The sequence below is a fragment of the Zingiber officinale genome, chromosome 2A, assembly GCF_018446385.1.
Source record: "Zingiber officinale cultivar Zhangliang chromosome 2A, Zo_v1.1, whole genome shotgun sequence".
NCBI classification, from domain to species: domain Eukaryota; kingdom Viridiplantae; phylum Streptophyta; class Magnoliopsida; order Zingiberales; family Zingiberaceae; genus Zingiber; species Zingiber officinale.
The window spans coordinates 121,790,230-121,934,408 of record NC_055988.1 but is presented as its reverse complement, the minus strand read 5'-3'; the positions used below and the strand labels follow the sequence as shown (position 1 = coordinate 121,934,408).

At 39.2% G+C, this 144,179-nt stretch overlaps 10 protein-coding genes, 1 long non-coding RNA gene and 1 pseudogene across 14 annotated transcripts; 5 read left to right on the top strand and 7 right to left on the bottom strand.

Moving 5' to 3' along the window:
• The first annotated feature begins 16,706 nt into the window (after nt 1-16,706).
• LOC122042139 (deSI-like protein At4g17486) lies at nt 16,707-21,506 on the top strand. Of its 3 annotated transcripts, none has more exons than XM_042602097.1 (4): nt 16,707-16,970; nt 17,870-18,081; nt 19,647-19,892; nt 20,821-21,506. In XM_042602097.1, exons 2-4 carry the CDS (start codon nt 17,874-17,876, stop codon nt 21,060-21,062), a joined length of 696 nt encoding a protein of 231 aa, XP_042458031.1. In that variant the 5' UTR covers nt 16,707-16,970; nt 17,870-17,873; the 3' UTR covers nt 21,063-21,506. The 3 variants fall into 3 exon arrangements, with proteins under 3 accessions (XP_042458031.1, XP_042458030.1, XP_042458032.1); XM_042602096.1 differs by having other exon boundaries at nt 19,647-19,934; XM_042602098.1 differs by lacking the exon at nt 16,707-16,970 and adding an exon at nt 18,947-19,044 and having other exon boundaries at nt 17,945-18,081; nt 19,647-19,934.
• A 1,435-nt stretch (nt 21,507-22,941) lies between these two features.
• LOC122039967 (homeobox-leucine zipper protein HOX12-like) lies at nt 22,942-23,846 on the bottom strand. The gene is made up of 3 exons (XM_042599370.1): nt 23,695-23,846; nt 23,311-23,615; nt 22,942-23,234 (listed from the first exon to the last, which is right to left on the bottom strand). The coding sequence occupies exons 1-3, from the start codon at nt 23,750-23,752 to the stop codon at nt 23,022-23,024; spliced, it is 576 nt and encodes a 191-aa protein (XP_042455304.1). The 5' UTR covers nt 23,753-23,846; the 3' UTR covers nt 22,942-23,021.
• A 15,074-nt stretch (nt 23,847-38,920) lies between these two features.
• Nucleotides 38,921-48,851, bottom strand: LOC122043955 (annotated as a pseudogene).
• Nucleotides 48,852-54,641: 5,790 nt separating this feature from the next.
• Nucleotides 54,642-56,358, top strand: LOC122042138 (cyclin-D2-1-like). 2 transcript variants are annotated; one of them, XM_042602095.1, is made up of 5 exons: nt 54,642-55,076; nt 55,154-55,240; nt 55,308-55,611; nt 55,696-55,826; nt 56,090-56,358. In XM_042602095.1, exons 1-5 carry the CDS (start codon nt 54,756-54,758, stop codon nt 56,276-56,278), a joined length of 1,032 nt encoding a protein of 343 aa, XP_042458029.1. In that variant the 5' UTR covers nt 54,642-54,755; the 3' UTR covers nt 56,279-56,358. The 2 variants fall into 2 exon arrangements, with proteins under 2 accessions (XP_042458029.1, XP_042458028.1); XM_042602094.1 differs by having other exon boundaries at nt 55,693-55,826.
• Nucleotides 56,359-60,777: 4,419 nt separating this feature from the next.
• Nucleotides 60,778-62,750, bottom strand: LOC122039966. Its single transcript, XR_006128459.1, has 4 exons — nt 62,174-62,750; nt 61,314-61,394; nt 60,920-61,018; nt 60,778-60,835 (listed from the first exon to the last, which is right to left on the bottom strand). It is a non-coding gene; the product is annotated as an uncharacterized LOC122039966 (long non-coding RNA).
• A 2,776-nt stretch (nt 62,751-65,526) lies between these two features.
• Nucleotides 65,527-65,913, bottom strand: LOC122043954 (zinc finger protein AZF3-like). Its single transcript, XM_042604509.1, has one exon. It carries the CDS (start codon nt 65,911-65,913, stop codon nt 65,527-65,529), a length of 387 nt encoding a protein of 128 aa, XP_042460443.1.
• A 473-nt stretch (nt 65,914-66,386) lies between these two features.
• On the top strand, nt 66,387-67,454 carry LOC122043953 (mitogen-activated protein kinase kinase kinase 20-like). Its single transcript, XM_042604508.1, has one exon. The coding sequence runs from the start codon at nt 66,387-66,389 to the stop codon at nt 67,452-67,454; it is 1,068 nt and encodes a 355-aa protein (XP_042460442.1).
• Nucleotides 67,455-69,371: 1,917 nt separating this feature from the next.
• LOC122042136 (mitochondrial outer membrane protein porin 5-like) lies at nt 69,372-72,378 on the bottom strand. The gene is made up of 6 exons (XM_042602092.1): nt 72,219-72,378; nt 72,029-72,096; nt 70,392-70,502; nt 70,225-70,311; nt 69,931-70,139; nt 69,372-69,850 (listed from the first exon to the last, which is right to left on the bottom strand). Exons 1-6 carry the CDS (start codon nt 72,262-72,264, stop codon nt 69,544-69,546), a joined length of 828 nt encoding a protein of 275 aa, XP_042458026.1. The 5' UTR covers nt 72,265-72,378; the 3' UTR covers nt 69,372-69,543.
• Nucleotides 72,379-77,562: 5,184 nt separating this feature from the next.
• LOC122042137 lies at nt 77,563-78,268 on the bottom strand. Its single transcript, XM_042602093.1, has one exon. The coding sequence runs from the start codon at nt 78,112-78,114 to the stop codon at nt 77,590-77,592; it is 525 nt and encodes a 174-aa protein (XP_042458027.1). The 5' UTR covers nt 78,115-78,268; the 3' UTR covers nt 77,563-77,589.
• Nucleotides 78,269-81,633: 3,365 nt separating this feature from the next.
• On the top strand, nt 81,634-96,093 carry LOC122042135 (zinc finger protein-like 1 homolog). The gene is made up of 9 exons (XM_042602091.1): nt 81,634-81,865; nt 82,288-82,368; nt 85,761-85,878; nt 85,954-86,048; nt 86,751-86,822; nt 89,024-89,362; nt 89,499-89,604; nt 95,196-95,367; nt 95,789-96,093. Exons 1-9 carry the CDS (start codon nt 81,842-81,844, stop codon nt 95,874-95,876), a joined length of 1,095 nt encoding a protein of 364 aa, XP_042458025.1. The 5' UTR covers nt 81,634-81,841; the 3' UTR covers nt 95,877-96,093.
• Nucleotides 96,094-100,486: 4,393 nt separating this feature from the next.
• LOC122039965 lies at nt 100,487-101,841 on the top strand. Its single transcript, XM_042599369.1, has 3 exons — nt 100,487-100,812; nt 101,097-101,260; nt 101,329-101,841. Exons 2-3 carry the CDS (start codon nt 101,174-101,176, stop codon nt 101,776-101,778), a joined length of 537 nt encoding a protein of 178 aa, XP_042455303.1. The 5' UTR covers nt 100,487-100,812; nt 101,097-101,173; the 3' UTR covers nt 101,779-101,841.
• Nucleotides 101,842-126,412: 24,571 nt separating this feature from the next.
• On the bottom strand, nt 126,413-127,240 carry LOC122043952. The gene has a single exon (XM_042604507.1). The coding sequence runs from the start codon at nt 127,238-127,240 to the stop codon at nt 126,413-126,415; it is 828 nt and encodes a 275-aa protein (XP_042460441.1).
• Between the last annotated feature and the right edge of the window lie 16,939 nt (nt 127,241-144,179).

Sequence of the window (144,179 nt, the reverse complement as noted above, 5' to 3'; positions counted from 1 at the left end):
TTCTATCTGGATTCTTTTATCTATTTGGCAAGTAAGACAGCATTCTTTAATGGAAGTCTTGAAGAAATCATCCATATAAAGCAACCAGAATGATTCATTGCAAAGGACTAAGAGCATCTTGTGTGCAAGCTCAATCAGTCTATGGACTGAGGCAAAGCTTCAAGGTCTTGGAACATCCGGTTTATCAAAGTAATCCAAACCTATGGATTTATTTAGTAACCGGATAAGTCTTGTGTATACAAAAGGTGTGATGAAAACGTGGTGGTATTTCTTGTACTATACGTAGATAACATTTTTGGTAGTTGGAAACAATATTAAAATGTTGTCGGAAGTAAGGGTATGGTTGTCCAAATAATTCGATATAAAGGACTTGGGAGAATGTATATATTTTTGAGATCAAAGAAATAAGGGATCGCAAGAAAAAAATATATATTACTTATCCCAAGCTTAATACATCGGAAAAATCCTTGCTCGTTTTTAGCATGCAAAACTCTTAGAAAGGTTTCTTACCTTTTAAGCATGGAGTGACTTTATCTAAAGAGATGCCTACGATGACATCAAAGGAGATTGAGGACATGTAGGCAGTTCTTTATGCTTCGGCAGTTAGACAACCTAATGTATGCTATGCACGAGATCAGAAATCTGTTTTGCCAAGGGCATAGTTAGCAGATATCAAAGTAACCCTAGACAAGGACATTTGACTGCAGTAAAGCATATATTAAAAGTACCTTAGAGGCACTAGAGATTATATGCTAGCTTACAAGGCAATTAATTTGGTTCCTGTAGGTTGCACGGATTTTGACTTCCAATCGGATAGGGACAATAATAAGTCGACCTCGGGGTTTTGTGTTTACTTTAGGAGGAAAAGTCATAACTATGGAAGAGTGATAAGCATAGGTGTTTTTCTGGACTCCACCATAGTCCATAGAAGCTGAGTATATGACAAGCCTCTAAGGTAGCCATAAAAACTGAATGACTTAAATAACCTCAAGATAGACTTAGATATGATTTCTAGTTTGTCCAAAGATTATTACAATTTATTGTAATAATAATGGTGCAGTAGCAAACTTGAAGAAACCATGAGTCTATAAGGCAAGTAAACACAATAGAGCGCAAGTACTACCCAATACGAGAAATTGTATAACGATGAGAAGTTGTTGCCGCCTAGATTGCATCAGATGATAACCTAAGGTCCTTAAGGCAAGAGCTTTTTGAAAGGCATGAGAATCAGATGTATGGCAGCAGATATTGCAGCTTAGTCTTTTAGTACAAGTGGGAGATTGTTAGAATGTATACTAAAAGCCTAGCTTTTAGTATAAAACATTTATCTAGAAATAAGAATCACATTGGTCAAATGTCTACATTTGTGATAAATGTAGTTATTCAATTAATTTATATTGTAGATAACATGGTGTGTGGTGTCACACACAGAAGATCATGTTATCAGTACCTTATAAATTATAAACAGTAGCTCACGACCATGATGGAAAGGAACAAACCATTGGAAGGTCGTAGTGTAATTAGGTTTTAGTTTATCTTAACTATATAATTACACTAGTACACTAAGAGTGTATTGAGTAGAACCATTAGAGGTCGTTTCTTTTATACTGACTTTATAAAGGAACAAAGACCTCAGTTATTATGGAAGTGTGTGCTCTTAATCCTAATATAATAACAAGCACATATATTTGATATTTATTTCTTTAATTTATCAATGGGTGAGATTTAGTTCGATGAATCAATAAGCCCGATAAGTTGGGAAATGATATCACTTATAGTGTGTGTTGTTGATTATAGAAGGAAACTGTATCCTAGTAATCTAGGTTGAGAATGTCACCAAGAGGAGCTCATAAGGATTATCATGTTAAACCCTGCAGGTGGACTTAGTCCGACATGATGATGAAGTTGAGTGGTACTACTCTTGGAGCTAGATATTAATTAAGTGAGTTGTTAGTAACTTACTTAATTAGTGGACATTTGTTATCTTAAACACAGGGAGACTAACACACTCATGATAAGAAGGAGCCCAAAATGTAATTTGGGATTGGTGCGGTAGTTCAATAATAGTTCTCTTTTGGAATGAATTATTATTGATAAAATTAAGTTGTGTGTTCGGGGTGAGCACGGATGCTTAATTTTATCGGAGACCAAAACCAATTCCTCCTCTGGTCCCTATCGTAGCCTCCGTATATAGAGATTTATACCCACCGTGATACCACCTTCTTACCCATCCAATGGGGCCGCCAAGCTAGCTTGGAACCCAAGCTAGGGACGGCCAAGATGAGGTGGTCGGCCAAAGCTTGGTCCCAAGCTTAGGTGGCCACTAGAATATTAAAATGATTTTTATTAAAATTATTTTATGTGGATATCATGATTTTAAAGAGAGTTTAAAAATTAAAATTTTTTATAACTTTCTACAAAGATTAAGAGAAGAGATTAATCTCTTTCCTTATTTGTAGTTTAAAAGGATGGGTTTAATTCTTGGTAAAAACTTTCCTTATTTGTAAATCATCTACATGTTTAAAAGAGAGTTTAAAATTTGAAATCTTTCTTTATTTGTTGATTAAAGGAGGATTTTAAATTTTAAGAAAACTTTCCTTTTTAATCATGTTCATGATTTAAAAGAGAGTTTAAAATTAAATATTTTCTTTTATAAGTTTCTACAAGAGATTAAGAAAAGATTTGATATCTTTCCTTATTTGTAGATTAAAAGAGATTTTAATTTATAGAGATAACTTTCTTTTTATCCACATGTTTAAAAGAAAGATTTTAATTTATTAAATTTCTTTTTTATAAACCAATCATGAAGGGATAAAATTATTAGAGAAATTTTTATAAATTTCCGGAAGCAAATAAGGAAGTTTTAATTGGTGTTTAAAATTTTATTTGCTTGGAGATTTTATTTGTTGTGGCCGGCCATTGTACGTAATTTGAAAGAGAAAATTATTTTAATTAAATAAAATTTTCTTTTCAATGGCAAAAGAATTAAGGAAGTTTTTATTAAATTTTCCTTATTTGCCAAGACCAAGGATTATAAAAGGCGAAGGACTCTATTCTATTTTTCTCCCTCTTTTCCTTGGTGTGGTGGCCGACCCTTCTCTTTCTCTTCTCTCTTCTTGTTGTGGCCGAAATCTATCATCTCTTGGAGCTTGGAGGATGTGGTCGGATCAAGGAAGGAGAAGAAGGAGAGAAAGCATGCATCCCTTGGAGCTTGGTTGGTGGAAAATTCTTCATCCTTTGAAAGTTCTTGTGCTTGGCCGAAACTTGAAGGAAGAAGGAAGAAGGTGCCTAGGTGGTTCTCATCTCGGAAGATCGTTGCCCACACAACGTCCGAGGTTAGAAGAGGAATACAGTAGAAGATCAAGAGGTTTTTGTCTTCAAAAGAAAGGTATAACTAGTAATTTTTTTCCGCATCATATTAGTTTTATTTCTTTGGAAAAATACTAAATACAAGAGGCATACGATTCTAGTGTTTCGAATTTGTTTTCGATATAGTGTTCTTTTGTTTTTCTTTTCCTTGTGATTTGATTGTTCTTTTCGGTTAACCTAAAGTTATTTTAGGAAATTAAATATTAGCTTTCCATAAAAGGTTTTGTCTAGTCGGTGGTGGTTGCCCCCATATCCAAGAAGGCCATGTGCCTCGACACGTCAGTACTGGGAACCAATTATAGAAATTAATATTTAATGGAATTAATAACTTAAGGTGATTTGGGTCGAACGTGTTAAGTTCCGCAGGAGACCCAAGTCAAAACCTAAAAGAACGAATAGATTAAGTTTTGGATCAAACGTGTTAAGTTCCGTAGGCGATCCAAAATTTAATTTAAAAGAACACATGGTAGCTAGGAAAAGGTTCAGACCTTTGTACAAAATTTTTGTACAGTGGAACCTCTAGGTTTTCCGAGTAGCAACCAACAACATCCTCCAAGAGGTGCATCAAGGATTGTGCGGAGGGCATCCGGGCGGACGATCGTTGGCCAAAAAGGTCTTGCTGGCCGGGTACTTCTGGCCAACCCTACAAGCAGACGTCGCTCAGATCGTGGCGACATGCCTATCTTGCCAAAGGTATCATAATTTCTCTCACCGACCGGCGGAAGAAATGAAGGCAGCTACTGTATCCTGTCCGTTCGACCAATGGGGAATGGATATTGTAGGTCTGTTTCCTATGGCGACCGGACAGCGGAAATTTTTACTGGTGGCGGTTGATTATTTTTCCAAGTGGGTGGAGGCCGAGCCGCTAGCCAAGATCACCGAGCAGATGGTCAAGAAGTTCATCTGGCAACACATCATCTGTCGGTTCGGCATCCCTCGTCGACTTGTTTTAGACAACGGGTGGCAATTCACGGGAAAGTTGCTCGAAGATTGGTGCAAAAGCTATGGCATTAAGCAACACTTCACGTCCGTGGCATACCCCCAAAGCAATGGTCAAGCCGAAGTAGCCAATTGGGAAATTCTTCGTATTCTGCGCGCTCGGCTCGACCATTTGGGAGGAAGCTGGGTAGATGAAGTGACGGGCGTTCTATGGGCCATCCGAACCACTCCAAAGGAAGGAACGGGCGTCACGCCTTTCCATCTGGTGTATGGCGGCGAAGCGGTTATTCCTGTCGAAGTTGGCGTCGAGTCCGCCCGGATCTAGAATTATGATGATGATAACGCCGAGCGGAGGAACATGGAGCTGGATTTGGTCGAAGAAGAGCGAGCCAAGGCGTCCGTCCGGCTGATGGCGTACCGGCAAAGAATGAAGCAGAATTACAACCGGCGCGTAATCCCCAGATCATTCCAGGTGGGCGACCTTGTCTGGAAAAAAGTAAAGCCGGTCGGCGACGTCGGCAAACTGGAGGCTCCCTGGGTAGGCCCCTTCAAAATCATTGAGAAGCTCCGCTCGGGCGCTTATTATTTGGAGGATAAAGACGGGCGACAGCTGGGACGACCATGGAGCGCGAATCATCTCCAGCCGTACCGAGCTGGGTAAGAGGTGCGCTGATGTAATTTTACATATACTTGGGTCGCCTATGTTTGTAATGCAGGAAGCAAAAATGATTAAAGAATGACAAATAGCTTCGCCGAACGGCAGCGTTAAAGTTAGCCTTAAAGGTCGTCGAGCTCCGACGTTAAAAATCGAGAGACGAGCCGGTGTCTATAAACCCTCCGAGCGGAAGGCCGTCGAGTTCCAACGTTAAAAATCGAGAGACGAGCCGGCGTCTATAAACCCTCCGAGCGGAAGGCCGTCGAGCTCCGACGTTAAATATCAAGAGATGAGCCGGCGTCTATAAACCCTCCGAGCGGAAGGCCGTCGAGCTCCGACGTTAAATATCAAGAGACGAGCCGGCGTCTATAAATAAGCCGAGTGGAAGACCGTCGAGCTCCGACGTTAAATATCGAGAGACGAGCCGACGTCTATAAATAAGCCGAGCGGAAGACCGTCGAGCTCCGACGTTAAATATCGAGAGACGAGTCGGCGTCTATAAATAAGCCGAGCGAAAGACCGTCGAGCTCCGACGTTAAATATGGAGAGACGAGCCGGCGTCTATAAATAAGCCGAGCGGAAGACCGTCGAGCTCTGACGTTAAATATCGAGAGACGAGCCGGCGTCTATAAATAAGCCGAGCGGAAGACCGTCGAGCTCCGACGTTAAATATCGAGAGACGAGCCGGCGTCTATAAATAAGCCGAGCGGAAGACCGTCGAGCTCCGACGTTAAATATCGAGAGACGAGCCGGCGTCTATAAATAAGCCGAGAGGAAGACTGTCGAGCTCCGACGTTAAATATCGAGAGACGAGCCGACGTCTATAAATAAGCCGAGCGGAAGACCGTCGAGCTCCGACGTTAAAAATCGAGAGACGAGCCAGCGTCTATAAACCCTCTGAGCGGAAGACCGTCGAGCTTCGACGTTAAATATCGAGAGACGAGCCGGCGTCTATAAATAAGCCGAGCGGAAGACCTTCGAGCTTCGACGTTAAATATCGAGAGACGAGCCGACGTCTATAAATAAGCCGAGCGAAAGACCGTCGAGCCCCGACGTTAAAAATCGAGAGACGAGCCGGCGTCTATAAACTCTCTGAGCGGAAGAGGGCAATAAGGACGGCAAGTGTCCAAGGAATTCTACCATCAAAGCGTCAATGTCGTTCGACCGCTCCTTTATCCGATCTGCTCGGCTCTGTACCCAAAGGTACTTCATCGGCATCTAGCGAGTGATCTCTGCCATCAAAGCGGAATATTACATATTTAGCCGAGCGGAAGGGTCACGCCAACTACTTTGTAAAATTCCCTTTCGGATACCAGAGGTGTGATAATAGATGAGCGGACAACACACATTGGCTAGCAAACGGGCAAAGTACGCGAAAGGAAAGCATTGCATTAAAAATAAAACTTTAAGCCGAACGGCTTAAGTACAAAAAAGGATCATTTTTTGGCTGAACGACCTAATTACATATAAAAACGTCTACTCAATATAATCGTAAAGGTCCTTGGGAATGTTGTTCAGGAGCGCCACTTGATCGCCGGCCGGAATAGTAGTGGAGTCCGGAAGAAGACCCTTAGACTTCAGATATGTGGTGGTGGCGGTCATGGCAAGGTCAAAGGCTGTATACATCCGCTCGCAAACCTTCTCTGAAAATTCAGGCGAGCGGATGTAATTTTGTCTCAGAGTAGCGACCCGGCTCGGTTCGGCCTCTTGGTATTCTTTGAAGGCCAATTGAGAAGCAGCGAGGGACTCCTGCAGAGTTTTCAGCTCGTCTGTATGCTTGACTGCATCAGCCGAGCGGCCTGCCTTCTCGCCATCAAGCTGGTCCATCAGCTCCTTTACTTTCTGCTCTAGACCCCGAGCCTCCACATTCTTTTTCTCCAGGTCGGAGATGGCTGTGTTTTTGCGAGTAGTGACCAGGGTTATTTTTGTGTCAAGTGATTTGACCTGTCGCTCGGACTCGGCCAAGGCGTGGGCCTGATCGGCCGTCTTCTTCTGCTCGGCCGCCAACAAATCTTGAGTTTTCTTCAGCTCCTTTTGCAGCTCGGCATACGAAGGGCCTTGAGAGCCGGACGGACCGACTGCCGCCTTCAGTTGCCTCAGTTCTTCATCTACCAAGGCCAGGCGGTTGGAGACAGCAATTTCCTCCACCCATCTCTGACAAAAATAAGAAGTTGTTATTGGCCGATCGGAAGGAATGCATACAAAACTTGGGAGAAAATAAACTTACCCCCGTGGCCTGCTGCATATGGCTATTGGCCAAATTTCGGAGGGGGATCAGAGCGACGTGTGCCCGAGCGTCGGTCCACATCTCAGCTAATGGACCCTTCAAAGTGATGGTATGCTCGGGCGCTGTCGGTTGGTCGGCCTCTGGCAGCAACTCTTCAGTTGGAAGATGAAGAGTGACTTGTATCGTGCGGCCATGACCTGGGGTCGTCTGACCGCCGGTCGGAAGAGGATCAGAGGCCGGCGCCGAAAACTGAGATCGAATGGTTGAACGCTGGACTGGTTGAGGAGCGGGCGGAAGGGAGCTGACTGGAATGACCTCAATAGGGACCGCCGGCTCGTCCCATCCCGAAGGAGTCCGATTGGACGAAATGGCTTCGACCTCCGGATCCTTTCCCCGAGCACTTGCGGTGGCTCGGGCGGAGGGTTTAACAACAGATGTGGCTGAGCGGACGGGAGTCTCCGCTCGGTGCCATTTCGGGATAGGCTGCTCTTCTTCCGGAGCTGAGCCGTCACCCCGAGCGGAAGGCTCATGGCTGATGGTTGCTCCAGCCATTGGCTCTGGGAGAGAAGCCTGAGCGGCCGACTCCCCGGCATGTGTCCCACTCTCTTCTTCATGCGAGCCGACCGGCTGGATGCCGAGCGCTTCCATCTCCTTTGCTGCCGCGGCTTCGAGCGTTGCCGCCTTTTTCTTCAAAATGCCGGCCATTACCGACTCCATGACGATGTCCGCTGCAAAGGAAAGAAGAGAAATCAGTTAGCAATCAAAGCATATGCCCAAGTAAAATTCTTACCGAAGCTGCTCGGAAGAGGAGTCCATATGGGACTCAGGCCGAAGATGTACATCACTCCTTCGTGCAGAAGCTTATTGATGTCAAGCCGCAGACCGGCTAGCATATTTGCAGCATGGAGGTAGTCCGGTCGGGTCTTGAACTTCTTCAGCTCAGGAGTGAGGGGTAGGTCGACCTGCCACTTGGTCCGGAAATTGGCCTGATCAGGCATACGAATATAGAAAAAATACTCCTTCCAATGTTTATTAGAAGAAGACAGTTTATTGAAGAAGACTAAGCCGGGCCGAGCTTGGAACATGAAGGTGCCCGGCTCGGACTGCTTGGGGTAATAGAAATAATTAAAGACCTCCGGTCGGAGGGGGATGTTGTGGATCTTGAACAAAACAACAACACCACAGAGAAGGCGAAAGGTGTTGGGTACTAGACTGTCGAGCGGAACACCAAAAAAGTTACAGACATCTACAATGAAGGGATGTACAGGGAAACACAGACCGGCAGTAAACTGGTCGCAGAAGACACAGAAAGCTCCGCGCGATGGCTTGTGTGGCCGAGCGGAGGGACCGGCTAACAGAAGTTCAAAATCACCGGGGATTTCAAAATTATCGGTCAGAATATCAAAGTCACGCCGATCGAATCGTGACTGCATGGTGGTGTACCAAGGGCCGAGGGATTGGTCTTCAGGATGAGAAGAACTAGCCATTATCCGAGCGGACGAAACCAAAAAAGATGAAGTAGAAGATAAAAGCGAAATGGCAACAGAACAGTGTCCCGAAGATGGAAACTTGGAAGGAAATGTAAAGAAAACACCGGAAGCAAAGAGGGAAAGAAAGAGAACCTTGCAACGAAGAGGAAGATTGAAGAAAAGAGCACCGGAGATTGCCGAAACCAGAAGAAGGAGATTGCCGGGGAACTGGAACGCGAGAAGTTGAGGGCACGCGAAAGCAATAGTGCGGCGAAGAGAGAACGAAGCTTTTCATAGTGTGGAGCCCGAGCGGCCTCAACCGTTAGATCCAGGTCGCGAGAATCGGAGCACTCATCGCGCCGTTCATTTCGAACCGCCTCGATCCCATTATGACACCATGCCACCGCCACACGATGACGGCAGCATCGCCACGTGGCATTCAACCACTGGAACGCATTTAATGCGCACGTGCTAGACCTTAATGATGAAGATTGGCGGAAAATTCGAAGAGATGCTGAGTAACGGTGGCGTTGACTGGCGTTTTGGCTACCCTTGATTTTCGAGCGGATGGTTGTTGCAGCGCGCCGCTCGGCTAAACTGACGGTCTAGTCAGTCAGACTAATCGCCTCCTTCGACTAGACTTGAAGGGGAGGCAAGTGATCCGACGATAAGAGGAGGGCCCCCCCGTTGAGGGAAGTCAACGCCACGTGGAAGTCAAAGGGCCGAACGGCCGACCGGAGAAGAGGGGATCGGTCGGCCGATCGGAGAAGAGGAGACCGGTCGGCCGAGCGAGGTCCCAGCGGAGTCAAAGGCACCCGGCGGGGAGTTAGGGTTCCGACGCTCATCGAACAGGATTGTAAGGCCGAGCGGATGACATGCTCAGCTGAAGACATACGATAGCATACTGCTAACAGTCTCCACAAAGCACATCACCGAGTATCTCCCAAGTAGACCACTATATGTGTCCGGCCGGACGTAAGGCAGATGCTGGCCGGCCGGACGCCCGGCCGGGAGCAAGGGGAAAAGGACAAGGGATATCTTTTTCTGACAGCGGGCATGTTCTACGTTTAGGCCATACTCCAAATCTTACGACAGGGGGTTCCGCTGTCCCATCGAAGACGTGCTTGGACTGTAGCAGTATGGGGTCAGGTAAGCTCACTGACAGGCCCTTACTGGGGTATGGGCTGAGGACACGTGTACACCTCGGTATGTGTACACTCGCTTCTCCACAGCCCTATATAAAGGGTCCTCATCCTTCGCCGGAGGTACGCGTTCTACGATTCTTGGAGCCACTTTCTCGTTGTTGAGCTTTGTCTGACTTGAGCGTCGGAGGGTCGTCGCCGGGAACCCCTTCCCGGTCCGACTTCTGTGCAGGTTCACCGGAGGTCCGGGCGGATAGTCGGGAGATCTACGTCAGCCGCTTGGAGAGCGCCACGTGCCCAGCGTCCGTTGATTCAGGTTTCGGACAGGATCATAGGGTGTTCAAGTTTATTTGATAAGCTAATCGAATCGAGTTGAGCTGAGCTTAAAATGAACCAAGCTTTTGAAATGATTGTTCAAACTTGACTTGATTTTTTTTTTTATGAGTTTGAGCTTATTTAAAAACTTGCCTTATTTAGATGTTATCGAACTCTTAATTCAAACTTGGCTTGAGCTTAGTTCGAGCTTGGCTTGAGCTTGGTTCGATCTTGGTTTGTTTAGATATTATCAAGCTTATTTGATTGTTTGAAACTTTTAGTTTGTTGATTGGTTATTACATTTTATAATTTAAACTTATTTATTTATTTATTTTATTATTTTTTAGCATATTAAAAAAAAATTTATTAATAAATGGGTTCATGAACATAGTTCACGAATGTTATTCATGAACATTATTTACGAACGTTAACGAGTTGAATATATATATATATATATATATATATACAAGATTGTTTGTTTAATTTAACAAGTTGTTCAAGTTTGTTTATTTAATTAATCTTATGTATATTGAATGAACATAAATAAATTTTTAACAAGTTGAATATCAAACTTATTCACAAATGTTTGATTCATTTATAGCCCTAAGAATTAATTCTGTTTAGGGCACCGCATTGGTTGATGATTAATCAAATAATACGTGCTTAATAACATCAAATAATATGTGTGTCAATCTGGATGCATACATTAATAATTTCAATTGATGTGACAGTCTAGAAATTAAGTACTATTAATTTGTTAATCTAGACTGGTGTGGTTGTAGGCGTATGTAACACAAGCATCTTAGCATTGAAAAAACAAGGTGGATTAGAGAATAAATCATTTGTAATTATAGTTAGATTGTGATTACGATTCGATCATAATTGATTATGATTTTTTTCTGGGTTCATCGTTTCCTCATATTATAATTTGAATCGAAATGAATAACCGAAAATTCCTGACCCAAAATATAACCTGACATGATTAATTATACTTAGATTGTAACTACTATTTGAGTATAATTATAAATGATCCATCCTTTTTTTTCTGCTCCCTACGAGAATGTGGAGTGGGATAAAGTTACACATTCTCCCAATTATTTTTTTTTTAAAATTATTTTAAAAAGAGCCGTCTAATTATTTATCTATTTATTTTTTTAATCATAAAAAGAGCAATTCGTTTTATTAAAAAAATTTTAAAAAATTGTCAATGGCTATTTCATTTAATAAGAATATTTTTTTACGAAATTTAAATTTAAATGAAATTAAAATCCCCAAGGCTAGTTTAATGATATGGTGATAAGGATAGGGAACCCACTTTGTAAAAAAGTCAACGCCACATAAAAGTCAAAGGGTCGAATGGCCGACCGGAGAAGGGGAGACCGGTCGGTCGAACGGGATCTCATCGGAGTAAAAGGCACCCGGCGAGAAGTCAGGGTTCCGACGCTCATGTTGAACAGGGACGTATGGCCGAGCGGGTGGCCCGCTCGGCCGAAGGCATAAAATAGCAATACTGCGAACAGTCTCCACAAAGTACACTACTAGGACCTCCCAAGTGGACCAACACATATGACTGCCCGGATGCAAGGGGACTGCGACCGACCGGACACTCGGCATGGAGTGAGGAGACAAAAGGACAAAGGAACATCTTCTGACAGTGGGTATGTTCGACGATTTGACCATACGCAGGATCTTATGACAGAGGGTTCCCTTGTCACATCAGAGACGTGCTCGGACTGTAGCAGTATGGTGTCAGGTAAGCTTGTCTGACAAGCACATACCGAGGTATGGGCTAAGGACACGTATTCGCCTCTATATGTGTGTGTGAGCTCCTCCACAGCTCTATACAAGGAGCCTCACACTTCGCCTGAGGTACGCATTCTACGGCATTTGGAGCCACTTCTTCGTTGTCTGCTTGCCTGATTTGAGCGTTGGAGGGTCGTCGCCGGGAACCCCTTCCCGGCCCGACTTTCCTGCAGGTTCGCCGGAGGACCGTACGATCGGTCGGGGATCTACGTCAGCAACGCGGAGAGCGCCACGTGCCCAGCGTCCATTGATTCAGCGTTCGGACATGATCAATTTAATAAATTAAACATTAATTTAAACTTAAAAGTAATAATATTATGTTATTTTAAATAATAATGATTTATATTTTTAAATAATAATATTTAGTAAATAGCCACTCTTTAATAATTTTAAAATTTTTAAATAATATTTTAAATAGAAATTAAATTAAATTAATTTTTTAAAATATTATAATTATTTTAAATAATATTAATTTTTAAAATTGAAAGTAAAAAATGAAAAGATATTTATTTATTATAAAATAAGAATAGCAGACAGTAAAACTCATAAATAACTAGAGTTGCTGTTAAATAAATGTAGGTGTGTATTAATAATGGGAAGGTTTTAATAGAATGAGTATGTGGTACGGTGATTCCATACTTTTTGAGGAGTTGAAATGTTAATCAATGAAGATTAATTCGTACAAATACGGATGCTCTTGGGAGTATCCATTTGCCCAAATTTTTTTTATTGATCATTAAAATAAATAAAAAGTGTTTATAATGAATAATCTAACATTGTTAGATTATATAAAAAAACGATTTTCCTTATTTATCAAAAGCAACATCTTAATTTTAAAATTATAAAAAAATCTAAGAATATTATTATTTAATTCCTGTGTCTCTTGTCAATCTTTTAAATCTCAAACTATTTTTTAATATATGAGTCATATGAAAAAAAATATCAAACCTATACTGGACTTGATATCTAATATAGATATCAAGCCCAACATATTGACAAAAGGTGATTCGTTTACTCCCAGCATCTTCGTCAACTCGTCCCTAGACCAACACGGAGGAGGTAAATCACGGGTGACTACTAGCCATTAGTACAAATGACCAAGACATAGCGGAGGTTATGCTCGGTCACGCTGAGTTTCGACCCTAAGACCTCATGTTGCAACACCCCATGTCTTAACCATCGCATCGCCCCGAGGGGACGATATCAAGCCCAACATGCATGATGTGGAAAAAGATTAAGTCCAGTGTGAGTTTGATATGGAAAATATCAAGTTTAGGTTGGACCTAATATGGAAGATATCAAGTCCATAGAAGGCTTGATATTAGACCATATCAGGCTCATAGTAAGCCTGATATGGAAAAATATTAAGTCCACCGTGGACTTGATATATGATCATATCAGACCCAACGTTGGGTCTGATATGAGAATATATCATACCTTTTTTAATTCTGAAAAGAAGGGATACTTTGGAAAATGATGAGAGAGAGAAGATTTAGGAGGTTAGTGGTAGAGTTGGGTCTGATATGATCATATATCATACCTTTTTTTAATTCTGAAAAGAAGGGATACTTTGGAAAATGATGAGAGAGAGAAGATTTAGGAGGTTAGTGGTAGAGATAGGAAGGAATAACATTAGTTTTTTTGATGTTCTTCCCATATCAAGTTTTTTTTTTTAATTTTGGATAGAAAGGATGTTTTAGAAAACGGTAAGACAAGAGAGGATTTATGAGATGGACAGAAAAGGTAAGAAAAGATAATATTATTTTTGATATTCTTTTTAATAATTTTAAAATTAGGATACTTAAAATTAGGATACCCTCTTATGTAAATAAAGAAATATAACCACTCCTACTTAGACCCGACCACGGGCCGGGTCTGGCCCGGACCTGGCTAGGGCCGGTAATCGGGTCAACGGGCCGGTTGCCCGTTGACCCGGTTCGCCGGGTCGAATCAGAATCGGCCCGGCAAGTTGTCGGGCCGGTTCTGGTTCATTGGGTGTAAAAATCGGCGAACCGTCGGTTAACCGGCGGGTTGAACCGGCGGTTCGTTGGGAGGGTTTTTTAGGTATTTTTTTTCAACGGTTAGGATCATTTGATCGTTTTTTGATCAATGGCTATGATTTAGTGTCCGTTACTATCAAAACTCTATAAATAGAGAGCTCATTTCATCATTTTTCACACACATCTTCTCTACTCTTAATCTCATTTTCGTATTCTCTAATCTCTACACGCTTTCGTTTTCAATTTTCAATTACAATGGAAGGAGGCCGCGGAGGTGCATCATCTCGAGCTCGGAAGGGAAAGCAAATAATGAATCCGCGGGAGGAGGACCCCAACCCCAACATTCAATCCACCGATGATGAGATCGAGCATCTTCCGAATCCGACACCCGAAACACAAGGAAGTACTGATGCAATTACTTCTAAGGTTCGGGAACTTCCTCCTCTAAAGTCTTCTATTTTTACTAAACATTTTGAGAAGGTCACTCTTCCGTCGGGAGAAATGCGTGCAAAATGTAAGCACTGCAATGCTTCCTACAAATTCCAAGTCGGCGGTGGCTATGGGTCGTTGAAACGATATGTAGAAATGAAGCACCCGACGGAATATGGACTCGACCGTTCTCAAACACAATTATCAAGATTTTCTTCAACTAGCGGTAGTACCGATTCCGGTTTATTTTTATATTCGGATAATAAATTAAGAGAATCATTAGCTAAATTTGTTTCCGTAGAACATCTTTCTTTTAGTTTTGGATCTAAATGCACATTTGAAGATTTTTGTAAAGAATCTCTTAATCCATGTGCTAAACGTGTTCCTAGGACTACACTTACTCGTACAATTAAAAAATTAGTAAAACAAGGAAAAAAGAATTTAATTGATGAATTTAGTAAATTAGATAATAAAGTTTCTTTATGTTCCGATATTTGGAGTGATCATTGAAACACATTCGTATATGGGTGTGACTTGCCATTGGATCGATAACTCTTGGAACCTCCAAAAAGATTATTAGCTTATAGAGTTTTGATGAATCACATAATGCTCATAATATCGCACAATTATTATGTTTAATTTTAGAAGAATATGGTTTAACTCATAAAATATTTTCAATATCATTAGATAATGCTAGTTCTAATACCGCTTGTATAGATGATCTAAAATTTGTTTGTCAACCTATTATTGGAGGTTTATTTTTTCATATTCGTTGTGTATGTCATGTTTTAAATTTATGTGTTCAAGATGGTTTAAAAATTTTAGAAAGTTATATTAAACCAATTAGAATTGCAATTTCTTATTTATGGTCTCATCCATCTATAATGAAACAATGGGGTAGATTTTGTAAAATTAATGGAATGAGACCTAAAAAATTTCCACGTGATGTACCAACACGTTGGAATTCAACATACCAATTATTACAAGATTCATTTCAATATAAAGAATTATTATGTTCATTTTTTGCACAAAACACTAATACTAATATATATTTATTTTCACAACAATGGAATATTTGTAGTAGTATTTGTGACTGCTCAATTAGTTTTAGAAAATTTTTCTAATATAGTATTAGTTTTAAATGAACATATTAATAATGAATCTTTATCTCCTTGCATCTTAGCTATGAAAACTAAATGGGAAAAATATTTTTATTTAATTCCTGAAATTTATTTAATTGTATTTGCTTTAGCCTTTAGATCCTAGATTTAAATTAGAAGTTTTACAAGAAATGTTAACTTTATATTATGATGCTTTAATTTCAATTAAAGATTCTTCTTTCCCTGATCCAGCTAATATTATATATAATGTTAGAATTTATTTATATGATATTTATAATCAATATTATGCAAAATATGGAACACAAATTAATATTTCTGAAATTCAACAAACTACTAGTAGTAATTTAAAACTTACAAAAGCACAACTCTTATTAAAAGAACGGACAAAACGTCCACGAGGATCCTCAAGTTCCACACAGGAACTTGAGAATTATTTTACGACTTCTTTTGATTTTAATGAAGCAGATAGTGAAAACTTTGATATCTTAAAGTGGTGGTCACAGAAGGCTCAAAGCTTTCCCGTTCTCTCCGTGATCGAAAAAGAAATTTTAACTTGTCCAGTGTCTGGAGCAGACGTTCAGTGCCGACGATCAACTTTGTCTCCCGACTCATTGGAAGCCCAAACATTACTGGACGATTGGACCAGAGCGGAGAAAAGAATCCAAGGAATACAACTTTCAGATGACGAAGTTGAAGATTTTGATACTGAAGGAACAAATACGACAAGAACAGGAAATGGAAGTGAATGAAAATGTAAAAGAATAAAAATGTAAAAGAACTACGTGAGCTTTGATTCCCCTAAAGGAATACGTAGGCAATTTAAATAAGTGCAAGCCCTTTTTTTAATAAATTTTAATTTCTAATTTTTAATGTTTAATGTTTAATTTTTAATTTTTAATTTTTTTTTAACATATTAATCTTGAACCGTGAACCGTAACCGTCTTGGGCGGTTAAGGTTAAGGGTTGAACTGCTTGGAACCGTCGAACCGGCGGTTCCGAACCGTCAAACCGTCGGTTCCGAACCGTGGTCAGGTCTCCTACTCAAGGAAAAAAAAAACTCTTATTTGGGGATGTCTTAGTTTTGAATAAAACTGTTATTAATATTAGTTTGATTTTTTTTTAAAGGACCAAATCTCACTTTTGTCTTTTTTTTTATAACGCAAGTGAAAATCAATACAATTGTCGCAAGTGTAAACAAAATATTTTAAGAACCGCGTTCTCAAGTGGCATTGCCTTTCTGATTTCACTGCGCACCAACAGCCAACAGAAAGACAGCCAAGCTCTCTCTCTCTCCTCTCCCTCGATCGCAGCAGCTGGAAGACAGAAATCGCATCTCGGGGGAGGCGGCAGTCAGATCTCCTCCCGAACCCTATCTCTGTCTCCCCCGAAGACTGCTGTCCAGGAGAAGACGGGTGTTCACTCCAATTCTCAAAATGGAGGCTTTTCCTTGCGCGATTTGGCGGCGGCCGATGACCTGATCGCTGGGTTTTCTTGGACAAGGGTACCTTGTTGCCTTGTTTGTCTCTTGTTTTCTCTTGCAATTTAGGTCCTTGAGGAACTTGTTTGATTGGATGTGTTCGATGATTCGGAGAAAGATTCTTCCTTTAGTAGGATTTCGTGTGGGTTTCAGTTAAGATTTGGATATCGTCGTTTTTTTTGCTCCGCTTCCTGAATGTTGTTAGATAAAAATCGTGTTTAGTTTTCGAGGACGTGGATTTGATCAAAGAAATAGAACTTTTCCTAATTTCCATTTATGCCTTGTGATGTATATAGTTCATGAACCTTAGATTAATACTTCTTGCTGCGTTTGGCGTTCGAATGCTGTCATCAAGCCTTTTTTTACTGGCAATGTTTATCGATTGGCCATGTTTTATGGGGGTTCCATGTTGCTCAGATCTTCGGAAAGGTTAATCTTTCTAGTTGTTGTTATGCGCTTTTCCCCTTTCGCACTCAAGTTTTTCGATGCTTACGCTTGCTGGCAACTGCTCATTAAGTTTATTTCTATTGCATGCATTGATTCCTTGGGCTTCCCGGAGTCATTTATTTTCTCTTCGTTTAAGCATCATCGGTTATCCCGTTTCACCTTTCGACTGGCAACGTCTTAGCTGGATCTTGATTCTTGGGAAGATCTTATTGCGTTCGCCTGAGACAAGTGGGCTTCCTAATGTCCAAATGCTTTTCGCATGAGAAGCTGATCTGTCAATTTCTTCCAGAAACTTTTCTTCTCTCTTGTGGTTTTAGAATTGGAAATTTCAGCATTGTTTGTTCAACAATTGTTGTTTGAATAATTCATCTATGTCTAAGTTTCACCGATTGTGCAGCAACAGATAATGTTTCTAGTTTTTTTTACAGTCGGTTGCCTGTGTTTTCAACTTTTCCTCCTTTTTTCCTTGAATGCAGGAACATGAAGTCAAGCTTAAAGAAGGGGAAGAAATCCTTCTTGCCTTTTCGACTAAGTAGAACAACCACGCATTTTTGTTTGTTCCCACAAGTTAGATTAGGCAGCCAAACATCAGGAGATGCCCCAGTTTATCTGAATGTTTATGACTTGACACCGATAAATGGCTACATGTACTGGGCAGGCCTTGGGATATTTCACACAGGTGTTGAAGGTACTATTTACTAATACTGTTGAAAGAGTTTTTATGGATACACTTATCTATAAATGGGTTGCTTTATTAAAATTTTAATAATGAAAATTCTTCGATATTTGCTTAAACATTCATAAGTTTCCATTAATGTGAATACATGGTATATGTTTATGGACATTGCATTCAACTCATTGCACTCTTCCATCTGATAAACTACAACATATGTTGGTTAATTTTAATTGGTTAAGATAATGTTGACTCTGTCTTCTCATATTTGTAGCTATACCTTGAATTCTTTAGTTAGATATGTAAATGATCTAGTGTTTGATAGAGGCTGCTTTCGACCCAATAATAGAGTACCCAATCATAGAGTATCACATTTGAGAATGAGAAAACAAAGGGGGGTGGGGGAAAGCAATACCATAATACAGTTAATAGTATTTACTTGGGTAAACTGATAAGCACACTTTATAGACAGTAGTGGTGAGGATTTCAGCACAAGCATATGTCTGAAACCTGCTTGAGAACATCTTACCTAGGTCATGGTGTTCAAATGACTTGCCTTCAATTGTCTGGCCCTTCAGGTAAGATTACAATTTATTAGGTTTTGTGTACCTACATAGGCGCAACGGTAAAGTTGTTGCTATGTGACCAAAAGGTCACGGGTTCGAATCCTGGAAACAATCTCTTGCAAAAAGTAGGGTAAGGTTGCATACAATGGATCCTTCCCCGGGACCCCACATGGCGGGAGCTTCGTGCATCGGGCTACCCTTTTTTTTTTGTGTACCTACATAGGCCTGGTGATTCAAGTTCCTCTTTTCTGCTTGTCAGATGACTGCTAAGTAGTTTAAGTGCCTTTCAAGAATAAAAAAAGTTTCCTTTTTAGGTGGAACTTGCATGCATGATACATGCTGTGTCATCAAGACTGCCTGAACCAAGATGGAATTTCAAGCTTCACATCTGCTTCATTGCAACAGAACTGGTGTAAGAATTTACTGATAGATTACTCCCTTACAAATAATTGCTTCTAGATGTTGGGTAACTATAGAGGCACTCTAACCATAAAATGACAACAAACAAGTATTGTTTTGGCTTATGTCTAGAAGTATGGCTCCTTTCCTTGGCAAACTAAGGCCTTGATTACTAACCAAGAAAGTCTATCTACATTATTGGTTCACATCAAAGTTACGACTTACAAGGGTATTTTTGATAAAAAAAATTCAAAGCAATATATCATAAAATCCAGACAACAAGATCACACTGCATATTTTGCAAAGGATCCAATCAAAACATTGTAAAAGATCACTCAATGTTACTAAACTAAATACCAAAACAAACTATTTTGGTACGAACAGGAAGATCTTTTCTGTATAATAAAAATTACATAATTTATGACTACAGAAAAATCTCAGTGCTTGATTACCTCTGTATATTTCCTTGATTTCTGATTGTTTCACTACCTACGAGTGAATTTTACAGAAGAAGTCTTTTTTCCTTGAGTTTCTCTTAAGATTCTTGATTTATAAGCATTCTCCTGTCAGCTATTAATATCAAATTTACCTCTCTATTTGAATATATTCTTGCAGTTCATGGGGTCGAATATGCATTTGGAGCACATGATTATCCAACAAGTGGAGTATTTGAGGTTGAGCCACGCCAATGTCCAGGCTACCAATTTAGGAAATCAATATTCATGGGGACAACATGTTTAGACCCTTTAAACATTAGAGAGTTTGTGGAAATTCAGTCTGGAAGTTACAATGGAGACACTTACCACTTGATCACAAAGAACTGCAACCACTTCTGTCAAGATATCTGTTATAATTTGACTGGTAACTCTATTCCTAAATGGGTGAATCGACTTGCTAGGATTGGTATAGCTCCCTCCAATTCAAACTGTGACTACTTATCTTCAATAAATTCTGTATTTATGGTTGCCCTAAACTGTTCCAGTTTGTTTCTGTAACCTACTAAACGTGTATAACTCAAAATTAATTGACACTTAACTATGCTGTGTATGAAATTAGATTAAAGAGATTAGTAGCCACTTTAAAATTATTTTTGAAAGAAGGGATTCAATGATATCCTAATTTATTGGCATTATATGTGAATTAAGATTAGGGAAATCAATTGAGATTGGTGGAACAATCCAGATTTCAAGTTGTCTCAGAAATGAGATAATGCTGAGTCAGCTTCTGCTCAATCATATAATAATAGCCACAGGAACAAAATAAGTATTAGGAACAACCATAAATTGAAGAAATTCAAGCCAAAAATTTTAGTGCCAGAAATGTGAAGCAATAAGGGACATGTGCAATTGTACAAAAAGGAGATAAAGGGGATACACTTGTTGCTTTTACTTTTAATCTACACCCACTCACAAGTGTGCAGGCACAACCTGAGTAGAAATTTTCAGTTTGTTTTTGTCATGTTAGAACTAGTAGCATATACATATACAGAGCTTTGATTATGTATTTCCACTTAGTCATTTGCTTCATAAAAAAAAAGATCCATATGCATGCAATGAAAGAACATGTTTGCCCCTTGTTGCTTCAAGGTACATAGGTCTCTTTCTTCTATTATTAATCATGTCCTTGCTTGTATTCAGAAACTTTGCTTGAACCTCAACGTAAGAGCATCCTTAATTGGATAATTAATATGAATTTAGCAACTGAATCATTAATCTTTATGCTCAATGTCATGCAATATATTATCTATCTTATTGACATACTTAGTCCCTTTTGATGAATTTCTTCGCAGGTTCCCTCTGTAACTTCATCCTACCTGAGCCCCTTAAAATAACTGCTGTTCAACATGATTCAGATTCTCAAACAGAGGATGGTGAGAAACAGAGATTGACGACTGCTTTCAGCTGTTTATCTTCAATTTCGATGAATCACAGGCAGCTCTCTACATCTTCTTTTTTCATACCTTCTTTCAAACAATCCCTTCCACACCCGGAGTTAAGGAGGTCCAGTTCTGTTCCTATAAAGGATGCATGAACACAATCTCTGAACGAGAGATCTATTTCTATTAGGAAAACTTGTCATGATTGCCGATCATCAGACAAAATGACAAGTGACAGCCTATAGTCCTTTAAGATTTAGTTTGTTGTATAAGTTTGTAGATTTTTGGCAAATTTTCCTTTTTTTTTTGAGAAATTCTAGCTTGGTACTGGAAATTTCAAAACTCACTTTAACATCAGAAGTTTTAAATGTCTCAGTTGGGCCCTTGAAACTAATAACTATCAAATGCGTCTTAGTTTGACCTTGAAGTTTCAAATGTCTCAATTTGATCCTTGACCCTTGACCCTTGAAGTTGCCAGAATTGTTGTAGTCGAGGAGATGGAAACACATGCATGATTTGTGCAATGAATTCTTGACTGTATCCTCCAGTTCATCAGTTGTAAATGATTTTAAATAATTGAAGTGTTCTCAGTAGAGTAAGTTTCTCGGCCAGAATCATAAACAAATGTGATGATTTTATATCCATATCTACTTCTAGTCAAAGTAGTGGTGATATTTTACCCTGAATAGTTTTTGCCTTTGTGATAGGCAAGTGAATTTTTTTCATTTGGGTTTTGGATGCTATTGCTGTTGCACCTATGCGATTGGATCATTTGGGCCAAGTGACACATTTGAAAATTTCAATGACCTTTGTATAGAGCTCTGTAGCTTTGGTCATCATAGGCTTGTTGTCTGGATTTATTCTCAAACTTTTAGAGTAACTGTTGTGCCCCCTTTCCTGAAACACTAATTCCTGATCCATTTCAATTGTTCTAAACATATTATTCATTCTTGCTTCAATGCAACATGAACAACTATTTCTAAACAGGAACTGTCTGTCTAATTCTAAAGATAAAGTAGGCTAATGCAAATCATGTTTGGAAAATACCTCTTCAGTAGCAATAGAAGCTCTTTGAAACTCTGATGCAAAGAGCATATGAAAACACAGAAGTCTTGCTTTATCAATGCCTGTATAGGTTTGATGTCACATCACATTATGTAGATATCATAGGAGAGTTCAATTAAAGTTGCTGATTATTCATTGTCACCTCATTTTCTTCATTTGATTGCCTTGTCAAACTATACTGCGTGCTTTAACTACTTCAATTTTATGACTCAATGCTCGGAATGTCTTTATATTGCTTCAGTCTTTAAGAATACTTTAAGTTGTTCTGGTCAATATGAATTCCTATGTTTACCAAACAAGATTTAGGAAAACATAGCATTCTCTTTCATGCATCTGTTTTGGACCTGCATTCTTGAAGTTGGTGCAAGATAAGTAGTTTGGTCTTGACAAGTAATTGCTTATTTTTTGATGACTTGTAGTTGAGTAGTGACTTGCAAGAAAGTAGCAACCACACAGTCACACTCCATGGGCAACCTTTGAATTCTTTTTTGTCCCTAATTGTATAAAGCTCTAGCAATCTTTTAATTTGTCATCTAGAAGTACTTTATTGTGCATGGCTTCATGCACCACAGTCAAGAGATGGTGCAGTTCTGAATTTACTCAATAGATGAACCAAGAGGAATCGGGTGATAAAAACATAGAAAATGCCTCTAAAATGTTTTGTATTTATTATTCTCTCTATTTGATGCCTAGGTTGCTCTAGAATCTCTATGTTTGAAAGACCAAAGTAGGTATTCTCTAATATATTTTCTTTTCAAATTGTTTGTTGGGACAAAATCAAAAGGTAGCTCTTATTACCCTTAAAAAAAATAGCACTCCATTTTTAAGAATACCAAAATAATGATCCATTTAATTTTTGTATCTTGCATAGATTTTTATTTTAGTAATTTTGCTCAAAACTACTATAATTTATAGTAGGTTTATTTAAAATTATTATATTTGTAGAATAATTTGATCAAATATGGAGAGAATAATTTAGTAGAAATTAAAACCTCAATTTACAATGATAACTCAAATGATGTAATAAACAATGATAAATCCTTAAAACCTTAAAAACAGTACAAATTGTTGCACTCGTTATGCATGTATATCATGTTGGCTTCTACTTCCACCCCCGAATCTCCGACCGAGAAGGATGAGCTTGTGCTGCCGTAGCTTTTCTCGATGTTGTTGCGGCCGGAAGCTCCTCCATTGATGCCTAACGATGATAGCTTCCTAATCTCCTCTTTCACTTTGCAAAGTTTCTCTCTCAGTTCCAACACCTACAAATGTTCGAAATTCTACAAGTAAATCAACATATTTAATTTGGATTTATCATATCACACCAAACTTTGTTACCTGAGCTTCAAGTTGGCAATTCTCGACGATGAGGGCACTGTGGGCTGTCTTGAGCTCATTGTGGGTTGCCTCCACTTGCTCGGTCTTGCCCCGGGCTCGTCGGTTTTGGAACCAAATGGCGACTTGCTTGGCCTCCATGCCGAGTTTAGAAGCGAGGAAGGCCTTTCGGCTAGACTCCAGCTTCCTCTCATCCTGAAAGCTCGTCTCCAAAAGTTTCACTTGTGCCTCGCTCAATCTTCTCTTCTTTCCCTCCTTTTCCTTCACCTTCCTCTGTGGTTGCTGCCGCCATCGCCCTGTCTGGCTCCCTCCATGAAAAACAATTAATGTAAGTAGAATACTGATTTGAACAAAGATAAACAAGAAAATATATAGATGAATAATTACTTTGAGAGGATAATTCTATAGCCGAGACAGAGGAAAAACATGGCATCTGTTGTTCCATTAATACAGATTTAACTTAGATCGAGCAACAAAAATACTGATATAATCTTTCTTATTATCTCTCTATATATATATCTATAAAATAAGAAGGTCTGGAAATTTAAGGGGATCTCCAGACTTATTTATAAATGTTCGGAGGCGAATAGACGTGTTGGACGGTAAAGGCAACTACTTTATTAGTTCTTAGTGCCTTATCTTCTTTGAAATAAATTCACTAGCAATAGACATAATAAGAAGATAATTATTAAATAGGAAGATGATAAATTGCTTGTAACTAAATGCTTTTAAGTATTTCAGATTAATTTTTTGTAGAAGGACGAAAAAGTTGACAGAGATATTCATATAAAATACACATAGAATAATTAAATTTATTAGATAAAATAATATATGGTTGGAGATTTTAAAAATTTAGTTGAATTTAAAATTGGACATAATTTAAATTCAATTTATAATAAAGATGATATGGACGGATAATTTTAAACTGTCAGCAGAGGTTGGTTTCTGCCAAGTGATGAAGGTAGTTTATACAGTGTTGACGGAGCACGCTGATCGGCCGAGCAGCACGAGCGGGCGCAGCAGATCAGAAAGGTCGACCGGGCAGAAAGGCTGATTGAGCGGGGCAGACAGGTCTAGTGAGAGGTAGGTCGGGCAATTTGGTGTCGGGCAGACAAACAGGCAGGTCGGGCGAAGTAGACTGGCCGAGCGAGAGGCAAACTGGGCGGACAGACAAGTCTGGCGACAAGCAGACCATGCGAGTAGACAGGTCTGGACAGGCAGGTCGGACGAAGCAGACCGGCCGAGCAAGAGATAGACAAGTCTGGCGAAAGGCAGACCGGGCGAGCAGACTGGCCGATCGGGTGAGCAGACAGGTCAAGCGAATGAAGAGATCGATCCGGAAAACTGACCGAGGCCTGCGACTAACGCAGTTTCCTTGAAACAGATTCGCCCACCTCCGACAGTGCTTCGAGATTTACTCGGATTATCTGTTTCCCAAGATACAACGGTTGACCATGATTCCACCAAACACTAGTGGTCACGACGAACTGAGAGGCACCCGAATGCTATCACGGGCACTTTGAGAAGCAGGAGTTGCACGACAGAGAATGAGAGAATGAAGGTGGAGAGAAGCTTGTGTTGCTGTGTGTCTTTTGCTTGTGATAGTAGCCTCCGTATATAGGAGCTCAGATCAACGACAATATTAATGGTTGATTAATTACCATTACTTTGCCAAACAGTGAAACGCCAATGACCACCATTTCACTCATTATTGCTAGTCAGTTACACATCAGCAAAAAAGTTAAAAAGGTTTACGTGGTAAAATATTGATTGTTCTCCTTGGGTAAATTTTGCGCTAATCGGTTCTACATTCGACGTGCACAAGTCGTGCCCGCCGACACGTGAGAGAAAGTCTCTCCTCATACATTTGTTCACATCCTCAATACATATGAATCAATATAAATCAACCAACATAGCATAAAACTCTCAATATGAGACTAAAATCCTATTCATAATGGAGTCTCTTTCCTCTTTCACCTTTTTTTTCCATTCATTTTTATTCAACAAATATAAAGAAATATTGTGCTATATATATATATATATATATATATATATATATATATATATATATATATATATATATATATATATATATATATATATATATATGTTCTTTATACCCTTAAGTACTTCTAAAGTTTAAAAGGGAATAATTAAATCTATTATATTCTATAAAACTAAATGTTGAACTGTGAGTACAGAACATATGAGAATTATAGATATAAGGATATTAAAGTAAATATGTAAATATATAAAAATGGATATGTGTTGTTGTCATTTTTTCTTTTTATTTGCTTGCAAACTTGTTTTATAGATAAATTTTCTAATTTTTATTATTGATTATTTGTTTATCTTTGATTATATCATATTAGATGAGATAATTTTATATATGTCTCTTATATTATATCATATTAGAAATAAGTTAATTTTTTTATATAGATAGAAGTAACAAATTGTTTTTTTTTTTAAAATAGTTTTAATACTTCAACAAGATGATTTACTTGTTTGATTATTCTAATAATTCATTGACTTTGATTTTCATTTAATTTATTTTTTATAGTAATTTTTTAATACAAAATTGATGTGCAAAAATAGATAAGGGTTTTCAAGAAAAAAAATTATATATAATGATAATTGTTTTTATTTGTTTAGTGAAAAAAGGAAAGAAAAATTATATATACTAGTGCGCATTGCGTGTGTAATATAATAATATATAAATTATTTAAATTTTTGAAAATCTGAATTGTTTGGATTTTCTAATGTCACCCTTATAAACCAAGAATTAATTATTTGAGTAAGATTCGTCAGACCCATACTGACTTAATTATTTGAGTAAGATTCGTCAGACCCATACTGACGCTAGAGAATCCAGCAACAACAAACTACTGTAACGGGTTTCTCTATGCAAAAAATTATTTTAATTTAATATTATACTTGTCTTAGTAAAAAGACTAAGAAAAGTATATTTTTTAACATCGTCGGCCTAAAATATTTATAGAAGCTTTTTTGATCATAGTATTGTCAATTCCAAGATATGGGACTAAATAGTGTTGGGACCTTAGATGGCTAGAGGGGGGTGAATAGCCTCTTTGAAAAACACTAAACACAAATTTCTTCAAGAACTTTGTTAGCACAGCGGAATTAGAAAACTAAAACAAGAAAGCACAGCACACTAACTCAGAAATTTACGAGGTTCGGGGATAACTTGCCCCTACTCCTCGGCGTGTCTGTAAGGTGGACGAATCCTCTTGATCTTTCGGTAGATCACACCCCGGAAGCTATCCGGCTAAAGGATTCTCCTTCTCGGTGGAGTAACCTCTCCACAAAGTCTTTAACAACAGTAAGAAATTAAGCACAAGACTTACAGTAGTGGCTCAAGTGAAATGATCAAAGGAAGCTCACAGCCACAATCAGCGAAGAACAAGCACACTGCTTCAATCTTCCAGAGAGTTCTTCTCCCCAGTGTTTTTCACAGCAAGAGCACAAAAAGCATTATCACGAGAGCCTCTCCTCTCCACCTTCATATGCCTCTCTGCTCTGTAACGGATCTCTGCCAAACCTGCAGCAAATCCCTGCAACCGTCCACGACGTCGCCAATCACGCTTCTTCCTTGTCTGATTGTCTCAGCTCCCACCAATGGCATCCTCGTTTCCACTGGTACCTCTGAGCTTGAACCTATCAGCACAAGTCAAGCTGATTTCGACCAAACGGCTGCCAGCAGATCGCAAACGAGACGTTGCTACCAAAACTGGTTTGTCCGCAGCGAGACACAGCAAAAGCTTTTTCGTCGCCTTCTACTAATGATCCTTAATTTGAATTCACCCAACATCAAGTAATCTGTAACCTGTAACTTCGAGAAAGCTTACAGCAGATGGTTAGAAACGAAATAGGTAAAAGCAATTGCGAATCAGAAACAATAAGAGAAAGCGCATGCAAAACAAGCCATACTGTGGATCGGTCAGCAGACCGATCCACGCTTCTATTTATCGTCACTGATCGGTCTGGTGACCGATCAGGTGCTTGTCTGATCGGTCCCAAGACCGATCCACCCCTTCACGCGAATCTGCCACCGAAGCCTGATCGGTCTGTGGACCGATCAGGACTCAGCTGGATCGGTCCGTAAGACCGATCAGTATCCACCCAGCGCTACTGAGGATCATCTGATCGGTCCCCGGACCGATCAGTATCCACTCAGTGTGCTACTGAGTGTTATCTGATCGGTCCCCGGACCGATCAGTATACACTCAGTGTGCTACTGAGTTTTGCCTGATCGGTCCCCGGACCGATCAGTATACACTCAGTGTGCTACTGAGTGTTGCCTGATCGGTCTGCAGATCGATCAAGCAACTGGATCGGTCTACAGACCGATCAGCCGTGCCACTGTGCCACTGGATCGGTCTGCAGACCGATCCAAAGCTGTGAGTCTCGAGTCAAGCTTCCAAGCTTGCTGCCCTCACCCCTGACGGTCCAGAGAGCGTGCTACCGAACCCTCTCCGACCATACATGCCAAGCTTCCACACTTGGACTTCCCAATTGCCTGGTTTCACTCACCAGGACTTTCCAATTGCCTGGCTTCACTCACCAGGACTTTCCAACTGCCTAACATCCCAGTTAGGACTTTCCCACTGCCTGGCTTCACTCACCAGGACTTTCCAACTGCCTAACATCCCAGTTAGGACTTTTCCACTGCCTGGCTTCACTCACCAGGACTTTCCCGTGCCAAGCTCCTCGCTTGGACTTTTCCCAATCAGGTCAATCAGGTCAACCAAGTCAACCTTGATTAGTAATTGATCTGAGTTAATTTAATATCTGATTCAAACTTAAATCAGTGTCAACATCAAAACAACATCCAGGTCAGACTGTATCAACAATCTCCCCCTTTTTGTTGTTTGACAACACAATTTAAGTTTAGATCAGAAAAACTCTCATATCCATAATTTCAGGGAAATTAAGATCTCCCCCTAAGATGGATATAACTCAGTTACCTTCTCCTCTTCTTTTTTTTTTTTTATATTGATTCAAAGAGGTCAAATCGTCTCTAAACTTAATTATTCTCTCCCCCTTTGTCAAACACCGAAAAGGTGTAAAATAATGAATAAGACTGACAAGCACCTCCCCCTTTTAACCAATAACGCCTCAATCTTAATCCACATAAAAAAAATACGGTATATGAAAAACAATGGCATATGAAACATCATAAGTGTATCATGAATAGTGAAGCATCATAAATAGCATGAATATAAGAAACACAGCTAACATCCAGTTCAGATAAATGTATCAAAGACATAGTATCAACAAAACAATCAAAACATAGAGATTGTCAGCCAACATCCTCATCAAGAGGATCATCCGCAGCATCAGCTGGAAGAGTGGAATCCTGAAGAGGCATGCTGCTGCCTGAGGGTAGCTCGCCCGCGGAGTGCTGAGGAGGTGGATGGCCGGCCATCCATCCTAGAAATGTCTGATGTGTCGCCAACTGCTGTCTCTGTAGAGTATAGAAGCGCTGATCAATCTGGAGGCGCAGGCCATCGAACTCTGCAGCCACCATCTCCTCGTGGCGGTCAAACCGGCTCTCCAGCTCAGCGATCTGCCAGCGCAGATCTGGATCCTCCTCGCCATATGCAGCAGCAGCAGGAGGACGAGCAACCTGTCGTGGAAGTGGTAGCTCACCCAGTGCCCTCCCATCCTTCCACCTAACCGACCCATCCTGACTTAGGATTCCGGACTTGGAAAACGCACGTTTCCCAAGTCGACAATCTGCTGACCACTATCCTCCCCCTAGAGACGTCAATACCCATGGACTCGAGCCAATCAGTAATTATATGCCCAAAAGGCATATAGATGTTGTCGCCGCTCGGTTCGCTATGGGATATGATAGACATATAGACACTCGACATAATATCAAAATCTAGACGTCGACGTAACCCATAAAGCATCAGACAGTGATATGGTCGAATTTCTGCCAACGGTTTAGAGGTGATAGGTAGAAGACATTGTGTGACAACTTTGAAAAGGATGTAGTCAGGAGCAGAGAGTCTAAGGGCTGCAAATGTAGGAAAGTCGTCATCTAACTCATCTAAACCATCCAGTCTCGGATGACCAAAGAAGTACTCATGGATTGAGTCAGAAGAGACATTAAGAGGATGAGGTACGGGTTCAGGCAAAACAGGATAGATGGAGAACACCGTCCCCGAACACAAACGACAACCTAAATACTCAAAGAAGGCAATTATGTTGAGATCAACGTTTTGCTTAGCCACTCTTGTTCTATAACTACCATCAGGAGTCTGATGAAGGTTGTTATAAAATTCAGATACTAGATCAAAGTTGATGTCCCTTTCTAGAAAAACCAAAGAATCGAGCTTGTAGTAGGCAATGGTTTCTAAAATAGAGGGACAAGATTCCTGCATGAACTTCTTATCAACAGATCGACAAGGGAGTAATTTGAAAGTCCTCTTCTTAAATGATTTTTCAAATTGTTGGTTGGGGAATCTCCCCGAACTAGCCGGTTGAGGTCGGGAGGTAGCAGGAGCTTTGGACTTGGATTTGGATTTCTCGGTTGGTTCCTTAGAGGTACCCTCACCACTAGTGGGTTTCTTCCTAACCATTTGGACAATGGGAAACAAAGAGAGAGCACCGGCCATGGGCAAACCACCAAACACAAAACACAGTCACCGTAAGAAACATGATAACGTGAACTGCCAAAGACAATAACAGTAGAGATTAGAGATCGAGAGATTACCTCGGTGCCATTTTGACCTTCGGCTTTTAGAAGACGATGGGTCGAGAATACGGGAGGAAGAAAGGGGCGTCGGGGCGTCGGTCGGCTAGGGTTGTGAGAAAGAAGAAGATCGGGAAGAGAGGAGGTCAGGAGGATTTAATGAGGGGTAGCGCACAGTGTAATCTGATCGGACGGCTGTCCGATCAGGATCGATTTTAACGCACACAAAAAGGGTCTGATCGGTCCCCTTGACCGATCAGGAAACCCTCTGATCGGTGCTCGGATCGATCAGGGGCCTTCCTGCGAACCATAGAGAGCTGATCGGTCCTTGGACCGATCAGAGATGAGAGGTTGAAGAGGTTGAGACTCTCCTGATCGGTCCTGGACCGATCAGATGTGAATCGTCGCGTGAGATCCTCCCGATCGGTCCCTGGACCGATCATTTGTGATTGTCGCGTGCGAACCTCCTGATCCCTGGACCGATCAGTGAGCCAACAGAAAGCACGAAGATATCTGGAGGACCCCTGATCGGACTGTGGACCGATCAGAGAGTCTCCTGATCGGTCGTGAGACCGATCAGTGTCTGATAATTCAGATTTCTGATATCTGAATTCGAGCAACTGATTTCGCAGTCGTTTCTCTCGAGAATTCTGAAAATTCAGAACTTCTCAAATTCAGAACACAGAACTTAAACATCTACGAACAAGAACATTTTCTAATTGCAAGCTCTGAAAGTCCTAACATTCTAGGTTTTTTTTATTAAGTTACAAGTTAGTTTCAGACATTTCAGAGTTTCAAAACCTGAAATATCCAACCCTGTCATGTTTAGTTTCAAATTTGTCAAAATATATCCTAAATTACTATTCTTACATTATCAACTCATCTTATCATTAAAGATACCAATCCAAAGTATCAATCAACACATCAATCATGATTAGATAATTTCTAGACAAAAGTCCAACCAAGATTCCTTGGTTGGAATATATGAGTAAGATCTAGGAGTCAAATACACATGAATTATGTAATGACCTTCCCCATACTCAATTTATGTCTCTTCAACCTACTTATTCAAGGGATGCATAGTACATTTTGAATAAATTGGTTGTTCCTAGCATCTCACCCCATTTCTAGCAAACAAAAACAATTTGTTAAACCTTATCGTTTGTGTGAGATGTCCCCAAATTGCCCAAATCAGTTTCCCAATTACTCTTGTCATTTTAATAGTCCTTATTGATCATGGTGAAGTTCTAATGACCTAAGGAGCCAAACACATTCCCAACTCCCTCCTTAAATGACTAAATTCATTCTCCGGAAGGGGTTTTGTGAAGATATCGGCTAGGTTTGACTTTGACTCAACATATGTGAGCACAATGTCTCCCCTAGCTACATGATCTCTTATGAAGTGATGACGCACTTCAATGTGTTTGGTCCTCGAATGATGGACTGGATTTTTAGTTAGGTTGATTGTGCTAATGTTGTTAGCACTTGTACACCCTTATAAGAGAGTCCATAATCCTCTAGGGTGTGTATCATCCACAACAACTGTGATACACTCTCTCCCATGGCAATATATTCAGCCTCGGTCGTGGAGAGAGCAACACAATGTTGCTTCCAACTTGACCAACTAACTAAACATGAACCTAAAAATTGGCAACCCCCACTCGTACTTTTCCGATCCAATTTGCACCCAGCATAATCGGAGTCGGTATAACCTATCAAGTCAAATGATTCAGTACGAGGGTACCAAAGACCTACTCTAATTGTGCCTTTAAGGTATCTCAGAATTCTCTTAACTGCAATTAAGTGAGATTCCTTGGCACAGACTTGATATCTAGCGCACATGCCCACAGCAAAAAGTATGTCTGGTCGACTAGCTGTGAGATATAGAAGACTACCAATCATGCTTCTATATTGCGTTAGATCAATTGGTTTTCCACTCTCATCATTGTCAAGGCGAGTGCTTGTCGCCATTGGAGTGGACACTTCCTTAGAGTCACTCATATTGAATTTTCTAAGCATCTCTTGAGTGTATTTTGCCTGATGGACATAAATTCCATCTCGAGTTTGTTTGATTTCAAGTCCAAGGAAGAATGTCAATTCTCCTACTAGACTCATCTCAAACTCACTTTCCATGTGAGAAATAAATTCATTCAAATAGCCCTTGTTATTTGAGCCACAAATTATGTCATCGACATATACTTGGGCTACAAAAATATTTTCACCATCTCTACGCAGAAATAGTGTTGGGTCTATTTGGCCTCTCACAAAACCCTTTTCTAGTAAATATGTTGACAACCTTTCGTACCAAGCTCGAGGTGCTTGTTTTAGCCCATAAAGAGCTTTCTTGAGCTTGAACACGTGGTTTGGAGCTTCGGTATTCACAAACCCCGGTGGTTGTTCAACGTAGACTTCTTCTTTAATGAAACCATTTAAGAAGGCCGATTTAACGTCCATTTGATAGAGCCTGAAACCTCTATGTGCAGCAAAAGCTAGCATTGAACGAATGGACTCCAATCGTGCCACAGGAGCATAGGTCTCATCATAATCGAGGCCTTCAACTTGACTATAGCCCTTGGCTACTAGTCTTGCCTTGTTTCTTACTACCTCTCCCTTTTGGTTTAACTTATTTTTGAAGACCCATTTAGTTCCAATAATGGTGGTCTTCTTAGGTCTAGGAACCAAGTCCCACACTTGGCTTCTTTCAAATTGACCTAACTCATCTTGCATAGCTATGACCCAATCAGGATCATGCAATGCCTCATCAACTAGTTTAGGTTCGATTTCTGAGATCAAAGCAATCTCATTCGACTCATTTCTGAAGAATGATCTAGTCCTAACCCTTGTTGGATGTCTCCCACAATCTGGTCTTGTGGATGACTAGAGACTATCCTAGATTGCCTTGGAGTTGGCGGTGCCTCATGAGTGGTCTCACTCGGCACAGGCAAGAGATCAGATTGAGCCCTTTCTTGCCTTTGCTCATCATCTTCAGAGTCAACTTCGACTCTTCCAATGTTTTGATCATTCAAACTTAGATTTCTAAGTTCGAATTGAATTTCTCCTACATTCCTTGATTGATCATTTGATTTAGGGATTTCTTCAAATGCTACGTCTGAGGACTCTTCAATCAATTTAGTCCTCTCATTGTAGACTCGATAGGCTTTGCTGGTAAGAGAGTACCCGACCAGTATCCCTTGATCAGCCTTAGCCGTGAACTTCCCAAGATGGTCCTTGGTGTTTAAGATAAACGCTTTACAACCAAACACCCTAAGATGTTTAATTGTAGGCGGTTTCCCAAACCAAAGTTCATGGGGAGTCTTTCCTAAAAACCTATGTATTAAAACTCGATTTTGCACATAGCAAGCTGTATTCACAGCTTCAGCCCATAAGTAGCTCGGTAGTGAGTACTCATGAAGCATGCTTCGTGCAGCCTCTTGTAGGACTTGGTTCTTTCTCTCCACAATCCCATTTTGCTGTGGGGTCCTTGGAGTAGAGAACTCATGCCTATATCCCTTTTCTTGACAAAACTCTAAAAACCTATGATTTTGAAATTCCCCACCATGATCACTTCTAATGGTTTTAATTGTTGTCGATTTTTCATTTTCAGTTCTTCTACAAAAGGAAATAAAAATATCTATAGTTTGGTCCTTATGTTTCAAGAAGAAAGTCCATGTGTATCTAGTAAAATCATCAACGATTACCAAACAATATCTACTTCCATTCAATGATATTACACTACTCCAATCAAATAGGTCCATGTGCAATAAATCTAAAGCAGTAGATGTACTTACATTACTTTTACCTTTATGGACAGCTTTTGTTTGCTTACCCTTTTGACATGCATCACATAGTTTGGTCTTGTGGAACTTGATGCTTGGTAAGCCTCGCACTAATCCTTGGTTGGCCAACTTCCAGATGTTCTTCATGTTTACATGTGCCAATCTTCTATGCCATAACCAAGACTCTTCTTCTTTCGACATGAAACACTTAATCAAAGCATTAGTAGCACTTTTAAATGATACTTGATAAATATTGTCAACCCTTGTGCCTACTAGTACCGTGTCAAGTGTGTCAATGTGTTTAACCAAACATTGACTTGAATGAAATTCAATTGTGTAACCCGTATCACACAATTGACTGACACTTAGGAGATTAAAAGTCATCCCCTTGACTAGAAGGACATTCTTGATATGAAGACATTCGGATATATGAATGTCTCCAATTCCTACAACCTTAAGGCTACCATTATTACCAAAAGACACATTACCTCTACTTTTATTTTGAATGGTAGTAAACAGTGATTTGTTCCCAGTCATGTGCTTGGAGCATCCACTATCAACAAACCAAGTTGATAGATGCTCCCTCTCGACCAATGCCTACAATACACGAAAAATAGAGGTTTTAGGTACCCAAATCTTGGGACCTAATGCTTCTACAACGAAAGACCTAGGAACCCATGCCTTGGTCATACCTTTCCTAGTTCCATGAACTCTAGAAACATGTGATCTACTATTTTGAGTTCTAGACATTAGAGAAATGAAACTCGACTCCTTGGGTTGATACCCTAACCCGGCTTTGTTGTAAACTGCCCTTTGGGCATTTAGAATCATGTCTAGAGTCTTAGAGCTAGTTGAGAATTTCTCAAGCATTTTCTTGAGTTTCTCAACCTCACCCTTTAAGGCCTTGTTCTCATCCTCAAGGACTTCTAGATGTAGGTCATCGACCTCATCTTCCCTAAGGGTCCTTAAGGTTTTTACTTCTTCTTTCAACAATTTATTTTCTGTTTTTGACTTTTTAAGCAATGTAGATAAGTGAGTGATAGTTTTATAACACTTTTCTATATGAGAAGAGGTTACCTCTTCATCATCCGAAGATGATGAAGCCGTGGTTGAAGCGCTTGAGTCATCACTCTCGGATTCGGACTCTTCCCTTGCCATGAGTGCCAATTGCCGAGTGCTCTTTTCCATCTTCTCTTCTTCCTCCGATGAGCTTGATGAGGACTCATCCCAAGTGGCCTTGAGAGCCTTCTTCTTCTTGGCTCTTTCCTCCTTCCTTTTGGCTCGTTCCTCCTTCCTCTTTAGTTTCGGACACTCGCTCCGAATGTGTCCTTTCTTGCTACACTCATAACATGTAACATTAGATTTATCAAAATTTTGATCATTAGTTTTACCTTTTCCTTTGTATCTTCGGCCTCTTCTCATAATCCTCCTTACGAAGTTCGCCATCTCGCTTGATGATGATCCACTTTCATCATCGGATTCGGAAGAAGAGGTGGATGAGGAAATCTCCTTTTCTTTCTTCTTTTCCTTCTTCCTTCTTCCATCCTTGCTCTTTGGTCCTGCAAATAAAGCAATACCCTTCTCTTTTTGACCTTTGTTAGCAAGCTCATGAAGTTCCATCTCACAGAAAAATTCATCTAGTTTAACAATGGAAAGATCCTTGGATACCTTGTAGGCATCCACCATGGATGACCACAAGGCATTCCTAGGAAAAGCTTTTAGAGCATACCTTACGAGGTCACGGTTTTCTACTCGTTCATCCACCGAATGGAGACCATTGATGATCTCCTTGAACCTTCCATGTATCTCACTTACAGTTTCATTTTCCTTCATGACAAGGTTCTATAGTTGGTTTAGGAACAAATCCTGCTTGGCGATCCGAGAGTCTCGAGTTCCCTCTTGGAGCTCGATGAGCTTGTTCCATAGATCCTTCGCACTTGTGAAAGGACCAACCTTGACAAGTTGATCCTTGGCTATCCCACATTGCAAAGTGACAACCGCCTTGGCATCGGCTTGTCCCTTGCGAGTTTGCTCGGTTGACCATCTCGATGAGTCAAGTTCCTTACCTTCTTCGTCCTTTGGAGGTGAGAATCCCTCCTTGACCGAGAACCACATGGAGATATCAGTCTTGAGGTAATACTCCATGCGACTCTTCCAATACTGGAAATCTGCTCCATCGAAGAACGGTGGTCTGTTGGTGCTGAAACCTTCCTTCATGGCCATCTTGTTGCTCCTTGGAATGTTAGTCCAGATGAAGAGCACCAGGCTCTGATACCACTTGTTGGGACCTTAGATGGCTAGAGGGGGGTGAATAGCCTCTTTGAAAAACACTAAACACAAATTTCTTCAAGAACTTTGTTAGCACAGCGGAATTAGAAAACTAAAACAAGAAAGCACAGCACACTAACTCAGAGATTTACGAGGTTCGGGGATAACTTGCCCCTACTCCTCGGCGTGTCCGTAAGGTGGACGAATCCTCTTGATCTTTCGGTAGATCACACCCCGGAAGCTATCCGGCTAAAGGATTCTCCTTCTCGGTGGAGTAACCTCTCCACAAAGTCTTTAATAGCAGTAAGAAATTAAGCACAAGACTTACAGTAGTGGCTCAAGTGAAATGATCAAAGGAAGCTCACAGCCACAATCAGTGAAGAACAAGCACACTGCTTCAATCTTCCAGAGAGTTCTTTCTCCCAGTGTTTTCACAGCATTATCACGAGAGCCTCTCCTCTCCACCTTCATATGCCTCTCTGCTCTGTAACGGATCTCTGCCAAACCTGCAGCAAGTCCCTGCACCTGCAACCATCCACGACGTCGCCAATCACGCTTCTTCCTTGTCTGATTGTCTCAGCTCCCACCAATGGCATCCTCGTTTCCACTAGTACCTCTGAGCTTGAACCTATCAGCACAAGTCAAGCTGATTTCGACCAAACGGCTGCCAGCAGACCGCAAACGAGACGTTGCTACCAAAACTGGTTTGTCCGCAGCGAGACACAGCAAAAGCTTTTTCGTCGCCTTCTACTAATGATCCTTAATTTGAATTCACCCAACATCAAGTAATCTGTAACCTGTAACTTCGAGAAAGCTTACAGCAGATGGTTAGACACGAAATAGGTAAAAGCAATTGCGAATCAGAAACAATAAGAGAAAGCGCATGCAAAACAAGCCATACTGTGGATCGGTCAGCAGACCGATCCACGCTTCTATTTATCGTCACTGATCGGTCTGGTGACCGATCAGGTGCTTGTCTGATCGGTCCCAAGACCGATCCACCCCTTCACGCGAATCTGCCACCGAAGCCTGATCGGTCTGTGGACCGATCAGGACTCAGCTGGATCGGTCCGTAAGACCGATCAGTATCCACCCAGCGCTACTGAGGATCATCTGATCGGTCCCCGGACCGATCAGTATCCACTCAGTGTGCTACTGAGTGTTATCTGATCGGTCCCCGGACCGATCAGTATACACTCAGTGTGCTACTGAGTTTTGCCTGATCGGTCCCCGGACCGATCAGTATACACTCAGTGTGCTACTGAGTGTTGCCTGATCGGTCTGCAGATCGATCAGGCAACTGGATCGGTCTACAGACCGATCAGCCGTGCCACTGGATCGGTCTGCAGACCGATCCAAAGCTGTGAGTCTCGAGTCAAGCTTCCAAGCTTGCTGCCCTCACCCCTGACGGTCCAGAGAGCGTGCTACCGAACCCTCTCCGACCATACATGCCAAGCTTCCACACTTGGACTTCCCAATTGTCTGGTTTCACTCACCAGGACTTTCCAATTGCCTGGCTTCACTCACCAGGACTTTCCAACTGCCTAACATCCCAGTTAGGACTTTCCCACTGCCTGGCTTCACTCACCAGGACTTTCCAACTGCCTAACATCCCAGTTAGGACTTTTCCACTGCCTGGCTTCACTCACCAGGACTTTCCCGTGCCAAGCTCCTCGCTTGGACTTTTCCCAATCAGGTCAATCAGGTCAACCAAGTCAACCTTGATTAGTAATTGATCTGAGTTAATTTAATATCTGATTCAAACTTAAATCAGTGTCAACATCAAAACAACATCCAGGTCAGACTGTATCAACAAATAGAACTATATTTTTTTATATAAAACAACCAGAGAAAATTAATGATGAGAAAAATTCATAATAATACGTTGTAGCTGAGTCTCGAACTCTAGATCACTGATTGTTTCGCTTATGGAATTACTAATAAACCTTGGAATTATTTTTAGTGTAAATAGAAAAAAGGACATTAACGTAAATGTATTTTAGGCTTCACCAAAATTAGTTAGTAAAGGGGGGAGATTTTTAATAAAATAGTAAGATATATATATATATAATTTATTTTAGATAAAAGAAAATGTTTTTACATGAAATGCAATAAAGTTTGCTTTTCATAAGGAATGGATACAAATTAACTAAATGTCGAGATAGGAGGCAAAAGTAAAAGGGAAATAAATTCCAAAGTGTATTGATAAGTCTATTGATTTGATAAAGTTTATTATGTTAGATTTTATTTCTCCATTACCTTACATGTGAATTTATAACACACGAATTAGTCATTAAAGATTAAATCCAATAAATAAATCTATGTTTAATTGTGAGTTCGGTTTAATAGATATGGATTAGGTATATAAATATCCTTAATTTATTTTTTTTATTATTATTGATGGGATAATAATAAAAATAGATTCTATGATGATAATTACGCTCATCTAGACATTTCTACTGTCTCTAGATTATGTAAAGGAAGATAAATTATGAAGTTAACTTATAACAGATCGTCAAATGAGAAAAAAAATTTCAAAGGACATACACTCGTCGGGATTTGATTCCTTCCTATTGCCCAAATCTGTCATTTTTTTTCCTCTTTTGTTTGCTTCTTGATCATGAGGTTGAGTCAGCAACTTCAAGATCATGGCTTTGAACTTCGATTTGGACAAAGCTGATACATACAAGACAATAAAGAATTATATCAACATCAACCAAAGAAGAACAAAATGCTCACTTCTGATGAACAATTCATCAAAGGCTTTTGCCAACCAAACAATCTTGTCTTCATTCTTCCATGATGAAGGTGATGATGCTTTCTTTCTATTTCTTCCTCTCTGTCTTTGTCATCTCTGTCCAGCTTCTTTAGTCTTCTCAGGCTCCCGAGGCAGACACTTGACCCTTACAAGCTCACCCACTTCAATGATGACCTGAGAAACTTAACAAAATCCTGATCAAAACTCAAACAGCTCAAGTTGTTGGTGCTCGAAGAACAGGCGAATACTGAACAAGTAAAACTGCATGGCAACGCTGCAAACTGATTGGCAATTGTTAGACAGTGTTTGTTGCTTTTGTTCTTTACCTTTAAGCCTTTCACCAGGTCTTCCCCGGTGTGGGAAGCACTGTTAGACAAAAATGGGAGAAAGATAACATGATAAGATGGATAAGTGGAACATAATAATTTTTTTACAACAATTAAATCATAAAATACATAGTCTATTTATAAACTGCTTACATAACTTATGACAACCCACTAATTCCACAATTCACCCCACTAACTCAACTGTTCTACCCTACTAACTCCATAAATGTAAATACATTGAATATAGACTTTTCCTTTAACAGCTATTACTACTACTCATTACCACCTCATTAATCCACTAACTCAATTGTTAATTTTGAGTCATTTTATCAACATTCCCTCTTGATTCAAAATTACAAACACTACAACATGATCTAAAATAAATAAACTTATCTCTTGAAAGTAACTTTGTCAAGATATCCAGCATTTGTTCATGTGTACTGTAGTATTCCAACATAATTTTATTATTTGCAACTAAGTCTCGAATGAAGTGTAAACGAATATCAATATATTTAGTCCTCGTATGAAAAATCAGATTTTTTTATCATTGTAATCGTCACCTTGTTATCACAAAAAATAGTAGTTGCATCTTTTTATTGTTGGTGAAGGTCTGCTAGTAATCTTCTAACCCAAACTGCTTGACATGGTGCTGAACTTGTTGCTACATATTCTACTTCCGAAGATGATAAGGCTGTAGTAACTTGCTTCTTTGAACTCCATGAAATTGCTCCTGATCCAATATTAAAAATACTAGTTGAGGTGCTCTTTCGATCATCCACTGAACTTACCCAGTCACTATTAGTGAACTTGCAAAGATTAAATTTTGAAACTTTAGTATAATAAATTCCATAATTTATGGTTCCATCAATATAGCATAAAATCCTTTTAGTTGCTCCAAGATAATATTTTGTAGGATTTTGCATAAACCTAAAAATTACACCAACAGAAAAGGTAATATCTAATCTAATATGAGTTAAATAAATTAAATCTCTAACCAGACTTTTTGAAATTTTTTTGCATTAGCTTTTTCTGAACCATCTTTCAGTTGCAATTTCTCATTTATATTCATTGGTGTAGTAGCTGGATTGCAATTGAATAAGTTGAACATTTTCAGAAAATCTGTATATTTTCTTTGTGAGATAAAAATCCCATCAACTCATTGTTTCACTTCAAGACCAAGAAAATAATGCAATATTCTCATATCTGACATCTCAAATCTCTTCATCATATTAGATTTAAAATCGACCAATAGAGAATCAGAAAACTCATATAAATTATACAATTGACATAAAGACACATAATAATATAATCATCTTTACCTTGTTTCTTCACATACAGAGTGACTTCATTTTCATTTCTTGTGAAACCATATTGTCGAAAATAACCATCAATTTTGCTATACCATGCCCGTGGGGCTTGTTTTAACTCATAAAGTACCTTTCTCAACTTGTACACTTTTGTCTCTTTACCTTCAATTAAAAAACCTTCTGGCTAATCTACATAAACCTTTTGCAAATCTCTATTCAGAAATGTAAATTTAACATCAAATTGATAAACAAACCAATGCAATTGTGCATCTAATGCTAGGATAATTCTCACAGTTTCAAATCTAGCAATCGGAGAAAAAGTTTCTTCAAAATCAATACCTTGTTGTTGCGAATATCCTTTTGCAACAAGCTGAGCCTTGTGTTTCTGAATGGAACCATCAACATGATATTTTGTTTTAAACACCTACTTGAGACCAATCACGTTCTTGCCTTCGGGTAGATCCACCATCGCCCACGTTTCATTTTTATAGATTGCAATTAACTCTTCTTTGATTGCATTCCTCCATTCTTCTTTTGTTACTACTTCTTCAAAGGTTGTAGGATCTGTAACAAAAAGATAAAATTGACTTGACTTATAGATTTCTCTCAAAGATCTAACCTTTGCTGGAAGTGCTTCATCAGGAGATTCTTATAAGGAGGATGAACTGCTACTTTTTGAATTTGATGGTGAAGAAGCTAGTGATCCCAAAGGAGATGATTCAACGCCTTCTATTGTTGGAGTTATGTTCTCCATTGGGATGTGAACTTGAGTCTCGTCACCTTATGTATTCCAATTCTACCTTGAATTTTCATCAAAATCTATATCTCTCCTTATAATTAATTTGCCAGTAAGAGGATTATACAACCGATATGTTTTTGATTGATTGCAATATCCAACAAATATGCATCTTTTAGATTTCTTCTCAAGTTTATGATGAAATTGAGAGTTAATCAAAATAATACAGCTAAATTTTTTTAAGTGATTTACCGATGGTTTTCTCCCTTATCATGTTTCATATGGTATTTGATTCAAAACAACCCTTGTTGGAGAAATATTCAACAAGTAAACTGATGTGGCCACTGCTTCAACCCCAAAAAGATTTGGAAGTCCTATGATATTTAGCAAACTTCTAGCAATTTCTACAACGGTTCTATTTCTTCGTTCGACAACACCATTTTGCTCCAGTGTAGAGGGTGTTGTCAACTCCTTATGAATACCATGTTTTTCACAAATTTTATTAAATTCTTTAGATAAGAATTCACCTCCTCGATCTGTACGAAGAACCTTTATTAAGGTATCCTTTTGATTTTCTACAAGCGCCTTGAATTTTCTAAAATTTCAAAAGTTTCCAACTTGTTTGCTAGAAAATCTACCCAACTCATTCGACTAAAATCATCAGTAAACATTAAAAAAATATTTAATCTCACCAAACGATGTAATTCTCATAGGACCACATAAATTAGTGTGAATTAGCTTAAGGCATTCTGAAGCTCTCCATGATTGCTCACTTGGAAATGACTTCCTTATTTGTTTTCCATAAATACATTATTCATATAAACCAAGAGAACTAATTTGAGGTAATCCAAAAATCATACTTTTTTGATTTAAAAGTTCCATGCATGTTGAGATGCACATATCTCAAGTGTTATATCTTGGATTCATTATCTTCGGTAGCAATAAAAGTTTGGTTTCCCGCATTAGAGATCTTCAGTGGAAACATTTTATTTTCTGTCATTTGCACACTAACAATAGACTGTCTAGAATCTTTGTCAGAAATAACACAAACTCTGTTATCAAATACAATAGCATAGCCACCCATCATCAATTGCTCAATACTCAACAAACTATGTGCCTAACTAGGAACAAAATAGACATTATAAAGCAATTTTACTTTACCATTGCTAGTCTCCACGACAATAGTATCTTTGCCTTCGACTTGTATCTGCTTATTATTTCTAAGTTTTACTAGCATCTTCTGTGATTCATCAAGCTCTTTAAATAATGACTTATTGCCAGTCATGTGATTTGAATATCTACTATCCAAAAAGCAAATATCATTTTGAACTTCGTTAGAATGAGAATAAACTATAAATAACTTACTTTCCTCGTTTTCTTCTTTAACATAATTTGCTTGTGAGTCATTTCTACAATTTGTCTTTATATACCCAAATCTTCTGCAACCATAACACTGAATGGAATTTTTATTCCATTTGTGATCTTTGTTGAATTGCTTCTCTTGTCCACTAAAATGGTTTCTTCCTCTGCCACGTCTTCTACTACGAAAACCTCCTCTTCCACGACCTTCGTTAGCGAGGTCTTCTTCTTCTTCTTTTTTTCTATCTCCCCCTTCACTTGAGAAACTTGAAATATCTTTTCTTCATTCTTCTCAAGGATCTATTGCCTCATGAGCTTGCAAAAAGCCCATTAGTTCATCAAAAGATAAAATTGAAAGATCTTTTGCCTCCTTAATCGTAGTTACTATGTAATCATATTTAGGAGTCAAACTTCGCGAAACTTTCGAAATAATAATTGCATCAGTGATCTTTTCTCCATAAGATCTCATTTGACTGATAATCAAAATTACTCTAAATAAAAAGTCTTGTAAAGTTTCATTACCCTTCATAAGCAAGGTCTTAAACTCACTTCTGAGAGTCTAGAGTTTCACTGCTATCACTCTAGAGGAGCCTTGAAATTTTGTATGCAATATTTCCCATGCTTCTTTAGAAAATGTGGCAGTTGCAATTCTTGAGAAAATCGTCTCATGCATTGCTTGTTGAAGAATGAACAGTGCCTTCGAATCTTTCTTTCTGTTCTCCTTCAATCGACCTTCATCGACATCCTTGTCATTAAAGCCTTTCTCTACTAAATCCTAAAGATCTTGAGATCTAAATAAAGTCTTCATTTTGATACTCCAGAATTTGTTAAACTCTTCTTTGAAAATATGGATGAGGGGTTAAGAAACTCCGTTGATTTCCATTGTGAGCAAACTAGGACATATCAAACCCAGCACTCTGATACCATTGTTAGACAAAACTAGGAGGATAAGAGGACATGATGGACAAGTGGAACACAATAAGTTTTTTCACAACAATTAAATCATAAAACACATAGCCTATTTATAAACTACTTACATAACTCATCACAACTCACTACAATTCACCCGACTAACTCAACTATTCTACCCTACTAACTCCACAAATGTAAATACACTAAATATAGACTTTTCTTTTTCTTTTAACCACTACTACCACTATTACCGCTCATTGTCACCTCATTAATCCACTAACTCAATTGTTAATTTTGAGTCATTTTATCAACAAGTAGATATGCAAATCTTGACCCTAGCAATGAGAACTGGTGTCGCGGGGTATGCTACAATCACAACAGCAACCTACGATGAACTCCAACAATTAATCTTAATCAACCAGGAGGAAGACAGTTGAATATCTTCCATGAAAGCTAGCTTACTTTTTGACTCAAACATTCCCTTAAAAAGGCAGGGAGTTTAGCTAAATTGTAAAGCATGATAGACGTAATTGGTGAGTTATTGCCACCAAGAACCACAATGCACATCTTCTTTAGCTCCGACCGGAAGTAATTGCTGCTTTTATGAACTCGTGTGAGCTTCTTGGCTCCTGGTTCAATTAAAGCAAGCTGAATTCAGTCGCTGATACGGTGCATGATCGTGGGGTCAGTAAGATGAAGTGGTTAGGAGTCAAGACCACAGGATGGTCATGAGTCAAGCTTACGTGGATGTCAGAAGTCCAGCCCCTGTGAAGGTCAGAAGTCAAGCTTACGTAGAGGTCAAAGTCTAGCCCCCGTGGAGGTTAGAAGTCAAGCTTACGTAAAGGTCAGAAGTCCAACCCCCGTGGAGGTCAGAAGTCTAGCCCCCATGGAAGTCAGAAGTCAAGCTTGCGTGGCTGGGGTCAAAGTCTCAGCTGACGGGGCAGTCAAAGGATAGGATTACAAGTTGGACTAGATCCAACCTCGATAGCAATCAAGAACGTAGCTCACAAGCCAAGTACAACTAAGGAGTGGACCCACAGGCCAGGTAAAGGTGCAGAAGGAAAGGCCTCGGGCGCAACACAGACCTAGCGTACAAGTCAGAACGTACAAGCCATGGATAACAGTAGACAGAAGCAGGTCAGAATACAAATCTTACGTACAGGTCGGAACGTACAAGCCATGGATAACAGTAGACAGAAGCAGGTTGGAATATAGACCTGGCTTACAGGTCAGGAAGTACAAATCAGGGATAACAACAGACAGAAGCGGGTCAGAATACAGACCTGGCTTACAGATCGGGAACTACAAATCAGGGATAACAACAGACAGAAGCGGGTCGGGATACAGACCTGGCGTACAGGTCGAAACGTACAAGTCATGGATAATAGAGAACAGAAGCGGGTCGGGATACAGACCTGACGTACAGGTCGGGACGTACAAGCCATGGATAACTGACGACAAAAGTGGATCGGAATACAAACCTGATGTACAGGTCGGGACGTACAAACCATAGATAACTGACGACAGAAGCAGGTCGGGATACAGACCTGGCGTACAGGTCAGGACGTATAAACCATGGATAACTGACGACAGAAGCAGGTCAGAATGTACAAACCAGAGATTATGAAGGGCAGAAGCGGGTCGGTTTACAGACCTGGCTTACAAGTTTGGACTTATATCCTCACGGCATGGGATAAAGGGATCGAAGAGCACAGGTCGGAATTCAAGATTAGTGGAAGCAGACTGATGCACACAGGTCAGGATTTATAGTCTTATGGCTCAGGATACGTAGATCGATAAAACGTACAGGTCGGGATGTGCTAGCCAAGGATACAGGTCAGGATTTATATCCTCATGGTCTGAGATAAGCAAAGTTGGAGGCAGACATACAGGTCGGGATAAACAAAGTCAAACGTACAACCTGGAATTAGGGATAAACAGAACCGAACTAAGGTATACAGGGCGCGACATGTAATGCCAATAAGAGACAAGACCGGTCAGGGTGGGCAATAGGAGATGCATAGGACAAGGTTCAAAGCACAGGTCTGGAGGCGACGTCAGATCGGGGTTATCAAGATATCAAAAAGAGGTTAGCAAGTGTAAAGGTCCAGCGTAGCATTCACGAGCGGAAGATGTCAGACACTATAGGACAAGCAAGCAAGGGAATCGTAACTGTCTGTCAGAGAATAATCAGTGTGTCAGGGAATATGTTAACAATCGGGGCTCATTACGCCTTTGGCTCTGTCGCCAGCCTATGAGGAGGTGTCGCGTGTCATTCACCATCAGACAAAGCCTGACAGCCGACATTCCCTGACACCCACCAGGCCCAAGAAACATCCGTTGTAGTATAAAAAGGGATGCTTTGTCCCTTATGCAGGTACGCTCACTCGTCATTTCTTACTCATCTTTACTTTTCGTCCTTTCTCTGTGCTTCTGGGGAAAAAGTACTTGACTTGAGCGTCGGAGGACCTGACCCAGGGACTTTTTCCTTGGTTTCTGGTCTCTAACAACTCGTGGGCTCGTCTGAATGTGCGTAGAGCCCTAGCGTCATCACCCTTCGTCATCCGTCCACGTGAACCCTTCCGGAGGGTGCTAGGTAGATCGGATGCTGCAGCGATTTTCCGTCAACCTCAAGTACATCGAAGCTCGCTTTCATCCGACTCAGCTTCCGGACGGGATTAGACGCCATCACACAACACTCATGGGGTGATTCGTGTGGGATAGAACTGTTGTTACCTCTGTCTGATCCATCTTCTCCTAGGACAACCTTGATTGCAGATATCTTGTTAGACAGCAAGTGGTGACATGGAAGTAGCATAGAGATGTACCGAGCAATTGAATTTGAGGTACTGTGTGATTGCCTGAGGAACAAAAAGATTTAACTCTAAGAACTTGAACATTGCAATCCTATACTTTTGCTTAGGGTTGTAAACGAGCCAAGTCGAGTCAAGTTTTATGGTGTTCAAACTTGTTTGATAAGGCAGACAAGCTAATCTAAGCTAAGTCGAGTCTAAAATAAATCTAGTCATTGAAATGATTGTTCAAGCTTGATTTGATTTCATTTCTATGAGCTTGAGCTTGGTTTAAGCATGACTTGAGTTTGATTTGTTTAAATGCTATCGAGCTTTCAATTCAAACTTATTTGAAACTTTTATATTTTAAGTTTGTTTAGTTGGTTATTGAATTTGATAATACAAGCTTATTTGTTCATTTTAAAAGTTTCTTTGTCTATTTAGTACGTTGATAAGAGTTTTATTAGTGAACATAATTTATGAACATTATTTACGAACGTTGCTCACAAATATTATTCATGAACGTTATTCACGAATATTATTCACAAACATTAACTAGCTAAACACATGTGTATTCAAATTAAACTTGTTGATTTAATTAATTTTGTGTGTATTGAATGAACATAAATAAGCTCTTACCAAGTTGGACACTAAGTTTATTTATGAACGTTCAGTTCATTTACAGTCCTACTTTTGTTAACATGAATTTACGATACAAAAGAATATGAAGTGAATAGAAATTCAACCTCAGATGTTGCATTGTAGCCACCCAAGGACCCCAAAAGACTTGGTAAAAGTTCCGATCATGATATCGATATCATTTGGATCCACCTGAGGAGCTCGTAAACACTTCTACCGGATTTGCTAACTGCACCAATGCTCTAAGCCTCATCCAAGTATATGTATGCCTGATCGAGAAAGACAATTGGTGTTGTAGCCCCCGAAAAGAACTATATCCATGTTCATGAAAAGATACAAACCTTGTACTTCTTGCAAATGGCTACAATCTCAGGCAGCTTAGAGTACTCCCCTTCCATACTGTATATTCCTTCGACAATGACAATTATCTTTTTTCATGGCTTCCTCGTGTCGGGCTACCCCTTCGCTATCTTCTCTCTCAATACCTCTTCCAATTACAACGGGTCTGGCACCACAAACAAAGTGACCTAGAAATCGTGAAACATGTCATAAGGTGCAGAGCTTACTGTTGTGTTGGAAGATCGAGACATTGGCACTGGATGCTCGAGCACCGTTGACGATAGAATTATGGTTGAAGGAATCACTGATGACTAGCCCACCCTGTTCAGGTGCAAAAGAATGAGTCTTGGATACTAAATTGGGACTAACAGGTGACAAAAATGTTAGATTTTGTTTAAACCTCTCTGACTAGAGAAGGAATTATGGTCCAATTCGCCACGTATCCCATGCCAAAAGTAATAGCCACTAGCTTTCCGACGAACCGTGCCACCAATTCCTCAAGCTCAGGTTGCCACCAACTTAGTGGCGCCTGAGAATATCAATCAAAATTTAGACTATTTGTGCTTGTTTAAGGATATCAGAGATGTCTTTACCTGCATATGCTCGAGAACTGCTAGTCCTAGGTGTGAAATTCTTGAGAGATTCAATGACCTGTGGTGTGCAATAGTCATCTCCTGCCGCGAACCCAAGATAGTTGTATGATCCAAGATTGAGGCATTTCAGAGTGTTCGAGGTTGGATTGCATGAATGAATGAATGAATGACAATCAGTAACATTTCTTAGTGTCTAGCAATTGGAAGTTGGAACATACTGTAAAGTCTTGTTATTGTCACTAGAGCAACGCTCGACGACATCGATCCCAACATCTGGTGCACTTGTAATGGGGCGACAGAAGTAAAAAATGCACATTGATCATTTGAACAGGCATTGCTTCAGTAAGTGTTTCAGTATCAATTATCTTTTTCAATTGAGGAAATTTCACAATTCTGTGTTGTCTTTCCCTAGTGGTTACAAACTAAAACCAATAATAAGTTACAGAAAACCTTTGCAAAATCTCTAGTTCCATATCAACCCAAACAAGAAGGGGGGAAATGCTCAACATCAAAATCATGGAGATTGTCTTCAGCCTAGGAGATCTCTAGCTGTTCAAGAAAAACCAAAAATTTCATACAAGTAAATTGTGAATTTGATCCAAGAAACTTGCCTCTGCCAAAAGAAGCCTGCATCAGTTGAAGATGAAGAGCATGCAAGCGCTAGCTAGCTTCTTTTCACATCAATGACTGCCAAGAGTTTCTTCAAACGTCGAGCATATCGGCACGTAGCCCTACCGCCAACCGAAACACAGATCCATTAATGTAGCAATGAAGGAAATATGTGAAATGGTTGGCGGCAGAGGGAGAAGAGAAGAGAAAACACCTTGAGGTTGTCGGCGGCCTTGTTCTAGTCGATAAGCTTCCGAAAGAGGTCCCGGAGGAGGCCGAAGGAGAAGAAGATCCTGTAATCGACGAGGGTGGTGAGAGCGGTAATTTGGGTGAGCCTCACCACCCGCCAAATCTCCGACGGCACCGCGATGGGCGGAATTGGTGGCAGTAGCAGGGGGAGGAGCCGCATCATGGACTGGTGGATTGTCGGAGGCGAGTAAGGAAGGAAGGAAGAGTTAGAGTGTATACTAAAAGCCTAGCTTTTTGTAAATATTTATTTTGAAATAAAGAATCACATTGGTCAAATATCTACATTTATATACTAAGTGTATTTGTTCAATTAATTTATATTGTATATAACATGGTGTATGGTGTCACACACAGAAGATCATGTTATCAGTTCCTTATAAATTATAAACAGTAGCTCACGACTAAGATGGATAGGAACAAACCATTGGAATAGTTGTAGTACAATTTGATATTAGTTTATCTTGACTATAAAATTACACTAGTACACTCTGAGTGTATTGAGCAGGACCATTTAAGGTAAGTTCTTTTTATACTGACTGCATAAAAGAACAAGACTTTTGTTATTATGGAAGTGTATGCTCTTAATCATGATATAATAGCAAGCACATATACTCAATATTTATTTCTTTAATTTATCAAAGGATATGATTTAGTTCGATAAATCAATAGGCTCGATAAGTTGGGACATAATATTATTTATAGTGTGTGTTGTTGATTATAGAAGGAAATTGTGTCTTAGAAATCTAGGTTGATGATGTCCCCAAGAGGAGCTCATAAGGATTGTCATGTAAACCCTGCAGGTGGACTTAGTCCGCCATGACGATGAAGTTGAGTGGTACTACTCAAACACAGGGAGACTAACACAGGGAGACTAACACACTCATGATAAGAAGGAGCTCATATAGTAATATGAGATTAGTGCGGTAGTTCAATAATAACTCTTTAGTGGAATGAGATATTATTGATGAACTCGAGTTGGGTGTTCGGGGCGAGCACGGGAAGCTCAAGTTCATCGGGAGACCAAAACCAATTCCTCCTCTCGGTCCCTGTTGTAACATCTTATTTATAAAGTCTTATACCCACCTTCTTACCCATCCTTAAGTGGCCGGCCAAGCCAAGCTTGGAGCCCAAGCAAGGGCCGGCCAAGATAAAGCTTGGATGGGTTGAGGCATCTACTAATGATGGCCATTTGGTATTTCTAGGAAAGGAATTCAGTGCGTACCTGAGTGAATCTCGATTACTTACCTTTTCTCCGAGATTCGAAAGTCCGGTAATAATTTCTTTTATTCTCGAGTGCAGATGCGCGACTGACTCGTCTTCCCTAAGTCACAGGCTGGTGAGCTGATTGCGAAGCAGATCTCTTCTGGCGAGCTTGGCTTCGGACGTCCCTTCGTGCAGCTCGAGGAACTTCACCCAAAGTTCCTTTGCCGAGTCATAGTGCCCGATCCTGTTGACTTCTTGAGGTGGAAGAACACTTAGCAGATGGTATTCTGCTTTGCCATTCGCCACGAAATCAGCCTGCTCCGTTTTTGTCCATTGACATTTTTCCTTACCTTCTGGAGCTACAAAGTCAGATTCCATTGTTAAAGTTAATTCAAAGTCTGTTGTAAAAAATACCTGCATCAGACTCTTCCAGGTAGCGAAGTCCCCTTGTAGGACCGTTGCGGCCGGCTAGAAGGGGGGGTTGAATAGCCCTGAAAAAAATAAAAGCAAAAACACCCTCCTCGAACTTTAAACTAACACTTGCAGAATAATAAAAGAAACAGAAAATAACAAAAGACAAGGCACCGGATTTGACTTGGTTACAACCGGGGAGGTTGTTAATTCAAGGATGATGATCGCACTATTATCTCCTTTAGGCGGAGAAGCCTCTTTTACAGTAGTGTAGGTACAGAAAGACAAAAGCTTATCTAAATAGTGGAAGCACACAGGTGTACAATTTCTGAATTGATTTCAAAGCTTCTGGACCAAGACTATATTTATAGCCTTGGTCGGGACGCCTGGAAGGGTTCCGGGCGCCCTGGGGGGGGATAAATTTTATCCCCCAACGATCAGATCGAGATAAATCTCAATCTGGTCAACATATTGGATCAGGGCACTCGGAGCCATTCCGGGCACCCCGGGCTATTTCGAACGCCCGGAATGGTTCCGGGCGCCCCGGAGCCTAAAGTCAACCTATGTTGACTTTTTCATCAGGGGACCACTGCTCTGGTTCAGTTCGTCTCGGTCCGGATCTTCAACTCCGGATCCGCTCGCTTGAGTGATCTCTTCCATCCGGAAAAGGGTTCACCCGAACCCAAGTTCCGGTCTTCTCGAGCGGGCTTCCCTCTGGCTTCTCGTCCCTCGGAATCGCCGCATGTTTCCTTCTCGTCCGCCGGCGTACTCATCCGCAGTCTTCATCCCTCGGACGCACCGCGTGCCGTCCTTCTCGCTAGCTGCGTCTCTTGCTCCTCGAGCAATCTTCCGCTCCTACTTTCGTCCCTCGGAACCACCGCACGCTTCCTTCTCGTCCGCCGGTGTACTCTTCCGTAGCACCTCGTCCCTCGGACTGCCTTCATTCTTGCTAGCTGCATCTTCCGCTCGACTACGTGTGTTCCTAAGCTCCTGCACACTTAGACACAAGGTTAGAAACACACAGAACCTAACTTAATTTGTTGTTCACACCAAAATAACCTTAGGGTTCCAACAGACTCACCTGCTGAATGTTATCACATACCCCATCTCCATTCATGTGGGGGATTGTTGAATACGTGTGAATGAAGAAGAGGTGGAAGAGGATAGAAGCTCTATTGTGAATGAGATTTTAGTCCCACATTGGGAGCTTCAAAGCATGTTGGTTAGTTTGTATTGATTCACATGCATTGAGGATGTGAACAAATGCATGGGAAGAAGCTCTCTCTCACATGTGGGTGCGTAGGGGGGGGTGCAAATCCAGGGTCCGGATTGCACTAAACCATGTTGACTCATATGCGAGCACGACCTACACGCGCCGATTATCTGCCGAGTAATGGTATTTAATCGACCATTAACACTGTCGTTGATCTGAGCTCTTATATAAGGAGGCTGTGATCACAGGCAGAAGACACACAGAAAGCAACAAAAGCTCTCCACCTGTGTTCCCTCCTCCTCTGTCGTGCAACTCCTGCTCGGCAGAGTGCCCTATCACGGGTGCCTCTTAGTTTGTCGTGACCACCAGTGCTTGGTGGGATTCACGATCAGTCGTTGTATCTTGGGAAACAGACGACCTTAGTAAGTCTCGAAGCATAGCCAGAGGTGGGGCGAATCTGTTTCAAGGAAACTGCAACTCTCGCAGGCCTCGATCAGCTCGCCCGGTCTCTTCGTCTGCCCGATCGACCTCTCCACTCACCCGGTCGGTCTCTTCATCCGCCCAACCAACTTCTCTGACCGCTCGACCTGTCGCTTCGCCTTAACGCCCAGCTTGTCGCTTCGCTCAGCCGGCCTGCCTCTTGCCAGGCCTGTCTGCTCACCCAACTTGCCTCTTGCTAGGCATGTCTGCTCACCCGACCTGCCTCTTGCTAAGCCTATTTGCCTGCCCGACCGTACCGCCCGGTCGAAGCTTACTGCTCGATCGTACTGCCCAGTCAACCTTTCTGCCCGCTTGACCGTATTGCCTGGTCGACCTTACTACCCGCCCGCCCGTACTACTCGGTCGGTCTCTTTGGTTGGACGACTGCTCTATCCGATCAGACTCTATGCTCTCGACTGCTCGGCTCGGCAACACAGACCTGCTGCTCAGCAGATTTGCCCGCTCGACGACTGAGTCCAATCTGTCGCTCTTCGACAAGTAGGAGAAACCAGCCCCTGCTGGCAGCCTGAGATTATTCATTCAGGTTATTTCTATTATAAGTTGAATTTAAATTCTGTGTAATTTTAAATTCAGCTAAGTTCGTAAAAATTTCCGGTAACATATTATTTTTCCTATCAATAACAAATTTAATCATCATTTTATAAAATTTTACCGTAAAAAAATATCTTACGCCTTCCATTATTAATTCAATTTCATATAAGATAACAAGTTTAATCATCATTTTGTAAAAGTTTATCATCAACAAAACACCTTACGCCTTCCATTATTCAATTGTTCAGTTTGTATCTTATATAAAAGATAAATTATTTATGTATTTTATTTTTATTTTTTTTTAAAAAAATAAATATATTATTTTGTTAGAATTTTAAATGTTTTTTCTTAAATCATCTTAATAAAATTAGGTGATAGGCCAACTCCAAGCCTTCTTGCTAACTTGGGAATGAAATAATTAAACTCAACTAAGCTCGTCTCAGCCCAAGCATGACCCATTTACTCAAATAAAGTATTCACCTTTTGGTTCATAGGAGATCTTAATAAATTACCATTTTTTGGAGTTAGTAATCCCTTTTGACACATTAGATCTTGTATTTAAACTAATGGTTAATTAGATTTTGATTCAGGATCTAGTTCTTATGATGCTGATGTTAAATGTCAATTGGGAAAGTGGGTACTCGTGAAGTAATCCTAATTATTTGTACATGAGTCAACTTAATTTAACATAATTCGAACTCTAAATTTACAACCCTATAAGTTGACATGTTCACAACATCAATATTTATGAATCAATATAAATCAATTAATATATCTTGAAAGTTTTAACACGGGATAAAAATCATATTCATAATAGAATTTCTATTTTTTTCCGTCTCTTATTCATTCATATTTTTATCAGCATTCCCTGCCTCAACCAAAACTAAGACTCTTTTTCATATGAAGGTGGCCAAAAGGCCCAATCCATCTCTTTAGCAGCCGTGCCCACTCGAGTCGGGTCTACATTTCTACCTTCCTAACACAATCATATCGGAGGATCCGCAATTGCAGTACAATGAATTTACACACAGAGCCCTTTCATATTCTCAGTCGGTTCCAAGAGGAAGAAGAAATAGTACAGAGAATGGACCAGTCGCCAGTGAGAAGGAATGCATATGAATATAGTGGCCAAAAGTTAGTCATGAGACCTGCAGAGAGTAAAAGCTGCGAGCTGGGAGCACAAGCCAACAACACAGTTCTTCAGTGGCTCTCACGTTTTCTACCACGCTCTTATCTAGAAGTTATAAGTGTCAATTTTGTTTTTATTGACACACTGCTAATTAATTTTAAAATAACTGGTTCGATGTTATCAAAATTTTTTATACGAGATAAATTAGAAAGTGTTAACAACATGTGATTTATCAATTCAGTATTTCTAGATGAATCATTCATTAAAAAGAAATTTATCTGTTAATTTATTAAATTTAAATTTTGATTTTTAGATGTCTGAACAAAATTAAAAACACGCTCTAATGCATCATTATCTCAGGGCTAAAGGGCAAGTTAGGAGAGGTCAAATAAATGAGTACAATTTTGATGTGTCCATATTTCTTAGATTTTTATTATTATTTGGTTTATTTAAGAAAATCAGTCTAAGGTGACAAAAGATGAATATACTTGTCTCCAGTACTCCCATCAATCCGTCCCAAGGTCAAAATGGAGGAGATAAATCATGGACAGCTACTAGTCTTTGGAATAGTGACTAACACATAAACGGAATATTTATCTCAACTTTGTCGAAATTCAAATTTCAGACCTCATGATGACAACACTTCATGCGCTAGTCACTAAATCCATCCGAGGGGATAAGAAAATCAATCTAATACTTTATGAAACGAGTGTCCTTTAATAAATACTAAAATTAAATTGTGCGCTTTAAGTATTTTTTAACACTTAGTACTTATTTGCTAAATTGATCATTTTACATTATACGAATTTACCCATCCAAATCGGCCTGCAAAGATTACATGGTAAAGTGAATTTTATCAAATTTATGGACCTGAACGTAAAAGAACTAGTAAGCTTTTTGGATCAAAATGTAATACTGACAATGCTATTATAGGGACTTATTCGGCCATCCCGCTCACCACCACTGCCAACGCCGCCTCACTGAGCGTGAGTGCGAGGCCTCCTGAGAGGGAGAGCGAGTTCCATGCCCGAAGCCCCGTTTCCCCTCGCCGGGAAACACTCGCCTCTCGTCCGCCGATGGCCGTCTCGCCCGACCGCTTTGCCTCCGCCGCTAACCTCCTGCTCTGCCCCGAGGACGCCGGCGAAGTCTCGTCCTGGGAGGAGCTGGAGGAGGAGGAGGACGACTATATTGAGGCAGGCGGAGCCGCTTCCTCTGATGCTGCCGAAGAATCTGAGTGGCCCCCACCAACGGCTTCCGATGATGATTATTCCGCCACCATCGCCGCCCTCCTCGCGGCGGAGGCCGACCATCTCCCCTGCCCCGACTACGTTCCCCGCATCCGCGCGCGCGCCGTCGACGCCTCTGCCCGCCACGACGCCGTTAACTGGATCCTCAAAGCACGTGCTCTCTCTCCTCCTTTTATTCCTTAAATGCCCCTCGTGTCTCAATTACTTCCCGCAATTGCTTTCCATAGGTAAACGAGTTTTACCGATTCCGTCCGACGACGGCGTGGCTCTCCGTCAACTACCTCGACCGCTTCCTCTCCGACCATCTCCCGCCGGTAACCATTCTTTAATTCATCGACCAATCTATAGATCAATTGACGTGGATGGGCATTTTGGGGGCAGAACGGGAAGGGAGGGTGGCCAATGCAGCTACTCTCGGTGGCCTGCGTCTCGGTGGCGGCGAAGATGGAGGAGACCCACGTGCCGCCGCTTCTCGATCTCCAGATCCTGGATCCGCCGTTCGTGTTTCATCCCCGCACCATCCGACGGATGGAGCTCCTCCTCGCTACCGCATTGCGGTGGCGCCTGCGCGCCGTCACCCCCTTCGACTTCCTGCACCACTTCGCCGCCTCCCCCGCCCTCCTTCCCCGATCCGCCACCGCACTCATTTCCCGCGCCTCCCGGCACGTTGTCTCCAGCCACCTTGGTATGTATCCCATCCGCGCAATGCCGTAAACCTTTCGAATCGATCGCGCGCTTATTTTCGCTCGGTGTTCCTTTTCCCCAGCAGTGGATTTCTTGGAATATCCGCCGTCGGCCATCGCAGCGGCCGCGTTGCTTCGCGCGGCGGAGGAAATCGCCGATTCATCTGCCGGGGACATCGGCGACCTGGCGCCATGCCTCGGTGCGTGGATAAGCAAGGTAATTAACATATTAAAATGGCAGAGCCTAACTACCTCCGGTGCGAATACCGCAATTCACAATTGCCAATTGGACAATAATATAAACGGCCTATAATATGAATTGTGAAAGACTGGTAAACGTAGCAGCGGTGACTGGACACCGATGGGCGGGGACTTGTCTCGCAACTTTATGACAACCGAATCGGGCAGAAGACTTTTACTTCGGGCAGTTAAAGTATTAACGTGCAGCTGTTTGTTTTTTTGACTGTTCTCGAGGAGCAGGATGTGGTGAGTAGGTGTCGCCAGCTAATGCAGGATCACGCCAACGGCACGTGCCCAGCAGCTCGGCCGGCGAAGACCGCGGACCAACCCGGGGCCAACTGCGAAACCGGCCCGAGGCCGGGCGACGGCGATCCGCGTTGCTCCAAGCGCCGGCGACTGGGGGAGAGCGTCGATAATAAATGTAATTAAATCAAATTCCAAGGATTAAGAATGTAATCTCCTTATTATTTTTGTGATTAAGAGAGGAGCCTCGGTGATTTTGTCCCTAATATCCGCTTAATTAATTACGGTCGTTGGATCATTCACGGGATCGGGATGACGCGATGCCGACGTCATCCTGACTGCAACATTATTTTCGCGTTGTTGCCCGCCAGCTAAGAGTCTCCGTCGTCCACGTGGAGGATAAAAGAGATGCATCCGACGGTTCGTGGGGGACGAAAAGACCGCGGCCGTCGTTTCCCGCCAATCCTCTGGACGCGTCCGCATGGGGAAGTTTTTTTTTTTCGCACCGTACTCGAATGGACATAAATGTCCCTACGGAACACTTCGGCCGTTGACCCCACTCCGGTCCGGTCTAAGGCATATATGGATTCCTCGTCTCTTGGGCCCGCAACGAACTTGGTTGATCCGGGAATTGAAAATTTTATTTTATTTTTAAAAAAATTAAATTAAAATGGAAAATTTAAGACGTTCATGGATTTGTTTATAACTCAAATATAAAAATTTTAATGTTTTCTATATATATTTTTATGTTTTTTTATTTTTTAGCGGACTTATGGCTTGTCGAGTCTTTAACTCGTCTTAAGTTAGATTAGGTTAGAATTTTTCAATCTCTCAAGATGATAATTCTACTCTTCTCACGTTATTAATTGACTGGTACACTATGGATCGATCCATTCGCTATTAGTTGGTTTATTTGATCATTTCGTTATATGATTATTAAGGGGTCAATTTACTTGAGAGAATATAAAGTAAAATTAAGAAAAAGTTTTAGTAGTGAAAAAATTCTATTGTTTATTTCATTAAAATTTTCGGATTGAAGAGAAATGTAATTCATTAACGGATAGTTTTGAAACTAAAATTCATCATCTCTAAATCGGAGGGAAAAAATGATGCATATATCCCTTTTTATTTATAAAATTATACTATATAAAAAATAATGCATATATCATTTTTAACTCATAAAATTACACTATATACTAAAAAAAAATAACATATATATATATTTTTTATTTATAAAATTACATCGTATATATTCATCTTCTATGAAGATAAATAAACATGCAAAGAAAGAGATCTTTTCTTTTCTCTTCTCCTAGGATAATTTTTCACTCTATAATAAATAGAACATAAATATTGTAGGGAATCGAAGAATTATTTGAGTCATCATTAATAAATGATAGTAAATATTTATTTTTATAACCTTTCGTAAATTAATAAGAATAGTATTTTGTTTTTGAAAAAATAAAAATAGAAAATAAATTGATATGAATTTTACTGTAAATATTTAAATTTTCTAGATTTAAATTTTTTTAAAGAACGCCTTATTTTACAATTTAGAGTTATTTAGGGTTATATATTAATTTTATATAAAACTATTATATTGGTCCTAATTTATCTAATTTGAGATATTTTAGGTATAATAATTTTAAATATTCTACGTGATTATAAATTATTTTACGTTGTTCCCTTTTCATCTTTTCTAATTTAGAGATTACTATATATTTTTAAATTATTTTGAATCAAATAAGAAACTATATAATGACTTCATAAAGTCCATATAAACCCTAAATTGGTCTAAACTTATATTGCACGGTGTAAACTAATAATTACATTGTTTAACGTCGATAGACATGGATAATTTTTTTCATTAAAAATTATTATATGGGTATTGATATGGTAGAATTTGGATATTTAGTGTCGAGAGCTTCTCAATGCCTCCAAGATCAAAGAACAAGTTCCTATCCGAGATCTTATTTGGATGTGTGGCTCCTCAGAAGATTAAGATTTCAAAATAGAATGTAGAAATGCTGTGGGATGAAAGGAAAAATCGGATAGTTTCCTTTGATTAAATTTATTCCCTTTTATATTATTATAGGGTATCATATATATATATATATAGAGAGAGAGAGAGAGAGAGAGAGAAATACTATGCTACGGACAAAGCCGTGCGGATCGCTGCGGATTGCCTTCCTGATCGATCTCTGGACCGATCAGGGAACCGATCATTTTCTGATCGGTGTACAGACCGATCAGGAGGTTCCCTGACCGATCAGGAGGTTCCCTGACCGATCAGGAGTTTCCCTGATCGGTCTGTAGACCGATCAGGAGGTTCCCTGATCGGTCCAGAGACCGATCAGGAAGGCAGTATATATATATATATATATATATATATATATATATATATATATATATATATATATATATATATATATACGTGGACTAAATCGCACCAATACCGCAGCATAAGCACCGCAGGCTAACATTTCTGTATATGAGAAATATATATATATATATATATATATATAGCCATCTATCATTGCGATAGATATAACGGAAAGAGAATTGATTTTATAAAAATGAAAATGCACTTTTGATTTACAATTGTTTTCGATGAATCAAATTAAACACATATTTAAGGAAGGAAACAAAATTTCAGTTGGCAGGGAAAGATAGAACAATCTAATCAGCGTTTCGTGGGGTTCTCCAAGAATCTACTCAACTACCGGTCCGATAGAAGAAATTAAAGAGAGGGAATGGAATAATTGGAGAGGGTGGAACGGTAAGCAGAAAAAGATCCAAGAGATGAAACAAGATCTTCTCATTATTGACGGAGTGAGTTCACGGGATCGTAAACTGTTGTTGCTTTGTGGGAATCGACTCACTCGATGATCACCAGCAACTTTTTTTTTTTTAATCCAAGTATATGGGCTTTACTATTTATGGAGGTGGACAACCCTCTCCTAATTCGTCCATCGAGTATATCTGGAAACACAACGTTAATATGTTGGCGATCAATTCCCATAGTCGCGTTGTCCCTGTAAAATTGTCCGATGCCAAATCGATCAAGTACTTTGCTTATGAAGACAAACTCTCAATTTTTTCCGCACATGGGTACTGTAAGTACTTCCTAGTAGTTTTGATGTGATCAAACCAAGTCAAGTTAGGTCCTGTTATGTATACCATATGTCTAAGTGTGCAGGAACTTAGGAGCACAGGAAATCAAGCGAAAGACGCAACTAGCGACAATGACAATACAGGAGAGAGTCGATGGACTCGGTGCGTCAGAGAGACGAGGTGCCGCGGAAGAGTACGCTGACAGACGAGAAAGAGGTGCACGACGTTTCCGAGGGACGAAAAGTTAGAGTGGAAGGTTGCTTGAGACGGATGGAAAATAAGTTCAGGTGAGCCCTATTTCGGATGGTCGAAATCAGCCAAGCGAGCGAAGTACGTTGGCGGATGAGAACGAAGTGCACGGCGGTTCCAAGTTACGAGAAGCCAGAGCGGAAGGTTGCTCGAGAAGACCGGAAAATAGATTCAGGTGAGCCCTATTCCGGATGGACGAAATCACCCAAGCGAGCAACTGGAACAAGTGCCCGGATCGAAAAGTCAACAAGAGGTTTACTCGTGGTCCGGGCGCCCAGATCTAGTTCGAGCACCCTCGAGGCGCCTCACCCAGCGAGGGCTAGATCGAACTCGTCCGAGCGCCCGGAACTCTTTGGGCGACCGGACAAAAAATATTATCAAAATGTGAATTCATTTGAGTCTAATCTGGATTTATTTGGATTAACCCACTAATCTTAAGGTTATAGTATTTTAGTCAAACTAAAATAAATCTATCTCTAAATCAACATGTTTTTTATGTCACTATGTGAAAATCGACAATAGACTTCGGATATTATCCGAAGTAATAGGTAGATAATTACCGAAGTAGACGCACGTGAAGTAAAAGGGTCAATTTTTTACTTCACCACATGTTTACCGAAGTCTATCACCGGTCTAAAACCGGTTCAAAATTGGACCGTTTTCGAAGTAAAAAAACTCTATTACTTCATCGAGACCAGTAAAATGACCGAAGTAGTTGATGATATATTACTTCATAGGTTTCATTGTTTGACGAAGTAAAATAGGTATACAACTTCACAATTTTTGAATTCTGGTGTAGTAAATGATTAATTTTACTTCTGCATAATTTGTTTTGGTTGAAGTATTTATTATTGTATTACTTCATCATAGTATAGAAGCAACAGAGTATATTTTACTACACAAAAAAATCAATGTAGTGAAGTAATTTATACGAACTACTTCATAAATTTGATCAGTAGTGAAATAAATAGTTTCTTTAACTACACCACTATTTAAATTTAGTGAAGTCTTTTTTGTTGTATTACTTCATCATTTATTTATAGTATCAAAGTAATTGACCATATTTTACTACAATACAATTTTAATTGAAGAAAATTTATATTATAATATTTTACTACAACACAATATTTTTTACCACCAAAATTAAACAAATATATCATAAATATGTATCAAATACAATCTAAAAGTGTATTCATAAAAGACATGTCTAACCATAACCCAAAAACTTTTGTATCCATAAATTTCTAAATACATGTCTAAAATGTATATCATAGCCTACACTTAGGCACCCACATAGAAGTAGACGAATTCGCTCCATTCACTTTTGACTTCATTATACTGAGATTGATTGTAATACTGTCTATTTTTTTATGCTGCAAACTGAAACATTAACAGAAGTTTGAGGATCAATAAAAAATGACTCAATATTTTATAAAGAAAATATTTCATAAAGAAGAAATTCACCTTTCTCTATAATTGTGAATCTTCATCCAAGACTATCTCTTTCATGTACCGCATCATATAATATCCATATTCAACACTACCATTTTGTTTAAGATTATCCTAATGAAATTGAAAATGTCATGCAAGAAGTCACAATCCAAATAATAAAAATTGAAAGGAATAATTCAGTTGCTACTTTATCCTTCTTAAAATGTTACTTAGTAAAATTAAAACAGAGCCACCTGCAGTTTGCATTGACAAAATATCGGCACTGCTCTCAGCATAACATAGAGAGGTAGGACAACCCCAATAGCCCTCAACAACAACAGTTGAGTTTATTTTTGATGGATGTGTAAGTTGACATTTGCTAAAATTAAGTTTTACAGCATACAATAAAGTTCAAGCAAAGACTTACTATGAAAAGCAAGACCGAGCATTCTTCAACTCCATTAGTAATAAAAGAGAGAAAATGCCATAGAATCAAAATAATCATGACCTGTAAAATAAAAAAAAAACTCATTTATACTTCATAACTATCATATGAAAACTTAGGCTTTTGAAATTTCATTTACGATTGTGGCGGCTATGCGATAATAAGTAATATTTCTATCACTTGAAGCTGTGTGATCATATTTAGGTCTCAAGAAAACATGGTCAGTTTGTGTCACCATAAAATATTGTTGGTTGTGAATATTCTAACATGAGACCTCCCAATTTCCCCTAAACCATAGAGCAGAGAATACAACCATTGCTATACTAACAAAGAATGTTTGATCAAATTAAAGAAAAATAGTTAGTCAGTACCTGAAATGTATAGGCATAGTCCTATAAAGAAATAACTTGGGAGGTGCAATATATCCTATCTTGAATTGGTGGAATGATGTTACAATCAATATCAAGAATAGAGGCAAGTTATCAGCTAGACATATCGATCGCCCACCAGATAAATCAGAGAATACCTATAGGCATATCTCACAAGTAGTGTCACCTTTCTTGTTACACCACTTCTGCACATACTTTTGGTGAGCAAACTGCAAGGTGCCCACAACTTCAGGCAACTAGAGGTTATTCAAGCAAAAAAAAATATTCTAACAAAAATGGCATGAGCATTTGTTGATACTTTAACTTGCTACATAAGTACGCAAATAAGAGAAAAACAAAGAATGAGAAAAATTAAAAAAACCAAAAATACAATCGCATCGGAATCCAACAAGAACCAAGCCCGATCCGGTCAAATAGTGGAGAGAGAGAGAGGTTATGGATCGATTTTGTTACCTGGATCTTTAGCTTCTTAGCCTCGACGACCGATTGCTTGTCGAGATCAGGGACCATGTGGAAGCAGCGTCAACAATTCTTGATGAAGGCACCGATGGCCCTCTGCCACTGGGGTTGCGCGTCCTCTGACGGGTTCTTGTGCACCACCTTAAAGTTCCGCTTCAGGAAGCTCTCCATCCTCTCCATCTTCCTTCACATCCTCGCCTTCCTCCTTTCCTCAACTTTCCTTTCCTCAAAAGAAGCTTTCCCCCTTCTATTTATGTTCTCTAACCCTAAATCTCACAAGGCAAAGAAAGAAAAGCAAGAGAACGTCATTAGGGGAAGAGATTGGTAGTTTTTACATACCTCAAATCGCTGGAAGTCCAGAGAAAATGTATGTTGATGAATAACTCTCCTCAAAGGCTAGGGTAAGAGGGGGAAGAGATTGGCAGTTCAAAGAATTATAGGGAAGAGGGGAAAGAGATTAGCAAAAAGAACAGGGAAGAGATTGGCTTCTAGGGTTAGAGAACGGGGGTCGCGCGCTAGTAGTTTGGGCGTAAGGCATTTTGGGCGCTAATTGTATTTTGTTCCAGTAAAAATATCCGGTTCATCTTTTTACTTCAACATCTATAAATTATACTACATTTTTACTTTATCAAATATATCATGCTGAAGTAATGGGCTACCAAAAAATAAGGATGAAGCCCGCATTTTTTTAAATGCGAAGTAAAACATTCTTTTTTACTTCTCCAATATTATTATCGAAGTTATTTATTATATACTACTTCAAAATTCGTAATTACCGAAGTAATCTGTGACGAAGTAAAAAGTGATTTTTCTACTAGTGTGTGTGCGACTTAATAGTTCTCATAGTGTTGGCAATGTCTCTAAAATAACATTTTAGATATATAAGTAATGAATGACATCTAACAATGCATCATTACTACTCAAGTGATGAGAATGTTGATTGTTGAGTTGTCGACATGCAAGGACAAGCCGCCACACCCCTCAAAATTAGGGCAGAAAGAGCGCGTTGTCGATGCCTCCCTTGAACCTCGCAATGCTTGCCATTCCCAACCCCTGGCTTTGGCATCGTTGGTCAACCGTGGCATGCCACCCTACCTCCGACGAGAAGGTATACAGGAGAGGTCCTTCGATGAGAGGATGTCATCAGAGTTGTTGAGGTCAAGCCAAGCTATAGAAGGGGATAGGAGAAGAGGAGCTACATGAGGGGAGGAGAGGAAAGTGGAGGGCTTCGACTTTGAGAGGCAAGAACAACGAGGCTGTTGGTTGTAAGGAGATTGACGAAAGCTACGGAGAGGAGAAGAGGGGAGTCGCGAGAGCACTGGTCACAGGATCATAGAAGTAGAAATTAGGGGTTTTAAGATTAATTTCATTTATTTGATTTAACCGAATAAGAAAATTTAAAATCAAACCAAATAACCTGAATTATATAACCATTTTTTTAAAAAAAATGAAATTCTAAAATAGTCGAATTGAATTATAAAATTTGATCAATTTATTCAGTTTAATTGAATTTTTCTCACCTCTACTACTTCTCGCTTATGTTGCGTGACTGAGTGAGTCGAGGTGCTTGAGTCACTTTTGGATGCCCCGACTCTCAGTCGTGCAGTGGAAGTGCGCATGGGATGATGCATAGTATATCAAAATTCTATAGTGCATGCGAGGCATCATGTTATACTCAAGCGCCCAACGTAGGCTCACACGAGGGGTGTGCAAGGTGTATATATATATATATAGTCGTGCTGCACTTAGGAGGTCAATGGTCAACATGGGCATGCATGAGCATGTACAGGGTATCACCCTCTATATATATATATATATATATAGTCTTGGTATCCTAATTTAGTCTTTATATTTAGAGTTTGAGTTATAGTATTAAAGTTAAAAAAAAAATACACACAGTGCTCACAAGGTAAGTACTATAAGGTAAGCATTAAATCCTAAATTCTGGATCCGAATTTGTAAAAAAAAAAAACAAAATTATACATGGTGCGCACTTTTTGAGCTTCATAGTAATTAGGATAAAAAAAAAAGGGTTGAAGTATATATATATTCGAATTCAATTTGCAACTCAAAAAAATAAATAATTATGACTTGAGCTCGATTCGAAATAAAATTTGAATTCAAAGTATCAGAATTGAATTATAACTCGAAACGACTTAAATTCAAATTTAGTTCGAGTTATTCAAAGTTTAATTTGAACATATTTATATTAAAATTATGAAAAATAAATAAATAGAGTTCGATTCAAGTTTGACTCGCGAGTGACTCATGATCAATCAAATAAAATATTATGAGTTTAAATTTGGCTTAAAAAGATTATCAAACATATTCAAATTCGGCTCAAATTCAATAATTTCATATATGAATTAAATATTTTTTAGTTGGCTCAAGAAACTCAAGAACATACTTGATTCGCCTACTCTCATGGTATTCAAAGGAGCAATAAGAGAACATACTTAATGTTCATAAGTTGTGTTTTAAATTTATTCGGTAGGTGAATCAAAAGGAAAACTAAAAACTAAAATAAAAATTCAATGTTGGAGCTCAGATCAAACTCATTGGGAGTATTCGCTTAACGTAGAAATAAAATTAATATGGTAAACATTCGAGGAGTATTTGTTAGAAAGTGAGAAATGACTCATCAAGAGAAAAGTTATATTTACGCTAGCTGTAGTTCATTTTTGTCAACAGATGGTCGCTAGAATTTTGTTTTCGTTTCACCAGAAATTAAGTCAAATGCTCTTCTTTAAAGAATAAGGGAAAGACCAATTGGATTTGGTGTATGTATACTGGTATAGTTTAAATGGTCAAGATGGTTTAGTTTTGAGATTGATGCGACCCAAATTTGCTTTCTGGTTAGTCACACCGGTGAGGCTTTTCTTCCAATGATGTCCTAGAACTTCTATGTTCGACGGTGATCACACGATGTTTATGGAAGAGAGAAGGTTTTGAATGCACAAAACATAGATCCCCCAAAAGTTTAGGTGTCTCCTTATTTACTTATCGGGATCCGACTCGATCGAGTGGCTGAATCACATGGAGAATTTGGTCAACTGAATCAGTAGGGGAATGACTTAAATTATTTTAACTGAATGTACAAGAGTTTAAGTAAGCATAATGCTACAATGCTTTTGTTCTTATAAACTCAACAGAAGCAAGCACAATGCTACAATAGTTAATAAATGCATGTATCAATAAGAACAAACAACAAAAGGCAATTAATGTAGTATATGAAGATCACAAAGTAACAATTAATGTATCTATATGTTTGAAGGCATTCGGTTCAGATGGCATAACTACCAACGAACGACAAAACAAGATATGAATTGTATTTTCAGACGAAACATCTATGAAATGGCCAATGATTTCCTCGACCTGGCTTGTCGGCGGCCGCCATTGAAGTGGGACCTCATGTGCCCGCCTAGCGCTTGCCCTGTCGGGAATGACACGCGGCACACCGAACACTCGTGCTGCTTCTTCTTCGCCACTGCTCCGGATATCACCGCTGGGCGCTTCCGGCGGCTGGAATTGTGGCCTCCGAGTGCTCTGTACGAGGAGAACGCTCTGCCGCTATCTAAGGCGCGCGATAGCAAGAGGAGCCCGAGGAGGCAGTCCTGCTCGTCTTCGTCGAGGAGAGAAGAAGGCGGCGGAGGCGAAGGACGAGGGCGCTCTGTTCGCTGTCGCTTAGGCGTCCATAGGGCCGGCAGCGTGCGTTGGAGGAAGCCGGCGGCCATCTCTGTCTCTAGCGGCGGAAGCAGAAGAAGAAGGCTGCGAATGGAATTGCAGAGTGAATGCGGTAGCATTATTTATAGGGAGAATTCCGCGAATCCCAAACAGAGTGGAACTCATTCGAAGAATTCCCTAATTAAATCCTAACGCGATCCAAATTGCCTGAGAAATACAGGAATGCCATCTGTAATCGGAAAGATTTACCAGATTTCCCAACGGTAATAAACGAAGGAACCGTCTCCTAATCATTTTAGGAATTAATGCTTTCTATTTTTGGAACTCCTAATCCTGATTGGATTTGTCGAATTAAATATCTTGGAAAACAAATCTAGCAAATAATTGATTATTCGAATTTCCATTTTCAGTTAAGTGACGTCGACTCGTTTCCGAACGTATATATATCTATAAACGCCTGCCTCCATGGAGAAGAGACGCCATCGCAAACTTGTTAGCTTGGCGTCTCGTCGGTCTTGGCATCATGGATTGGAGCCGTGGAGAAGTCCTCGGCCGCGGCAGCTTCGCCACCGTCAGCCTCGCCCACGTCCGCCTGCTCTCAGGGGATCATCCTCTGCCTCCGTTGATGGCCGTTAAGTCCACGCCGCTCTCCGCCTCCGCCGTCCTCCGCAACGAGGAGGACATCCTCTCCCGCCTCAACGGCTTCCCTTACTTGATTCGCTGTTTCTACTCCGACGTGGTCTCCTCCTGCACAGAGGAGTCTTACAATATTTTCCTCGAGTACGCCGGCGGCGGCTCGCTCCGTGACCTCCTGCTGCGCTCCGGCGGCCGGTTCCCCGAGCCCGCCGTCCGGCGCTACACCAGAGCAATTCTCCTCGGGCTGAATTACATCCACGAATGCGGCTACGCCCACTGCGACGTCAAGCTGCAGAATGTTCTGGTGTTCGACGGCGGCGCCGTCAAAATATCCGATTTCGGCCTCTCCAAGAAGGCCGACGACCGCGCCAAAGGTTTCCGCGGCACTCCGCTGTATATGTCGCCGGAGGCGGCGGCCAGAGACGAGCACGGAGCGCCGGGAGACATTTGGGCGCTCGGGTGCGCGGTGGTGGAGATGGCTACCGGTCGGCCGCCGTGGCCGAATCCGCCCGACGGGGACGCGTGGGGGTTACTCTTCAAAATCGCCTTCAGCGACGCTTCGCCGGAGATCCCTGCGGATTTATCCCAAAAAGGGAAGGATTTCCTCAGACTCTGCTTCTCCAAAGACCCTGCCCAGAGATGGACGGCCGAGATGCTGCTGGGACATCCATTCGTTGCTTCGACCGACGCCGTCGAGGACATCGCAGGTGCACCATGGCAATTCGCTACTCCGCTCGGAGCCTCTCCGACGAACGTATTGGAAATACCTTCCTATGCTTCATTTTACCCGATGGAAGACGAGAATATTCCGGCAGATTCATGCGATCTGTCTGCAGCGGATCGAATCCTGGAGCTCTTGTCGCCGGCGCCGCCTAATTGGGCGACCTCTCCTCGCGCAGATTCCAGCTGGATTGAAGTGAGAGCCGGCGTGCTTGTGCAATCAATCTCACCTTGATCGACTCGCCATTAATGAACTAAATCTGCTGAATTATCAGCAGTAGTTCAATCTTCCTTACAAAGTTGTTAGTTTCTTCTGTGATGGAGAAACTTTTTATACGCATGCAATTCTTCTTTCTTCAGCAACATTGAAGAAATTAAATAAAGACAGACAATTGTCTGATGCAAAGTTTTGTTGGGCTCTCTGCTGTTTTTCATCTAAAGGATGTTTATAAACAAACAGAAAGCAAAATAAGCTTAAAATACAGAGCACGTGTGATGAATTTAATCAGATTTTAGGATCTAAGTTAGTTTCATTTAATACTAGTTTGAGAATAAAATTCAAAGGGTGCTCCCAATTATGCATTTAGTCAAAAAGGCTTTTTTTTTCCTTTTTCTTTTTTAAATGAAAAGGATACCAGTGCTGTTATAGCAACTTCTATAACTATATACTATAATATTTATTAATTTAATTTAAATTATTTAAATTTTATCAAAATTACTTTAAATTGATTAAAATCATTTTAAAATAATGATAAAAACTACCAAACAATTAATATACAGTTGTAGAAATTACTAAACAGTTAATATTATACGTGTTGTATTAATTGTTAAATTACAGTAGCTACATAGTAGTTTTTCTACCATGTAATAGCTAGTCATAATTAATACAATAGCGCTTCAAGTAAGGAATAATATTCTAGTAGAGTAACTGTTACATAATGTAGAAAGTAGTCATAATTACTATGATATTAAAAATAAAGATATTCTGGAAATAATGCATTTGGTGTTTCATCATTTTAATTTTAATTTTAATTTTTAAAAAAATCTCTTTTGACAATGTACATAATTTGAGAACCCTTTTAATTTTTACTCAAATAAAAAAAATTAAAAGTGAATAAATACCATTTGTAACTATAACTTGATCCTCTTTTATTTTGTTATTTTAGACTTAAGAAAATCATATTTATTTTCTATGGAAAAACAAAAAAAAAAAAGATTGTTTCCTTCCTGAATTATTGGGCCTAATGGACGTTTTCTCAATGGGCAAGTCGCAATGCTCATAGCTCACTGCTGAGCTTTATAACGGGAAGAGATATGCTCAACTTCGTCTCTGTTTTGTACCTTTTGCAGCAAAGTTAAGAGGATCTCGAAGGCGAAGGGATGGAAGAAAAAGACGTAACCTTTTGACTCCATTACCATTGCTCCCGTCTTTCTAGATCTCATGTGATACGTAAAGATGTAAACTTTCCTGGTTTTTCATTGCAAAAAAGGATTTTTATGATATTAAAGCTCCGTCACATTTCAGCGTCAGAGACTCAGAAATGCGGGGAAGACAATTGTCTCGAGGACGCAATGAACCAAGGTATGTTACTATCATCGTGAGACTCAGAAATGCGGGGAAGACAATTGTCTCGAGGACGCAATGAACCAACGTATGTTACTATCATCGTTTTTATTCAGTATTCCCTTTGGATATCTATGACTAATATTTTTTTTTATAATTGTCCAGGCAAACTAATCCGATATATCCGTAAAAACTCACAGAAATACTTTGGCCATCGAGATCTCCTTCGTCTTCGCCGTCCCTAGAAGATCCATCCTCTTGCGAAGGCAAACTCCCGGTATTTTGTTTTCCATGACAGAGATGACAGAGATCATGGTTAACCAAGCCTCATCGTGCGATCTTAAGGATCTAGTATAGAAATTTATCCGAGGACCTGAGGTTATTGGAAAGGAGATCGAGAAAACAATGAGCAGCATTTTACCTCTGCAAAACGCGTTCATCCGCAAAGTAAAAATCCTGAAAGCCCCCGAGTTGTAATTGGGAAAACTCATGGAGGTACTTTTATGGACTCACAAACTGTTTGAACTTGTGATATAGTGGCTAAAATGCAACCACCTGAAAAAATGAACCTTGAGAACATGTTCCAAGTATTGAAAAACTGCTCGAATTTGCATGCGAAAATGGAAAATTTCAGTTGCATAGAATGGCAGAACATAAAAATTTCGAAAGTCACTAAAATGTTTTTCGGAACGATTTATTAACTTCTTGATATCTACCCACCCCACTCCACCAATGCATGAAACTCTGCTAGCAGGTGCATTCAAGGCTTGAGAGCAAGTGCCAACCCAAACTTAGGAGCCTTTTCCAAAGCCTTGGTGTCGAACTCACTAGAGAGGTTGAGAACCGATTTTGGCCTCAGTTCATGCTGCAAAAGAGCTCCAAACTTGCCTGAGTTGTTGAACCGCGCCTTTACAGTTGTTAGGGGATCAACTTCGTATTGCCCTCCAACTGTCATGGTGTTCTTGTTCGTGGAGAATTGCCTCACAATCTCAGCACCCACAGAGGTCTTCTGTGCCGCATCCAAGTGATGTAGATATGATGCTCTCAGAGTATCTAACTTGTCCTCCCTAGGAAATGAAGTTGACAGATTGATAAATTGTGCGAGAAGGCCATGCTTTAAGTTGACATGGTTACTAAGCAGACTTACAAAACTATGGAAACATTGTATTCCGGCTTCGTGAATCCAACCCCAAGAGTATACTTGCCAAAGTTTCCTGAGGCAGTGTCAAAACCAGCATCTATGCCAAATGCAGCCGCTTTGGTACCAAGTGTTGCAGAAAGTTCGACCACTGGAGATTGCTTCAGAGATACTACTGAAGCAATACTTGCATGATCGTGGAAATATTGCAGCTCCAACTAGAAAGATAAAAAAAAAGATAGGTTAAACATCCCGTATAAATTTCTTCATGATGTAAGTTCAGAAGAGAACATTGCTTGCTACCTTTCTGGAGTGATAATCAGGTATCTTAAAAGTTGCAATGGCCTTAGTATATGGAAGAGCATCTGAGATGGTAATTGTTGTCAAAATCTGTTGAAAAACAATTAAAGAGAATCACTTGTTGCTCATAATGTGATTTTTAACAAGTAGGAAAAGAACTGAAAACGCACATTTGAATTAGTATCAACTTTGACATCAATAAGAGTGTTCTTGTGCTTGTATTGTGTGCTAACATCAAAGGTATAATGCCCTCCTTTATTGACTGCAGCAGAAGTAAGTCCCTGATTGACGTTCAGAACAGATTAGGGCATTCCTTTTTGCCACAAGAAACCAAATTAAGATAGCAAGCAAACCCAAAGTAATCTACACTAGTAAGATCTACAAAGCCAACTGTAAAACCATTCATTGCAAAGTGATAATTTCAGATTAACGATTGGCATGGTATGTGTAGGAGCATCTGACAATTTTGAAGAAATGTAATAGACTTTAACCAAAAAGAAAAAAGTTATCTCCACAGACCTAAGCAAGAGAAGTCAACAAGATACATACCAAGGCTTGCTTGTCATCAGTTAATGTCACTGACATAATCCAATCCTATGTGCAGGGTTGCATTAATCTTCTATCAATCAACATAAAACTATTAAATATGTCAAAAAATTTGATGATCGTGCATCTTATTCATATATATAGTGACCATGACTAGAGAGGGATAATATCCATATAATGCACCCCAAATAGTTGGTGGCATATGGGTTTTTCTTATTCTGCATGAGATGAAACAAAAATCAGAAAGTATAGAGGAAGCCTGATCCTTAAAATTTATAAGCAAAATTTTATAGGTAATATAACTGATTCTAAGAATTTTAATAAAAAAAAAAATCATTTTAAGATCCAGATAAAATTATGCCTCTTTAAAGGTGCAATACAAATACCCTTCTTTCAAACAGTGAAAGAAGAGGCAAACAAACAGTTATAAGAAGAACACAGGAAATTAGTTATTAAGTTGAGAGAATTTGTTTCAAACAACCACAGAATGTTACTGTATTGCACTAGCGTTGCTAACCGATCATATATTTGATAGATGTGTACTAATTCATGGTGGTGTTAAAAAGGCAAAACCAAAAGAGAACAATCTGTTTGGAGTTAACACTGTTGTTAATGCTAACAAGGTTGTCAAATAAGATTTGCATCATGAAGCATTTTGACAAAATTTGCAATTGTAAAATATTAGGTTCATAGATATTAAATTATAAAATAGATTACAATATGATATTTATTCATAAAAATAGTTAAAAGGTTTATCTTACATATCATTTATTTTATTTCATTTCAATAAAGATTCAAATAAAATGGGCAAAAGACTCTGGAATGCTTTTAACCACAGAAAAAGCATGGTCCCTCCCACCTTGGTCGTCGTGAAGAAGGCCAAGACCATGGTACATGAACAGAGGAATGCTTTCTTTTTTACAAACCAAATTTGAAATCCTTATTATTTTTCAAACAGAAAATCCATCCTTCATTCTTGTAACGGACACAATTTATTTCAAAACTTTTGGCTTAATCTGATGCCCTAATAGGCTAGGTATGCTTTTAACGAGTAAATTTAATTTTCTATAGATTTTTCCCCCTGTTCTTACAATCACTACTGTGGATCATTTAGAGTTTTTCGAAAGTCTCTCCCTCTCACACGTACGAAACAACAACTGAATCAAAGAGATTTCACCGCGACAAACCAATCCAGCAAGACAAACAGGGAAGAGGAAGGAAAATTCAAGGTGAAAAATCAAATGTCCAGAAGAGGTTTTACCAATCCGGAGTCACTACAGGTGGAGATGGTCAGCTTCTGGTCGTTAGTGTAGTCTTTGTTAAGCAGATCTGCATTCCCAACAACAGAATCCAAGCAGAAAAGAAAAAAGGTACGAAAGAAACTCCAGATTAGAAGCTCGACGAAGATGGTTGAGCGAGAAAAAAGGATCAAGAGCTGGATCGGATCATACCTTTGGCCTTCTTGCCGATATCGGAGAAGAGGCCTGGACCCTTCATGGCGGCGGTAGAAATGGGAAGAGAGAGAAGGGAATTGTGGTTTAATGATTTGAGTGAGTGCTGTGAATTTAAAAATGCTATAGAAAAAAAATCGCGTCTCGTGTCGTGTCCGGATGCCAAATTCATCAAGCCATCGAAGGCCCGTTCCATTTAAGAAAAATGACTCTTTTAATATATATTTTTTTAAAATACTCTATAATAAAAATAAAAATAATATATTTTTTTTCTTCACGAACACATTGTACACTTGTCCTAACACTCACGCGAAATTAACAGCGGCCTCGTGTCTCGGCGATGGGGTGGGACCCATCTTCACCCTTCAAAGTCGGCGGGGGCAGCGACCAGTGGTTCGGAAGAGAAGGGGCAATCAGAGGCGTAACCGGAGCGGGCGGTGCGGCGGCGGCGGCGGCGGCGGACGACGGACGGAGACGGCGTCGAAGGCGGCGAGAACTCCTCCCGCTGTTCCCTCGGCCGGCAGTACTCGACGGCGAGCGCCGCCGGCGCGGCTCCCCCTTCGGCCAAGCACTGGTACGCCTTCCTTTCCATGTTCTTCCTTATGGCTTGGATCACCATCGGTATCAAACCCTCCATCAAGATTCAAAAGTGACAAGACCTCGTCTAATTTTCTGCTAGCTATACCGATCGCTGAAGAACAACTGGGAATTTATAGGGAGGCGTGGGCGTGGAAAAAGACTGGTAATCCGTGGGCTGTCGTCGTGGAATTGGATACAAGATTATTCTTCGATATCTATCGCTCAGAAATCTTTAATCGAAGAAATCCCAACACTTTTAAGCCCGACGGTTTTGACCGAATTCGGCCACCAAAGTCAAAAGGCTGCATGTTTGATGTATATATCCGCAGGTGCATATAGACGACTTTATATGTCAAGCGGTGGGCTGCTGTCCGTTAGAATTGCGGCACTGGTTTTTTTTTTAGTCGAATTATGATTTTGACGTTCTAAACTCTCTTTGGAAAAGGATGAGTTGCCCGGGAAGGCCGGACTGTCTGGTATGATCGAGTGCTCGATCTAGTTGAGTTGGTAAGCGCCAAAGCTAATCAAGTGCCCGAACTAGTTGAGTGTCGAGCTGACTGAGTGTAGAGATGGATCAAGTTACTTAGTGTCGAGTTAGCCGAGTGTTAAACTAGACCGAGTTGTCAAGTGTCGGATCGAGTGCCCAAGCTAGCTAAGTGCAAGCTGGCCGGGTGTCGAGATGGATTGAATTGCTGAGTGCCTAAGCTTCAAGCCCGAGTGGAAATCTGGACTAAGTTTTAGGGAGGCCTATCTTTTCTTGAAACAAATTCGTCAATTCGGACAGTGCTTTGAAGTTATATTGAACAACTATTTCCCAAGATGCAACAATAAAATCATGATCACAATCAAGCGCCATATAAAAATCATGGCGAATGAAATTGTATTCAAATGTTATCACAAGGAAGTGAAAAGAATTCCCGAGCGGATCTCTTTGTACACTACTAAGAATAATATTCTTGAAGGGCTCATATAAACATCTTTATAGTATATTTTTAGTGATATTAAAGTTATAATGATATTATCGAAAAATGCCTTATATAGTAATGTTGTCTTAAGCCTCTTACATTTCTGACATTTGTATATTATAATTATAAAATATCAATTTTAATTTTAAAAATGTCTTAATTATAGAGATATAACGACAATTGAAAATGTCAAGGAAAAACAATTTATAAGGTCAAAGTCATTTTAAAATGTCATCTTAATTAATCTATAATGACACTATTAAATATTAATTATAATAATTTATAAAGATATTAAAAATTATCACTAATATTTATTAAAAATATATAATCTCAATTCAAAATATACACATCATTACAATTCATCCATCACATATAATAGAAAAAATTTACATCCAAAATATTTAATTCATTCACCACATCATCACAATGCATCCACCACATGTCACTTAATTTTTATCCATCTAACAATCATTTGAGTTAAATTTACAAATGCAATACTAATGTAAAAATATTGATTCCAAAACTAGATAAATACAAATAAAATGTACTTAAAACATTAAGTTTTAAAATTAACAAAGTCTTGTAAAATAAAAAAACATAGTTAAATTACTATGAATCATCTTCAACCATCATATTATAAACAAAATTCAAGTTCTCGTCGCCTACCAAGGACAAGTAAGGCATGAGAGATTTGAGATCTCCAACGCTCTATTTCAATGTTGAATACAAGAAGGAAGTCTCGTAGGATTTTATGTACTCAAAATAATTGGGTATGTGGAGAACCTACAACGATTAGGATTTCCACTAGGCCAAGAATTGGCCACTGACCTTATTTTACAATCATTGCCTGAAAGCTATAGTCAATTTGCCATAAATTATAACATGAATGAAATTGGCAAGTCATTGCCTGAGATATTGAGCATGTTGAGAACTGCTGAACTCAACCTTAAGAAGGCAAAACCTAGTACCATTTTGATAATGTCAAAGGGCAAAGGCAAGTGGAAGCTTAAAGGTAAGGGTAAGACCCAAGCCAAGGCAAGGGCAAGACTCATGCATTGAAATCCAAAGGTGGGGTTGCTAAGGAAGAAACCTGCTTCCATTGTGGTGAAAATGGACACTGGAAGCGGAACTGCAAATTATACATAGAGGAAGTGAAACGGAAGAGAAGTGAGACTTTCCACTAGTGCTAGTCGGAGATTGTTAGTATTAGCCCTAATTATGAGATGATTGTAAAGAGTTTTTTTGTATCATATTTCATTATTAATAAAAGTCAAAGTTGGTTATTATATTTATTTCAATTCAATGTTGAATGAATAAGTATAATAATGTCCTAAAGTAGAAGGTTCTAATCTACAACATATCAATTGGTTAAATTGATAATAAGATATTATAGATATACATAGAACACTACTATTAACTATTTCTAGTCAAGCATTAATATGCAAGGATAATATTAATGTGTTGAGACTAGCATGTATGTCGGATGACTTAATCTCACAAGTCATGGATATAAGATATCAGGTTGACACATGAGTATATATTAGAAAATATATACTGAATGACCTGCCATGAGAATGTTTCATGGATCGTTATATGAGTGTCATAAACATTCTCATGTGACTATTGGTATGAATAGTCCTTAGACCTGAAGTCATTACGGTTCCCTACATAAGGAGTTGTGTACTTTGGTATCGGCAAATGTCACATGTAACAAGGTGGACTATAAAGTCGATTACTGGGTATGCAATAAGTTATGTGGAGAGATGTGAGTGATGTAGATGGGATCTATCCCTTCCATATAATAGAAGTGATATATGTGGACCTCATAATTAGTAGGACACAAGAATGCATGGTCATGCTCAAATGAGTCAATATGTGATATTGAGCTTATTTGATTGAGTGTGTTTACTTAGAGATCAAGAAACACAAAGATTGATAGGAGGATGATACGTTTTATGCCTCATTAATCAATCTAGATATCAATATGCCTCATTGATCAATCTAGATATCAAGGATAGAATGATTGAGTCATACAAGATAATAGACACAAAAAGGTTAGGTCGGATCTCGACATTCTCGTCACTTGGGTAGCAATGATGCATTACTAGATGTCACTCATTGCTTATGTATCTAAAATGCTTTTAGATATATTGTCAACGTTATGAGAGCCTATTAGGTCACACACAAAGAACATGTTGATTAGGAGATGGATTATGAGGTTAAGTTTAATCTGAATTATACACATTGAGTTAGACTCGAATGAATTCGAATTAGACTTATTGAGTAATGGGTTAGACTCATTGATTTATTGGATTAATGACTTATTGGGTTAATGGTTAATCCAATATTCTAAATCCAACCCATTAAGATTAATGAATATTAATAGAGATTAATATATTACCATTAATCAAAAGGAAGATCAAGAGACAAAAACGTTTTTGTATTCATTGGATGAATACAAAAGCTATTTGTAAAAGTAACCTTTAGGTGAAGTAATCTTTTGATGAAGTAATCTATTTGGTAAAGTAACCCTGGGTGAAGTCACCTTATATGGATGGTGTGATCTTCTTGATTTTTGCTCTTCCTTCCTCCACTCTTATCCAAAAATAACCATGTGTAGTTGCTAGCACAACAAAGGTTATTTCTTCTCCAAGTCGTAAGTTCGTGAGATGGACAGAGAATGTATTTGTGTGAATACTGTAGAGGCGCGGACATGCTGATCACATTGAGATCTGCATCTAAAAAAATGTTGCTGTCGGGATTATGAAGGGCACACAGTAAAGGTATATATCTTTTAACAAAATTTAGTATATGATTTTCTTTGCATGAATATTCTGGATAGAATTTTATTTTTCTACTACATTTTTCGACGTGTTTAATATTATAGTTCCTTGCAGAAAGGGAAGTTAAGGGTAATAAAATTATTAGATTGAGATGACATTTATAAAATTTATCTTGATAAGTTATCTAATAGTAGGATGTTTTATTTTTTAATAGTCCTTACTATTAAAAAATATTTATAGTAGCATTTTAAATTAAATGTCAGTACCAAAATATCATAATAGCTCTTAGTTTTCAGTCAATTGTTTAGTAGCGGTAGAGAGGTGAAAATGGGAAAAGAAGTGGATGGAATTTGCATATATTCGTCTATTCTATCCAAAGGTAGAGCTTATCTTTTAGTCTAGGAGATGGTCCTTAAGTATGTATTGATGGGAATTAATGGTCTCCACTTATTTTATAAGTGGGGTCATGTATTCCATTAATACATGCTCAGGAACCATTCTCTGGATCACAAAAAATAATCTAGAGAATCTATCCTTCTATTGATCATAATTAATGGATTATGATGAACTTTATCTATTTAAATGATGAGTCATCCTCTGATCCGTAAACCCATGCTCATTTTCGTCCGCCTGGCTCGAAGTGCCGATACTTCGCTCAAGTGGTTAAGGTTCGTCATTAACGCGCGACAGTTGTAGATCATTTATCCAATTGAACATATAAAAAAAATTAACTCAAGTGATAAAACTTTGGTGACTCACTTGGGCAATCGAAGTCCAACCGATCTGATTTCAAAACGCACAAGCAAAAGGATTGTAGACGAGTAAAGCGCAACTCAGACCTTAATTAGATTTGCACTCCTGCGACAGACGCGTTCATATTCATAACATTCAAACAAGTATTGGATATTCTATTTAAATCAGCTTTCACATTCAATATGGGACTAAACTTAGCTCATTTCTCATTCACATTTTCAACAATTATTTATCTAATTTCTTTGTATGAAACTTGAAGGCGACTGCGCGGTGTGTGTGCGAATATATACCTCACTCGTCGAGCTCGAAGGCCGGCACCGGGAAGCTATCGGAGAGGCCGGTGCCAGTCTTGAAGGTGATTTTCCCGGTGGAAGGATCGTCGATGTACATCTCGACAACGGAGAGCCAGAGCAGGAGTTCCTTGGTCTTCACCCCGGTCATCTTCTTCATCTTGCGGTCCTCCACGATGGCCGTCACCTCGGCGGCGTACGACACCTGCCGTTTGATCATCTTGAAGGTGTGGTTCTTCTTCTTATTCTGGACCAGCCATATGAAGCCGGTGGCCTTGTTGTGCCCGAACTCCTGGATGTCGTCCAGCGGGAACAGGCCGTCGGGGAGGCCGAGCTGCTGCAGCAGTTGGACGGACTTCTTTTTGCAGAGGGCGTCGCCGTGGTACACCTCGGCGCCATCGCGGTGGCTCTCGATGCTCTGCGACGCCATTGATCGCGATTTGATCTGAATGCGTTGGCTCTGTCGATCTGTTTGTTGGATGATGAGGAATGAGAGGGGAAGGATTGGAGTTATATAATTGCGCATATCTGGCCGTGCATGATACAATCGATGGCCTCGCCGTCTCTGCTCCACCGAGCTGACGGATATTTCAACTTGGAGCCGACGGATATTCCAACTTGCAAGGGTGTCAGTGTGATTTTGGAACGATATTAATTTCTTTGACACGGTAGGTGTCGGCCTCTTCCACATGTCAGGGTCAAAGTTGTTGTTAGTCAAGAGAGGGTCTAAATCAGGTCAAGTCAAGTCCGAGTGTGACCCGGCTCAGCAGGTGATCCAACCTGCCAGCACTCAGTCACTTCCGGCTCTCGACATCCGGTTCAACATAAGCTCGACCTCCAAGCACTCAGTTGTTCTCAATTCTGGACCATTATCCATCACTCGGCACTTAACTCCGGACGCGATACCAATATCACCCCTCACCTAGTAAGGAGGGTGGGGTTAACATGGAGAACGTAGAATGTGGAGAATGTGTATAGGCGATAGTAAATTCGATCATGGTATAGAATTGACGGTTCGACGGTTTAGAATTGACAGTTCAACGATTTAGAATCGATAATTTGATGGTTCAGAACTGACGATTTGACTCTAAATTGACAGTTCGACAGTTCAATAATACGAAATTGAAAGTTCAACAGTTCAGAATCATCAATTTAACGATTTAACTATTCGAAATCGTCTGCTCAATAGTTCGAAATCATCAGTTCGACGATTCCTAAAGGTTGACCTTTAATCTCAACCATCTAAGATGATTAGATTCATGGTTCAGAATCGTCGATTTATAGTTTATGTATAATTTACCATGATTCATCACGGATCAAGATTATTATTATATTTAAAATTTTAAAAATTAACTAACAAAACTCTCTTAATTAACTAATAATTTATAAATTATTATTATTTACTCTATTAATTTGTAAGAATAAGAAAATTATTGGTTAATTATTAAATAATTAACTAATAAATGAATATTATTACAGATAAAACGGATAGGATATTTGGCCTCAAGAGATCTAGGTTCAAATCCAACATCATTATTTTTAATAAATTTAGATCAATAAAAATATATCATCTATATAATTTTTGTTTTAAAAAAATATAAAACAATCTGGTTCAAACGAACTGACGATTTTGATTAATTTAGCCTTTGAACCGTACTAGACTTGGAGGGGATCCGATTCGGAGTCAGCCCATGTGCAGGTTTAGGCGATACCCCCTCCATTTGAATGTGGTTATGTAAGCCCACAGCCCAGGGATTACATGGCACCCCCTCGATCCGTAGAGAAAGTGAAGTACATGTGCTCTGCTTCCTCCGCTATGGTAAGGATATAAAAGAATGTCTGCTCCCACAGCAGACACATTTATGTATTGTTACTTCTGGCCACTTGTTCTTTAGTTTCATTGTACTTTCTCTTTTTTCCATTTCCAATCACTAAAGTTGATTTATGCGCCGGAGTAGCTGCATAAAAGTCTTAACCTTCATTCTCTTAAATATATGTGAATAGTTTTGTCCATTTTCCAATCACTAAAGCTGATTTATGCGTTCGAGTAGCTGCATCAAGATCTTAACCTTCATTTTTGTTAGATATATGTGAATTAAAAAGTTCTCTATTATGAATGAGACTTTAATCTCATTAACATATAATATATGAATAAATATATGAAAAGATATTCTCTCTCGTATATGAATGTGCAGAGAATACAAATTTAAGGTCCAGATTATACTGATTCATGTTGACTCGTATGTAAGCATGACCTATGCGCGTTAAATGTCGGACCGGTCGAGACAAAAGTTATTCAAGTGGAACAACTAACATTTTGCCATGTACATTCTTTTTGCAGCTCAGCTCAATAAGATAACAGAAGCATTAATCATTGTTAATGAAATTTCGTAACCTCTCGAATAATAATGATCGGGCACTAGGTATCGAATGGTCATTGCTCGTCATTCAATGTTGATAAGGGATGATGCTCCTATAAAAAGGAAAATCATGGTCTTGAGCAAGAGATAGAGAAAAGAAACAGGAGCTCTCCACCTTTGTTCCCCTCTTCCTTTATCGTGCAACTCTTGTTCGGCGGAGTGCCGGTGATAGTAGTTGGGTATCACTTAATTCGCCGTGACCATCAATATTTGGTGGGAATCATAATTAACCGTTGTATCCTAGGAAACAGATGATCCGAGTAAATCTTGAAGTATAGTCGGAGTGGACGAATCTGTTTCAAAGAAACTGCAACCATAGCAAGCCTCAATCCATCACCCGCTTGGCCTCTCTGTCCGGCTGGTCGCACGCTCACTCGGTCGCTCAGCCTCTCTGCCCGCTAGTTCACTCGCTCGATGGCTCACTTGTTTGGTAACTAGGCCACACATTCACTCGGTCTCTCGGACTGCTCTCCCTTGGTCAGTCAATCTGCCCGGCCGATCGGTCACTCTACTGCTCTATCTGATAGACCACTTGTCTGTTCTATTCGCTCGATGACTCAGCCACACTGTCCACTTGGCTTCTCTGCCCGACTAAAATTATTGATTCAGGTCATCTCGATAAATAAATTAAATTTAATTCAGTATAATTTAAATTCGATTAATTCTTAAAATCTCTGATAAATTAATAGTCCATCGCATTCTAACTCTATGCAGAGATTCACCTTGAAAACTTATGACTTGTCAGCGACTCTCTTATTGTTAGGCCCCACATCCTTGGTCTTCGATCGGATCATTCTTAATTAGGTAAAAAGATCCATCGATGTACTTTGTGAGTGTTTAATCAAAATGGAAACATCGCTTATCTCTGATAAATGTTTTCTTATTGCCATATCCTTTCTACAGTGTTGCACGATCGTTTCAATTATTAGTTCATTTTAAGTTCGATTTACTTAATTATTTTATCAAATAAATTTCAACAATATAAATTTGACTTACTTAACTCAATTATAGTTTATATTTAGACTTTATCTAATTAATCAAAAAGTAGATGATTTTCTTTTCTCACTCATCAAGTAAAGTAAAGTAAAGTTGAATTATAATTTATGCATAGTAAAAAAAAAATAATAATAAAAATCGACCAACAATATATTCATCTCATAATGTTTTATCATCACATCACACTCGTAAGGGCACCACTGACTAAAGTTGCACCATCTTAAGTAGCTTTAGTTAAAATTATACTACTTCATATCAATAATTTTGACCAAGATTACACCACCTTTTAATAAATAAAATTTGACAAGACCATCTAAAAATTTATTTAAAATTCCAAGCGTATATATGTCCATTTTTTTTTATAGGCATAAATTTGACAATTAAATAAAATTTAATTCTTCATAGTTTAATCCTAATAATTGATATATCATTAACATGTATAGTTGTGACAGATTGGTCCACCCACTCTATTAATTTATTTTCTTCATTTTTTATAAACTAAATTAACTTTTATTATCAATAAAACATACTGAAAAATAATGAATTATAGAAATTCATTAATTGATTTTTTTTATACAATTATTTTTTTTAATTTAAATCGATATAACCTTTATGTTTGATATATTATCCACTTTGATTCATTTCATTTTCCGAATTCTGAGCATATATGCAAGCTACTCTCCTGGCTTCGGCGTTTTGATTCAATCCCAGATCTCTTCGTTCCTCGCCGGTTTCATGTTGCTTTCCTGAATCGCTCTGATCTCAAGGCTTCATCGGTTGGTTTGCCGTTCTGTTTCTCGCCCTTCGCCGGCACTTGGTGGATCTTCGATCTAGGCGATGGTTGTCTGCAAATGCCGCAAGGTAATTTTGGATACGATTCCACTACTTTTCCAGTTGCTATCACTGCGTAGATATGTTTAAGTTTTTTTCTAGATCCTTCCTTTTTGATCCTTCCGGCGGTTCAAAATCGTGTCCGGAACTTCGAGGCTATCGCCTTTGGGCCCGGACCTTTGCAAAATTGAAAGCGAAAAAGGTGGTTCGGAGTCTGATTAGAATTTCCATTTTATCTCGATTTTTGAAAGCTAGGATTTCTTTCCAGGGTTATTTTGATAGGGCATCGATTTCTAGCTTAATTTTTATTGAGAGAGGATATTTTTGAAAATATGATCAATGGATATGTTTTATAGAGAGCTCTATTTGTCCTTGAAAGAGAAAATATGTTGTGCATTTGATAATTTTTGGCTGGTGGATTTTTCTTTTACTGATGGATCTCTGGTTGGCAGGCAACCAGGCTTTATTGCTTTGTCCACAAAGTTCCTGTCTGCGGAGAATGCATATGTTTCTCGGAACATCAAATCTGTGTGGTACTCATCTCATCTAAGTTCTGGTGTAATTTGGAGTTCAGTTCAATTACAAATCTGCCATTTTTTTATAACTTGAATCATTCTGATGTGCTCTTTGAATATGTTTTAACTATTAACCTCAGACGGCCAGTTCTCGTGTATGCCAAATTCAACTTATTCTCATTTATATGCTACATAGATAGCCTTGGATACAAAACCTAGGGTTCTTGTTGAATGCTGCAAATCAGTTGCAAAGATGTCCCTGTTTTTCCACTCATCATTCAACAAATACGTAATCCACGTCCTCCTTATTTTGCATAGATGATGATATAGGGAGTTTCCTTCTTTCAATAATATGAGTTTTGGTTGCTGCTCTGTATCTTAGTGTCAAGACTTTAATCACTTTATATTGTGATTGCAAGCCACAAATTCTGGTACATTGATATGGCATTTGCACTGTTGCCAAGGAGTTGGATTCTTTCTTCAATCATGAGGATGTTTGCACTTTGTTTAACATAAATATTTCAGTATCATTGATTTTTAATTCTTTGAATATACAAATTAATTAATTGATAATCACATGGAGATCCATGAATAATATAGGTACTGACAGAGGGACACACTTCAACTCCATTTTTACATGAATTTCATCAGTTGTTCTATTGTGTTATTGTTGAGCATAATAACATTGTTATAGATACTTTGCCGTATGGGACTAGGCTTTAGGACTTGTTATATATACCACTATAAGTTGAAGAAGTTAAGACCTTTTTAGTACAACTTTAATTTGTCTGAGAACACCTCTTACTATTTACCCAGTAATTATTCCTTTGTTAAGACATGGACTGTGACAGGTATGGTTTCAAATTGATCATGTAGTATGGAAACTTGAGGATCCATTATTTGATAAGAACACAAAGATGTGTCAGCAAAAATGCCTTGGACCTAGGCCTTTTGACTCTAATTACATATGCAGCTTTTAACAATCTTGTGTAGCCAGTTTGAGAAGAAGATAAGGATGTTTTTTATTCTAGCTTGTAAAACTTGATAGTTGACCCCATGTTGCTTGTGTTGTTAGATGTTAAATAATACGTCCATTATGACGATGATCACCAATAAGGTTATATTTGTTCAATAATTCAGACTTTTTTTTTGAGAACGGTAAATATATATAAATGTCACCAAACCAATACAAGCTCTAGATGTCTACAAAATGATAGATATGAATCTGAACCTTGCAGAACAATCTCTCAACACAAGGTACATCACCCTCAAAACGACATCTATTGCGAGTTTGCCATAAAAGAGCCTTCATTAGCCGACCGCTGCCTCGATATGACCTTCGGAATTCTCGAAATAGGCGCTGAACATAAAAGATCTGATGTTGAAAACCAAGCCAAGACTGCACCTTGTCCCACAACGCTGAAGTGGTGGGGTAGCGAAAACAAATGTGGGCGTTGGACTCATCTTATTGTCTGCATAGCGAACATATCTTGTAGGGCTCATACAGCATTCTGTCCGCCATCCTCTGCGTTTGTGAGCCATCAACCAGAACATGAAGCGATGCTCGGGTAGCAGTCCAGGTTTCCACACTACCAACGCCCAATACACCTTGGCCGCATGCGATCTGACGTGAACATATGCATTGGCAGCACCACACTTTTCTGCAGCAAACCACTCGATCTGTTTCATGTTTGCAGCACCTTGACTTCTTGTTCTTTGCAAGAGATCATCCCGAATCTGTAATACACGCTTGATCAATGGAGAATCAAGCCCTTTGCTGTGCCCTTGCCAAAAATCCACACCTTTGAGGTAGTGATGATGAACCCATTGTACTCAAAGCGAATCCATCTTGTTTTGAATGTTCCACATCATCCAACATAATAGAACATTATTCCAAGCTTGTAATTTACGAAGACCATAACCTCCTTCGTCCTTCGGTAGATATATGGTTGCCCAAGAGATCGTTGGATGTTTGGTGGACCAAATGAAAGACCGGTAAATACCATAAAGCTTGTCTATCACCCCACTAGGCATTGGGAGAATAGATAATCGATAGCATTCAACGCCTTGGAGCACACATCTTACTAATTCCAACCAGCCTGCATATGACAAGGTGTGTTTTGGCCATGACGCTGCCCTCTTTGCTATCACCTCAAGGAGAGAACCATAGTTGGCTATACAAAGCTTTGCCATGGATAGACGGATGCCAAGATATCTAAAAGGGAAGGTACCATGTTGAAATCCGGTGGTTTGAATCAACTGTTGATGAGTATGATCATCCACTCCTGCCATGTACATATTAGATTTCGACGGGTTAGGCCGCAGTCCTGCTTTGTCACCGAAATCTACCAAAACATCTGCCAATATAGTGATAGTATAGATATCAACCTTTGCAAACATCAATAGGTCATCGACATAGGCTAAGTGTGTGACTTGAACATTCACACACATAGGATGAAAATGAAAACCGGGCTGCCGATGTGCCTCCTTTAATGATCAAGAAAAGACTAAAATGCACAAATCGAACAGCAAAGGGGAAAGAGGGTCCCCTTGTCTCAAGCCTCGTCTCCCACTGAAGAAACCATGCAATCCACCATTAATGCTTACGGAGTATGAAACCGTGGTGACGCATTCATGGTTCCAATCACGGAATTGTTGGGGAAAACTTTAACCAAGATCCGACAGTATCAAAAGCCTTTCTTAAATCAACTTTGATCATACACCTTGGCGATATACATTTGCGAGCATACTTCCTCAATAATTCCAATGCAAGGTTTATGTTCTCACCAATAGAGCGATCTCTAACAAAAGCCGCTTGTGCCGGATCCAACAATCTATCCATCACCCTAGCTAGCCGGCTTGCCAATACCTTGGAGATAACCTTGTAGAACACCATACAACAAGATATTGGTCAAAAGTCCAAAACCTGTAGGGTTTTGCTATAATTCAGACTTATGCACTTGCAAGATATTATTCATTTTGGCAGTGAGAGATCTCTTGTGGTTTTGCTATTTGTTCTCTTGACTATGGTCATTTTCTTTTCTATGTTTGAGGGATGTTATAAATTTCCGAGAAACAATTATACTTGAGTTATAGACGGCAATTAAAATTTGAAAGCATTTATTTATAATTATATTACCCACTTTGTCCAGTTATTATTGCTGTGTAACAATATAATTTATGTTAATCATAAACAATAATCATGATTATCTTCAACTATTCTTTCCTCAATTTTCCATCTTTGAGCCAGGGTTTAAGTTTGTGTTGCAACTTTCCATGTTGAAAGCATCTCCTGGTAACTTTAGCATTGTGTTCTTTTTTTTTCTTCTTGCTAACCAACAAACTTTTCTGCTTACATAAGTCTAGGTTTGTGAATAGTCTAACCACTTAACTTATTTTTGAATCTTTAGGTGAAAAAATACTCTGATTGGGTTGTTGATGGGGAATATGGCTGGCCACCAACTTGCTCTTTTTGCAATGCTTCATTGGAAGAAGGAAAGGATCAAACTACACGATTGGGTTGCTTGCGTAAGTTCTTTATATGTCTTTACTTATTTTTGAAAACTAAAATTGCTCATTAGTTTTTGTATTTCCCTAATTCAGATCTTATTCACACGAGTTGCTTGGTCTCACATATTAAAAGCTTCCTACCTCAAACTGCACCCACAGGATATGTCTGCCCCACATGTTCTACCCCTGTAAGTTATACTAGCAAGCCTTTTATTAAGTGTTTTTCAGTTGCATGATCAGTTGTCAAGTTATGGGTTCAGACTTGATACATTATTGTTTTCTGTCAAAATACAAAAATTGAATGATGCCTATGGTTAAATCTATTCATCTGTGCAATTGTCCTTATATACCTCATGTACTATTTTGGCCTTTAATTTTGGTGTTTTTGGAAAGTGTTTTATTTGAAAAAAAAAATCTCTGGTTTATAGTGATTTTGATGATTCAAAGCAGATACGACTACAGGCCATTATGCACCATTTATTTTGGCCCTCCAATTTTGAAAAAAAATAATGAGGGGCATTATGGGAAAAAGCAGAATGACCAAATCATTTAAAATGCTTGATTCAAAAAAGGATTTTCTGATGGAATTCAAATATGTGGTTTCCACGAATCAGATACATGGGAGACCATACTAAATACTTTTATGTTATTAGTCAATCCTCATTACTTGTAAAAGGCTGAATGACTTATGACTTACACTTTCCTTGATATGCTTAGTGTCAGTAGGCTTAAACTTTGTTGCTATTTATTTTAATTAAAATCAAGTAATCCATGTGATTCCATGGGCTTTCAGTAACTGAAATAAAAATTATATGGTATATGTTTAGTTCAGAAGTCTACCCTGCAAATAGTGATGAGTTTTTCATGACTGAATTAACACTTTGTTGCAGATATGGCCTCCTATAAGTATCAAAGATACAGGATCTTGTTTGCACTCCAAGCTTAAGGAAGCAATAATTCAAGTAAGCCTGCTGTTTTTAGATGTTACCAGTATATTCTTTTAGTTTCTATTTTGAATCTATTGCCTACAAGTTTCATACTCTAAATGTGATATTTACACTCTTTATTTCTGCGGTTTATCATCCATCAATTTCTTGTTATGCCTTTTAAATGCAGTACAACTGTTTTTAGATTTAACTATGAAGCTGTTGTTATTTGCTATTTAAGGTATCAACTAGGTTATTAATTTTAGTTTTGTTGATTTTGTAAGGCGCATGCTAGATTATCAAGCATTTAATTACCAATCATATGGAGTTTTCAGAAGAGTTTTTATTATGCATTTCTTTTGGTGTATATAAGATCCATGCTCAAAAGATTTTTTCCATTGTTTTATACTGCTAGTCCGGCCCTAACACAACTCTCCTTTTTATATGGGATTAGAACCTGCATTGTTATATGCTTTGTGAGAGAATAAGATAACTCCTCTTAGTCCCACATACTTAAATTGAACCCCCCGAGCATGTTTAAGTTTCAAGGAGTCCTCCACCTATTGCCTTGCATTTAGAGTTAAAGCCCTTGGGCATATGTAAGTATTAAGAATTCCTCCACCTTGCCATTTTGGGTTGGATTGGGATTCCCCTTGGGCTGTAACACGCTGAATATGTTATTATAAAAATGAGAACACTGACAGTAATGGCTTACTGGGAGTATTTATTGGTGTAAGAAAATGTACAATAATTAACAGAGGCACAGGCAAAATTTTAATTGACCAGTAAATATTGCTGTTTGAAATTTTGGTAGTTCAGTTCCAAATATACCTGGCCCATCATAGTTTAGTTCCTTTGGACCTGCATTTGACATACTTGCTCCCATGTAACTCAAAAAGGATAGCCCGGTGCACAAAGCTCCAGCCAATGCAGGATCCCGGGAAGAGTCTATTGTACTTGCTCCCATGTAACTATTCTTCTATATTCTCTAATGATATGTCCCTTGTAATTTCATAACAGTGGGATCAGGAAATAGTCTTTTCTGTTTTGTTCCATTCATAATCAGCATTTATTTCATAATTTACCTTGTTGTAGCTTTATTATTTTATTTGCAGAAATAAAGATCAGTTCCTAAAGCTTCAAGCTTTAAAATTTTGAATAATTAACGAGCCTTACTAATTTGTGAGCCAAGATTTGAGCTTGACTACTGTCTTAGCCTAATACATGAAGTGTTCATTCTCGTGAACTCTTCTCAAGTTGTAACAAGCTGAGCTTGTTGTTTGTTAATTTTATTTTAGTTATGGAAGAAACTTGTTTGTTTATCTAACCCAATAACTAGCTACTGGTCGAGCTTGCTTATTTACCATGTTAATTAAGTGCTACTTTAGAACTGAATACTTTTATTGGAAAAACTTGATTCTTTAGAGCCCACCCTATGTCTAATAAAGTTTCAAATTCTAAAGGCCTGGTCCTATGTGTACGTTTTTTTTCCGTGAAAAGGTTATATGTTAAGTTAGCAGAAAGCAACATTAGAGTAACGGTTAGTGGTATTTGAATGAAATTTGGCAAGTTTGAAAGATGCACCATAGAGAACATGGGACAAGGATCATTCTAAAATAATAAGAAGATAAACTGGAATGAAGGATGTAATAGCAATTTCTTTCACTATTGATATCCTGTAATATCTGTGTCTTTCCATTGGATGATTAGATGGTTGCTGTAAAAAAACATACAGATTTTTGATTCCTTCTGGCTTGTTAGTGGTACATTGTTCCTTTACAGTGAAGTGCAGCTTTATTCAAGAGTAAATATTGTGGCCATTTTCTGGTCTGAGGTTCTAGAAGTTTCCAGATCTGAGCACAAAAAACCTTAAGACTTATTTGAAGAAACTGCATATGAAATTACAGAGCATTAGCAAGGACAATGTAACACTTAGCTTAGCTTAAACTTTGGTTCAGATGAACTCAATCAGCAACATGATGTATCACTAGAAGATAGCAACTGGAAATTACTTGAATTTCTAGCCATAAGTACCATATATCCATCCCTCTCTGCACTATGACTCAGTCAAAGATGTTTGAGAATTGAGATTCAGTTGCACTGATTATCTTGTATTTTCCAGCTATCGTTTATTTTCCTTGATGCTTTTATTTCCCATTAGCATCCTCCACTCAGAATATTGAAGTTCATGCTCTGAATTTCTGAACAGTTACTATATTCTGTCTAACTTGTTGCAGAGTGGCTTGGAGAAAAATGTATTTGGAAATCATGCGGTTTCACCTCCTGCATTAGAGCACCGAGTTCCTCCTCCTGCTTTTACTTCTGATCCACTGGTTCGCACATCTGTGGCTGAAGAGAAAGACAAAAGTGGAGCAACTTCAGTTTATTCTGATAAGGATTCAAGACCAACAATATCATCACCAACTACAGATGACAAGTACTTAGACGAAGTATATAATTCTATTGTTGGAGTGGGTTCTTCCAAGGTTACTGAATCTGAGATTGTTGAAGTTGATGGTCCGAATGGTTTAGAACACCAATTGATGAAAGATCAAGAGCCCTGTCTAGTGAAAACTGTGAGTTTGATGAACCTAGGTCTCATTTGAAGTAATAACCCTTTTGCATTGGATATTCAATAAGACAATTTGAAATTTCTATCCTTCGATGTCTTCAGTAATGCTAATAGTATGCTAAATTTTGTCTCTTGCACAGCCAGGAGCTACTACTAGGAAGCTAACTTACAATGATAGGAAGTATTCTGAATCATCGTACCATGCAGATGATGAAGATGGAACAAACAAAAAGTACACAAGACGAGGTAAGATAATGGCAGATTCTCTCTTGGACAACTAGTGTATTGCCCTTTTTAGGAAAAAGACGGATAATAATCTACATGTATATTGATATATAGTCATATACAAGGTTATACATGCACTTGTTAGCTATATGCGAGGTGAAAGATAGTGATTCCAGAGTGGCAGTGTCTTGAGTTACCAGAATGGTAATCCTATTTTCCTTCACTCGTGATGCTCCAAATCAATTCTAGGCTTCTAGCAACAGACTGTAGCCTAGATTGTCTCCAAGTGAATTCTTTTTGCATGTGGACTATCCACTTATTAGATTATTTTACATATGGAAATTTGATAAAGATGGGCATTCATGTTGCCCAGTCATGACCGGTCTGCCCATGACGACTTAGTCATGGTCGGTCCTAAGCCCGGATAAAGAAGAAGGGTTGCGTTAGGTTGTCAACTAGCGTTACAACTATGATAAATATTCAAAGAATGGATCTATTAAACTATTATGTTAATGCTAGGTTGTTCTCCGGAAGGAACACGTTGCAGGGTTCGAGTGTAACGTCTCGGCAAGGACCGCTACATCTCCAAAAACTCGGGTGTAGTGCTAAATATGCAAGATTTCATGTTGCAGGTCCAACTGTAATATATCGGCAAGAGCCGCTACATCTCCATAAGAACTTTAGTGTAGTGTTAAATAAGCAAGAATTCATACCCCATAGGTTGGATAAGAACAAATATGATAAGAAAACTAATAGTCTAAGATTTGGAACATGGAACATAGGAATCCTTACTGGAAAATCAATGGAGATAGTAGATATGATGATTAGTAGAAGAATTAGTATTTTGTGTGTACAAGAGACAAAATGGATAGGCGAGAAGACAAAGGTAATAGAGAACTCGGGTTTTAAGTTATGGTACATAGGAAAGAGTAAAGTAAGAAATGCAGTAGGTATTGTTGTAGATAGTTCATTAAAGGATGAAGTTGTAGGAGTAATTAGAAAAGGGGATCAAATTATAACCCTTAAGATAATAGTAGCAAAAGAAACTATGAACATAATTAGTGTATATGCACCACCACAAGTAGGATTAGATGAAGTTATCAAATTAAGATTTTGGGACAACTTAGATAAAGTATTATAAAACATTCCACCGAATGAAATGATTTTAATAGGAGGTGATCTAAATGGGTATGTCGGAGTGAAAAATAAGGAATATGAGAGGGTACATGGGGGTTATGTGTTTGAAACAAGAAATTAAGAAGGGAAAACTATATTAGATTTTACGATAGCATATGACCTTATATTAGCTAATATATTTTTTAACAAAAGAGAAGAACACTTAGTCATGTTCAACATGGGAATAATAAATTGCAAATTGATTTTCTTATGGTTAGGAAAAAGGATAGAAAGACTTGTAAAGATTGCAAGGTCATCCCTGGAGAAAGCTTAATTACCCAACATAGGTTAGTAGCCTTAGATATACGCCTCAAGCATAATATTAATAGAAAGAAAATATATATAACTCCTAAAATTAAGTGGTGGAAATTAAAGGATGAGAAATAAAATATATTTAAGGAGAAGGTAGGAGTACAAGTGTTAAGTGAAATATATGGCGACTTTAATACGACATTGGATAAGATGGTATCAAAGTTGAAAATAGTAGTTAAGAGTGTACTCGGTGAGTAAAAAATACATGCACCATTAAATAAGGAATCTTGGTAGTGGAAAAAGAAAGTACAAGAGAAAGTGAAGGAAAAACGAACTGTTTATAAATAATTATATATTTGTAAGAACGAGAAAATTTTTAAAAAATATACAATAGCCCAGAAAAAGGCTAAAAAGTAGTGAATGAAGCAAAAAAATGAAACTTTTGAACGATTATATCAAAAATTGGATACAAAATAAGGGGAAAGAGATAATAGAATAGCTAAAATGAGAGAAAGAAAGACAAGAGATCTTATCTAAATAAAATGTATTAAAGATGAATGTAATAGGGTACTAGTAAACGATTAAAGAGCGGTGAAAGAGGTGTTTTCATCAACTTTTTAATGAAGGTTTAGGTGATGAACTTAACTTAGGTAATTTAAGTAGGTCAAATGAGTATAAAAATTTAAATTTTTATTATAGAATTCAAACTTCAGAAGTAGAACAAGCTTTAAATGAGATGCATAATGAAAAAATTGTTGGACCAGATGATATTCAGATGTATGGAAATGCCTAGGGTAACAAGGTATTGAATGATTTATAAAATTATTTAATATGATATTGAAAACGAAAAAAATGTCTAATCATTAGAGGGTAAGTACTCTAGTTCCCTTATATAAGAATAAGGGAGACGTACAAAATTGTGCAAACTATAGGGGTATTAAACTAATGAGTCATACCATGAAACTTTTGAAAAAAAATAATAGAAAAAAAATTAAGGAGACCACAGTGATCGAAAATCAATTTGGCTTCATGCTTGGAAGGTCGACAATATAACTTATACATCTTCTTAGACAACTAATTGAAAAATATTGGGAGCAAAAATAAGATTACAAATTATATTCATTGATATAGAAAAAGCTTATGATAGAGTAGAAATTATATAGAGAATTCTAGTAAACAAAGGTGTTAGCGTAACATATATTGAACTAATTAAGGATATGTATAAGGATGTAACGACGAGAGTAAAGACTTTAGGCGGAATAATTAAAAAAAATATCTGGAGCAAAAACAAGATTACAAATGATATTCATTGATATAGAAAAAACTTATGATAGAGTCCCAAGAGAAATTATATGGAGAATTTTATAAATAAAAGGTGTTAGCGTAACATATATTAAACTAATTAAGGATATGTACAAATATGTAACGACTATAGTAAAAATTTCAAACGGAGTAACTGAAGTATTTCTAATAAAGATAAGGTTACATCAAGGATCAACTCTAAGTCTCTATCTTTTTAACTAATTATAGACGAACTCACTACACACATTCAAAACACAGTACCATGGTGCATGTTGTTTGTAGATGATATTGTTTTGGTAGATGAAACACACGAAGAAGTAAATGATAAACTAAAATCTTAGCAGGAAACACTAGAAGGGAAATGTTTTAGGCTTGGTAGAATAAAGACAGAATATATGAAATTTAAATTTAGTAATATTAGACATAATGAGATAATTGTTAAGATAGGAGATGATGAGTTGTCCGGAACCGAGAGCTTTAAATATTTATGATCATTTTTACAAAACGATAAAGGAATTGAGAGAGATGTTTTACATAGAATTCAAATAGGATGGTTGAAATGGAGGAAAGCGTTGGGTGTTCTATGTGACCGTAAATTATCTCTAAAACTTAAAGGAAAGTTCTACAAAACCGCAGTTAGACCTGCTATGTTATATGAAACTGAATGTAACGGCTATGACTCAAGCATATTAATATTAGTCCTAGTACCAATTATGAGATGATTAACCAGGATACTTTTTATATCATATTTCACTAATTAATAAAAGACAAAGTTGATTATTATATTTACTTCTGTTCAATACCGAATGAATAAGTATATTAATGTTCTAGGGTAGTAGGTTATAGTCTACAATATATCAATTTGCTGAATTGATAGTGGGAGATTATAGATATATAGAATGCTATTCTTAACTATTCTTAGTCAAACATTAATATACAAGACAATATTAATGCGTTGAGGCTAGCATGTAGGTCAACGGATGACTTAATCTCACAAGTCATAGATATAAGATATCGGGTTGACACATGGGTATACACTAGAGAATATATACTGAATGACCCGTCATGAGATGTTTCATAGATCGTTATATAAGTGTCATAAACATGTGACTATTAGTATGAATAGTTCTTAGATCTGAAGTCACTACAATTTCCTACTTAAGAAGTTGTGTACTTTGGTATCGACAAACATCACCTGTAACAAGGTGGACTATAAAGTCGATCACTGGGTATGCAATAAGTTATGCGGAGGGATGTGAGTGACGTATATGAGATCTATCCCTTCCATATGACGGAAGTGTGAGCCCCTTGATTAGTAGGACACAAGAATATATGACCATGCTCAAATGAATCAATATGAGATATTGAACTTATTTTATTGAGTGTGTTTATTTAGTGATCAAGAAACACAAAGATTGATAATAGGATGACATGATTTATGCCGCATTGATCAATCTAGATATTAAGGATAGAAGGATTGAGTCATACAAGATAATAGACACGGAAAGGTTAGGTCGGATCTTGACATTCTCATCACTTGGGTAGCAATGATGTCTTGCTAGATGTCACTTGTTGCTTATGTATCTAAAATGATTTTAGTGACATTGCCAACGTTATGAGAACCTATTGGGTCACACACACAAAGAACATGTTAATTTGGAGATGGATTCATATGATAGATCATTGGATTAAGTTTAATCCAAATTAGACTCATTAAGTTAGACTCAATTAAATCCAACTATTGGATTGAGTCCAATTCGAATTAGACTCATGGAGTTAATTCGGATTGATGAGGATCAATGAGTTAGACTCATTGGGTGAACTCGAATTCACCAAGGAAGAGGAAAGGTCAATTTTGAATGAAGAGAAAAGGTTAATTTTGAATTGATCATGCGTTGGATGAAAACCAAAAAACTTAATTGAATTAATGACAATTAAGACAATTGATTAAATGAATACAAAAAAAAGATTTTTGATTTATTTGGTGGACAACACTTGTGTTCTTCCTCCTTTTCTTCGCCTTCTTCCTCTTTGGCCGAAACCTCCTTGTAAGGTTGCTAGCACAAGCTTAGGTGGTTTTTCTTCTCCGAGTTTATGAGTTCATGAGACGAACGGGACGTGTTCGTGTGGATACCGAAAGAGGTGCGAACACTTGATCGTGCTGAGATCCAACGAGAACAAAGTTGCTGTCAGGAGTTCGTGTTTACGTAACAAAGATATAACTCTCATCACAACTAGTATATAGTTTCCTTCGCATGGATCTTCTGAAAAGGATCTTGAAATTATACTCTGTTGCGCTTGTCTTGTTTTGTACTCTAGATCCTTACAGAGCACATGAGCAAAAGATGAGAGTTGTAGAGATGAGGATGTTAAGGTGGATGTGTGTATATACGAGGATGGACAGAATAAGAAATGAGAGCATTTGAGAGAAAGTTAGAGTTGTATCTATTGAGGGAAAACTCCAGAAGACACGTTTAAGATGATACAAATATGTACTTAGATTACTAATAAATGCTCCAGTTAGGTGATGTGGAATTATGACAAACACACATATCAAACGAGGAAGAGGTAAATAAAAAAAACTTGGTTAACAACAATAAAACAAGATAAAATTTATTTAAATATAGATGATATAGTTGGAGATAGAGTTCAATGGCGTAAAATGATCCATATAGTCGACCTCATCTAGTGGTATAAGAATTGGTTGCTGTTGTAGTAGTATGGGCCTTCATGTTGTCCAAACAATATGGTTTCGGTGATCTTTACTCCCTAAATCTTATGGTCGGAATGTGAGATTGGCTTGGATTGATAAAAGTAACCTTCATCTACTAGCTAGAAGTAATTTATTTTAATTTATAGCTCACTGATTTTACTGACTGTAGGTCCCTTTCGCAACAAGTTTCTAAGGATGTTGCTACCTTTCTGGTCAAATGCATTGCCTACTCTACCAGTAACTGCACCAGCGCCACGTAATGGTGCACATGAAGGAAAAGTGCGACATCAAAAGTCTTCAAGGATGGACACCAGGAAAATATTACTCATTATAGCAATCATGTAATTCCTCCTCCTGCTCTTGCTTATCTGGTTTATTGATTTTTCCAAATGCTTTACTATCATTTGTACAAAAGAAATCTTTCTTGATAAAAAAAATGCATGTAAATTGTGGAACTTAGTATCTTTATGAAAGTTGGGCAACAATATCTCTCCAGGAACTATGATCTATTAAGTTTTGCATTTGCTAGCTAAGAAGATTGAAATCATACTGTTTTTCAAATTTCAGACACTGAGAGGCTGTTCTAAGTCTTCAGAGCTTATCAATACATAGAGATTTCTTTCCAATCTGAAAACTATGACATGTTAATTAGAGATTATTTTTATATGGTTTATAAACTAGACTCATGTAATCTTGATGATAGAAACTGCAAACGAAAATCTCTGTCCTCATGCTCATTGGAAGAATGGTTTTTGTGACCAGGGCATGCATGGCAACAATGGGAATATTGTACTACAGATTGGCACAGGACAGTCTAGATGAAAGCACACAAGAAGATGACCTCCAGTAGGTACTGTCTTTCATTCTTCGATAGCAGTTTGTATCATGGTGCTTTATAGTATCAAATGCCAATTTCTTGTTCTTACTGTGCACACCTGTCGTATGAATTCTTGAGGCACGACAGGCATTCAGAAAGAGCAGTGTGTTGTTGAAGTATTACTGCACTAAATGTTAATTCATGTACCTGTCTCATTAATCATGTCCAACAAAGACATCCTTTTATTTTATTCTTTGATGAATCATGCACAAATTTTTTTCATGGCCCATTTGCTTGGCATTTTGGAGGCTTGATTGCTATGATGGTCTGGTGAATGAATCTTATATGACAGTATTTGAATTGTCGTCGTTTTGAATTTCTGAATTCTAACGACGTCAAGCAAATTCCATCTGATGCTCTTGCTATATTAGATGAGTAAGATATCGTTTCGATATCTTGCTCATCTATTGTCTACATGTACTTAACCAGACACTTGGATATTTGTTCTACTGCAAGTATCTTTACATGTAATTCAAACATTTCACTGGGTTCTAAGTATGTTTGAGTTCATACTTCATAAACAGATATTTTAAGATAATTTTCCCATTTGTTAACATCTTGATATTCACAGATTGTTCAATCTTTCTTAAATCTGCTAATATTATTAGGTAGATTCTTATTTATTTTGTACAGATGATCAAATCATTTATGAGGTTGCTAGCTTGGGCAGGACTCAGGAGGAGGAAGAATTTTATCATTTGTCACAGTAAATAGTAAATTTAATTTATTTTTGAAGAACTATTTATATATATATTAATAAAAAAATTAATCACGATTAAAAATTATTTAAAGAATCTGCCAGGTCTCCGTGATTTCGTACCTGGCACGCCGACAAAATCAAAGACCGGAACGTGCCAATCCACCAAGTAAACGTCAAATCCAACGCTATATCTGATACAGATTGCAAGCAAATCTCTTCCAATCCGAATCCGACGTGTTTTATGGATGCAGATCTATCAAATCGTTAATTTAGGAAGGAAATTGGTCCTACGTAGTACGTACCACCCACCCGAAAAGATAAGGAGAGACGGTGGCACCTCGTATTTTATATTTTATTTTCTTTTAAAATAGCACTTCAGTGATTTATTTCTTAATTTTCTCCTGATCGGTTATTTTTTTCTAGGGCAAAAAATTGAAAGTTCTCGTTGTAAAAAAGAATAAAAAAATACATTTCTAAAACATTATTCATTAAAATATAAAAAGTATATTTTTATCAGAAAATTAACTTTTATTTCTATCCATTACTTGTCTCTTAAATTTTTATATGTTTGTTCAAGTGGTTGGGTCTTCATATTCAAGTCGACCAAGCACATGTTTGATGTTTCACAAGAAATTTGTTGGAATTGAAATCAAAACGTTGAAGCTTTTTCAATTTAAGAAAATACCTAACATCTTTAATTATAATTTTAGAATATTGTTAAAATTTATTATTTTAATAATTCAAGTGTCTAAATTTTATTCGACTAATCTTAGAAGCAGATGATCTTCCTCCTTATTTATCTATCAAGTAAATTCGAATTCAAAGTATAAGTTATATAGAGATTTAGAGGTCAATGTTTAGTATATTCATCCCTATTGGAATTAGAATTATGATCTTCCTAAGAAAAATAATAAATCCAGCTAGTCCTTGGGATGACGGGCCTAATTCCATGAAGTTTTTCTATCGGCCATGAGGATAAATCAGAAAGCGCTCACGGAAGACAACCAAGAAGCTAATCATTTTTTGGTTACGCGTCTCATTTAGAGAAAAAAATTCCTACAAATTCGTCTTAGTTAGGAATCGAACTTCGGATATCTGAATAATAACTTAAATACTCTACCACTGCATCATAGTCCTAAAATAAAATTATGATCTTCTTATTTTGTACTCTGAGTACTTTATCAAATTATTAAAAAAAATTGATCCCTACAATAATGAATTTGACACATAAGTTGCTCATTTATTAAGAATTAGATATAATAATTTAAGCTTAATGAAACTTTAGGCCATGTTTGGATGGGGTGAGGAAAAGATTCAGTAACAGAAGTGATAGAAAGGAAGGAAAAGTAAGGGAACAGTAAAATATTATGTTCGGTTCTCCTATTTAGGAGGGGAAAAGTTTATTAACATAACATATGTTATTTATTTGAAAGGAAATTTAGAGAAATAAAAGTTAAATATATAAAGTTACAAAAAATACCTTTACTTCTTAAATTAGACATTGATTTAATTTTTAAAATAACAATAAAATTAGAATAAAAAATATTTAAGTTCTCTTCCTCATCCTTACCTCTCAAATTGGGATGTATGAAAATCTTCCTTTTCATGAGTAAGATATGTTAAATCTTATGCATCCTTCCCTCTCCTCCTCTTCCCTCACCTCCTCTCAAACAAGCTATTAGACGGTAATGATGCGATAGAAATCTACCTCGCACCAATAGAAGGATAATACGGTGGTAGAAATCTACCTCACAAAGCGATGATGTTGAAGTCCTCTGAAAAATGATGCGTTAAAAATCTACTTTGTACCATAGAGCGATGACATCACAAATTTCTCTTCATGACATAATCGACTCAGCAAAGAATAACACCCATAAAAGACTTGCCGGGAGTTACTGGTCAAGGTCTCTCTAATATAATGCCTAAATAATGATGCCACAAATTAGTATAATAAAGAGAAGTTATAAAAAATAGAGTAAAGCATATGAGATAGTAGAGAGAAAATTCTCCCGATGAAAATAACATCACCTCTCTGATATACCAAGAGAATAGGTGCAAGGGGCCTCCCGCTTTCAGGTGTACTCGAGCAAGTAAAATAGTTCGTAGCTACAACAATCATGTTAAAGTGTTCGGAATGCTACGGTATTTGTACTCGGGATGTCACAGTAGTTAGGATGTTACAATGTTTGGAGCATCCACATCAAATATTCTAAATATATATTTTATCTTAAATTTTACATTTTATCTAAAAAAATCCCTTGTATCAGATACCCTACTAGTTCCTTAAATTTAGACAATAACTCCCTAAATTTAGGGAATGAAAAGACTACTCTAAATATTAAATGAATAATAAAAAAGTATAGAGGAGAGAGAAATAATAATAAATAAATAAAGATATGATAAATTATAGAGTAGTTAGTGTACCATGCATTGAAAAAAAATTCTCTAAATTTAATAAAGTTGATGATTTATCATAAATTTTAGAGATATTGATAGAAAAATTGATATGGATGTTCTAAGTATTCGAGAAGTCATGATTCTTAATTTGATGGTAAGAATGTATTTCCTAACCAATTAGGATTCATAGACAATACCACGATTGAATTTATGATGAAGCTGGAAAAAACAAAGAAGGAAAATGAATAATTTTTATGAGACGAAGTCATCAACATCAACCTTATGCGTCGTTTCATAAATTCATAAATGTTATGGGCACATCTGCCTCGGCCGCTCGGCGGATACCGCTGCTATTTGGACCACTGGTGGTGGAGCCGCCCCACCTACGTCTGCGCCACCCTTCGCCGGCAGCGCGTGCGCCCATGTCGGCCTTCTCTCTCCTCTCCCGGCCCTCCTCTGCCTTTTAAAATCCAGGAGATAGAGTCACTCCATGTGATGTGACGACAACTGATCAAAGAAAAAACATAGTAGAAACAGTGGAAAGGAGAGAGGGAATAATCAGTGAAGCATTCTTGTCGTTTTCAATTCATTTCCAGTTCATATTTGATGGTCCCTCTCAGCTCTGCAATGCCCTGCTCATTTATTGTTTCTTTTCAGACCTTTCAAGGCATGAGCTAAGATTTTTCATTTTTGTGTGTGTTTGTTGACCTAATTGAACCTAATACAACGTGTAAATCAGTCCTGCTACAATGACTTCAGATAGTTATTAAGAAACTTTATTGCACTCGAATAGCACAATTTCGCACTGTTCCACTCTCATCATTTTTGATCGACTATGTTAATCGAATCCCTCATTTTTATTGTATTGATGTCACTGTCTTAGCCTATCAACTCTCATATATTTTTGGACAATCTGTGTTTTAAAATTGTTGGCTGTAGGAGATAATAAAAATTATTGAATTGAAAAAATTTAGTCTGCTGAGATGGATTTGACCTGCCGAACCCTTGGATGATGAGTTGGAAAGATTTAGCCGAGAAGGATAAGTTAGGAGGTTGAGCTGCCGACCATGGAGCTGTGCTGAACATCGACCGGTCCAATATTTGACATGATAGGTCATGTTCATACACGAGTTAACTAGGTTCAGCACAATCCGAATTTTGAGTTTGCCCCTCTTACAGGCGGGCACACACAAGGGAGTCTCTCATATAAATTTCGAACATGTATGATTGTAATTCAATATAAATCAATCACATTGTCCTAAAACTCTCAATGTGGAAGTGGAGTTTCATCCATTGTTTTTTCTAAATGTGAGATTAAAATTTTCATTTACTTTCCAAAAGTTGTTCTCATATGACCTTGAGGTCACGAATTCGAATCCTTGAAATAGCCTCTTGTAAAGTGCAAAGCTTAGTACAATAGATCGAATATGATCTATTCCTTGAACCTCACACTGTCCTTTATTTTCTATGTGATGGAGTAATCCTTCACTTTAATGGTTGCTGCAAATCCAGCAGCCATATGATCTACCATGGCAAACTTATCTGTTAGTTTGTTGTTTCTGCCCCCATTGGGTGTCCTGTAGCTTTCCTTTAAATTATTAAACTGTTATTCTCAGGCATCTTTTTCCTTAGCTATTGTGATTTGTTTGGCATGCTCATGAGAGGCCATTAAAATATTCCAGTGAGAGTTTGCCTGGGGAATCTTAATCTTCCATCTGCCATGACAGATTTATCATTCCAAGCAAGTCATGGCTTCAAGTTGTGAGAGAAACTGAGGATCTGCTGAGGAAGTTGGCTGACAGAAGAACTCAGGTGAGGATTCATTCTTCCAATTCTGCATGGAAGGTTTTTGAGTTCTCTGAGTGGTTCTTCAGATGCCTTCTTGGCTTTTACTTTTCATGTTCTGCCTCATAATCATTCTTGTTTTGAAGAATCTACCACAGATAGAAAAAGAGTAGAGATACTCAAATGGTTGAACAAAAAAGTGATCAAAATCTTTGTTTTGAAGTCAAGTCAAGTCAATTTCAAACACTAGAAAATTTGCTGTAGTTCTTGAGATACATTTTTGTTGATTGTGCATTTGCAATTTTTCACAGGTAAGTGAATCCTTGTTTGAGATCATTTCTTGGAAGATTCAGCCTACTAGAATCACTAGAACCTCCAAATTCGGTCGATGGAAGGATTTCTCCATCAGGATTACAAAGAATGCATATCAGTGAAGAAGGTGATGCTGAAGCAGGAAGAAACTTTCAGGCACCAGGTAGAACTGTCTTCCTCTTCTGATTTGAACTCTGATAGACAATGAAATTGACATAAGTTCTGATCCAGGTCCAAGAACTTCATCGCGTGTACCGAATTCAGAAATTGTTGATGAGAGATGCACAGCCAAACTGCAAGTTCTTGAGACAAACAGATCGAACTAGCTCAGGCAAAGGGACACCTGAACACTATAAAGAACCAAAGCTTGATCCGGATGAAGAAAGTAGTGACTTGGAGCTGACACTTGCTACTGGAAGCAGTACAAGCCAATGGAAGAAGAGAAGTGCTTCATATAATTCACACTCTGGATCAAGTTTCTCTTCAACCTCAGACGAATCGGCCGGTAGGAAGCTGAAGAACGGTGACTGGGTTGTGCCACAAGATTTCGGGAGATTCGAAGGCAAAAGGAAGAGTGCAGGTCTAAAGATTGAGCAAATGAGACAGCACGAATTGAATCAGCCTTCTTGGCTCTTCCTCTGTAATAAGCAACACAGCATGGTGACTTCTTTAGGATTGTAATGAAAGCTTGAAACGTATTACAATCAATTCTACAATGTTGAAAAACATAGCTATGCGAACAAACTGAGGCCTAATCGAGCTTACTTACGTATTTAATGTTGAAAAATTGATTTGGTGACCATTAAGTATAAGATGGCTATTTCGTGAGTAGATCATCGTAAATCAATTTTTCAAGTGAATGAGAAATTAATGTTTAATGAAGGGTTGCTCCGGTATGATCGGACGGAAATTTAATTCGCATACGAGTTAGATTCATGGATGAACGTCAACTCGAGTATATGGAACTATTGAGAGTATAAAATTATAATTAATTTTATTGATTAATTTATTGATCGATTAAAATATTAATTAATTAATTAATTAATATTTATATTAGATTAAGTAAATAGTTAATCATATTAATCAATTAAATTAATTATAATGAAAATATTTAATGAAAAGGTTTAAGCGAAAAGGTTTAAGGGAAAAGACACATCTCGTATCCTTTTACCTTTTGGAAGAAATCTTTCACATCTTGAGAGTTACCCTTCATCTTTATAAAATAAACCTCATTCCTTCCGTTCAAATAACTCAATTCTTACTCAATTCTCAAGTTATAAATTCTCCTCTTGGGTTCTATTCTCTCTCTCCTCTCTTAAGAGTTTCAAGGCTTCGAAAGTTTGACAGGGATCGAAATTTGGAGTGTTCCTATTTCGTGATGCAAGTCGTTGTATCTTGGGAGACGATTGCCAATAAACCGTAAGCACCTGGGTGGGGCAATATCGTCTTAAAGAAAAAAGATCTAGCCTTCACCTTGACCTCGATACTCTTATCCTTAGGGATGAGTTTACCCAAAGGGGTTGTGTCGATATCCGAAGGGATAACTCGACGACCGACAAGATTAGGTCGGTAGCGACGATACTAAGAATGATATGTCTCTTACCTGAAGGGATACTTCGATAACCGAAAGGGGATGTCGAGAGTATAAATGGGACAAGGTCCACATTGCCATACCGAGCTCCACCTGTTAGAGTCATTGATTCATCGTCAAGATGACGAACTGGGCCTAACTGTTGGATCTCAATACCGAAGATCAATATACCCATATTTTTCTTCGAGGAAAGATATCCGACAATCTTAAGATGATATTGGCGATTATGGCGACCGTGGGTCCTACTCCTATCAGAGAAAAAATTGAAGAAATTCTCCATAATTGTCTTCAAGCAATGAAAGTAAAAGACACTGTACTACTTGAAGAAAATGTATCTTTTAAGTTTACTATCAAAAAATGTCCTAGCACATCTAAAAGTGAACCTCAAGCGATGGGAGAATTACTCGCATGGAAGAATAGAATTTTCCTATGTGAGAACCATGCCTTGAAAGGATGGGCAACAAAATTATACCATGGATATAATATAACAGTGATGGTCAAGGTTTTGTAGGGGTCATTTGACTAGAGTCACAAAATTGAAGATAGTGAGTTTAAAATATTCAAAAAGAGAGCTAATGAGTCTTCAGATAAAAGATCAAGCCCACTTAGAAAAAATCTAGACTTGAGTCTAACTCAATAAGACCTAAGTTGAGGTCAAAATAGATGAGGTAGAAGGATTGCATTACATGTTTTGCAAGTAACTAAGAATTAAGTCAAGTGTGTTATGAAGAATAAATGCAATCATAGTCAGCACTCCAATCAAACGACTACAACTATGGCTCGATAAGATTGGAAGACCAAGAGATGTATACTTCTTGAGTCGAGTATCTCTCGAAGAGTAATATAATCTTGGTCAACACTTCAATTAGACGACCGCAACTTTGGATCAATAAGATTGGAAGACAAAGGGATGTATACTTCTTGAGTCGAGTTTCTCTCGAAGAGTAATACAATCTTGGTCAACACTCCAATCAGACGACCACAGCTTTAGCTCGATAAGATTGGAAGATAAAGGGATGCATACTTCTTGAGTCGAGTATCTCTCGAAGAGTAATACAATCTTGGTCAGCACTCCAATCAGACGACCATAGCTTTGGCTTGATAAGATTGGAAGACAAAGGGATATATACTTCTTGAGTTGAGTGTCTCTCGAAGAGTAATACAATCTTGGTCAGTACTCTAATCAGACGACCATAACTTTGGCTCGATAAGATTGGAAGACCAAGGGAAGTATACTTCTTGAGTCGAGTATCTCTCGAAAAGTAATACAATCCTAGTTAGCACTCCAATCAGATGACCGCAGCTTTGGCTTGATAAGATTGGAAGACTAAGCGATGTATACTTCTTGAGTCGAGTGTCTCTCGAAGAGTAAATACAATTTTGGTCAGCACTCCGATCAGATGACCACAAGTTTGGCTCGATAAGATTGGAAGACCAAGGGAAGTATACTTCTTGAGTCAAGTATCTCTCGAAAAGTAATACAATCCTAGCCAACACTCCAATTAGATGACCACAGCTTTGGCTTGATAAGATTAGAAGACCAAACGATGTATACTTCTTGACTCGAGTGTCTCTCGAAGAGTAAATACAATCTTGGTTAGCACTCCGATCAAATGACCACAATTTTGGCTCGATAAGATTGGAAGACCAAGGGATATATACTTCTTGAGTCAATCCTGGTCAACACTCTAAGTAAACGATCTTAGCTCTAGCTCAGTTAAATTGGAAGACCAAGTGATGCATACTAGATTGAGCACTTTTTTGACAACAAGTGTAATCATAATCATCATCCTGATTAGACAACCACAGTTTTAACTCGGTGAAATCAGAAGATTGGAATTATGAAAACTTGCTTTTAAGTAAGATTGAGGCCCTTGAAGTGTTTTATAAACACTAGAAATGTGGTTGAAAAAATCAACTAAGTAAGATCATCCATGGTGATTAAGGGAGAGAATGCAGGATATTGCTCAAGGAATGTTTCTCAAGGAAGAACAACATTCCGATAATTGAGTATATCACATTCACCTCAATTCAATAATGGTGGCTTAAACATTGAGGAGATGATAAAAGCTATGTTGATAAATTTTGAGTTTATCCTGAAAATTGTGGGGGAAATTATCCTCTCGATAAACCATAAGCCTTAGTAAGATAGAAATGAAAAATCTCTATAAGACATTGAAAGGTCACGAACCTTCTAATGCGGGGGTTAACCACTGTGCCAATATATATGATACATTATTGTATCTAAAAAATTATGAGAAGGACATTAGTGTAAAATGGTAAGTTTTGAAATGACTTAATACCATTAAAGCAGTAGATCTCTAGTAGTAAAATCTCCATTAAATATGAAGAATTGTGCGAATCCACTAGGCCTACCAAGAGATCAATTATACTGTATGTCTAGGGGAATGAGCCTAAAACTCAGCATTTAAATCGAGTAGTGGTAACCTAACCATGTTGACCGGAGATCCCAAGATCATGGTTCAAAAGGGACAACTAAGCTACAAGATTCGAGGCACCTAGGAGTAATTACTCCAACTCATTCCTAGAGACAAAAAGTGCAACCTGTGAAATGAGTAAATGATGAACAAAAGTTCTTAATGATTCCTATATTATTCCGTAAAGGGTATAATAAGATATTGCAAGATACTCTTAATAGGAGATCACCTATATAAGTGTGAAGACGGACCACTTCAATGAAACACTTATGAATCCCAAGCTTTGTCATCACCAAAATGGACACGATAGAAAACTAGTAAAAGCCTAGGGGGCTATTATGTGGATATGATTGTCTTGGTTTACACCAACGGCTGAATAATTCAAGACATAGTTCATTGGGCAACCAAGTCTGATTGTATTCCACTACAGAAGGTTCAAAGTCATAAGCTACCTTTCTTGATGCAATAGTCTTCCGATGAAACTCTTGTTTGACATTTAAAACTTATCCATAATTTCCATTCATGTGGGAGGTTGTTAGAAAATTAGTTTGGTGACCATTAAGGATAAGATGGCTATTTCGTAAGTAGACCGTTGATCTTGTCTGAGAAGCTGGACAAAACGGAGAAACCTAACCCATATCAACCGTCATAAATCAATTTTTTGAGTGAATGAGAAATTAATGTTTAATGAAGGGTTGCTCCGGTATGATCGAACGGAAATTTAATTTGCATACAAGTTTGATTCATGGATGAACACTAACTCGAGTATGTGGAACTATTGAGGGTATAAAATTATAATTAATTTCATTGATTAATTTATTGATTGATTAAAAAATTAATCATTGTGATATTAATTAATTGATTAATTAATATTTACAATAGATTAAGTAAATAGTTAATCATATTAATCAATTAAATTAATTATAATGAAAAGGTTTAAGGGAAAAGACACATCCCATATCATTTCACCTCTTGAGAGTAACCCTTCATCCCTATAAAATAAACTTCATTCCTTCCACTCAAATCACTCAATTCTTACTCAATTCTCAAGTTGTGAATTCTCCTCTTGGGTTATATTCTCTCTCTTCTCTCTTAAGAGTTTTAAGGCTTCGAAAGTTCGACAGAGCTCGAAATTTGGAGTGCTCCTATTTTGAGATGTAAGTCGTTGTATCTTGGGAGACGATTGCCAATAAACTGTAAGCACCTGGATGGAGTAATATCATCTTAAGGAAAGAAGGCCTAGCTTTCACCTCGACCTTAATACTCTTATTCTTAGAGATAAGTTTACCCAAAGGGGTTGTGTTGATATCCAAAGGGATAACTCAACGATTGACAAGATTAGGTCAGCAGTGACGATACTAAGAATGGTTGTCTCTTACCCGAAGGGGAACTTCGATAACCGAAAGGGGATGTCGAGAGTATCAATGGGGCAAGGTCCACATTGCCATACCGAGCTCCACCGATTAGAGTCATTGACTCATTGTTGAGATGACTAACCGGGCCCAACTGTTGGATCTCAATACTGAAGATCAATAGTATTGAGATCCAACATTTAAATGAGTCGAGCTCGAGCTCAGTAAAAGAAAACTAGATGATTTCAAGCTTAGTCACCTGGCTGGTTATCTTATGCAAAGAAGAGAGGTATGATATCAATTCAAGGAAGAAAGCATTCAGTTTACTCTGCTTAATATCATGCAATAACATCCATTTTTACCTTGAATTCTAAGAACAGTTGATTTCTCAAATGTATCTAATGAACATAATAATGAATATACAACAACAACAACCAAGCCTTTTCCCACTAGGTGGGGTCGGTTGTATGAATCCTTTTACGCCATTGAGCTCTATCTCCTATTATATCATCATCTATATTTAAATAAATTTTATCTTATTTTATTGTTGCTAACCAAGTTTTTTTTATCTTCCTCTTCCTCATTTGATATGCATGTTTATCATAGTTTCACATCGCCTAACTGGAGCATTTATTGGTCGTCTAAGTATATATCCGTACCATCTCAAACGTGTCTCTCGGAGTTTTTTCTCAATAAATGCAACTCTGACTTTCTCTCTAATGCTCTCATTTCTTATTTTGTCCATCCTTGTATGCCCACACATCCACCTTAACATCCTCATCTTTACAACTCTCATCTTTTGCTTATGTGCTTGAGTCATAGCCCAACATTCAGCTCCATATAACATACCAGGTCTAACTGCGATTTTATAGAATTTACCTTTAAGTTTAAGAGGTATTTTACGATCATATAAAACACTCGACGCTCCCCTCCATTTTACCCATCCCACTTGTATTCTATGTAAAACATCTCTCTCAATCCCTTCATCGTTTTAAAAAAATGATCCTAAATATTTAAATCTCTCGGTTCCGGGCAACTCGTCCTCTCCTATCTTAACAATTGTTTCATTACTTCTAATATTGCTAAACTTAAATTCCATATATTCTGTCTTTAATCTACTAAGCTTAAAACCTTTCACTTCTAGTGTTTTCCTCCAAGATTCTAGTTTAGCATTTACTCTTTCACGTGTTTTATCTATTAAATAATATCATCTGCAAACAACATGCACCATAGTACTGTGTCTTGAATGTGCGCAGTGAGTTCACCCATAATTAGTGTAAAAAAATAGAGACTTAGAGATGATCCTTGATATAACCCTATATTTATTGGAAATACTTTAGTTACTCCGCCTGAAGTCTTTACTCTAGTCGTTGCATTCTCATACATATCCTTAATTAGTTCAATATATATTACGCTAACACCTCTCTTTTCTAAAATTCTCCATATAATTTCTCTTATGACTCTATCATAAACTTTTTCTAAGTCAATGAATACCATGTGTAGATTTTGTTTTTGCTCCCGATATTTTTCAATTAATTGTCTAAGAAGATGTATAGCTTCTATTGTCGACCTTCCAAACATGAATTCAAATTGATTTTCTGTCACTATGGTCTCCTTCCTTAATCATTTTTCTATTACTTTTTTTTCTTCAAATTTTCATAGCATGACTCATTAGTTTAATACCCTTATAGTTTGTACAATTTTGTATATCTCCCTTGTTCTTATATAAGGGAACTAGAGTACTTATCCTCCATTGATCAGACATTTTTTTCGTTTTCAATATCATGTTAAATAATTTTGTAAGTCATTCAATACCTTGTTTCCCTAAACACTTCCATACCTCTATCGAAATATCATCTAGTCCAACGACTTTTCTATTGTGCATCTCATTTAAAGTTTGTTTTACTTCTGAAGCTTGAATTCTACGATAAAAATTAAAATTTATGCTCATTTGACCTACTTAAATTACCTAAGTTAAGTTGGTCACCTAACCATTCATTAAAAAGTTGATGAAAATACCTCTTCCATCGCTGTTTTATTTCTCCATCGTTTACTAATACCCTATTACATTCATTTTTAATACATTTTATTTGGCTAAGATCTCTTGTTTTCTTTTCTCTTACTTTAGCTATTCTATAAATGTCTCTTTCTCCTTCTTTTGTATCTAATTTTTGATATAATCGTTCAAAAGTTTCATTTTTTTACTTCACTCACTACTTTTTTTAGCTTCTTTCTTGATTATTGTATATTTTTTTTTAAGTTTTCCTCGTACTTACAAATATATAATTCTTTATAAGCTATTCGTTTTCCTTCACTTTCTCTTGTACTTTCTCATTCCACCACTAAGATTCTTTACTTAGCGGTGCATGCCCCTTTGACTCATCGAGTACACTCTTAACTACTATTTTCAATTTTGATATCATCTTATCCCATGTTGTATTAGAGTTATCATATATTTTACCAAATGCTTGTACTTCTACCTTCTCCTTAAATATATTTTGTTTCCCATCCTTTAACTTCCACCACTTAATTCTAGGAATCGTATATATTTTCTTTCTATTGATACTATGTTTGAGGCGTATATCCAACACTACTAACCTATGTTGGGTAGTTAAGCTTTCTCCAGGGATGACTTTGTAATCTTTACAAATCTTTCTATCCTTCTTCCTAACCATAAGAAAGTCAATTTACGATTTATTATTATCACTTTTGAATGTGACTAAGTGTTCTTATCTTTTCTTAAAAAGTGTATTAGCTAATACAAGGTCATATGCTATCGCAAAATCTAATATAGTTTTCCTTTCCTTATTCCTCGTTCCAAATCCATAACTCCCATGTACTCTTTCATATTCCTCATTTTTCACTCTGACATGCCCATTTAGATCACCTCCTATTAAAATCATTTAATTTGGTGGAATATTTTGTAATATTTCAACTAAGTCCTCCCAAAACCTTGATTTGGTAGCTTCATCTAATCCTACTGGTGCATATACGCTAATTATGTTCATAGTTTCTTTCGTCACTATTATCTTAAGGGTTATAATTCTATCCCCTTTTCTAACTACTCCTACAACTTCATCCTTTAACAAACTATCTACAATAATACTCACTCCATTTCTTGCTTTACTCTTTCTAGTGTATCATAACTTAAAACTCGAGTTCTTTATCATCTTTATCTTCTCGTCTGCCCATTTTGTCTCTTGTACACACAAAATGCTAATTCTTCTCCATTGATTTACCAGTGAGAGTTCCTATGTTCCATGTCCCAAATCATAGATTATTAGTTTTCCTATTGATCCGGTGATAAGGACGGGGGATCCTCGTCGGTGGGGGGTCAATGGCACGTGGAGGTCAAAGGTCTAGATAGTCAACCCGGAGACTGGCCGGCCGGACGGAGCAGGCCTACCGACAGGGCCCCGCAGGCCGACCGGCCGTGAATTCTCTGAACCGAATGGAAGACAACCCGACTAGGGGTCGGGTTTCCGATGCTCAAGGTAAAAAGGTTTCAATGGTCGAGCGGGCTGTCCATTCGGCCGGTGCGCCAGGCAACACAGACAGGAGCAGTCTCAGCCGAGCATATGACCGATGCAGGAGTAATATGCCTGCCGAGCGGCAGATCCGCTCGGCCCTGGAACAGACAAGGAACGCAAGAGGACAAAGGAGACAGGGGATAACATCATCCTCGAGACATCTGCCGCCGACAAGCAGCAGAGTTGGCGGCCGAGCCATACACAGAATCATACGGTGGAAGCTTCCACCGTCACATCCGGGATATGCTCGGACGATTGCGGAATGGCGCCAGAGGTACTTTTCTGACACAGGCTTGTTAAGGTATGTTTGGGGAAGCGTGCACGCATCGGGAAACATGCCCGCGCTTCCCCAGGGTCCTATATAAAGACCCCAGACGTCGACAAAGGTATACACACATCTCTACTGTAGCCTCATTACGCTGCCTCTCTCGTTGCCTGACTTGAGCGTCGGAGGGCCGTCGCTGGGAAACCCTTCCAGGCTCGGCTTCTTTGCAGGATCGTCGGAGAGCTACACCACCAGTCGGAGACAGTGGAGCGTGCCACGTCCCCAGCGTCCGTCGACTCAGCGCTCGGACAAGATCAAATTGGCACCTTCTGTGGGAACGCACCTGAATCCGAGCCAAGAAGATGAAAGAAGCTGGACGTCAACTTCTGGTAACGCTCTCTCCCGAGGAGCTCGAAGCACTCGTCCAAGCGCGAGCTGCAAAAATTGTGGAGCATCAACAAAAAGCTCAGGCTGAGCGGGCAGCACAGCAGGCAACATCAGCCTCAGGGGGCCGAGCGCCACCCGAAGACAGGAAAGAGCAGCTCTCAATATGGGGGCAAAACAAGGGGCCGACCGGCACACAGATGGGGGCACCGCCCGCCCTGATACCTTTTCATCGGGCTCTGTTCCAGACGCCCTCGAAGGTGGCGCAAGCCAATCAAGACAAGGGATCCTCATCAGACGAGGCACCCATCCGGGACGTCAGAAAAGGAAAGGCGCCCCGATTGGACTCGTCGCCCGAGCGGACCAACCGATAGTTCTTAGACGCCATTCTTCACGATCCACTGCCAAGGCATTATATGCCTCCTGCGATCGGGGAGTACAACGGGACAACCGACCAAGACGACCACCTGGGTAAATTCGACAGCACCGCCACTCTGCATCAGTACACAGATGGTGTGAAATGCCGAGTGTTCCTCACAACGTTTTCGGGATCGGCGCATCGGTGGTTTCGAAGACTACCGAACGGCTCCATCACAAGTTTCAAGGAATTTCAAACGGCGTTCCTCCATCATTTTGCCAGCAGTAGGCGCCACCAGAAGACAAGCGTCAGCTTGTTTGCAATCAAGCAAGGCACAAGGGAGCCGCTCTGAGCGTACATTCAACGCTTCAACCAGGTGGCCATGGACATTCCAACGATCATCTCGGAAACAATGGTTAACGCGTTCACGCAAGGGCTCGTGGACGGTGACTTCTTCCGATCGCTCATCCGGAAGCCACCTCGGGACTACGACCACATGCTGCATAAAGCCAACACATACATCAATGTGGAGGAAGCCCAGTCGGCGAGAAGAAAAGAAGCCCAAAGCGACCAACCGGCTCCCGCCGAGCGGAAGCAGCCCATTAGTCACCAGCCACCTAGAGGACCGCGAGCCGAAGCAGCCCGTCCTCATCAGCACACTCGGCCGCACGCCGTCCAGCAAGTTGCGGCTGATCGGCCCAAGCCCAAGGGGAAGGTATGGACCCCAATGTTTTGTTCACTCCATCAGTCGGCCACTCACAATACCCGCGACTATCGGAGCCTCTCCCCCAACGCTCATCTCGCACCGAGGAGTTACCGCCGCCAATCGCCTTCACCAGATCGGCAACATCGACAACGGAGCCCCGTGCAAAGGATAGAAAGGCGATCCCCCGAGCGGCATCATCGTCAGCAGCACGTAGCCCACCACCGAGCGTCAAATGAACGACCTCGACCTTCCGCTCGGGAGGAGGAAAATAGGGGCAACGCATCTCGAGGAGAAATCAGCATCATCGCGGGGGGCCCGACCGGCGGAGATTCCAATAGAGCTAGAAAGGCCCACGCAAGGTAGTTGATGATCCATGCGGTCGGCTACAGCAAGGAAAGGGCGAGCGGACCCGAGATCAGCTTTGGGCCCAGGGACCTCCAAGGAGTTGAAGTCCCTCACGATGACGCCCTAATCATCCGAGCGGTAATAGCCAATTATACTATTCACCGTATTTTCATTGACACAGACAGCTCGGTCAACATAATTTTCAAGAAGGCCTTCGACCAACTACAAATTAACCGAGCTGAACTACTACCAATGACGACTCCCCTCTACAGATTCACGGGGAATGAAGTCTTGCCGGTCGGCCAGGTCCGACTAGCTATCTCGCTGGGCGAGGAGCCGCTCAGAAGGATAAGGATCACCACCTTCATCGTGGTCGATGCTCCTTCTGCATACAACGTCATCCTGGGGCGACCGGCTCTCAACCAGTTCCGGGCGGTCGTCTCCACTTTCTGCCAGAAGATTAAATTTTCGGTAGAGGATAAAGTAGGGGAGGTGCGGGGAGACCAACTGGCCGCTCGGAGATGCTACGTGAAGATGGTCCGAGCCGAAGCCAAGTCCGCTCGGAAAGTGTCGCGGGTAGAGGTACATGCTATTACTGAAAAACCTCCTTCTTTAGTTTATGAAGAAAAGGAGGAGGTGCAGATTGACCCATCCCGACCGGAGGCCACCACCTTCATAGCATCCGATCTGGAGGAGAAGCAGAAGGAGAAGTTGATCCAGTGCTTGCGGCGAAACTGCGACGTCTTCGCCTGGTCGACCCATGAGCTGCTGGGGGTCTCGTTGAGTGTAGCGCAACATGAACTTCATGTCCGGCCGGACGCTCGTTCGGTGAAGCAAAGGAAGAGGGACTTCAGCGCGGAGAAAAATGTGATCATCCGGGCGGAGGTAGGGAAGCTTCTAGAGGCCGGCCACATAAGGGAAGTACAATTCCCAAGTTGGCTTGCAAATGTGGTCCTGGTTTCCAAGCCGGGCAACAAGTGGAGAGTCTGCATCGACTTCCGGGACTTGAACAAGGCTTGCCCGAAGGATTTCTACCCTTCCCCGGATCGATCAGTTGGTGGATTCCACGGCCGGGTGTGAGCTGATATGCATGCTAGATGCTTACCAATGCTACCATCAAGTGGCGCTCGCCCGAGAAGACCAAGAGAAGGTCAGCTTCATCACGGCGGACGACACGTATTGCTACAATGTAATGTCATTTGGGCTGAAGAACACGGGAGCCACCTACTAGCGCCTGATGAACAAGGTCTTCAAGGATCAGATCGGACGCAATTTGGAAGTGTACGTGGACGACATACTTATCAAGTCCTTCCGAGCAGCCGATCTCTACGCGGACATGGAGGAGACCTTCCAAACGTTGAGAAGGTATGACATCAAACTTAACCCTCAGAAGTGCCTGTTCGGGGCAAAAGGCGGGCGCTTCCTGGGCTACATTGTGATCGAGCGGGGTATAGAGGCAAACCCCAGCAAGATAAAGGATTTACAGGACATGCTGCCTCCCAGAAATCTCCGAGAGGTACAACGTCTCACCGGTCGGATAACGGCGCTGTCAAGGTTCATTTCTAAGACGGCCGACCGGAGCTTGCCATTTTTCAAGATCCTCCGTAAAGCCACCAAGTTCCAATGGGACAAGGAGTGCGATCGGGCATTCGAGGAATTGAAGACTTATCTGAATTCCTTACCCGTGTTGGCAAAACCAGCCGAAGGGGAGCCACTCCGCATTTATTTATCTTCAACTGAGCATGCTGTGGGCTCAGCATTAGTAAGGCCGAACGGTGAGGAACAACCAGTGTACTTTTTGAGCCATATCTTAAAGGATGTTGAGTCTCGCTACACCGGTCTTGAGAAGTTGGCTTTCGCCTTGGTACTCGCCGCTCGGAGGTTGCACCCTTACTTTTTGGCGCACACCATTATTGTGATGACGAATAGCCCGCTAGCAAGAGTACTCCTGAACCCTGAAGCATCCGGTCGGCTCATCAAGTGGACGACGGAGCTGAGCGAATTTGACATTCAATATCAACCCCGCTCGGTGATCAAAGCGCAGTCCTTGGCAGATTTCGTGACCGAAGTACAAAAGCCTGAGCCCGAAGCTACATGGAAAATATATGTGGACGGGTCATCCACTCGGCTCGGAAGCGGAATTGGGATCATGCTACTGCCGCCTCAGGAAGAGCGGATGCATTTATCCGTCCGGCTAGATTATCGGTCAACCAATAATGAGGCGGAATACGAAACCCTCATAGCCGGATTGCAAGCCGCACGACATGTTGGAGCCAGTCGGGTCGTGATCCACTCGGATTCTCAGCCTGCAGCTCAGCAACTCATGGGCGCTTTTGAGATAAACAATGCAAGACTCCGTTTATACGCGGAGGCCTTTGAGAAACTCAAGGCCGGCTTCACTGAGGTGATGGTCCAGAAGATACCCCGAGCGGAGAATCAAGCGGCAGATGAATTAGCCAAGCTAGCAAGCTCGATATCACCGGTCGTCATCCAGCAACCAATCGAGCAAGTATCCTTAGTAGCACACATAGACCGGATGGAAGGCCTCACGTTCCCGAGTGACTGGAGAATGACCATCATGGAGTTTCTGTGCTCAGGGGCCACGCCCTCCGATCGGGAAGAAGCTCAGCTATTAAGGAGGAGAGCCGACCGGCTCACTCTCATCGGAGATCAGCTTTACAAAAAGGCTTTCTCCCGACCGCTGCTAAAATGCGTCAGCTCAGAAGACGCAAAGTACATTCTCAAGGAGGTACACCAAGGATCTTGCGGAGGTCATCCGGGCGGCCGATCTTTGGCTAGGAAGATCCTGTTGGCCGGATACTTCTGGCCAACACTGCATGAGGACGCCGCTCGGACCGTCGCAACGTGCCTCTCCTGTCAGAAGTACCATAATTTCTCGCATGGGCCAATGGAGGAAATGAAAGCGTCGACCGCGTCTTGCCCGTTCGACGAGTGGGGCATGGACATCGTAGGACCCTTCCCTATGGAGACCGAACAAAGGAAGTTTCTATTGGTGGCGGTAGATTACTTCTCCAAGTGGGTGGAGGCTGAGCCATTGGCCAAGATAACCGAGCACATGGTCAAAAAATTCATTTGGCAAAACATCATCTGTCGGTTCGGCATTCCGTGTCGGCTCGTGTCGGACAACGGGCGACAATTCATCGGAAGTCAGCTTGAGGAATGGTGCAAGGGATATGACATTGAGCAACAGTTCACATCCGTGGCGTATCCCCAAAGCAATGGTCAAGCCGAAGTAGCCAACCGGGAGATACTCCGAATTCTTCGGGCTCGGCTCGACCACATGGGAGGAAGCTGGGTGGACGAGCTACCAGGAGTCTTATGGGCCATCCGCACGACCCCTAAGGAGGGAACGGGAGTAACCCCGTTCCACCTGGTGTATAGAGGCGAGGCGGTCGTCCCAGTCGAAGTCGGTGTAGAGTCCGCCCGGATCCAGAACTACGACGAAGATAATGCCGAGCAGAGGCAGCTAGAATTAGACTTGGTCGACGAGGAGCGAGCCAAGGCGTCCGTCTGGCTGATGGCCTACAGGCAGAGAATGAAGCAGAACTACAACCGTCGCGTGATTCCTTGAGCATTCTAGGTGGGCGACTTGGTCTGGAAGAAAGTGAAGCCGGTCGGGGATGTAAGCAAGTTGGAGGCTCCCTGGGCGGGACCGTTCAAGGTCATCGAGAAGCTCCGATCGGGAGCCAACTACTTGGAAGATGAGGATGGACGAAGGCTAGAGAGGCCATGGAGCGCAAACTGTTAGTTAGAGCCCTAGAGCCAATCATTTGATGATTGTATGGACTCATGTATATCATATTCTTAATAAAGGCATTGGTTTTTGGTTATTATGCTTATTTGTATTAGTGTTAGATAAAATAAGTATAGTAACGTCCTTGAGTAGAACGTTCATACCTATATCAATCGATTAGTTGAATCGATAGTGAGATGATATAGGGAACACTACTCTAAATCATTCCTAGTCGAGTATTAACATTCAGGGACAATGTTAATGCAATAAGACTAGCATGTAGGTCAGCTCGATGACTTGATCTCACAAGTCATGGATATAGAGATATCAAGCTGACACATGGGTATGCATTAGAGAATGTATACTGAATGACCCGCCATGAGAAAGTATCATGGATCGTTATATGAGTGTCATATACTTTCTCATGTGGCTATTAGTATGACTATTAGTCCTTTGACCTGAAGTCACCATGGATCCCTACATAAGGAGTTATGTACTTTGGTTTCGTCAAACGTCACCCGTAACTGGGTGGGTATGTAACAAATTATGCAGAGGGATGTGAGTGATGTAGATGAGATCTATCCCTCCTATATGACGGGAGCGACATCAATATTCTTGATAGAGTGAGACCACTAAGTGCATGGCCATGCCCAAATGAGTCAACATTAGATGTTGAGCTCATTTGATCGAGTGAGTCTACTTGGAGTTCAAGATTTAGATTGATTAGAGAATGACACGGTCTATGCCTCATATTGATCAATCTAGATGTCTATGATAGAAGGACAATGTCACATATTGTGAGGAGTCACAATTAGTAGTCACAAGGTGATGTTGGATCTTAACATTTCTTGTAACTTGGGTAGCAATGATGTATTGCTAGATGCCGCTCATTGCTTATGTTTCTAAAAGAGTTTAGAAACATTGCCAACGTTACAAGAACCTATTGGGTCACACACAAAGAACATGTGGATGGAGATTAGGTTCATATGATGAACCAATTGGATTAGGTTCATATGATGCACCAAAGATTGGATTCAAAATTAGACTTATTGAGTTAGACTCAATTAGATTCAAATGTTGAATGAGTCTAATTTAAATTTGATTCATTGGGTCAATTTATATTAATGAATTAGATTCATTAAATTAAAATTGACTTGAATCAAAGGTTGGATTTAACTCAACAAGGAAGAGAATTGGTCAAGTTTGACTTGACCAAATGGAAGTTGAAACATCAAGTTTGACTTGATGTCTTGCCACATCATCATGAAGGTTGACTCATCCTACTTGGCATGACCAACCTAGCCACATCATTAGCCACATCACCACCTCATAATGGTATGCCACCTCATTGGAGGTTACACATCCAATTGGTTTTAATGTGGCCGGCCACATTAATGAGGGGCTTTATGGTGTGGCCGGCCACACATTAGATGGTGTGGAGGTTTTTGTTTTGGGTATTGATGTGGTGTCATTATTCCTTCTTCTTCCTTGGGTTCTCCTCTCCTCTTGAGTTGCTGTGGTCGTGGCTATCATGGTGAGGAGAAGATGTTGAGTTGTTTCCAAGAGCACAAGGGAAAGTGAAGGTCATAAAGGAGGGTACTAAAGGAGTGTATGTGATTCTCTCTTCTATTTCTCTCTTTTCTCCTTTTTTGTTCCCATCCGAGAGCTCTAGAAAAGTGCTAGCACACTTGGGGCTCTCTTCTCCATCTTTGAGTGGTAGAAGACCACTCCTTGTTCGTGTGGATATCACTAGAGGAGTGTCTACATTGACACTCTCGAGATCCAACGCTTCCTTGGACGAGCGGGACTAAACGAAGGGCACGCTTCAAGGGTAAACTCTTAACATATAGATCTAGGAGTAGATCTAAAATTATGAAACTCGTACTCGTATTTTTCGTTTGGTTTTCCTTGCACGAGATCCGTGGCTTGGGCGATTCGGGGTTTCCGCGACGCGAAAAGCGATTTTCGCGGCCCGAAGAACCCAACACAAACCACCTCCAGCCCTGTTGGGTTGGATGAAAGGTGCGCAGATGTAATATATTTTGAATATTCTGTTCGGATGTATTATCTGGTTGTAGGAATGAAAGCTATAAGAACAAAGAAAAGGCATGACTCTGACGCACCGAGCGGGTAGCAAAATGATGGCGTGGCGAAGACCCCATGCCATTCGGCCGGGAGTATATTATCCGAGCCCAATGCTCGATGGAGAAGACCCCGTGTCGTTCGGCCGGGAGTATATTACCCGAGCCCAATGCTCGATGGCGAAGACCCGTGCCGTTCGGCCAGGAGTATATTATCCGAGCCCAATGCTCGATGGAGAAGACCCCGTGCCGTTCGGCCGGGAGTATATTATCCGAGTCCAATGCTCGATGGAGAAGACCCCGTGCCGTTCGGTCGGGAATATATTATCCGAGCCCAATGCTCGGTGAAGAAGACCCCGCGCCGTTCGACGGGAGTATATTATCCGAGCCCAATGCTCGATGGTGAAAACCCCGTGCCATTAGGCCGGGAGTATATTATCCGAGGACAATGCTCGATGACGAAGACCCCGTGCCCTTCGGCCAGGAGCATGTTATCAGAGCTATAAGCTCATCATTGAAGACCGTCGAGCGGCGACGTTAAACCCTAGAGTCGGACCGACGACTATAAACCTCCGGCTTGAAGACCGTCGAGCGGTGACGTTAAACTCTAGAGTCGGACCGGCGATTATAAACCTCCCGGCTTGAAGACCGTCCAGAGGCGACGTTAAACTCTAGAGTCGGACTGGCGACTATAAACCCCCCGGCTTGAAGATCGTCGAGCGGCGACGTTAAACTCTAGAGTCGGACGGACGACTATAAACCCCCCGGCTTGAAGACCGTCGAGCGGCGACGTTAAACTCTAGAGTCGTACCGGCGACTATAAATCCTCCGGCTTGAAGACCGTCGAGCGGCGACGTTAAATTCTAAAGTCGTACCGGCGACTATAAATCCCCCGGCTTGAAGACCGTCGAGCGGCGACGTTAAACTCTAGAGTCGGACCGACGACTATAAATCTCCCGGTTTGAAGACCATCGAGCTCCGACGTTAAATCCTAGAGTCGAACCGGCGACTATAAACCATCCGGCCGGACAAGGATAATAAAAAGGTCGACCCACGAGTCGATAGGTCGATCGGCCAAGTTATCAAAGATACTTCGTGAACATTTAGCGAGGATTCCATTTGAAGAAGTAGGGATGTTCAGGCGAGCGACCTAGTTGTAGAGAATGCGCCGTGAAAAATTTCTTTGGAAAGCAAGGCAGGACGAGAAACGATTAATGAGAAGAAAAAGGGGGAGACGCGAACGACAGTAGTTTGCGCTCTGATCGGAGGACACAAGTATTGACAAAGTAAAAAGGCGGTATATCCTCATTAAAATTCAGGCCCATAGAGCCGAACGGAAGGGTTACAAAAAACATTACTCAAGGAAATCATAAACGCTCCTCACTCTATGGGCTCGAAGATGGACTCCGGAACAGCTTCCAGCAGGCCGACCATGTCCTGAGGAGGAATAGAGGTTTCTTCAGGGAGATGGCCCTTGGCCTTCAGGTAAACAGTTGTCGCCCGGATAACCCCTTCAAAGGATAGAACTAGCCGATCGCTAAACTTATCACCAAATGCGTCCGATCGGAGGTAGTTCTGTTTCATCACCTTGAAGCGGTCAGCTTCTCCGTCCTGGTATTCCTTTAGAGCCGCTCAGGAGGCGTCAAGAGCCCTTTGGAGCTCTTCCTTATCTGCCTGCAGTTTAGCTTAAGTGGCAGATCGGCTCTCTTTCTCAGTGGATAGCAGGTCGGTCAATTATGTAACGCGTTGATCCAGTGCTCGGACCTGCACCTTCATCGCATCCAGATCAGCAACGACCCTATTTTTTTTTCTGTTGGTGGCCACAGTGATCTGGTGGTCGTGGGACTTGACTTGGACTTCGAGTCCAGCTACCCTGGTTTCCAGGCCGGAAGACTTGTGTCGTTCGACCTCTAGCAGTTTTTCTGTTTGGGTCAGCTCGGACCTCAGCGTAGCATAGGAGGGCCCTTCAACCGGCGCCCCTCCAGAAATTTGGAGTTTCTTCAACTCCTCCTCCAGTTCGGTCAGACGATTGCTGACCGCGATGTTCTCCACCCATTGCTGCGTTCGGATGGGATAATGTCAGGAACCTGTTGAAGTCGTCATAATAGCGTGTTAAGAAACATACCCCGGTAGCTTGCTGCATATGGCTGTCGGCTAGATGACTGGGAGTCATCAGGGTGACCCGACCCCTCGCATCTTCCCACGTCTTGGCGAGCGGCCCTCGAATAGTAACTTGATGCTCGGGAGCAGTAGGCTGATCCGTCGCCAAAAGGAACTCCTCGGTGGGAAGACGGAGGACGAATTGGATCACTCGGTGACCGCTCAGATCCGATTGGGAAGAAACGGCTCGGCTGGACGATCCGCCGATCGACGCAGAAATAATGTTCAAGCGCTTGAGCCGAAGTCGGACCCGGGGCACAGAACTAACTGGTGGCGCTCCAGTCGAAGCTGCCGGCTGCTCGAGCTAGGAAGGAGTCCGATCAGAAGAAATGGCCTCATGCGCGGCAGGTAGCGGGTCGATTGCCTCTAGGGGGGCGTCGACTGGCCCAATCACCGGCTCAACGGGCGCAATGGCGGTCCGGCGACGTTTGCGTGTTATTAGTGGGGAATCGCCGGTCGATCGCTCTGCGTCCTCTGACGTAGGCTGCTGACCGACCGAAGAGATAGCATCTCCGGCCGCTCCAGTTGCGGTGCCCTGAGCGGCAGACTCTCGGGCCTCAGTTGGGGTTCCTTCGCTTTCGCCCTCATGCGAGCCGACCGGCGCGATGCCTCGATTGGCCATCTCCTTGGCTGCCACCGCCTCAATCTCGGCGGCCTTCAACTTCAGCCGATCAGCAACCTTGGCGCGCCACATGATGTCAGCTGCATAACAGAAGAATAAAATCAGTTAGACCAAAAGGAAAAATGACAAGGAGAGTGCTTACCCAGGCTGCTCGGAAGCTTTGTGCGGATCGGGCTCAAGCCAAATACATACAACACCCCCTCGTGGAGTAGTTTATCGATATTGAACCTCTGGCCGGCCAGTAGAATGGCCGCATGAAGATACTCCGACTGGTTCTTGTATTTGCCGAGGTTAGGCGGGTCTGGCACGGTGGTCTGCCACTTGGTGTGAAAGGAGGGCAGTTCGGGAAAGCGAAGGTAAAAATAGTTTTCCTTCCAGTGCTTGTTCGAGGTCGACATCTTATCAAAGAAGACGAGGCCGATCCGCGACTGGAAGAGGAAAGTACCCCACTCGGACTGTTTGGGATAGTAAAAGTAGTGAAAAATTCTAGGGGCTAAGGGAATGCCGTGCAGCTTGAAAAGGATTACTATGCCACACAACAACCTAAAAGAATTGGGGACTGTTGGAGTGTATACTGAAAGCCTAAGCTTTGTAAACATTCATTATGAATAAAGAATCACATTTGGTCAAATTGTCTACATTTAGTTGTAGTTGTTCAATTAATTTATACTGTAGATAACATAGTATGTGGTGCCACATGCAGAAGATGATGTTATCAGTACCTTATAAATTATAAACAGTAGCTCACGACCAAAATGGAAAGGAACAAATCATTAGAAGGTCGTAGTGTAATTAGGTATCAGTTTATCTTGACTGTATAATTACACTAGTACACTTAGAGTGTAATGAGTAGGACCATTTGAGGTCGTTTCTTTTATACTGACTTTATAAAGAAACAAAGACCTCGGTTATTATGGAAGTGTGTGCTCTTAATCCTAATATAATAACAAGCACATATATTTGATATTTATTTCTTTAATTTATCAATGGGTGAGATTTAGTTCGATGAATCAATAAGCCCGATAAGTTGGGAAATGGTATCACTTATAGTGTGTGTTGTTGATTATAGAAGGAAACTGTGTCCTAGAGATACTAGGTTGATAATGTCCTCAAGAGGAGCTCATAAGGATTGCCATGTTAAACCCTGCAGGTGGACTTAGTCCGACATGATGATAAGGTTGAGTGGTACTACTCTTGGACTAAGATATTAATTAAATGAGTTGTCAGTAACTCACTTAATTAGTGGACATTTGATATCTTAAACACAGGGAGACTAACACACTCATAATAAGAAGGAGCCCAAAAATGTAATTTGAGATTGGTGTGGTAGTTCAATAATAGTTCTCTAGTGGAATGAATTATTATTGATAAAATTAAGTTGTGTGTTCGGGACGAACACGGGATGCTTAATTTTATCGGGAGACCAAAACCAATTCCTCCTCTCGGTCCCTATCGTAGCCTCTTATTTATAGAGTACTATACCCACCTATACCCACTTTCTATACCCACCTAATAGGGGCCGGCCAAGCTAGCTTGGGAACCAAGCTAGGGCCGGCCTAAGCATAAATTAGGGTGGCCGGCCCTAGCTTGAACCCAAGCTAGAGGGGCTGGCCATATTAAATTAAAAAGGATTTTAATTTTAATTTTTATTATATGGAAGATATAATTTATTAAAGAGAATTAAAATTAAAATATCTCTCTTGTAAAAGATCTACAAAATATTAAAGAAAGAGATTAGATCTCTTTCCTTATTTGTAGATTGGTGAGATATTTTATTTTCTCTTTAAAAAATTATTCACATGTTGTTAAATTAAAATTATAGAAATTTCTTTTTATCAACCATGAAGAGATTTTTGAAGAGAAATTTTATTTTAAAATTTCCGGAAACAAATTAGGAAGTTTTAATTTGTTGATTAAAACTTGTCTAATTTATTTCTCTTGATGTGGCCGGCCAATATTGTTTTAATTGGAAATTTTATTTATTTTTCTCAATTAAATCATGTCAAGGAAATTAAGGAAATTTTATTGTAATTAAATTTCCTAATTTGCCTAGGCCAAGGAATATAAAAGAAGGGGTGGGGGTGCCTTCATGAGAGACAACCTCTATTATTTCTCTCCCTCTTTTGTTCCTTGGTGTGGCCGGCCATCATCATCCTCTCCCTCTCTTCCTCTTGTGGTGGCCGAACCTCTCTCTCTCCTTGGAGCTCTTGTGGTTGCCGGATACTACTTGGAGAAGAAGAAGAAGAAGGAGAGAAAGCTAGCATCTCTTGGAGCTTGGTTGGTGTTTTGATCTTCTTCCTTGGTGAAGCTTCCTTGTTGTGGCCGAACCTAGCTAGGAGGAGAAGAAGGTGGTTGGTGGTTTCTCATCTCGGAAGATCGTTGCCCACACAACGTCCGAGGTTAGAAGAGGAATATGGTAGAAGATCAAGAGGTCTTTCTAGAAGGTATAATTAGTAGTTTTTCCTTTTCCGCATCATACTAGTTATTTATGGAAATAATACCAAATACAAGAGGCTTACGTTCTAGTATTTCGAATATGTTTTTCGAAGTTGTGTTTTTTTTGTTTTATTTTTTCTTGTGATAACTTAAAGTTATTTTAGGAAATTAAATATTAGATTTCTATAAAAGGTTTTGTCTAGTCGGTGGTGGTTGCTCCCATATCCAAGAAGGTCATGTGCCTCGCCACGTCAGTACTGGGAACCAATTATGGAAATTAATATTTAATGGAATTAATAACTTAAGGTGATTTGGGTCGAACGTGTTAAGTTCCGCAGGAGATCCAAGTCAAAACCTAAAAGAACGAATAGATTAAGTTTTGGATCAAACGTGTTAAGTTCCGCAGGCGATCCAAAATTTAATTTAAAAGAACACATGGTAGCTAGGAAAAGGTTCAGACCTTTGTACAAAATTTTTGTACAGTGGAACCTCTAGGCTTTCCGAGTAGCAACCAACAGGGACAAGTTGGCCGAGCGGTATGCAGAAATAATTACAAACCTCCCAGATGAAAGAGTGTAGAGGGAAGCGCAGACCGGCCACGAATTGGTCGCGGAAGAAGCAAACAGTGTCGATCGGCGGATTATGGGGCCGATCGGAAGAGGTGGCTAAAACTAGGCTATGGTCAAGAGGTAGTTCGAAATCGTTAAGGAAGCATCCCGCGTCGGCTTCGTCGAACCGGCTAAGCATGGTCATATACCACAGCCAGGAGAAGGACCAGAAGGCTGCGAAGTGCTAGCCATCGACGGAACAGTAGCGAGGAAAGAAGAAACGATGAAAGGAAAATGAAAGGGTTGACAGAGGATCAAAACTATATTGAATGGGTATGGAGGCCACTAGAAAATAAAAAACGGAAGAGAGCAAGGGCAGGAGAAGGCTTACGGGGAGCGGAGCGTGAAGGAGTGGGCGAAAGTTCGTCGGAGCACCGAGACAAGCAGACGCCCAGAAGCTGGACACGGGAGGAAGCACCGAAGACACGATGAAGGAGAAACCTACGTCGGCGCTTCATAAACCCCGGTCTCGATCCACCATAGCCGTCCGATCCAAGTCATCGAAAGAAGTGAGGACATCGGACCGTCGGATTTGAACCGACGTATGTCCCATCGAAGCTTAAGCCCCCGTCATACGATGACGGCGGACTTGCCAGGTGGCGATCAACGATTGAGCGACATTTAATGAGCGCCATTACTTGCTCGCGGGCAGTTTAATGAGGATTGACACGAATTCCGAGGAGATCCGACGACGCCGACCGCCCCCGGAACAGTAGCGCAACAAGCAGCGAAGGGAGATCAAAACTACAAGGCATAGCCATCAACTCGCCGATCGGCTTAGGGGGCCTCCTAGAGCCGATCGGAAATACACTTTCGGGAGCGGCGAAGTGAATGTCGCTCGACCAAATTCATCCAGTCAGTCGGACTTGGTGCCTCCTTCGACTAGACTTGAAGGGGAGGCATGTGATCCGGTGATAAGGACGGGGGATCCTCGTCGGCGGGGGATCAACGACACGTGGAGGCCAAAGGTCAAGATAGTCAACCCGGAGACCGGCCGGCCGGACGGAGCAGGCCTACCGACAAGGCCCCGCAGGGCGACCGGCCGTGAATTCTCCGAACCGAATGGAAGACAACCCGACTAGGGGTTGGGTTTCTGATGCTCAAGGTAAAAAGGTTTCAATAGTCGAGTGGGCTGTCCGTTCGGCCGGTGCGCCAGGCAACACAGACAGGAGCAGTCTCAGCCGAGCATATGACCGATGCAGGAGTAATATGCCTGCCGAGCGGCAGATCCGCTCGGCCCTGGAACAGACAAGGAACGCAAGAGGACAAAGGAGACAGGGGATAACATCATCCTCGAGACATCTGCCGCCGACAAGCAGCAGAGTTGGCGGCCGAGCCATACACAGAATCATACGGTCGAAGCTTCCACCATCACATCCGGGATATGCTCGGACGATTGCGGAATGGCGCCAGAGGTACTTTTCTGACACAGGCTTGTTAAGGTATGTTTGGGGAAGCGTGCACGCATCGGGAAACGTGCCCGCGCTTCCCCGAGGTCCTATATAAAGACCCCAGACGTCGACGAAGGTATACACACATCTCTACTGTAGCCTCGTTACGCTGCCTCTCTCGTTACCTGACTTGAGCGTCGGAGGGTCGTCGCCGGGAAACCCCTTCCGGCTCAGCTTCTTTGTAGGATCGTCGGAGAGCTACACCACCAGTCGGAGACAGCGAAGTGTGTCACGTCCCCAGCGTCCGTCGACTCAGCGCTCGGACAGGATCACCTATCATATTTGTTCTTATCTAACCTATAGTGTGAGAACTCTTGCCTATTTAACACTACACCTAAGTTCTCATTGAGATGTAGTGGTCCTTGCTGAGACGTTATAGTCGGACTCTATAACGTGAACTCTTATATATTTAGCACTACACCTCGAGTTCTGGAGATGTAGCGATCCTTGCCGAGACGTTACAGTCGGACTCTGCAACGTGTTCCTTCCGGGGAACAATCTAACATTAATATAATAGTTTAATGGATCCATTCATTGAATATTTGTCATAGTTTTGACGTTGACGGACAACCTAACGCAACATTCCTTCTTTATCAGGATTTAGGATCGGTCATGACCGATCGTCATACACGGAGTTGAACATAATAATAAATATACAATAGGATAAACAATGTAGTTTCCTCAGTCTTATGAGATTGTTGTGTTCTTATGTTTTTGTTTTTCGAAGTTCATAGCAAAACATTTTAAAAAGAACATTGACTTTGACCAACCCCTCGAGAGTATGATTCCAAAGCGTTGACTTTGAGATCGTGTACACTGGATTCACCCCCACAAAATCTTAGAAGAATTCGACTAATCTTTCAGCAAGCCTCTCTAAAGCATAAACTTCCACTGTTCCACAGCACTGTCCCAGAAGGACAATAAAAAAAATGTATACTGTTGCCAGAATGATCGAGTGCTTCCTGCATCCATCATTCGTTCTAATTTGAGATATCTCTCACTGGATGACTTGTCTAGTGTTCATTGGGTGTTCTTCATTTTAGCAGTAGTAATTAAGAGGAGTTCCATATTTGCATTTCTTTTAAAGAGGATTTTATCATCAAAGCATGCTATAAGATTTCAGAAGTAGAAGAAAATAGTTTTGTTTTTCTTTTTCAGGAGAAAAAGAAGAACAAAGATGTTCAAGAGCCAATTGCTGATGGCGAATTGGATTCGGGAAGGGATATCTTGCAAATTAGCACCTTGCTGCTGCCTTTGTAAATGATCGCCCTTGATGCAACCAGGCAAATAGCCTGAGATTTTTGGACCTCGCCTCCGCCGCCTTTTGCTTCGTCGACGCGGCGACCGGCTCCACCGCCTCCGGCGAGCACCTGCAGATCAGGCCGCCCCTGCTCCTGCTGCGTTTGGATTTTTCCTTCTTCGCGTGGTCTGCTTCTGCATTGTTGGTGCGGGCACTGACGCCGCCGCCGCCGCCCGGCCTCCGCAGCATGATGTCGTGCAGTTCGATCTCAGGGGCTTTGGCGATCCCAAGCCGGAATATTCCCCATCCCGGCGTCACGGAGCTCGCGCTCCTCCGCCCGGAGTTTGTTTTTCTGTGTGTTCGGATCCGCGGCGTGGGACTCGGGCGCGCGTAGAAGTTGTTCGACGAATGGCTCCTGCTCATCCCGCTGCCGTTGCTGCTGCTCCGGCTGCTGGTGCTGCTACTCCGGCTCGTGCTGTGGAACCCCAAGCCGAGGATGGCGGCCGAGTAATACTGGTCCAGAGACTCCGACCGCCGGCTCGCCCCACGGCTAAGGAAGCCGCTGTCGGAGCTGACAGAGGGCCGCAGGGGGAGAATCTGGCCCTGGAAGAACACCTCGTCGGCCACGCACATCCCTGCCTCCCCCGCACCGCCGAGGAGTCCGCCGGCAGCCGATACTTGAAACTCAAACTCGTCTGCTGCATCGCTAGACTTGCACGCGCAGTCGTCCTCGCCGGCGGACACCGGAAAATCAGAAAGCGACAAGGACTCCTCCTCCGCCTCTCCCTCCTCAAAGCACTCTCTTTTCAGTCGGAAAGCCATGGCCTTTGCCTCGTAGTGGAACAGTGGCCGGTTCGAGATTTATAAGAGGTGAGATTTGATGGAAGGTGGGGAATAAAAGCAAGGAAAAGAAAGGCAAATGCAGGCTTTCTATATCAAAATTCTCGAAGCCATTGCTGGAGCGTGGTGCTCTGTTAAAGGTCCTGCATGGCCAGTTCCTTTACAGTCTCTGAGAAAGAAAAAGCTGCTGCATGAAAAGATGAGCGCTCTTCAAGCTCGCACCTCGCAAAGGCGACAATCGAATAGAATGGATATCGAAAATTCGGTTTAGTTTAATTCAAAATTTTATTTTATTTTATTTTTTAAAATATTGATGAATTCAGTTAGTTTGATTCATTTAAGATTTAAGATATCAATTTAATTGATTAAATTGAATGCGAGTCACTAGTCAACTATTATATTTTATTATCTTGAACCGTGACTTTTAAAATCAAGAATTTTCTATTATTTAATTAATTAATAATCGTAAACGAAAAGTTGTTTTATTTAAAGAAAAGTTTGATGGATTTGATTTCTTAAAAAAAATAATGTATTCACTTTTAATTTAATCGGCTAGAAACTACAATAAATACTTCTGGTTTACTGCTCATTTATAACGTAACTCTTTGGAGTTACAATATTCAAAATGCCTCCCATGAAGCTTTGGAACTCCTCTGCCCTGCTCGTCTTTATTCCTACCCAAAAGCTTTCAAAATGCCCCAATGTTGGCCCTAAACCTGACCAAAAAGGCGACCCATCAAAGCAGCTGCAGGTCTTTTGGGAAGTGTTTGAGGTGGCATGGACTGTGTGGTGCCGGAGCTTTTGGAGGTCAGTGGATGTGTGGCGTGCAGTTGTAGCTTCGAGTGGACTTGTAACTAAGTTTTGCTGTCATTCAAGTATTTTAGAAGCAAAGAAGCCGATTTGGTATAGTTAAGGTGAGGCTTGTTCCCGATATTCAAATGTTCAGTAGCATCTTCTGAAAGTTGTGAAATTTTTAAAATACATATTTAGATTTCTCAAAAATATATATTTTTTAAATTTTATCATTCCTGTTAACTATCATGGTGTTGTATTCAAATAATAACATCATTGTAATATTGTGTTTCAAAGAAATAGCATCATTATAATGTTGTATTTTAAAAGTCAATACCAATTTGGTGCTACATAAATCTTAAAATAAACATCATAATAATATTAATTTTTAAAAATCAGCACTATATTAATTTTAAAATACAGTAGTACACTAATACTATTATTTGAAATACAATGTCATAGTGATTAATAGGAGGGATAAAATAAAAAAAATAAATATAAGATTTAAAAAATATCTATAATATAATTAATAAAGTTAAAAAATTATAATCATAAATCACTATAAATAATTATCTTATAATTATTTTTTTAATCTTCATATTTTGAAACATTTATATAATAATTTCATTATTGAAACATTTATATAATAATTTCATTATTAATAGTTAGAAATATATTTTTCTCTACGTAGACCATAAGATTATCATTCATTCAAGCATTACTTATTCGATTGCATAATCTATCTGAAATTACTCTCTCTCTCTCTCGTCGTAGTCGCAACCAGTAAAATTAATGTCAAAAACTTATATATCGACGGGTACATCATATTTTATTTGATATAACTAACTTCTATAAAGGATCATCAAGACTTTTCAATCATTGAAATGTTTTATTAAAATACATATCACATATATAAGTTTCAGTTGATCATTAAGTATGAAGAGATTAAATTTTATGGATAAAACTCAACTAGTTACATCAATTTTTTCTTGTCAAAAGCTACAAATGAGTTTTATAGGCACAAAACAAGCTACAATAACTCTATACATCACTCTGAAAAATGATCATTTAATTCTTGAAGACGATTGTGCTCACCTTAGGCTCCCCCATAATCTGTTCCTAGATTATGTGAAGGGAGATATATCACGGGGTCAACTTTAATTCTTGAAGTTGCATATCAATGATACCATAAAATAAATCAACACAATAGTGGTGCAAAATTACCACTTTTGATAAATTACGATGGAACGACCACATAGTGTTCAATGTATGAACATATCATCTATTTTGATAACATTAATGTAATAGTGCTGACATAAACAATAAGCATTTTTTTAAAAAATAAATCTCGACCATCATCTCTCGTACATCGGAGTTGGTGTTTGTATATATGTACCAAATCCATTACATTCACAATACCATGATCTTTCTTTTGCAACACTATCGATAATTCACTAGAAATCTTTAAGACATGTGTGTAAATTGAATACAAAATCAAATGAAAATATTAACTTTAATAAATTAAGTGTTTTAGTTTTTTAATCAGGAAAACTAAAATTGGCATTTCTAAAGCATGTCCGGAGCTTTGTGGCATTTGTTTGTCCTTGCATTGTAGAAGACTACATGTCTCATTAATCCCTTTAATGAATCCTTACAGTCAAATAGGTTGAGGTAGCAGCTACTAAGAATAACACAACTAAAACCAAGAGTTTCAGAATAATCAACAAGAACAGGTGGAAGTGACCTCCAGAGTTGATAATTATCTCTATGCCTTAGGGCTTGTTTTTCTTCATCTCTCAATCAAAAGTCCTCAAACCTTATCATAGTATACCTTTGTAGAAACGTAACTAGGTAAGGGACAGGGGCGAAATCAGGATTTTATTTTAGGGGGGGCTAAATTTAAAACAAATCATCATTATAAAAAAAAATTGTTATCATATTATATAGCAAATCTTTCATATAATAATGATAATATTTCAACAAAATATAAAAACAAATAATTCAAAAAACAAAACAGATTAAAAGAGTATAAAGAGAATCACCTTACAAGGCACCAGAATTATAATCAATCAAGTTCATTGATACTATGTTTTACTCTATGAGACTTCTCATCAAACTCATCTATTATGGATTCGACATCTATTGAATTGGCAAACTCTCGCTCAATGTAAACAACCAAACAATTTGCAAGGAAATCATTATTCATCTTATTACGAAGTGATGTCTTCACAAGAGTCATTGCTGAAAATGCTCTCTCTGTAGTTGCTGTCGAAACTGGAAGAGTCAACACTAAGCGAATTAATCTATCAACCAAAAAGAAGTGATCCAATTTTCTAGTTTCAACCAATACTTGACATAACTGAGAAAGAGAAGTAATATTTTAAAAATCTGCATGACGAACCACTGCATACTCATAGTGCTCCAACTGTCTTCTCAAAGCATCTAACTCAATTCAAGTAAAATATTGAGGATAGAAAATTTGAGCAAAAGTACAAATATCCTCAATATTGAACAATTTGAACCCATCAATAGGATTCAAGGCTAAGCTGAGAGTTAGGAGTTGCATTGTTTGTTCAGTGAATCTATTATTCAACTCCATCAATTGAAAATCTATCACAACATTGAATATGTTAATGTGATAATAATGCTCAACAGTGATATAATTCTTTTGTTGACAAGAACGTCTTGTTCCTTCCAAATATCGAGCACTCATATTGGGCATTTCAATGTGATGTCTTTCAAAAAAAAGAAAAGAAATATTATCATCATATAACAAATTTCATGTAAAAATGAAAAATAAATAGTTGAATAAATAAATAAATCTATACCTTTCACAAAACTTCAATACACTTTCCAAAAGTTTCTCCCATCCAACTTCTCGTAACTTTTGAAGAAGAGTCTTGGTTGATGAGACCAAATTGATTGCTTTTAATATGTCTTGAGATTTCATTTGCAATGCTTGACAAAGAATATTAGAGATTCCCAAAACTTCATTCATCAGGTGCAAGATAAATACAAATTCAAATGACATAATCTTTTTGTAAATGCTTTTAGCTTCTCCACGCATACTACTATTGAGTCTATTATCAATCATTCTTTCAAGAAGTATACAAGTTGCACCATACATATCAATTAAATTATTGACAGAAGCAAAATGAGAGCTCCACCGAGTAGCTCCAGCTCGTTGTAAAGTACGAATTTGATTAGCCCCTGTGTCAGTTTTAAGTTCTCCCAAATCTATCATATCGGTGATTTCATCTTCTCGAATAGATTTTAACTCACATTGACGTTTGAAAGAAGAGCCAAAAAAATTGATAATGGAACTCAATTTTGAAAAGAATAACCATACCTCATGCAGTTCTTTAGATACCGCAACTAAAGCAAGTTGCAAGCGGTGGGCAAAACAATGCATATAATAGGCATACGGACAATCTTTGCGAAATAAGGCTTGTAATCCATTCCATTCACCCCGCATATTACTAGCTCCATCATATTCTTGACCTCGTAAATTTTCAACTAAAAGATTGTAACGAGAAAACACATTGCATATTTCTTTTTTAAGCGTTAATACATTTGTGTCGATCACACTAACAACTTTAAAATAACGTTCTCAAACAATGTCCTTGCAGTCCACATATCTCAAAATGATGGCCATTTGTTCCTTATTAGATTCATCAAGAGCTTCATCAACAAGAATACATAACTTGGCATCCCCCACTTCTTCACGAATCATATTTCGCACTTTATTAGCAAAAATATGCAATAATTCTTTCTGAATCTTGGAAGATGTATACTTGGCATTTTGAGGAGCATTTTTCTAAGACAACTGAAGCAATTTCTTCATTCACTCTTGCTTGCAACTTAACCAATTCAATGAAATTTCTTCCACGATTAGTAGAATGGATAGATTCATCATGACCTCTAAATGCACACCCTTGCATAGCTAACCATTTCATACTCTATTGAAGTCTTAAGTCGTCATCGATTACTCAGTATTTCTTGAGAAGTTACCTTGTTTATAACTTTGTCAATGCAATGAGATGAATCCACTAAATTATTCCACTTTTCCATAGCAAAATGATGTAGTGAATTCGTATTGCCCTCATGTTGTGCAAATGGGCATTTCTTCCTTTCTTTGACTCTCTTCCAATCTTGAAATCCTTCACAAGTAAATGTAGCATACTTTGAGGAACATTTGTCAAAAAGATAACATGGAAAACAAAATGCACTATTTTTTACTTTTGAGTACTGTAACCATGGGAATTGTGCAAACCAACCATACTGAAAATGTTGATTTTGATTTGAATATGCAATAGGTGGATACTTACTCAATTTAGGTTGACATGACCCCATTTTGATATAATTCTTTCTAACATCATCATGCATATCCACGGGATGCGATCATATTGACAAACGTAATCCGAGATCACATTCCAAGTAAGGAGCATCAATCGTTGATGGAATATCAACTTTCTCAACTTCAATTTTTGGAGATTCTTGAAAAGGAGATGGGGCATCATCAACATTCATTGAAGAATTAACTGCACTTGTTTGGCCATTATTTGCTTTGCTGTAAAATTGATGAAGAGTTAACCTTGATTTTGTTCACTTGACATTGTAATCAATAATCTATATACATATTCATTAATAAAATAATTAAACACAACCAATGGTCAATGAGTTAGAAAAATAAAAATTAAGAATCTGAGTTTTATACAGACTTACATTATTAGATGTGTGATCAAGTGGAGCAAAAAGTCGCTGACTCGCTGTTAACCATTGCAGAAAAGAATCTCCATCCTCCACCCTTCAAGAAGGAAAGATCCAAAGGCAAGGAGCAAAAAGTTAGATGTTGATCAAGTGGAGCAAAAATTTTCTGCAGCAAGCAGCAGACCCATAGCCACGAGGTGAGTGAGGAATAAGAAAGAAAAAGGGAAAAAAAAGTCAAATAGAATAACATATGCCCTAATGGGCTTTGGGTCGAGCTAGCCTGGGCTAAAGCCCAAGCTATCCCCCTTATATGTTTCGCCCCTGGTAAGGGAGAAGACGGAAGTGTAGACCTTTGTTTTTGTACAACCTGTGTTGGCTAAGTAAGGCAACAAGAAGGATGCTACTATAAGTCCTGAAGATAGCCGAGATAAGAATCTAAAGGTCTACTTACCCTTCTTAAGGCTCTCTACTAGGTGAGGCTCATCACTGGTGAGATTGAGAGAAAGAAAACAAAACCCAAGGTGTAGAGGCTTCTCTAAAAACCATAAAATCACACAAAAGTTAGTATCCGAAAATTAAAGCAAAAACATGATAAAACAACACAAAAGTCAGTATTCGAAAAATTGGTATGAGAGTCCTTACAATTTTGGCTATAAAAACCTGTGTATGATTGATAGAAAACTTAGATCTTGCTATCCAACCACGAATTGTAGTGACTTTAGATAATAACAAACATACTTGTTATATTAGAAGTAAACTTTTGGCACATAAGTTACACTCTGACCAGGCACATCTCAACTCTATAACCAACTTACTCTTAAGTCTAGGGTTAGCGGTAGAATCCCACTACCAACTACTCGAACTTAAAATAGAAACTATTCTTACTCATCAACTCAACAGCAAAAACTTTTAGCAAAACTCTTACGCAATCTTGATTATATAAAAGCCTCCCAAACCTTACTTACAAAAGTACCAGTTAAGGAAACCCACAACTTAGAATCAGACTCGAAATAAGTACTATTTCAATCAAAAGAATTAATTGTAAGCAACAAAACTCAATTATATGACAAACTAGATATTCTACAACAATTACTAGATGAACTTAAATATAAATGAACAAACTCAAATATGAAAATTCACATTATGAGGAAGCTGTAGAATATACCAAACACTTCTCTACTACAAACGACGACGGATATCTTCATCTTGAACTTCTTGGAAAAGGGGATTAAATACAGGTCCAACAAAACAATACGATTATAGCTCCTGTCACTTCCCTTCATTATCGCTTAATTTTAATTGGAACAAAACTGGTACAGTTAGAACAACATACTTCTGGAAGCTTTTATTCTAGTGATATCAAAGATGCATTTGCTAAGATTACTAAAGATTTAAATCAGTTATCATTAGGAAAACTACTTCCTAAAACTCCACCTATTACATCCAAATTTTAACTTATACTCACTCCAATGAGTCTAACAAAAACTAAAGCTTTTACTGGTCCTTCTCACTTTGTAAGATCTACAGAAGCCAATACAACATCTTGGATAGAGTCTTTAACCAAAAGAAATAGTACTTCCTCTTTGGGACCTCATCGATTAGAAGAAATTATTGATATTGATAAAGATATAACAATCTTTTCCAATGAACAATTAAACACTTTAAATCCCAAGAAACTTTATAGCCAAGGAATCTTAAACTTTTCAACTTCTGTGTATAGACATCATAGACAAGAAGCTCTTCATCTTCCTGACGGAGGAGTCATAAAACTTGGATTAATGACAGAAGAAGCTGTGACAACTTTATATGTACGTAAACACAATTATATACACGTAGGGCTTATTGTGTTAGGATTATGAGGGCTAACTAGAGCCAAGTTAGGAGGAAAAGTTTTATTAGTTTTACATGATACACACTTCTTTGACACTGAGAAAGCTATCATTGGCCTTATAGAAGTAGACATGAATGCCAATTTAGGTATTACTTACTTATGCCCCAATTTCAATATGACTGTCCGAGATTTTGTCAAACATATCCAAATTCACATACAAGCAAAAAGGTATGGTCAATTTCAAGATGATAATCTTCAACTTGATATTATTTTTCTAGGAAAAATAATGAATCATATGCACAACCATTTTAAAGTATCTGTCACCGATATGATATAAGTATTAGAGTGTATACTAAAAGCCTAGCTTTTGGTATAAACATTTATATAGAAATAAGAATCACATTGGTCAAATGTCTACATTTATGATAAATGTAGTTGCTCAATTAATTTATATTGTAGATAACATGGTGTGTGGTGCCACACACAGAAGATCATGTTATCAGTTCCTTATAAATTATAAACAGTAGCTCACGACTAAGATGGAAAGGAACAAACCATTGGAAGGTCGTAGTGTAATTAGGTATTAGTTTATCTTAACTATATAATTACACTAGTACACTTAGAGTGTATTGAGTAGGACCATTTGAGGTCGTTCCTTTTATACTGACTTTATAAAGGAATAAAAACCTCAGTTATTATGGAAGTGTGTGCTCTTAATCCTAATATAATAACAAGCACATATATTTGATATTTATTTCTTTAATTTGTCAATGGGTGAGATTTAGTTCGATAAATCAATAAGCCCGATAAGTTGGGAAATGATATCACTTATAGTGTGTGTTGTTGATTATAGAAGGAAACTGTGTCCTAGTGATCTAGGTTGAGAGTGTCCCCAAGAGGAGCTCATAAGGATTGTCATGTTAAACCCTGCAGGTGGACTTAGTCCGACATGACGATAAAGTTGAGTGGTACTACTCTTGGAGCTAGATATTAATTAAGTGAGTTGTTAGTAACTTACTTAATTAGTGGACATTTGTTATCTTAAACACAGGGAGACTAACACACTCATAATAAGAAGGAGCCCAAAATGTAATTTGGGATTGGTGCGGTAATTCAATAATAGTTCTTTAGTGGAATAAATTATTATTGATGAAATTAAGTTGTGTGTTCGGGACGAACACGGGATGCTTAATTTCATCGGGAGACCAAAACCAATTCCTCCTCTCGGTCCCTATCGTAGCCTCTAGTATATAGAGATTTATACCCACCGCATACCCACCTTCTTACCCATCCAATGGGGCCGGCCAAGCTAGCTTGGAACCCAAGCTAGGGCCGGCCAAGATCAAGTGGATGAGTCATGTAGGTGGCCGGCCAAAGCTTGGGTCCCAAGCTTATGTGGCTGGCCACTAGAATATTAAAAAGGATTTTTATTAAAATTATTTCTTATGTGGATATCATGATTTTAAAAGAGAGTTTAAAAAATTAAAAATTTCATTTTATAACTTTCTACAAAAGATTAAGAGAAGAGATTAATCTCTTTCCTTATTTGTAGTTTAAAAGGATGGTTTTAATTTTTGGTAAAAACTTTCCTTATTTGTAAATCATCTACATGTTTAAAAGATAGTTTAAAATTTGAAATCTTTCCTTATTTGTTGATTAAAGGAGGATTTTAAATTTTAAGAAAACTTTCCTTTTTAACCATGTTCATGATTTAAAAGAGAGTTTAAAATTAAATATTCTCTTTTATAAGTTTCTACAAAAGATTAAGAAAAGATTTGATATCTTTCCTTATTTGTAGATTAAAAGAGATTTTAATTTTTAGAGATAACTTTCTTTTTATCCACATGTTTAAAAGAAAGATTTTAATTTATTAAAATTCCTTTTTATAAACCAATCATGAAGGGATAAAAATTATTGGAGAAATTTTATAAATTTCCGGAAGCAAATAAGGAAGTTTTAATTTGTGTTTAAAATTTTATTTGCTTGAAAATTTTATGGTGTGGCCGGCCAAATAAATTGGAGAAGAAAAATTATTTTTAATTAAATAAATTTTTCCTTTTCATGGAAAAAGAATTAAGGAAGTTTTTATTAAATTTTCCTTATTTGCCAAGACCAAGGATTATAAAAGAGGGGGTAGAGGAGGCTTCAAGGCTAAGGACTCTATTATATTTTTCTCCCTCTTTTCCTTGGTGGTGTGGCCGGCCCTTTCTTCTTCACTTCTTCTTCTCTTTGTGGCCGAACCTCTTCATGCTCATGGAGTTTTAATTGGTGGCCGGATCTAGCTTGAGGAAGAAGGAGAGAAAGCTTACATCCCTTGGAGCTTGGTTGGTGGAAAAGATCTTCATCTTTTGGAAGCTTTGTGCTTGGCCGAAATTTGAAGAAAGGAAAAGAAGGTGCTTTGGTGGTTTCTCATCTCGGAAGATCGTTGCCCACACAACGTCCGAGGTTAGAAGAGGAATACGGTAGAAGATCAAGAGGTCTTTCTAAAAGGTATAACTAGTAATTTTTCTTTCCGCATCATACTAGTTATTTTTGGAAATAATACCAAATACAAGAGGCATGCGATTCTAGTATTTCGAATATGTTTTTCGATGTTGTGTTCTTTTGTTTTTTTTCCTTGTGATTTGAGTGTTCTTTTCGGTTAATCTAAAGTTATTTTAGGAAATTAAATATTAGCTTTCCATAAAAGGTTTTGTCTAGTCGGTGGTGTAAGACCGTTAGATTCGATAGAGGGGGGGTGAATATCGATTCGAAAATCTCCAGTTAAGACGCAGCGGAAAAGTAAAGAAGTAAAGAGATGAACACTGTTGATTTTTACTTCGTTCGGAGCCTGTGACGACTCCTACTCGAAGGCCCGTACTCCTTGAGTACTTTCGTTGGGCAATTCACTAGCAATTCGGATAATTACAATTTACGTACAAATATTGCTAATGAAAAGAAAGAAAACAAAGCTAACCGACAAACAATGAATTAAAAAGAGAGCCGGAGTGAGTCGTCGGAGCTTTGTGAACGTTGTTGGAGCGCAGAGCAGCAGAGTGATTGGACTCAGAGTTCTCAGAAGACTGATGTGTTGAAGCTCCTGCCTGGGGCTTCTTTTATATGCTGCTCCGGGCGCCTGGATCCCTTCCGGGCGCCTGGAGTGTGACGTAACACTCCCAACCAGCATGCTCCAAGTGTCAACGTCGTCCTGGGGATAAAATTTGCCTCCGGGCGCCCGGAGCCCTTCCGGGCGCCCGGACCCTCACTGTTCCCTACCTGCAAAACAGTGTTAGTCCGAGGCAAATAAACCCTGCAGCACATTTTTACAGATACGCTAAGTAATAAAAATTAGCATCAAGAGTATGACTTAGATTCCGTCTTTCCGAGACCGGAATCTAGTCACGATCTCGACTTAGATATCCGAAATGGATCTAAGCCGGATCGACGCCTAATCTCCCCTCCCGGGGACGCGGCCTCACAGTCCCTCCCTCCAGTGACTTACCTCACTTACCGCCAGACGTCCGGTCAGCCCGTCGACCCGTTTGGACTTCGTGCCAGCTATCGCCAGCTATCCGGTCAGCCCGTCGACCTAGCTGGACTTCTCGCCAAGCGTCCGGTCAGCCCGTCGACCCGCTTGGACTTCTCGCCAGCTATCCGGTCAGCCCGTCGACCTAGCTGGACTTTTCCTGCACACTTGATCAAAGTGTCAGACAACAACACAACTAACTTAACCTATTTGTCATTCATCAAAACCTGGGTTAGACCGTTAGTGCTACCCGCACCAACAATCTCCCCCTTTTTGATGGAATGACAACCTGGTTAAGTTAGTGAAAGCATATGTACGAAACAACATGCATTTGTGTGGTTTTAAAGTCAGTTTGTGTTTTCAAATTGGTTTAGCTAACTTAACCACCTAACCCTTCTCCCCCTTTGGCATTCATCAAAAAGTAAGCAGGGGTAAACAAGCATAGTGTAGAGTAATAAAAGGTTTAGTTAAAAAATTCAAAGATACTGATAAAAGTACAATTTTTAACAGCAAGTTAAAAAATAGTCAAGTTGACTTGGGGGAGTTTAAGCTTTTGAAAATTTGTTTAAAGCATTAGCTTTTAGCTTTTAGAAAGCTAGCTAAGTTTTCATTTTCAAACACAAGTTTTCAAAAACCAGAATTCCAAAACTAAGTTTGAAAAATTTTTCAACACTAAGTTTGTAAACGATTTAATTTAAAACTTAAGTTTTGACAGTGATTTAAGTTTGAAAAAATCTAACTTTCATAATTTTTAACACTTGAGTTTTTGCAAATCAAATTTCAGTTTGTAAATATTGATTTTGAACTTTACTTTTAGTTTTCAAAGGAGTTTGGTAGAACTAATTTTGATAAAGTAAAATAATTAAATCTAATTTTTAAAAATCAAAATTTTAAAGTTCAAAAGTACGAGTTTCAAAACCATTGTTTAAAATACTTGAAAAGTTGAGTTTTCAAAAACTAGGAAAAATGGATAAAAAGTTTGTGATTTAAAAGAAACAATTTTGAGTTGATTAAAAAATTTTCACAATTTTAAGCAAGTTGATTTTGAAAATTGATTTTTAAACTTTGATTTTCAAAATTAAGAAAAATGATTTTGAGAAGCTTAGTTTGTAAACTTAAGTTTTGAAAAAATCTAATTTCCACAATTTTCAAAACTAAGTTAAATCTAATTTTCAAAATCAATTTTCAATAAAAAGTAAAACCCAATTCTTAAAAACAACTTAGTTTTATAAGAGTTAGTTTTCAAAAGTAGGTTTAAGAAATTTTTAAGAGAACATTTTTCAAACAAAATTTAAAATATTTTATATAAAGGAAAAGTTTTTAATTAATTCCTCCCCCTGAACCTGACATAACTTTAACCAGCTGTCTAACCAATTAGGTACTAACTAACTATCAGAAGATAGTAGCTTTCACTTGGTTAGTCAGATTAAGTTAATTACAACCAGTCAGTGTTTGACTTGACTGATGAACTTTAATCTGATTAATATCTGAATTGTATTTAACGTCCAGACTTATGTTGATGCACTGAAATTAGCATCTTAAGTCCAGACAGTTGGCCTATGCATCTCACCCCTTTCTATGTTTATCAAACACAAGCAAGGTAAACCTAAGGTGTTGGTGAGATGCTCAAGAACTAGACCTATGGGCACATGCTTTCTAAGGATTCAAAACTAGTCTAAGGCCAAAACTGTTTTTGAAAAATCTAAAAATGGAAAGTTTTGAAAACAAACAAATTTAACCTATAATTTGATAAAACCATTTTTGAAAGTATTTTGAAATTTCCTAGTCTATTAAGATAGAACATATTCAATGTAAGTTTGAAACGCTACTAGATAAATCCAAAATATTTTACAAGTAGTGTAGCTACAGACGTAGGTCATCACTAAGGCTACTGAGATGATGAAGGGGGTGGTCCAGATCCCAAGGATCGAAGAAGTGTCATCAGCTCAGTGTGTCGGGTGACTCCGGCAGCTCGTAACTCGGCAACCTCTCGCCGCATGTCCCGATGAAAGTCAGAGTTCTCCTGCTGGAGACTCGCCATAGCTCTCTCTAGTCCGGTCATACGGTCGGCTAAAGTGCGGGGAGCGTGTCGTGGTGCTCGAGCTGGGGGTGGTGGTGGAGCCGGTGCGGCTTCCTCTGGAAATAGTGCGGTCCACCTGTGCATCTGGATCGGGCTGGTGCTGTGCCCCCCTCCGCCAAGACATAGTTCCGTCATCTCTATCTATGTGGATGCCGGCTAGAGAAAAGTTTCTAGCGGCTATAACATCGAACTCGGTCATATGGGCAACGTCTCCCCTAGTGACATCAATGTGCAGCGAGGACATATAGGCTGTCAGAACGTGACCAAATGGTATATGGACTCGACTGTCAGTCACAAATCCAGCTGAATGGATAATGGTGGAGAAGATGTGTAGGCTAATGTCAATGTCTAACCTATGAATCAGGGCATAAAGTAAGAACGAATGGAATGGGCGCATCACAGCGATGTCCCGAGTAGTCAGTGGTAAAATGCAAAGGACTACAACCCTATAAAGAGCGTAATCCTGAACTCGCAGTTCTACTGACCTAAACTGTGTCACCGTGGGATCTCTCTCTCCCCCGAAAAAATACGAATAGATCGTATCGAGAGTAATATGTGAGTAGGGATGGTCGAACGGTAGATCCCTCGGAGGATAGCACAAAAAGGAGCAAGTAGATGGACGCAACTCTAAAAACTCTCGGATAGTCGTAGGGGAAAATACGATATCAGTGCCTGCTGCCCTAGTGGTATAGGTGAAATCGTCTACTTTTACTAGGTTATTGCAAAATTCGGCACATAGACTTATGTTTATTGGACTGGTACATTTGACAAGGTTCCTTAAATTATAGTGGCCTATAACTTCTAAAGCAGAGGGACATGACCTAAGGAAGAACGCTCTATCTATGCAGGTAGTCCTAATGACCTTATAAATGGTGGACTCAAATTTAATCCTAAGTTCGTCTGTGGGAAACCTAGGGTCTGTACTAGCATTGGAGGGTCCAGCACCAGTGTTTGTTCGTTTCCTACTGTATATAAAGAATATTAAAAAAAATTTAGAAAAAAAATTTTGAGAGGGGAAGAATGTTTTACCGAGGAGCCATCGAAAAAATATAGATTTGACGACCTCGGTTGAATCGCAACAGTGTCTTCACCGCAAGAAAATTTTGATTTAGAGTACTTTCGCACTGAGGTTCAAAGTGAGCCTTGGCAAAAGTGAGAATGAGTGGGGCAAAGGTTGGGGGCGCCTGCTGCCCCTTATTTATAGGGGACTCCGGGCGCCCGGATTCCTTCCGGGCGCCCGGGGTTGATTTAGGGCGGGGCGCCCCGGAGGGGAATACCAGGGGCGCCCGCCCCTGGTTTTGGACTGACATTTTTTTTTTTTTTAGGTTTTGGAGTTAAGTTTTAAAATTAAAATTTTGAAATTAATTTAAGTTTTAAAATTAAAATTTTGAAATTAATTTAAGTTTTTAAAATTTTGAAATTAATTTAAGTTTTAAAATTGAAATTTTGAAATTAATTTAAGTTTTAAAATTTTGAAATTAGTTTAAGTTTTAAAATTGAAATTTTGAAATTAATTTAAGTTTTAAAATTAAAATTTTGAAATTAATTTAAGTTTTAAAATTGAAATTTAAGTTTTAAAATTGAAATTTTGAAATTAATTTAAGTTTTAAAATTTTGAAATTAATTTAAGTTTTAAAATTAAAAATTTGAAATTAATTTAAAATTGAAAGTTTGAAATTAATTTTTAAGTTTAAAATTGAAAATTTGAAATTAATTTAAGTTTTAAAATTAACAATTTGAAATCAATTTAAGTTTTAAAATTGAAATTTTGAAATTAATTTAAGTTTTAAAATTGAAATTTTGAAATTAATTTAAGTTTTAAAATTAAAATTTTGAAATTAATTTAAGTTTTAAAATTAACATTTTGAAATTAATTTAAGTTTTAAAATTAAAATTTTGAAATTAATTTAAGTTTTAAAATTAAAATTTTGAAATTAATTTAAGTTTTAAAATTTTGAAATTAATTTAAGTTTAAAATTGAAATTTTGAAATTAATTTAAGTTTTAAAATTAAAATTTTGAAATTAGTTTAAGTTTTAAAATTGAAATTTTGAAATTAATTTAAGTTTTAAAATTAAAATTTTGAAATTAATTTAAGTTTTAAAATTAACATTTTGAAATTAATTTAAGTTTTAAAATTAAAATTTTGAAATTAATTTAAGTTTTAAAATTAAAATTTTGAAATTAATTTAAGTTTAAAATTGAAATTTTGAAATTAATTTAAGTTTTGAAATTAAAATTTTGAAATTAATTTAAGTTTTAAAATTAAAATTTTGAAATTAATTTAAGTTTTGAAATTAAAATTTTGAAATTAATTTAAGTTTTAAAATTAACATTTTGAAATTAATTTAAGTTTTAAAATTAAAATTTTGAAATTAATTTTTAAGTTTTATTCATCTCACCCGATTTATATTATCAATCAAGGAATCCTATGTTTTTGTGAGATAAAATTAGTTTGATTACAGAGTTTTGTTTTAACTTGTGTTAGATTCAGACTTAGCTTTGGTTTCCACAAATAGGCATTCTTCGGATAAACTTCTAAGCTTGGTGAGTCACAAGGACATCATTAGAAGTAACCAACCTTTCGAGGTTTTCCGAATAGTCCTATCCACGGAACTTAGTACTAAATCTTGGTCTAACTGGTTAGGATTCGTTTAAGGGTAGCTTCGGTCAGTTCCACTTGGCCAAATGCACCAGATCGAAACCATATCTTTCTAGACATGCGATGCCCAAGTTTCCCTAACGTACTATCATCCAAAAACTTCACCAGTACCATGAGTTAAGTTAAACTTGGTCTCTCTTTAACTAATCCTAATTACCCTGCCGGGTTAGTTTGTTTTGGGTTACCCTGTCGGGTAGGTTAGTTTTGGAGGTGCCAGCTATTCTGGAGCCTCCCCCTAAATTATTGGCCATTAATTTAGATTTTGGGTTTGTGTCGATTCTTTTTATAGTTATAATAAACTTGGTGATAATCTAAATTTTGTTGAGTTTTGAATTTTGATTTTAATTTAGATTTATATTTTAGTTTTTGATCTGATTTATTCAAGTTTATATAATGTATTTTATCTTTAGGTATATAGAATTGATTAAGTCCTACTTGCGTGGTTAAGCATGCTTTCGGGACCCAAGCTTGTTTAGTTGCTTTGTGTTGGGTTAACAATGATTTAAAGGTTTTGTTTGAGTTTGACTTATATCCAAGTCCGGTTTTATTGTAGCATGCCTTTTGGTTATTTAGAATTAAATCTAAATTTTTAGATCTTGTTGTAAATTTTTCCAACAATTCTTTTAACTTATTAATTTCATTTTTTTAATGATAAATTCTCCTCCTCAAGTGTTCGATCTTGAGTTGGATTCGAATTTTTTAATTGTTCCTTGAGGTTTTGATTTTCCTCAAGAAGCGATTTATTTTTATTTTCCAATTTAACTAATTTTTTATTCAAACACGAGATAATTCTAAAGAATTTACGATTTAAGTTTAGGTATACCTCTTTGGAACCTTCGGAAACGAGTACGGACTCGTGGCTCGATTCGGGTTCAGACCCGTCTTCCGATTCCTCTGATTCGTCTTCCGTTTCAGCTTCGCGAGCCATCAGCGCCTTTCTCCTTCCGATTCGTCTGAGGAGGAATCGTCCCATGTTGCTTTGAGGGCTTTCTTCTTTGTTGATTTTGGTTTGTCAAGTTTCAATCTTGGACATTCGTTCTTGTAGTGCCCCTTTTTGTTACATCCGAAACATGTGACATTTCTTGAGTCGGCTGGCGAACTGATCTTCTGAAGATCCTGTTTGCTGAAGCTTCTCTTTTTCCTGGTGAACATTTTCCTTACCAGGTTCACCAGGTGTTCTTCGTCTTCAGAGTCTTGATCGGAATCTTCTTCGGATTCGGGCTTGTTCTTCTTTTCTTTAGATGAACCTGCAAATAAAGCTACACCTTTCTCGACCCCGGCGTTAGTTTGCTCATGAAGTTCTAATTCACAAAAGAGTTCGTCCAATTTTAATTTAGATAAA

Coding starts and splice junctions, on each gene's coding strand:
- LOC122042137 (XM_042602093.1), bottom strand. CDS start 78,114: ATGCGCAATTATATAACTCCAATCCTTCCCCTCTCATTCCTCATCATC.
- LOC122042138 (XM_042602094.1), top strand. CDS start 54,756: ATGGCCGTCTCGCCCGACCGCTTTGCCTCCGCCGCTAACCTCCTGCTC. Junction 55,241..55,307: donor TCTCCGACCATCTCCCGCCG/GTAACCATTCTT, acceptor TTTTGGGGGCAG/AACGGGAAGGGAGGGTGGCC. Junction 55,827..56,089: donor TCGGTGCGTGGATAAGCAAG/GTAATTAACATA, acceptor CTCGAGGAGCAG/GATGTGGTGAGTAGGTGTCG.
- LOC122039967 (XM_042599370.1), bottom strand. CDS start 23,752: ATGGAACAACAGATGCCATGTTTTTCCTCTGTCTCGGCTATAGAATTA. Junction 23,616..23,694: donor TATAGAATTATCCTCTCAAA/GTAATTATTCAT, acceptor TTTTTCATGGAG/GGAGCCAGACAGGGCGATGG. Junction 23,235..23,310: donor ATTGCCAACTTGAAGCTCAG/GTAACAAAGTTT, acceptor GAACATTTGTAG/GTGTTGGAACTGAGAGAGAA.
- LOC122042139 (XM_042602096.1), top strand. CDS start 17,874: ATGAAGTCAAGCTTAAAGAAGGGGAAGAAATCCTTCTTGCCTTTTCGA. Junction 18,082..19,646: donor ATTTCACACAGGTGTTGAAG/GTACTATTTACT, acceptor ATATTCTTGCAG/TTCATGGGGTCGAATATGCA. Junction 19,935..20,820: donor GAATCGACTTGCTAGGATTG/GTATAGCTCCCT, acceptor ATTTCTTCGCAG/GTTCCCTCTGTAACTTCATC.
- LOC122043953 (XM_042604508.1), top strand. CDS start 66,387: ATGGATTGGAGCCGTGGAGAAGTCCTCGGCCGCGGCAGCTTCGCCACC.
- LOC122042136 (XM_042602092.1), bottom strand. CDS start 72,264: ATGAAGGGTCCAGGCCTCTTCTCCGATATCGGCAAGAAGGCCAAAG. Junction 72,097..72,218: donor TATCGGCAAGAAGGCCAAAG/GTATGATCCGAT, acceptor TTGGGAATGCAG/ATCTGCTTAACAAAGACTAC. Junction 70,312..70,391: donor AAGTTGATACTAATTCAAAT/GTGCGTTTTCAG, acceptor GTTTTTCAACAG/ATTTTGACAACAATTACCAT.
- LOC122043954 (XM_042604509.1), bottom strand. CDS start 65,913: ATGGCCGCCGGCTTCCTCCAACGCACGCTGCCGGCCCTATGGACGCCT.
- LOC122039965 (XM_042599369.1), top strand. CDS start 101,174: ATGGAAGGATTTCTCCATCAGGATTACAAAGAATGCATATCAGTGAAG. Junction 101,261..101,328: donor AAGAAACTTTCAGGCACCAG/GTAGAACTGTCT, acceptor GTTCTGATCCAG/GTCCAAGAACTTCATCGCGT.
- LOC122042135 (XM_042602091.1), top strand. CDS start 81,842: ATGGTTGTCTGCAAATGCCGCAAG. Junction 86,049..86,750: donor GCCCCACATGTTCTACCCCT/GTAAGTTATACT, acceptor ACTTTGTTGCAG/ATATGGCCTCCTATAAGTAT. Junction 95,368..95,788: donor TTACTCATTATAGCAATCAT/GTAATTCCTCCT, acceptor TTTTGTGACCAG/GGCATGCATGGCAACAATGG.
- LOC122043952 (XM_042604507.1), bottom strand. CDS start 127,240: ATGGCTTTCCGACTGAAAAGAGAGTGCTTTGAGGAGGGAGAGGCGGAG.